The 121,832-nt window shown below is 43.5% G+C and overlaps 4 protein-coding genes across 11 annotated transcripts; 1 reads left to right on the top strand and 3 right to left on the bottom strand.

The window, feature by feature from the left end:
* Positions 1–731: 731 nt before the first annotated feature.
* Positions 732–3,516, bottom strand: LOC119148979 (killer cell lectin-like receptor subfamily G member 1). Its single transcript, XM_037389784.1, has 3 exons — positions 3,346–3,516; positions 2,781–2,881; positions 732–843 (listed from the first exon to the last, which is right to left on the bottom strand). Exons 1-3 carry the CDS (start codon positions 3,514–3,516, stop codon positions 732–734), a joined length of 384 nt encoding a protein of 127 aa, XP_037245681.1.
* A 22,877-nt stretch (positions 3,517–26,393) lies between these two features.
* STYK1 (serine/threonine/tyrosine kinase 1) lies at positions 26,394–47,740 on the bottom strand. Of its 8 annotated transcripts, none has more exons than XM_037389248.1 (13): positions 47,331–47,612; positions 46,076–46,154; positions 42,566–45,597; positions 41,502–42,036; positions 33,761–33,865; positions 32,709–32,852; positions 31,496–31,744; positions 30,992–31,173; positions 29,253–29,336; positions 28,803–29,011; positions 28,523–28,563; positions 27,497–27,593; positions 26,394–26,794 (listed from the first exon to the last, which is right to left on the bottom strand). In XM_037389248.1, the coding sequence occupies exons 5-13, from the start codon at positions 33,825–33,827 to the stop codon at positions 26,590–26,592; spliced, it is 1,278 nt and encodes a 425-aa protein (XP_037245145.1). In that variant the 5' UTR covers positions 33,828–33,865; positions 41,502–42,036; positions 42,566–45,597; positions 46,076–46,154; positions 47,331–47,612; the 3' UTR covers positions 26,394–26,589. The 8 variants fall into 8 exon arrangements, with proteins under 8 accessions (XP_037245145.1, XP_037245147.1, XP_037245144.1 ...); XM_037389250.1 differs by having other exon boundaries at positions 42,566–42,670; XM_037389247.1 differs by lacking the exon at positions 47,331–47,612 and adding an exon at positions 47,627–47,740 and having other exon boundaries at positions 42,566–46,154.
* A 1,190-nt stretch (positions 47,741–48,930) lies between these two features.
* SYCE3 (synaptonemal complex central element protein 3) lies at positions 48,931–50,475 on the top strand. The gene is made up of 2 exons (XM_037389993.1): positions 48,931–49,039; positions 50,145–50,475. Exons 1-2 carry the CDS (start codon positions 48,931–48,933, stop codon positions 50,312–50,314), a joined length of 279 nt encoding a protein of 92 aa, XP_037245890.1. The 3' UTR covers positions 50,315–50,475.
* Positions 50,476–57,041: 6,566 nt separating this feature from the next.
* YBX3 (Y-box binding protein 3) lies at positions 57,042–80,888 on the bottom strand. Its single transcript, XM_037389142.1, has 9 exons — positions 80,463–80,888; positions 76,654–76,717; positions 75,024–75,057; positions 70,047–70,136; positions 69,314–69,436; positions 63,368–63,462; positions 58,755–58,926; positions 57,998–58,098; positions 57,042–57,559 (listed from the first exon to the last, which is right to left on the bottom strand). Exons 1-8 carry the CDS (start codon positions 80,725–80,727, stop codon positions 58,033–58,035), a joined length of 909 nt encoding a protein of 302 aa, XP_037245039.1. The 5' UTR covers positions 80,728–80,888; the 3' UTR covers positions 57,042–57,559; positions 57,998–58,032.
* Positions 80,889–121,832: the final 40,944 nt, after the last annotated feature.

Here is a 121,832-nt window from a genome sequence, read left to right as displayed (position 1 = left end):
AATGATATTAGAGGGACACAGAAAAAGTCACTACAGAAGAAATTGTTAGAAGCAACCCATGTTTATTTTCATTGCAGCAGGGTAACAGGTTTACTCCTTCACAGCTAGTTACACAGCAGCGTAGCACTGGGAGCCATGCTCCGGTTTTCTCCAGGTACAAACATAAACCACGGAAGGATTTAGGTTAGAGGGGACTTCTGGATATCATCTGATCCAACCACTTGCAAAAGCAGGCCAACTTCAAACTTCAGGCTAGTTTTCAGCCTTGGTCTATGTCACCATTGTTCACAAGAGAGAGGAACTAACCCAGAGGTTGCATGAGTTCACGGTTTACAGTCTCAGCTCTCCCCAGGATTTCCAGTGCCAGGACAGCATTCCAGTGACAGTGCTTAAGTATCTCTGAAAATGACTGAGGGAGAATTAGAGAAATCTCTCCTTCCCCTTCTCTACCACTTTGAAGACCATCTGCCACCAGCCGATGGCTATGGGTGTGAACATCAGCAGCGTGATCCTGAATGCAGCCAGGAGGAGCACTCGGGCCTCCTGTTTGCCGCTGCCCGTGGCAGGGCTCTGGCTGCAGCTGCATTCTTTCCTTGCACGAGGGCAGGTGTCACAGCAGCAAGGAGCACACAGCCAGGCACTCTCAGAGAAGCTTCCCGAGTCACCTTCACGGGGAACAAGCCTTAGCACAGCTCTCCAAAGGGCACTCCCTAACACAAGGGCCGCAGGGGTCACTGAAGAGATTTCTCACAGATCCATGGGGCAGGGATTTCGCAGCTAGAAGCACGGATGACACCATACTCCAGAGTGGCACAGTTCTGCACAAAGCTGTTGAACAGGACCCTGTGGAAGACACAGGCGGAGCACACAAGCAGGGGGACGTTAGAGAGAGGTCTCCACTTTGGCAGGGGGAAAAATACCATAGATTTGGAGGTAGGAGACTCACTGCAGCTGGGCCTTATGTCAGGGAAGACCTGTCTCGGGACATGGGAAGTCTAGCAGTGGGGCTTGCTCTGCCCAGAGCTTATTGTGAGACTGTCAGTTAGTCTCATTCTGGGCTCTCCATTTCCCATCACTAAAGAGAGAAAAGCCCTGTCCTACGTGTTTTTTGCGATTCCACTTAAAGCATTTGGAGACCTTGGGACAGAAAGTAGCAAATACCCCAGTTTAAACCTGTTGTATGGGCATGTAAAAGGTAAAAGCTTCTGCTTCATTAAGGTTATCCAATCAAGGACCCTCTCAGTGCAAAAGGGGATAATAAGGAAGAAATGGCTAAACGGAAATCCACAGAGACACAAACCCAGTGCAAGTAAAATGACAGAGGCAACAGCAAAGACCAAAAGTCTTCAGCCACTAACTGATGCTCTGTCAAGGAAGCTCAGGCAGTGCTTTGGAGAGGGACACCCTGGGCTTTGTAACTGCTAAGGGGGCAACAAGAGGAACAGGGGGATTTGGGGTATTTGAAGTGGGCCTGTGGTACTGTGCAAAACCTGTTGAGGAAGATTTAGGGGAAGAGGAGTGAGAGAGAGGAGGGGATGGGTCATGCGTGAGCAGCTGCTGATGGTGTGTGAGCGTTGTCTGACCCAGCCCTGCCCTGATCACCGCAGCCCATCCTGGCTTCTCATTAAAGCCTCCCCGCATGCTCCCCCCGGCAATCTCACCCCCTGCCCCTGTGTGTCAGTGCTGTGAGGATGAGGTGCCAGCAGCCGGGGCACCCTGTGCGCAGGCACCGTGCCAGCTCTGGGGTCGGGGGGGTGCAGGACCCTGGGCGGTGGTGCCAGCCACTGGGGTGGGTGAGGGGCTCAGCCCGGTCCCTGGGTTGGGGTGGGTGTCTGTGTGTCCTGGGCGCAGCTGCTGGGGGGACCGGGCTGAGTGAGGGGCTCGGCGCCAGCAGCTGGAGCGGGGCCATGGGTCACAGCCCGTGTGCTGGGGGGAGAGGGCTTGTGTCCTCCCCCAGCCCGGGCTGCGCGGGCAATTCCCTAGCAAGCTCCAGGCTGCACTAGCCAGTGAGTAGGAGGCCCCGGGTCTGGGCAGGGGTATCAGGTGGGCAGAGTGTCCATGCTGGTACTTGTGGGGGTCCTGTAAGTGTGAGGTGCCTGTGAGATGAGTGAGTGAGTGTGCCCGCTTGCTAGCGAGCGCTGAGTGGGATGCAGTGGTGAGTAGGGGACCTGTGGGGTGGGTAAGAGGGGCTGGGATCTGGGCAGGGATGGTCGGATGGGGAGGTGCTCAGGGGATCCATAAATGTTTATGTGTGCTTGTGAACCTAGAGAGCCCTCTGTGTGTGCCTTCACTAGTGATCTTCAATCCTGAGCAGCCAGAGAGGAGGAAGGGGACTTGCCTGCCTACAGTTGTGCTTTATGTCAGCCCTGGCAGCATCACATGCAGGTGCTGCTGAAGGCAGGGCCTTGCCTGTGGCAGTCTGTGTCAGAGTCCTTCACGTGCATGTCTGTCTGTGTGTTTGAGTCTCTGGGATACATGCTCAGATTCACCTGGCTGAACCTGCAAATGAAAAGCAGCGGCTGTGTCCATCAGCCTGAGATAGACACTCCCAGGTCTCTGGGTGCACCCAGCTGGGGTCCAGCAGCCAGGCAGGAGGAACCCCTAACTTCTGGTGCTGCTAGAGCCTGCAGCCACTCTGAACATCCCTTACAAGCTGTGTTTATTGTTGGTTGACTTCCATTGATTACAGAGGGAACATTTTGTGGGAAAGGATTAAGGGTGTGGGAAGGACCTCAAGCCCTTTACTTTGTCTAAAAACACAGAGGAAACACCATACTCACTTTCTGTCAGTCAGTTTTGAGCCATCTTCCCAAATCCAGCCACCACCAGTGTTCTTCAAACCGATCCAGTAGGATTTACTGTAGATTATCTGGAAGAAGTCCTAAGAGGGACAGAGAGGCAGAGAGATCACTAGATTTGGAGAAACCCAGTCAGGTTCTGGGTTCTGAGGGGGAAATAAAGGGGCGTTGTATGAGAGAGGGAGTTCGCGGGCCATTTCTCAATGTTCTTTGAACACCCATGCCCATCCTTCCTACAGGGACATGCTTTGTAAGCCTCAGTGTTTCGGAGTGCCGGGCAGCTCCCCTGACCGGGGGGTCTGAGGGCTGAGCCCATGACAAACTCAGTGGAGGCTGGCAGAGAGACGCGAGTCCCTGGCGCAAAGAGGCCAAGCGAAAGCCCTGCCAGATGCAGGTGGATCCCAGTGCGCTGCAAATGCCCTTTACCCTCTCCCTTCCCCACGGAGGGGAAGAGCCGGGGCAGTACAGCGCCTTGCACCTCTCCCCCACAATCCTACCATCCAACATGGTAAAGGCCCTCTGCCCTTGCCACTGCAAAGGCACCCACCATTTCACTGGTACTGTTGATCACCAGGAGATGAGCTCCCTGTGCCTGGCAGGATTCCCGGCTGGAATGCCAGTCCTTCCTCTCCCTGGAGAAGAAGTAGCAGCATTCTCTGGAGGCCACCCACTGCTCAGGGCAGCGTGGACATGGACAGTCTGCAAAACAGTCATACATCTCTCTGCCCATTCATAGTCATAGCCTAGTTCATTACAAACGTGTTTCACAGATATACCCTCTCCAGAAGATGATTCTCCACAGTTACAGTAATGCCATCCCTGGAGCTCTGCTGAGACTGACAAAGACAATGTAATTACCTGCATCAGAGTCTGTGAAGGGCATCCATTTTCCAAATGGCAATAGGTGAGACTCTAGGGGTCTCTTGGGACCTTCCTTTTCCTTCCCAGTGTTTTTGGGGTTTTTTTTAGCTTTTCCCTCCCCTTTTTGTTCTGTTGTCTCTAGATAAACATCGTCTTTGGCCCATGTTTCCATCTGTCCGATGGGACAGGCAAAGCCCTGGCACCTGACGGGTTTGTGGCAGGTCACCCATGTCCATATAGCCTCCACCACTAGCGCTGGCTGCTGCTGGGGCTCATCCAGCAGCACATTTCTGCAGCACTGCTGCTTTGTTAGACACCATTTCCTACTCCTATACTTGCCTGAACTTCAGCTTCATAGCATTTCATGGCAAGCTGGTCAAAAGGCTTAAACTTCCTCGAAACAGGAATCATTTTGTAACAGCTGCTAGTCATGGAGGTCTTACAGCTTGAAGCACCTTCCTTTTCCTTCTAACAGGAGAGCGGCTGGTGGTACTCGCCCATGGACGGCCACTGAACACCCCAGGGTTCATTTTCTCTCTGTACAGCGCTGATCTCCAAACCCACAGACAAGAAATGGGCCTTCAGGTTATGTCCTTCATCCTAGAGCTGTAGTCATCAGGATGTAAATGGTCCTGAGTGGTTGAGCACAGTGTGCTTGCTATGCACTGCAGTCTACTCAGTCACCCCTTTCAAAGGCATCTTTGATGCTTTTTGCCCCTTACTCTCTTGTTCCTGCTGAGGGCAGGTCTAACTACACCAAGCTTAACATCTAAAAATTGCAGAAAAAAGAAGCAAGTCTTTTTTAAAAGGGAAAAAATACTTTTGTGCTCTTCTTGGACCCCTGAGCAGATTTCAAGAGTCCTTGTTCAAATCAAGTATTTTCAATGGAGGAGATTTATTTACCCTTGATAAGCCCCACTGCTGTTCCCAGCAATGCCAAGAAGAGGATCCCTAGAATCATTGCAATAATCCAGTGGGTAGCACATGAAACAGGGGAATCTAGCAAGAAAAAGAACATAAATGTGAGAAAGGTGAGGCTTTCTTAATGAGATCAGCTCTAAAAATACAATTTATATTGAACTGCTGTGACTGTTTACCTCAGTCTGCACTCACGGCAGAGTCCAATGCTGTAGACCAGATTCTTTTTGGTATTTCACACATGGATAATTTAATGTTTAATACCAGTTTACATGTATGATGATATGTGATGTCACATGAGATTCTGATTTAGCAGAATGATACAGCTATGTGTTGAAAGCACCACACAAGTGCAAATTACACTTAGCAGAATATAGCGATTTCAATACACAGCTGAATCACAATACAAATGTGATTGTCATGGCCAGGCTTTATGACATGCTCACCATTGCAATGCTGGGTGGCACCAGGAAGGTCTATGTGGGTTTAAGCAGCTCAAGTGTGTTGGTCTCCTCAAAGCTCTTTTTGTCAGTTGTTCAAGGGTTGTACTCTGTGTTAGGCTGTGCCATATACACACTCGCCCTGTGCCGGTCTGGCTAACTCAGGAAGACATTCACACTCTTTTGATTAACTCATGGACAAAAATTTACACAACCAGCTGATCCATTTAACTGATAAAGCCAGCTGATCCACCCAAGTGATAGAACTGCTGATCTCTGGTCCCCATACTGTTAAGTTTAACTTTCTTTCTGAAAGCCATGTTCAGTCACTGTGTACTGCATGAGTAGATTGCACTTGCCCATCTCCATTGAGCCTTCTTCCATTGTAGGGGCTTACTGATAAGTCACAATTTAGGATTACGTCTAATGAGAAGTCCAGACACAATGACTATTTTGATCCAGCATCAACAGAAATTATTACATCACATTATTTACTCTGTTGGAGCTGCAAGTCTCCAACTGTACCCTGCCTTGAACTGCCCATCCTGCCTAACCTCAACAGCAGGTTAGAAAAGAAAACTTTTTAGCATATAGATGCAAATCTCTACTTCAGACTTGAATCTGTTAGACTGTTTAAGTAATGCATACATCTTTCCCTTTATTAGCAGACTTTACCTTTGCTCTCAGTGTGCTCTTTTCTCTGTCTTCTCATCATCTTCTTCTTGGAAGAAGTGCAGTCTTTCACATTCAGATAGATACGCTCCTTTTTATTCCTGTCACATGCTTTTAAGTGTTGCTTATTTTTACTTCGGTTTACTTGGTGTTTAGAAGTCCAGTTAGCTACAACATCCAGATCTGGAACTGAATTTCCCTGAAGGTCAACAGAACTTCCCTCCCAGCTGTTTGGAATAATTTCTAATGACAGAGCATATTATTAGCAGAAGAGTAATACACAGAAAGAATGATGTCCTAAATCAGTTTTCTGGAATAACAAAACACTTAAGCAATGACAATAATTCATTAAGAGCTCTGCCTTTGTAATTAAAATGCTGCTATGATGGATGCTACGTAGGTCAATGTCAGACGGGGGATCTTGCTTTCACAGGGAATTTATCTAGCCTTCTCTACATTGACTAATATAAGTAAGCAACTTCGGCTTGACTGAGATGACAAAGGTGAGGAATTAAATTTCCTTATGTAGCAAATGGATAGACATGGGTAGTTCTAGTGGGACAATCTGCAGAACAGCTGGTGCAGTGCTGTGGTTTGGATTTGGTGTGAGAACAGTGTTGACAGGACACTGATGTTTTTAGTTGTTGCTGGGTGATGTTTATATTAAGTCAAGGACTTTTCAGTTCCTTGGGCCCTGCCAGCCAGAGGACTGGAGGGGTGTGGGGAATTGGGAGGGGACACAGCCAGGACAGGTGACCCGAACTAGCCAAAGGGGTATTCCATACACGTGGCATCATGCTGAGTATATAAACTGGGGGAAGAAGAAGGGAGGGAGGGGGGACATCTGCCATTATGGCATTTATCTTCCCGAGTAACCGTTACGCGTGACGGAGCCCGGCTTTCCTGGGGATGGCTGAACCTGCCTGCCCATGGGAATTGGTGAGTGAATTCCCTGCTTTGCTTTGCTTGCGTGCACGGCTTTTGCTTTACCTATTAAATCGCTGTCATCTCAACCCTCGAGTTTTTACATTCCTTTCCGATTCTCCCCGCCATCCCTCTGGGTGAGGGGGAGTGAGTGAGCGGCTGCGTGGTGCTTGGTGCCAGCAAAGGTTAAACCACAACAGCAACAGAGCACGTTGAACAAGTTGAATCTGTAGAATCCATTACTAAAATCATAGGCTTGTACTGCCAGTCCTTTTCCTACAAGAACAATTTCTCTGATCTGTCCAACAATATCAGTCTTTCCACCCAACTCTTTAGTCTGTGTAGAAAAAAGTTGCTCACACTTGCTTTTTGGACAGGTTGGGACTTGGCTTCAGGTGGAAACAGAAAAGGAATTCACAACTGACTCATTTTGTTGATTCTGAGAATTAATCAAAATCTGGAAACATAATTCTATGAACATTTGCATAATTATTTTTACTTTATTGGCTACCCAGAACATACATGTTTGATTTTGAAATACAAAAATATTTTGCATCTCTTTTCTTTGTTTCTTTTCCCTTCTTTTTCTTCTTACTCCTTTTATTTTTAAGGACATGGACAAGCACTGGTCGGGTATGTAAAGGTTGGGGGCAGGCTTGGCTGCAGTAACCATGAGATGCTGGAGTTCAGGATCCTGAAAAGAAGGGAAAAAACTTGAAAAGCAGAATCATGACCCTGGGCTTTGAAGAGAGCAGACTTTGGTCTGCTCAGCGATCTGCTTTCAGGAATCCCATGGAAGACAATCCTAGAGAGAAGAGAGGTTCAGGATCCTGGTTGGTTTTCAAGGATCAGCTGCTCTGAACTCAAGAATGGTCCATCCCAATGAGCAGGATACAAAGCAAAGGTGGTGGTGGGCCTGCATGGATGAGCAAGGAGCTCCTGATTAAACTCAGACATAAAAAGGAGGTGTACAAGAGGTTGAAGCAGGGTCAGGTGACCCAGAAGGAATCCCCTAACTTGCAGGGATGAGGAAAAGCTAAAGGACAGATGAAGCCCACCTGGATTTGAATCTGCTGGAGGATGTGAAGGGCAACAAGAAAGGTTTATATAGGTACATCAGTAAGACAAAAACTAGGGAAAATGTGGGCCTGCCTCTGAATATGCAGTGGAGCTGGTCACAATGACATAGAAAAGGATGATGTGCTCCATGACTTAGCACCTTCTTCATCTTAAGTCTTTACTGGTGTGACTTGCCTTCAGCAGTTTCAGGTCCATGAAAACTATGAGAAAGTCTAGTTCAAGGTAGACTTACTGTTGGTGGAGGAAGATCACACTAGGGAGCATTTAAACGAAATGTACATACACAAGTCCATGGGTTCACAGTAGGACACACGACAGGAGCTGTCTGATGTCATTGTGAGGCCAATTTCCATAAACCTGGAAAGGTAATGGTGATCAGGAGAGGTCTCTGAAGACTGGAAGACAGCAAATGTGACTCCTGTCTTCAGGAAGGAGGATCCAGAGAACCACAGGTGAGTCAGCTTGACATGAACCCCTGGGAAGCTGATGGAACAACTAATCCTAGAAACCATTTCTACAGACACCAAGGACAAGAAGGCAATCACCTTCTCGTCAGCATGGATTTACAAAGGGGGAAACATGCCTGACTGACCTGACAGCCTTCTACAATGAGGTGACTTGCTCATGTCCCCGAGTTCTTTATTCTGCTGCTGCAGCTGGCTACATATTCTAGGGTAGGATGTTCTTAATTTAAACCATAGATGTATCAAACAAATTTAAATACAGAATGCAGGATTAGATGCAATAAAAGCCTTCCTTTTTATAATTCAGTATAAGAAACTAAGCAATTAAACTTACTAAAACATAACTAATCAAACTAAATGCTGTCCTCCATCTTAGAGCTGGAGTATACCTGTGCAGAAAGTACACATTCAAAAAGAAGTAGCAATTCAACCTATATCTGGCTCTTCTTTCTTGTCACGAACAATAAACCACGGTAAACCCACACTTTGAAAAGATCACACCAGCTCACAGGAAATGCTTTTTCTGAAGACAGTATCTCCAACCAGACAGGAAGCATTGGCTTCATAAAAAGCTTTGGTGCCTGATATATTGCTCATAGGAAGGAATGATTTATAAGAAAGCCAATGAGGAAGCTCTACGTGCTCCTCTTCCACAATGCCAAATACTCGTCATAATGCCATCTTTCTGTGTCTCAGCAGATAGGTCTATTTTGCAACATGTCCATAGCTTAAGAACTCAAGCAAAATGCTTCCATTTCTGCTTTCTTTGTTTCTTTGGAGGGGGTGGGGCAATTTGCTGCTCTGGTTTTTGGTTATCTCAGAGTCAGGTCTTCTCACAAAAATACAGAAATACAATTATCAACAAACAAACTCATTTAAACAGAACAGCATATGTTGCTTTATACTGTACATCTCCACAATGTACGGTGCTGCTCGATCTCTTCACCTCATCTTGAAGATGGGTTGTGGTGAAGAGCTGGGAGCTGCAGCTCAGCTACACACATAAAAGATCACATACATGCAATTGATACAATAAAGAAAGGTACAGCTGATCATGACCTGACTTCAGGCACAAATATTTAATTGATTTCATTCTTATTACAATGATTCAGGTGAAAAGTAATGAAAGATTTCTCCAGCGGCAACAGCTCTGCTATAGCCTTTCCAGAACAAAATACTCTCTTCTTACCTACCCAAGCCCCATGCGTCTCCTCCATGTACTGAATTGTGAAGTACAAATCATGGGAAACTGATTAAACCACTACTGCTCACGCTGGCACTAAAACGTTTCTGTAAGGCTATGTGGAAGGTGAGAACATCCACTTTATTACAGTCATTTGATCAAGGACCCTTTAAATGCAGAAGAAGATAATAAGTCATAGAGACACAAACCTGGGGCATATAAAAATAACAGAGGCAACAGCAAAGACCAAAAGTCTTCAGACACTAATTGATGGGCCATCAAGAAACTCCAGGCAGAGCTTTGGAGAGGGACACCCTGGGCTTTGTAACTGCTGAGAAGGGGGCAACAAGAGGAACAGGGGGATTGGGATATCCCCAAAGCAAAACTTGTCGAGGAAAACTTGTCTACTCTATGATTTTAATGGTTTCTACCAGCCTGTGTAATGCGACAGGCAAGCTTCTGGTGCGTAGCTTTAAGACCCTTAAAAAGTGGTGCTGTGTTTGTCTTTTGTTTCTTTTGTGTTGGGATACATTCAAGAAGTAAACTACTCTGGTGGGCTGACCCTGGCCAAAAGCCAAAAACCCATCCAGTCACTCACTCACTGCCCTCTCCAACAGCACACAAAAAAAAAATAGACGTGAGGTGAGAGGACTTGTGGATTGAGGTAATGACAATTCAGTCAAGAAAGCAGAAGTTGCACACCCAAGCAAAGCAAAAAGTTTTTTCACTGCTTCCCACCAGCTAGCAGATGTGCAGCCAATACCAGGAAAGATGGGCTAAGCATGTATAATGGTTGCTTGGGAAGACAAATGCCATAGCCATGAAGGTCCCTCCTTCCTCTTCCTTGCCATGACCTGGGTGTTTCCTCTGTTGTTTCTTGCTCTTGTTATCCCCACCCTTTCTTGAACACATTTCCCGAGAGGTGCCACCAACCTGGCTGAGGGGCTCAGCTGTGTGCTGCGGTGGGTCCATTGCAGAGCTGGCCACCCCTGGTCTCTTCCCACAGAGACCACCCCTGCAGCCCCCCACTGCCTACATCTTACCACAGGCACCCAGCACAGTTACTTACTGTACTCATGCATCCAGGGGGAGCAGAGAAGGGGCAGGTGTTTAGGGAGCCAGAGCAGCAGCAGGCACCAGGCACCAGCTTCCATCACTGGGGCAGCTGGCACTGGGGTTGCACCACAGGCGCTGCCTGCCTTGCCCTGTGCACGCTCACATTGCAGCTTCCTAGCCTTAAGAGCTCGGTTTGGAAAGGTGGTGTTACTTCTTTCCTGTGTGCATTCTGCCAAAGGGTTGTGGGGGTTTTATTCTTCTGCTTTTTTTCCTGGTCCTGGTGCTATTTCACAGTGACTTCTACTTTCTAAGGCTCTTTTTTTACCTCCCATCTTTTTACCTTCCTTTACCTGCCAAAAGCTGCACTTTTGAAAGTGTGACACTTAAACTGATGTTCTTTCAACATGACTTTAAATAAGTTGCTGTATTTATGTGGTTCACTTCTATTAAAGACATACGACATTGGCTGGTTGGTTTCTTGTTGTGGTGCCCCCTCCCCATTCAGAACTGCAGCTGCATTACTTCCTGAGGCCGTGCACCCGTGTGCGAGTGTGTTGGGGCAAGACACAGAAGAAGACGTGGAGAAACAGCGAGAAATACCATTGTAAGGATTGTGATAAATAATAAATGAAAAATAAATTAAGACGCCTCTGTTGGGTAGTGAAGTTTTCATCTAAACTGCTATGGACAGAAATAGAGACTTTTGTGAATGTGAACTGCTGTGTTGGCTTTTTTCTGAAAATGTCGTACATGAAGAGGTAAGCAAGAAGAAATGAAAATATCACAATAGGCAACCAAAATGAGAGAAAATATCATTAAAATGTCCCATGCCCATGATCTGAGGTCTGGCAGCCAGGACCGGTCAGCTGCTGAGCCTCCGACCACGGGTTGTTCTTGGGCTTTGATGAAAGGTTCAGACATGTTGATGAATCTTGTTCCCATCATATTTGATTTGTTTAGATTTGCTAGCATAGAAGCAACAGGTAGTATTTATTAACACACAAATACCTCCTTGTGAGGCCCAAAGAATTTGGATAGCTAATTCTGAGAGCAAATCTCCATCTATAGATTCATTAATCTATGGCAGCATTTTTGGGTCATTCCAAGTGTAGCGGAAACATTGTCAATAGCTTGTTCAAGTTCAGCAACACCCAAGCGTGGAAATAGAGCATGTACAAATTCATGAAATGTAGTTGGTCGGGTTACTAAGGGCTTAGACACGCCATGCTTATTACATACAGGGTAACAGTTGCACTGAAAGTTAAAGGTTAAATTTTTAGATTGGACTACGAAAGGACCAAGATGTGCCTGCCTACTGTGGAGGTACCCTTTTGTAGGCATTAATGCTGCAAAGCCAGAACCATCCAGGTATTAAAACGGTGGGCCACCAACCCCGTCTAGAGTCATTGCGATGCTTGCAGAATGAACACCATGAGTTCGAAGGACAATTGAGTTTCATTAAGTGCATTTGACTTAATTGGATTGTCCAAAGGGATTGCAACCAGACACATTGTTTGTGCTGTATGCATAGCAACTATCATTAGTACTCAGACAACCATTCCTCTGCAGACCACATCATGTGGAATTAGGACTGGTGAAATTATAGTATCTTTGAGATTTTGTGTTATTAACATTCAGTGTAAGGTTCCCAAGTTCCAAACCATTAAAAACACCTTTCTTGGCAATTGCTGATTCATTATTACCGATCCATGAGGTTTCCAGATCAGAATCAATACAAGCTTGTGTTCTGTCGCATTTAAATTGAAAGCATCCTTGGATATGATTGTAATATAAAATGTAATTACAACTGCTCATCTTCCCCACCCAGACTGAATTTACACCCTGGGGCATTGTCATGTACCATGGGGCTGTATCATAACGACATGCCTTAAAAGGTTGTTGTCAATAATTTGGAGTATTGGGAAATAAATATGTCAAATTAGGTTGATACCAAGATGCTTATGTGACAGGTTCTGCTAACTACCACCATTTGCGTCCAGTGCTCAAGGCTGGTATAAACAACAGCAACAGTCTGATTCATTGCGCACTTGAGAGACTGTATTCATAAACTGAACAACACGATTGCTATCCCATTCCTGGGAAAAGGGAACAAACACTACTATAATCATGTATATTAAATAACAATTATAGGAAAGACAAAAAAATGAGGGAAGATTGCTCATGAAATGATTTCATTTCAGGTGAAATTGCCAGTCAGTAGGATGAGTAAGTTAGACCAAAATCCAAGGAATTAATCTGAGTTCCTGGTTGCTGATGTTGCAAGCAGGGCAACCTTAAAGAACAAAAAACAAGACACCTTCATTTATTTTGGGTATTAGGTAGTTTGGATATCCTGCACTCAGAAATGAGGTGCTTATTACTCTAGTGACTGAACATCTTCCACATAGTACTTTGAGGAGGTTTTTGTAATACGCAGGAAAACTTCCTTTTTGTGGAGATTCACCTGGACAATTTGTCCAATAGATTATAATAATTTATGCCTGAAGTTGAAGTTATCCACAGATGCATCACTTCTATAGCAAAAGTAAGATCTGTAATAGAAGGGACAGCAGCATGTAAGAGCTGCTTTTCATTCAATCCATTCAATATTTTTATTCAATGTATGATAATTTATCATCAAACGCCAGGTATCGTTAGGCTTACAGACAGGCCATGGAGGCAAGTTATATGGGGAATGAGTTTTCTGAAAAATACCCTGTCTTTCTAACTCCTGACTGAGAGCAGTTACGCCTTGTGAGGCTTCAGGGTGAATATGAAATTGTCATACACGGATTAAGTACTTTCAGGTAATTTAGGTGCAGCCTGTAACAGAAAAGTAGTAGACCCTCCAGCTGGTATCGCATCCTTAGAAATTACAGAAATCTGAGTTTGATTGTTTGGCATCCAATGCCTAAGGGAGTCTTAACAGTCTGAGATTTTAATAAATCCAAACCTAATATACTTAAGGGTCCTACCGCCACTAAAGGTCTCAGTGTTCTTCCATAGGGCAAAACCAACTTTATCTTGGCCTGTCTTTTTTTGGCAATCCCTGTTAAAGAAATTATTTCTTGAGTTTTCTGAATTAATCCAGGGGCATCCTCAGCTTTAATCATTGATATTGAGGCTCCCATACCCAAAGAGACAGAACATAAATCTATTGCTATTAATGGCATGCAAGGACTTTCACGAGCATTAATTAAAAAAAAAATCAGCCAATTGGGACAGATCTGCAGAACTCCCTGGGCTGTAAATTGGGGTTTTCTCTGTTTCTTTACCAATACTAGGATTGGGAAAGCCAGTGGAAGATTTTCTTATTCCTCCTCCCAGGAACATTCCTATCCAGTCCTCATTCAGTTTTTTGCCATACTCTTAGGACACCTGCCTTAGCTGTTCTTCATGAAAATTTGTGGTGGCCATCACAACCGAAGTGGGGGAGCACCTCTGCCTCTGGCAGGAGCCAGGAATTGTACCATGGAGGTTTTAATGACAGAGTACGAGGAGGCTCTCTTACCCATATGATGCTCAGGTAAGGACGTGGGTGTGGAAGGCCTGCTCTCAGAGTCGAGATCATGCTTTTCATTATCAGTTTTCAATACGTTGGTTCTTTCAGCAATCCCATTCCTTGAGACTGAGTGTGTATGCTCTTGCTCTGGCTGTTGTAAAGCCAGGGGTCTGAAATTAGTTTCTAATTGTCAGAGTAATTGGCTCTTATCACGACTATGAGATTCAAAGGCAGCTGCTCTAGCTCACTATAGAGTATTTTGAGCTTGCTGCCTCATGGCTTTAAATAAAGTGCCAGTGGCTGCTAATGCCTCTTAAGAAGCCCCATGAAGGACCCTTACCTGCCTTTGTTACATTTATGAGCCTCCTGGCACCTCTGAAATTTTGCTTACAGCATTTCCCAATTGAAACACTTTTTAGCTACTTAATTCTTCTCTCACATACATGTTTTCCATGCCTTATCTTCTTGTTATCTTCACTGTCTTCCTACCGCCTCTTCCTGTGGCCCTGAATTTTCCCAGGTTCAGAGCTGAGTTGGGACAATGGGATGGGGAGAGAGACCAATTTCCAGAGCTGTACTCGGGTAGCCTGGCTCCTATGCTAGGACATCCAACTAGGTTTTCATTACTGTTTCTGAAACATCAGTTTCGGATTAAAGACCTGAAGCCAGATGTGGGTGCCCTCACCCTAAAAAACATTATTAATATTTTTATAGAGATATAAATAAATAAGTGGAAAAAACCTGGTGAGTGTTTGGTTTGCATTTCCTTTCTTCCATGCAGTGTGGCTTCAGGCTTCAAAAAAACAACAGGGGCATTAAGCAAGTATCACGCAGGAGCATCCCTTGGCACTCAGCAACTTAAATAAACACTGACGTGTAATACAGTGAACAAACATTGTCCTGACCGTGATTGTTCTCAGAGTTATGATGCCCACTTTCTTCAAGCCTCAGCTTCTTGTGAGATACTGTTACCAATTCTAAATGTTGCAGAGAAGCTTCTGTACAGCTATACTCAAGGTTTTATCATCTGCGTATCGCATGTTGCAGAAATCTTCGTGATCTGCAAGTAATTTGCAGGAGTTTTCAAGGCTGCATGCACATGTGTAGGATGGAAAAATAGCTGGTAATAGTGAATTTTCAAAATGTGCTCACAACAGAGCTGCTAGTAGAAGCTGTGTAAGTATTGACCTTGATGGGAAGTCCTGCGTCTATCTCCCCATGATTTTCTGTTTCTCATTTTAAGTCTTTCCTTTCTCTCATTTTGGTTTTAGCAATGAACTGCAGTAACCACAGGCATCCTCTGCCTACTATTAACATAAGCATTTTTTGAGTACATACATCCACAGAAAGACACAAATATGAATATCATATATCCTTGCCTGGTGGCAAAATGTACCTTTGATAGCACGCCACAAAACTCCAAGTCTTAAGTGAAGCAAAGCAACCCTCTCACTATTTCATCCCTTACATTTTCCTAGACCTGTTCTCTGGAGAAGCAAAAAGATACAATTGGAGGTCAGAGATGGGCAGCTGGTGCTGCAAGAAGAGTACAGCCCTGGTAAGCATACCTGGGGGCACACACCACAATTACGCTGCAGGTAGGACATAATGGCAGGACTATCACCCACACGTCTTGCTGCTGTCAGGTACAAGACAAGCACCGAGCAATTCCACTTCAAGCAAAACCGAAACAATGGATGCCTCCTGGCCACAAACAGACCATCTGGAGTATCTCAGCATGTGCCAGCCTGAACAACAAGCCTGGACAGGAAGCAACCACCAGGCAGCAAAGCCCCCTTCTTTTCACAAATGATGCTTCACTTCAGGTACCAGCTTCTGCCAAACTGATGACAACCATGGTGGAAAAGACAAGTCTGGTACTAGTTACAGCATCCATAACCACAATCCAGACCTTCTTCCAGCGTCCGTGTCCTCCAGCAATCCTCCCTGGCACCACTCCCAGGCACAGAGCAGTGCAGGCAAGCGTTTTGGCCAGTGTGAGGTAACCTGGCAGCTTTACCTCTGGGGTGAAAAGCTGGCTCTGTCACAGGCAATAAGATAACCTACATTGGAATTACAGTGCGGTGCCTGGCAAAAAATAGCAGCTAGGAGATTATTTTTCTAACTAATTTCTTCTGACTCAATTCACAGACTTCCATAGAAGAGAGCTCTTTCAAACACTTTTGTCCTTATCTTTGCCATGTAAATCAGCTCACTGAGTAATCACATGGCTGTACTGTAGCCTCATAACTCTGGATGTGCCCTGAGTGAGAAGAAACATACAGCTCCTCTCACCGAAGAGGTAATTATCGTGTTTGCATTCAGCAGCTCCTGCAAAGAAAAAGGTGGTTTAATTAATATGAATCACACTAGCACCTCTTCCTACTCTGAATAGTCTTGGAGAATTTAGTCATATCATAGCAAATGTTGCCCTGAAGACAAAATATCCAAATGTGCTAGCACAAACAGGTGAGGCAGCCAGCTATTAACAACTGAGAAGCAAGAGAGAGCATTTTCCACATAACGCCCTGGTTTAAGATTAGCATGAAGAACAGTTCCAATGCAGGTACTGCTCTGTGATCTCAAACCAGGCAACTTGCTCAAAATCAGATGTTTGAACAAATTCATCAGTCTTAGTCTGGCTATCTTGATGTTACTCTACTATCCTGGTGGGCTCATCCAGATCCTGTTCCGACATACCCAGTTCTCCCTGGACACCGCAATGAAGGGCTCTAGATGTCATTGCAGGGTGGAGTGTATCTCACACAGCAAACAATCATTGTGTTATTAATGAAGCAATAGGGAAAGAACAAATCTGCCGTGGCTAGCGGGAATCAGGAAGAAAGGCGCAGCATGGGTGTCATGACAGGGCTTGGTCTTGTGCTTCCTGATAAGCAGATCCAGCCCCTTTGGAAGGTAGTGGATGGAGGCAAGGGTCATCCTATGGCAGCAAGAAGACACAGTAGCTTCTTCCTCTGCCATGAACAACTCCTTAGCTTCTTTAATCCTGCCTGGGCTCTTCTCTCGCTCTTTAATAGTTCTTTCACTCTAAAACCCTGGATGGTGACATCTCTACTTCTACCAAAAACTGCTGCAAGAAAAAAAACCTTCAAATTTAGAGTCTGGACAGAAATCATTCCTTGACTTATGTGCACTGTTTTAAACTCTAAAATAAACAGGATTATGAATATTTCGTAGTAAGTCTTGTTGGCAGTGTTGTAGCTCAAGCATAGCACTGTTAAACGCTGCTTCCTCACAGAACAGGTCTGCTCTAAGTTTCTCAAAGTCAGAAGTAGTTACTGTAAGTGAAGCAGTTTGTGCAGAAGGGAAGGAGAGGATAGAGTGAGTTGGTTTCATTGTAAGATATTTTTGTATTCATCAAGTTAATCCATATATGACAAAATGACAAGTTTCTTATTTACATTTTTTATTTTGGTTGTTTGTTTGGGTTTTTTTTAATTTACACTTTGAGATGGAAAGTCACACTCAAGGTTGAACAGAGATATTTGGAAAGGAGCAACTTCTGTGAATACAGTGTACCGGGTGATGAAGCAGGACATGCTTAGAGGCAGTCTCCAGGAAGCTGGCCAGCTGCTGGGAGCCCGGGAGACAAGAGGCTGTATATCTGTCCACCGGCTGGGGACTCCCCATGCATGCTTCCATGTGTGACAAAAGACCAGCTGTAAATACCATGACAGACGCATTTTCAATACACAGAAAGAAATCTGTAACACAGGACACCTCAAAAAAGCACCCAGCACTTCTACCTAAAATAGCTGCAAGGGAGAAGAGCTTTCAGCTTAAATAACACCCAGCCACTCACTCGCCAGTGAAGGCTCAGCCTCCCCACTCACACTTCAAGCTCACACAGTCTTAAAAGCTCAGCAACAAGTCCAAGATGAACTTTAAATCTGTGCCTCCAGCACGAACAGGAAAAAAAAAAGCTGTGCCGGATAAGAAACATTTATCGAACCTAAGAGTGAAGTAAGAAGCAAGATCCAGGAGCTGTGAAACTCTTGGGACAGCTGGAGTCCAGCAATTTTTGCTTCAGCTTTAAAGAAGTCTATATGTGATGCAGGTTCTATGGATACCTATCATCCTTACTAAGATCTGGAATTTCAAGACCCTTTTGCCTTATCTGATATGATATGGTATTTCACATGCCAGTTGCATCCATGTCAGGTTCACTCTAAACAAGCAGAAGAAAACACTGTGGCTGCACTTTCCACACCACATTTCTTCATCTGCTGCTTACTGACTGCTCACCTGCAGCTCAACCACATGGCAGGGCGCTTACAACTCACAAACCAACCACCAAACTCAATTTTAAAGCGGCTATAAAAGCAGCTACACAGCACAGCAAGATTTCAGTAACAATTTTCTGAACAAACTACTCATAACTGAGGTGTATCCTTTCACTTAGAGTAACAAAGGCTAGGTCGGATGCCATTCCAACATTGGATCATCAAGAATGGACAGTAATTTGCAATAGGGGATCACAGCAGATTATCAACATTTTCAACACAAGCAGCAAAGCTATGGTGGGTAAGACATGACAGGTATTCAGGAAGCATTCTCTAATGCCAGTGTACAACTTGGCCTGAAAAAATAAGTATTTGTTGTCAGTCCCAAATGAATTAATGTCACCTTGTCAGTGTTTTCCAAGCATTCTTTTTTTACCTGATATCTATCTATCCATCCTGAGTCAGACTCCAAACTCTGCTGCCATTACAGATCTGAAAAGTCACTCATGGCCACCCACATTTTTCACGTTGTATGCAGATCTTAAGGAAAAGACTGATCTCCTTCGCTGGTTTCACTTGGCTAAAGGCACCCACGCTGGCTGAAGTCAGCTCTTTCTCTACAGCCATTAGCTGTATCTAGCAGCTTTTATAACCTTTGAACAGAAAAGCTACTGCCACATAGAATGAGGCTTGCAAGCACACATTTGGACCCCGAGAGTATTTTAAAAATATTAGTTGAAACTATCCTACAAACCACTTAAAGATTTTCTGCACAACTCTGCCTTTATATGTTTAGTCTATTTTAAACAGCTCTCCAGGGGATAAGACCTTCAAGCCTTCTGCCTTCACTTCTTTTCTGGAAAAAAAAAAAAAAACCCACAACAAAATGTAATTATTTTAACATGCATAAGTCCAGTCATGGACTATACTAAGCATGTTTCCTGGTCATCTTTGGTTTCCTGGTATGTTTTGTACATGAGCCATATTCAAAAGTCCTTGGATCACCGACAAGCTATATGAAATCCACTTATTGTGCTGGGTATTGAATAACTCCATTAAACTCCACAGGATTGCTCATGCCATGCAAAATAAGAGTTACTGTATTTTTGTGTGTGATATTAAATGAAGAATTGAAGAATGGTTTTGATATAGTACTCAAGCCACTGTTGCTAAAAGTCAGTGATGGCAGCTCAGGCTGGTTTGCTACACACTCATACGAGATTCTTGGGAACAAGTTACGCAGGGGAGGACTGTAAGAAAGAGAGGAAGGTAAAATAAGATTCCAAAGGCAGAACTGGGCAGAGGTGGGCACAGGTGGCAATGATACACCAAACCCACAAAGGGAAATACAGCAGCCTGAACAGAAATGATTTCCATAGGCAGTGGAATCTGAGATAAAATTATTACAATTCAAAACAATTTATAATAAGAAAACCAAGACAGCATTTGTTAACATGTGGAAAAAAACTTACTGGGTAGCAAGAACTAAGCCACAAAAGACTCAAAGATTTCCATGAGCATCACCAAGCTAGCAATTTAAAGTTTTGTGTATGAATTATCAGTTTCACACACTGAGTAGAAATCTACAAATGGCCCAAAGGGTTGATTAGGAAAGTCTCCACCAAACCAGTAAGCATGTGGGATAACCCAGAAAACAGAACAGGAATATATCCGTTCTTACAGCAGTTCAAATGTGGCAGGCTTCATCTGAAAGCTCAAACTCTATTAGAAGACAGTACAGCTGCTACTGTTACCTGAAATGTAATAATCAACTACACATGGAGTTGTTTTAATTGTATTCAGATTCACAGTTGCATCTAAACAAAGCCAGGCGTACAGACAAGTCCTCCTCTTGCATCGCAGCATTAATTCTTACTTTTAAGGTAGACTACCAGATGTGGTAAGGCCAGCCAGTCCTGCCATACAACTGACAGCAGCGACTATATGGAAACAAGGGCAAACACTGCAGCCTGGGGGACAGGGCTGAGTTTTGTCACGTTGCTGCCTGTTTCTTATATAAGAAACCACGCTGGCATCCTGTATGAACCTGTGTGAAGTAAAGGCACCCACCACCCTGTTACAAGGATTTTTTTGACATCCATTTGGTCCGACAGCTGAGAAACTTGCCCCGCCTTAGCAAAAGCCACTGCTGCAGTGATGCATGACTGATCTTTGTTATTAGGATGCCGCCTCAGAACAGCCCTGACGGCAAGGGCTGCTCCAGCAAAGGCAAATAAAGAGCAAACAATGCGGGGTGACGGCAGCAGGGGAAAGTAAAACAGAACTAAAGTACCGGTCAGAAATTGGAAATAAGCTTGGGAGGTGAACGAGCTTGTAACTTCTGAGCTTCAGCTATAACATGCTTTGTGTGAAGCAATGCTGACATAGGAACAGAAGAGCAAAACCCCTAATGTAGAACACAAAGCTACAGAAGTATAATGCCTCTTGCAGAAGCGAATGACAATGGGGGCTGTTTAAAAAAAAGCACAAGAGGAAAACCCCAGGCCATCTCCTTTTGTCATAGGTAGAAAGACCTATTAGAGCCTTCTACAAATAAGCATTCTATAAATATGAGACTACAGTGAAAAAAATTAGCACTTTTAGGTGTCTTGGAGAGTTTGCAGGGGATACGTTTGTGAATTACTGCTGTTTCTTTGATGGTACCTGCTATAAATAAAAGCACAAGCTGTAGGCGGCAGCATAAACAAATGCACTCTCACATCCCCATCACCAAACCACAGCTCCCACCAAAAAGCAATTCTGTGACCACAGAAGAGCAAGTAGGAGCACTGCACTATCCCTTTCTGTGTTTACATGGGAATCCTTTGCAACATGCCCACTGTAGCAGGAAGAAGATTTAGGGAGGCCTAGAGAATTCAAAAAGACTCTTCAAGGGCTCATGGCTCCTCTGTAGTTTCAGGAAATTCCAAGCATGGTGAAGCCAAACCGCACCACCGATATTTAATATCTGTGCGCCCTGTCTGTTGTCACTTTTTGGACCATAACCTTTTTTTTCCTCTCTGCCTGCACTGGACAGAACTTCCTCATCTTCAGAAGAGCTGTTAGTGCTAATTCAGCCTCTCACTGAAAAGATGATCAAGTGGCTGAAGAAGACAGGTAGCTGATAAACCTTTATCTGTAATGAAAGATGTGCTACATTGACATTTGAGAAGGACAATGAAACAATCCACTGTTTTCCAGTCTCCAATCCTATAGAAGCAGATCCATTGTATGCTGGTCCCATGAAGACTCAGATGCATACAGTGTACATGCCGCGGTGCTAAACTGCTCCTTCCCTGTCCTGTCGAAAGCAAGGCTGGGCAAACTCACTCTCAAATGGGCAGTAGAGTGAGGTGAGACAGCCCTTGTTGACCCTAACACTCGCTACCTCTCAGCACACCTGATCTCCTCCGGTGCAAGGTCTCACCATCAGGGCTTCAAAAATGCAGGAGGCAGCAATGCAACAACTGTGCTGGTTCTCTGCATTTGTTCCAGGCGGAGGAATTCTTCTCTTGTGTTCTAAAAAAGCTTCCAGGCTTACACCCCAAGCCTAGGGCGTGACCACGCAGAAAGTAAAAAGGTTGTTTCAAAGAAACAGTAAACTCACACTCTTGGTGATTGCAAATTGTCCGACAGAAGTATCACAACGCGGAGAGGTGAAGCCCAGGTGCAAGTCCATTCTGCCAGTTCTGCAGGAGTTGGGGCTCTGCTTCACACCAAGTCAGCGGGGACTGACTGAACTATGTGGATGGCCCTGCCATCTTGCAGAAAAATTCAACATCATAATCAAAAGTCAACATTTTTCATGGGAACAAGATATTTCAATGAAACAAATAAAACCAAGTCGTTGAAAAATCCATGCTTGTCCACAAAGCCACTGTGAAAAATCTTCACCAAGCCCTCAGTGGATTCACTAATGAGGAATTCATGCGTGAGTCCACACTGATCCTAAAAATTTAGACCCATGCATGGAGACTGCCATGTGGAAAAGATTTCTATGCAGAACTACTTTAATTAGCATGAAGTGTAGTTAAACTAGGGTAACTCCACGTGTGTAATTCCTTTTATGCCACTATAAAAATTAATTTTATTTAGATTGTCACTTATTATTAATTTATATATAAACCTATATAAATTAATCCGGCAAAAAGGCAGTCAAACCAGAATAAAAATGCTTGCATCAAGAATCAAAACACTTTATTGAAAGGAAATTAAATTTAGACCTTATTATACAGTAGGATAATGTCTTTCTGTGGGCAAATTCATAAGCAGGGTCTTGGCACAGATTTGCTCCCAGGAGAAACTAAAGCAGATTTTTTGTTAGAGGCTGTGAGGTGCTCAGCATCCTGGATTCCCACAGATTCCCTTGATCAAAGCTTTGATAACAGAAACAAAATATGAGGATTCGTGTAAACCAGAACATTGCTTTCTGTGATGTAACAAGATAGGGAGCTTTGAGAACAGCGATGCATTTGTCACATTTATCTCTCCGTTTAACAGAGCTCCCTGTGAAGCACTGTGCATTATTCGTCAGGTCTGCAGCGGCACTATGGATGCTGTTCACAGCTCTGAGATTGTATGACATGTCTGAAACACACCCACCCTTTCACCAGCAAGACCTCTGAGAATATCCCATCCTTGGGCTTGAACCAAGCAAACAGTTTTTTTAAGGGATAGTTTATTCATCAAAAAAATAATGCCAGCTGACTGACTGTGAATTTGACCTAGATTTACCAGGTAGCTTTGAACCTGTTTTCAAGGGAGGGAGGGAGAAGAGGATGTTACTGTTTTAGCATTTTGGAAAGAAGGTGTTTCAATTCTTCAAGCCAGATTTACACCAACAGCGGTTATGAACATTAAGGTGGCGGTTAGCCAACACCGTAAGAAAAGTCAGAAAGCTAACTGAGCACTCTAACGGCATCTGCAACGCTGTTGTGCTCTATGAACTAACATTACTTTTATTTCTGCATGGAAACATAGTTTCTTACAAATCCTAAGTGATATAGGAAAAACAACCATTCAATTAATTGTATTTAAAAGAGGAAATTTCCTAATGTTTTCTTTGGAAGAAGACCAATAATTTTTGATAGAAACAGGATTCTAAGCTCCTTTTTACAGCAATGTATGTTTAATATCTACAGTGGCGGCTGAAGACGTCCTTCAGGGTAAATATCCCCCTTTAGAAGAGCCATCGTTCAGCTTATTTTCACAACACAGATTTTCAGCTTTGCATCCTAATGGCTAATGTACATAATTTTGGCCTTATCAGATGCTGCAGGTCTGCAGCATGCTCTGAAATTATCAGAAAGACTGAAACCTGGTGGACGTGACTGACGGCAATCAGGCTTTTGTGGGTGGCTAATGCCCTCCGACTTCAAACACATACAAGGGTCATGCCAATTGGAGGGATAACGGAGTGAACACTGAAACCACTCTTCACACAAAACAGTAAAACTATTCCTTTAATGTGCATTGATTCTTTTTTTTACAAGAACCTTTATAGCTTAAAGTGCCAAAAAAATCAGAGAAAAAAAAATACAAGGCACTGTCAACTTAGAAACCACAAACAGTAGAAGACAGATGAGAAAATCTGTTTCAGAGACTGATTCTGCTTCTTTTGAAATGATGGGAAAATGTTAATGACTTAAGTGCCTCTGAATTTTTACAAAGTTTGCATGTTCATTACAATCAATGACCAAATATTTTCAGATCAGCTTTTTGCAGCTTACATTATAAAATACAAGTGCTGAACAAGCAAAAAACCCACTTTTTTTTATTAAAGAGACATACTCCTCTTCCAGGCAGACACTGAAAACATACAGGTGCATTTCCACTGGGACTTAACCCCTCAGCTGTCCTAGGGCAAGTCTTAGCAGATGCACTACTAATTTTTCTGCACAGCCAGAGCCTGCTCATAACCTGAATAGTCAAATCACGTGCACTCACCTAAATCACCAAGTGCAACAACCCTAGTCACCGAAATCTGTAGTGGAAACAAGACTGGAACTCAAATGAACACGTATCCACTGATCCAGGCATGGCGTATGAATGGCTTACAAGAAAAGTACATACATTAACTTTCTCACATTATTATTTTAAGCTGAATCTTGAGTTCATATTGAGCAGCTCACTGGGCAAAAGTTCACCTCTTCCATATGATTACCAAAGTTATCTGTGTCGTTTATATGCAAGGCCTTGAAGTATCTCTGTTGTCATCACAGTATTCACAAAATGCCACATACTGGCACACTTGTCATCGGGTAACTCAGAAGTGCATGTCCAATACCCAGATCCTCGCTGTGGAAGTCATACAGCAAAGGTGTCACCACAGTGGCAGGCTATAGTATATTCTCGCCGTAATCACACAACAATGTCACTATGCAGGTTTATTTTCATCATATGTTGTTTTTACTGTAGATCAGCCTTTCTTATTTGGTGTACACTTAATATTTCCATACTGTTTTCACAGTAGCTGTTGTAACGATGGACAGATGTCCCCAAAAAAAACCAAAAATAATTAACTCAGCAATTAGCAACTCAAAAGAGAAGCACATGAACAAATGACCTGCTCTGCTCAAAGGAATGATTGGTTAAGGCCCATCCCTCAGAAATTCAGGTCTGTAAGAACTTTTTCCTAAGACAAGCATGGCATGGTATGACTTTTGTCTTGGAGTACTGACTTGATCCCATAGCTACTACAGGGAAGGAACACTCTACATGAAGATGTATTACATTAATGTAACAACTTCTGCATCCACAGATACGCACGGATCGTTTAGTTTTTCTTTTAAATACAGTACCCGTTCACCCGTGGGAAGTTGAGTATAAAGCACTGGAGAAATCCCAGGTATTTATTGAACACTTAAAAGACAAGAACACAACTGTCTTGAACAGGACCTTAGTGAACGGACAGAAAACTATCCATTTGTATTACCTACTCCGTACACTTTTTCCTATAGGGCTGTGCCCCACAGCATATTCCCAAGGTCATCTCCTCCTTTGAATACCCAACTGATACAATTTCTTGGAACAGAAAGGATGGGGAGAGACTTCCAGAAACCTCCTTGTGTTGGGCTGACCCTAGCAGGATGTCAGGTGCCCACCCAGTCACTCTATGACTCCTCCTCCCCAACTGGACAGGGGAGAGAAAATATGACAAAAGGCTCGTGGGGCGGGATAGGGAGAGGGGGAGCACTCAGCAATTACCGTCACAGCAAAACAGACTCAACTTGGGGAAAGTAACTGATCACCAACCAAAATCAGAGTGGGATAATGAGACATAAACACAAACCTTACACCACCTTCCCCCCACCGCTACCTTCTTTCCAGGCACAGCTTCACTCTCTACTTTCTCTACCTCCTCCACTCCAGCAGCACAGAGGGATGGGGAACGGGGGTTACAGTCAGTTCATCACATTAGTTCTGCTGCTCCTTCCTCCTCACACTCTTCCCCTGCTCCAGTGTGGCCTCCACAAACTTGTCCAAAGTGGCTTCTTCCCACAGGCTGCAGTTCTTCACAAACTGCTTTAGCATGGGTCCTTTCCACAGTGTGCAGTCCTTCAGCAGCAGACTGCTCCAGCACGAGTCCCCATGGGGTCACAAGTCCTGTCAGCAAACCTGCTCCAGCCTGGGCTTCTCTTTCTCCATGGGGCCACAGGTCCTGCCAGGAGCCCTCTTGGCCCAGGGCTTCCCACAGGGTCACAGCTTCCTTTGGCCATATCCACCTGCTCCATCATGAAGTCCCCCAGGGGCTGCAGGTGGATACCTGCTCCATCATTAACTTCCATGGGTTGCAGGGGCACAGCCTGCCTCACCGTGGGCTTCACCGTGGGCTTCACCATGGGCTGCTGTGGAATCACTGCTCCAGCACCTGCAGCACCTCCAACCCCTCCTTCTTCACTGACCTGGGTGTCTGCAGGGCTGTTTCTCTCACATACTCTCATGTCTCTCTTCTGGCTGCTGTTGTGCAGTATTTCTTACCATTTCTTAAATTTGTTACCACAGAGGTGCTACCACTGTTGCTGACGGGCTCAGCTTTGGCCAGTGGCAGGTCCATCTTGGAGCTGGCTGGCACTGGTTCTATTGGACATGAGGGAAGCTTTCCACATCTTCTCACAGAAGCCACCCCTGTAGCCCCCCAGCTACAAAAACTTTGCCACGCAAACCCAACACATTCCTTTAACTCAAGCTTCTCATGACATTTTCTACAGCTTCCTAAATCCACTTTGCTTCCAAATGACCACTGGCAGAATTACATCAACAGGTTGATTTAATAATAATAATGATGATAACAGTTTGTTGTTTCTGGCATGGAGGAGAGATCTGATATAACGTGTTTGAAAAACAAAGGGATCCCTCCCAACATATACACCTCATTCTGAACTTGCAAAGCATCTAGGAAGGGCAAACTTGGAGACTTCTCATTTACCAATATGTGAAAGGGTCCTTCAGAGTATAGTGTATTCCCTCACTAGACTGTACACATCAACACCAGCAACATCAGCATACAGTTCAGGCACCACTAGCTCAGGCACCTGCAGTACTGCACAGCCATTGCTGGTCTTTATAGCTGTTTGTAGGGACCAGATCAGGTCTGCTGGAGAAGGCCGTTTAGTTGCATTCCACCGCCAGCAGGACTTCATGATGTTGTACCTGTAAGATGGAGAAGTAGTAAAGCACTGAGAACGAGAAGCCCCAAACAAGCAAAGTTTTACTACAGTCAAGTCATCTCATATTTAAGACATCTAGAGACCTCCTCTTTTTCTGCTTCATATAAAGTTCTTTCAATGGCCCTTTGAAATTTGCAACCACATAATAATGTGTGGGGACAAAGGCATGCACTTGTTTGCCAGGATGTCAACTGTGAGCAAGTACGGGAAACGGGAAACAGATTATTTGGTATTCCCTTCTGAAACAGCATGTGGAAGAAGCCTCTGAATATTAAAAGAAATTACGTCTTCACAAAAGGGCATATAACGCCTTAGATCTTCCCCGTGAATGCTTTGTGTATTTCGGGGAGAATCCTGCAACTTAGAAGATAAAGGTTACTCCAGAATAGTCCTGCCTCTTGCAGGGAAGCAGCGGAGCAACAAAATGCAAGGGCAGAAAAGGAAACAGAGAAAAAGCTGTTTTCAAAAGCAGGAAAGAAAGGTTCTGGCAATCAAGGTTTCATGCAGCAGAATCCAGTGAGGAGATGCGGCAGATATGTGAGAACAAGTCTCCACAGCTAACAGGTTACTGTTTTGTATAATCTAGGCTTAAGAGACTTTCTGTAAGATCCAGTTTTCTATGTCCCACTTCCATTTGGCTCTGCAAGATCTCAAGTTCCAATTGTCCATAAAGCAAAAGTCTTACATGGCTTTCTGGCAGCTTGATGGCTGCCTCATAATGTTCTGCCTCTGCAGGTATGATAAAATGTCAGAAGGTGGCACTTCAGGATATGGTGGAGCACCTGGAAGGGCAAAAGGAGTAACAGTAGAAAAAATATAAGGTAATGGCTGCAGATAGCAGTTTCTGTGTAAGAATGTCTTCATTCCCTACCAAAATCCATTGTTTTCTGTCCTGGTTTCAGCTGGGATAGAGTTGTTTCTTCTTAGCAGCTGATGATGCATTGCTGTGTCTTGGATTCAGTGTGAGAACAACGTTGATAGCACACTGATGTTTTTAGTTGTTGCTAACTAATGTTTATAGTAAGTCTAGGACTTTTCAGTTTCTCAGGCCTTGACAGCGAGCAGGCTGGAGGGGCACGGGAAACTGTGAGGGGACACAGCCAGCACAGCTGACCTGAACTCACCAAAGGGGCATTCCATAGCACAGGATATCGTACTCAGTGCATAAACCACGGGGAGCTGGCCAGGGCCTGTCGATCACTTCTTGGGGGCTGGCTGGGCATCAGTCATCAGGTGGTAAGCAACTGCATTGTGCATCAATTGGTTTTTTTTCTCCCTTCCCTTTGGATTTTATTCCTCTTCCCTTCTCCCTCCTTTCCATTATAATTACTGTTGTTATTATTATTGTCATTGCTATTGTTATCATTATTATTGTTGTTTTGGGTATTTTTTCTCCTATCTTATTTCAATTATTAAATTGTTCTTATCTCAGCCCCCGAGTTTTCCATTCAATTCTCCTCCCCATCCCTCGGGGGAGGCAGGGAGTTACCAAGCAGCCACATGGTACTCAGTTTCTGGCTGGGGTTAAACCATGACTACTGCAATTCACACTGACAGAAAGTCTAAAAGGAATTGTCACAACTTTGCAAGTTAGGAAAGACAGGATGCTTATTTAAATGGCCCAATTTTACATTCTAAAATTTGAGATTTTAGGTCTTGTTAATTTGCTGCTTCCTCACATATTTTTTTTATTATATTTAAATCTTCTTACCTAACGTAATCATTTCATATAGTAGAATTCCAAAAGACCATCTGCAAGAAAAGAAAAAAAATCAATGTTGTTTCTATTCTAGCCATCTATCTATCTGAAATACATAGAAAAAACTAGGCATGACCTGCAGAAATGAGAAGTATGAGCTATAAAGTGGGGCATTCTGCTGAGACTAGATATGCCTTACTGTGAACTTCAGGACATGAAATGATACATAAAGGAGTGAAAGAGATAGGCCTGGAAGACAGATGGAACTTCTAGTCCAAAACTTAAATCATACATGTCTGCCTTGATACTGAAGGGTTTCTTCAGGAGCCGCTCTGGTGCCTGCCACTTGACTGGCACAATCTGTGTGACTGAGTTGGCACCATATGTTTGAGCTTCATAGGCTAGACCCAAACTACAGAGCTTAGCAGTGAAGTTGCGATGAAGGAGGACATTCCTGGCAGCAATGTCACCATGGAACAACTTCTTCTGTTCAAGGTAAGCCTGGAAAGTTGGAAAAGAAAGAGACCATGATCATTTTAAAAGGAATTTTAATTGATACAAATATTCAGTTAGTTTATGCCTCTCTTCCACACTGTGGAATACAGGTGTATGCTCACCAAAATAATGCAAACATATTTGGCTCAGTTTTAACAAAGCAAATCCTCAGCGCTTAGGCCACCAAGCAGACTTGTGTTGCAATCAAGCAAGAAGAAAAAAATGCAGCAAATGTGAGCAGATTTACCAGAGCTGCCGCAACCTGCTGTCCAACTTCGTACACTTGCCTCTCAGTAAGGTCACAGGGGATACCGTCCATTGTCACTACATCCTAGAGACAAAAGAGCAGATCTTGGTTGAAACAAATGCCATAGCTGTAAGGTACTGGGGAATGTTTTTTTTCTCATCTAATAAAATGAGTACTATCTAATCTCATGCTCCCCCAGCATAAGATTACAATTGGTCATAAAATGACTGAAATATAAGGGTACCCAGATGGGTGATGTTGACGGATGTATGGTGGGCCAGGTAAGACAAATACACTAGAGACAACTGGTGGGTAAATTGAAGGGTAGAGAAGAGATTAACAGGTTAGAAATGGGCAGAATGACAGCTCAGAATGACAATCCATACAGGTGAATGAAAGATACATTATAAATCAGAATGATGAGTAGAAAAGCACGTTCACAACATACAAATTGTTATCTGGTATGAGACTAACAGTTCATTTCTCTTACTTCCCTGCCTGTAACAGCAACTCTAGCTAGATGCCCAGATGACAGAAAGAGTAAGGTAAGCACAGAATGCTTTTCCTGTGTTGTTTTCCAGACCCCAATTATTTTCAATTTAAGGACTTCCTGAGATGGTTATGGTTTCCAAATGTTCAGTAACCTTTGAACGGTTATGTCCCATGAATGTATTCACTCTTGTTTTGTACTCACGTAAAGTTTCGGTACCTGAAGCAGTCAGTGGCAAGGAATTCCATTAGTCATCTCCCCACTTTATGAAGAACCACTTCCATTTGTTTGTTTTGAACACTACACTTACTAGAGCTCTTTTTGCTATCACCTCAACCTTCTGCTGGACAAGACAGCAAGCAATCTCTCTGTATTTAGTGTTCCAGGTGTAGGAGAATCATGGATTTATATAGTGACACGGCAGAGTTCTGTTTCTATGTCATTCTTACTAACGCCTAATATTTGAAGTTAACATTTTTCATCGGACTGTATATTTTCAGTCAGACCCATGACTCCTCATCAACAATGGCCAGATATGAGGCCATCATTACATATGTGAAGCTAACATAGCTTTTCTACATGTGTATCATTTCATTTTTAACTGTGCTGAATTTCATCTATTCTTTTTATTGGCCAGTCTCTCAATCTTAGAAGATCCTTCTGCAATTCCTCAGGGTCAGCCCTTGCCTTTACTGGCTGGAATCACTGGCAGCCATCATCACCACAGTCATCCCATTTTCTAGGTTATTTATACATGCAAAGAGCAGCACAAGGTCCTAGATGGGTGACCTCTCTCCAGTACAAGTATCAACCTTTCACTCTTACGCTCTGTTTCCTGTCTTTTAATCAATTAGTTATCATTCAATGACCTTCTCCCTGGTATTGTTACTGCTTTCCTTTCTTAAAAGCATCTGGAGTGAGACATTATTTTAAAAATTTTAGAAATTCAGATTAATTGTATCAACTGTCACTTTTATTCCAGCTACACCCTTCAAGAACTCCAGTTGTTTGCAAAGTAGTACTTAGCTTTACAAAAGTATGTCAGCTTCTCCAAATTGTATCATATCAATTGAGATATCCACTAATTCTATTCCAGTTTAAACATGCAGAACTTCTTTGGGGGATGGAAATAGATTAGAATGATAAACAGGGATGCATGGAGAGATGAAAAGAATAATCTATGACTTATGGATAGGTATGTACCTAAGGAATTTAAGAAGATATTTTATTATCACTTCTTTTGACTCACCTTCCGACATGTCCATAGAAATGTCAACAGGTCACCAAGAGACACATCCTCCATGATCATATAAAGTGGGAGCTGGTTGACACAGCATCCAATCAATTCAACGAGGTTCTCATGACGGCCAAGATTTTGATGGAATTTAATCCTTCCCAGGAAATCCTTTACTTTCTGGGGACTAGCCACCTCTGAAAGAACAAAAAAAAAACCAAAAAACCAAACAAACACAAAAACCTGCACTCCATCCACCCTGCCCCCTGAAAAAACCCTCAAAACAACAAAACACACACACAAAATGGATGCTGCAAAGAACAGGGTGAGCAGCTTAAAATCAACATGAACAATCTTCTTTAGTCCTACCAAGACACTCCCACCAAACACCACTCTGACTAGCTAATATAATACTGAACACAGCTTGTTCTTGTCCAGTAATGACTGCAAAGTTCTGCCCAGCATCATGTCTTTGATGCAGAGATCTGTACCGAAGTGGATCCTGACCATGGGCCTTACCTTCTAAGGCTTTCAAGACTACAGTCCTAGTCTTCCCAGGGCTCCCAGTTGCCAGTTGTGCTCTGTAGATACTCCCATAGCAGCCAGGCTTTATCAGCTGCAAGGTGCCTAGTAAGAGTTTCTCTCGTGGTATCTCCAGTTCTTTCAGAGTCAAGGATGCAGAATTTAGCAGGCCCTCCACAGATGTCTCAGTCAGCTGGATGTAATGGTTCTCTGTTGAGCTGGATTCCTCATGATTCTTGTCATTCACTGACATAAGCAAATACACATGATACGTAAAAACAGACAGATGAACTCTTGCAGTAGATGGCAATGCCCATCATCCTATCCTCTTTCATTTTTGTTCCATACTGGTTTGGAAATCAGAATAAAGTAAGGAACTGCTATTGTATCTTACTTAACCTGCTCCCTGAAGAGGAGAAGGAGCTTATCTCCCCCTCAATTGGATGAAAAGGCAGAATGAGTCTAGAGATCTCTACTGTATTAAACTATGTAAACTTTCTAGTTAAGACACATTTGTACTTGATTCCCATGTGCTGAAACAATGACCATTTTATTACCAGCTACTGGTTGTTATGAAAGCAACAGGGTGTTCCCACAAAGGCCTTATCTTTGTTCTCAATTATTTCCCTTAATATACGCTGAAGAGACCTTTTCCTCTGCAAAACTAAAATCAGCTCAGAACTGGATTTTCATTTCCACACAGCAACATGTATTTGCGGCACCAACAAACCTTTCCCTACCCCCTCACCAGTCCCTGCTCTATTTCCTGTTGTCTCCATAGGAAGTGGGAGACAGCAGCTTAAAATTAAATTTCTTAAAAGACAGTATAGAAAATGGATTAACAGGTGTGATCTACATCAAAACGACTGTCATTCATAATTACTCCGGTGAAACTCTCCTTACAGAAGCCTCTAAAAGGCTGTTACATAAACACACTCTGCAGCTCTCAAGCGACGTTACCACACTATGTTAAACAGCATATATGGTATGTTGCTTTAGGCTTTCTGAGATCCATCTATACTACAGTTTTCAGTACTACTACTGCAAGTGGTTCCCAGTTTTTCTAACATTGACCGGATTGCTGAATACCACTCTGGCTCTTCATAAATGCTACTGTCTAACAATAGCATTGCTCAAGCAACAGGGAAATGGGATTGTTCTGGCTACTGAAACTAACACTCTTTTCTCTGGTTGAAAAATATTTTTTTACCTTGGTGTCCAGACGATGATGATTGCTCCTGCTTTGCTCGCAAGCCTCGACAGTGGAGCCAAAGGATCACAGTTAGCACAATGACAAAAAAACCCACAAGGAGAACTGGAACAACAATCACTTCAGTCTGATATTCACGCAGAACTGTCAGCAGAAAAACAAAATATGAAACCAAGGAAGACACAGCACTGCCTCATGCACATTGTTTCTGTATAACAAAGTAGTAATAACCCATTTCAGTAACTTTCAACCCCAAGAACATGTGTATCTATCCTCCACTCCTTGGAATAGCAACTGAACACTGTCAGTGCTGCCACTCTATTTTTCAAAGGTGCTGAGTATCTAAACTACTTGAAATCACTGGGACTCTGAAACCTAAAGTCACTTATTCAGATGCCTTAACACAGACACTAGGAATTGTAGCCATGTGCAAGTACCATCCACCAGTGAAACAGAACTGGCCCTGGCAGAGGGACAGCAGGGAGCTGGGAAGGGCTGGATATTGCTATGCCATCACAAATACACATGCAATTACAGCTTCAGCTCCTTCTATTAAAATTACATGGAGCATTTTAAAGAGAACAGGGCGTGGTCACCTGGTTTGGAACTTGACCAGAAGACATTGCAATTAACAAGGATGTTGCAGGTAACTAACTCTCTTATGTCCCCAGATTTGGAAGTAGTGCTATGTTTGGGTAGGCCAAGACCACGTTTCAGTTCCCGAAGATAACAGAAAGTCATGAAATCAAAGTCTCACAAGACTGGTCCTTAGGGAAGCTGCAGGGAATCTTTAATGACTATATGATGTCTCATTCAAAGCAGAAATACTCTAAAATGACTAAAATTATGTGAGATGAATCCCACCACAAAGGCTGCATCCCCTTAAAAATTTCTCCCCCGGGACACAATGCAGGGAAAGCTCAGTCAAATCCTTCTGTGTGGGCTGGGATGCAGGTGGAGGAGGGGAAAGGGCTTGGCCCACTTTTTAGTAAAGCTGGACTTCCTGCTCAGCATGTGAAAGCTTATTACTTAAAGGAATCTGTGAATCTTACCACACAGCTTGTCATTGCTGTTGCATTCCAGTAGCATGCGTGTGAATCTTTTTACATCCCCTGCCATGTTCAATTACAAGCAAGTGGGTCTCCAACCTCTGTCTTCTGCACAGACACAAAGAATATTAATGGAATTTATTAGGAGAAAGGATGATTTATGGAACAACAAGTGAACTTTCTACCCCTTACGATCAGTGGCTGTGTGATGAAGCAGCACTGGGACTTTGATGTTTAGAGAATGATGGAGGACATCCACTATCAAATCCTATGAATGGTAGACTGCATGACCAGAGAGAATTTAAGATTAAGATTGTTCTGCAGTGCTTCACAAGCAAACAGGTACCCTTAGGCCTACAAGCTGGTATACGCACAAAAATTCATAGTCATGAACTTAATTGTATTTAAAGAATAGCCAATACTTCTCGCTAACACACTTAGATGCCAGAATGGCTCAGCTTTTTACCTTCTATAACATATGTCCATAAGAAATTAACAGATCAGCAGCACGCGTATAAAACTTGTCTGTCATTCTTGCCCACAGCCCCAGCCACAACTCATACTACTGCTTCACAAAGACAAGGAGAAATAAAGTCTTGTCATCAGGGCTCTCTGGTACCTTAACACTTACAGGTCTGTAACTAATCTGAAATACAATGTCTGGAATTCTTCTGCATTTGTAGTTGAAAACCCAGAGTCTGTGCAAGCATGTACCTTTCCAGCTGTAATTTCAGCTATCACTAATCCCTTGGCATGTGCAATCATACACCTACAAAACCTTCTGGTTGTGTAAGTGCATTTGTCATGTGTTCAACCCTGCTCAGACAGGGCTAGATTCACCAGTGTGTGCAGGACTGCAGATCAGCGGCAGGCCTCCCAAAACACATCCCTGATGTAGAATTCCAGCTGTTATACATTACAGGGGGAGAACACATCAGCATTTTAGAAAATGCCCCACTGCTACACTAAGTATACTATCCTTACTGAGGACTGAAGTTATAAAATAGGAATAGGCTCTGTGGTGCTGCATTGCTTTACACCAGCAGAGGACCAGGATTACTATTTCTAAATTACTAAAATCAATGTGGCGAATAGTGATGGCTGACAGAAAGGCAAGGCATGTACATTTAGCCACTGTTTCTTTTACACATTGCCAAAAATTTAAGACTCAACAGCTTCACAAACAGTGTTATCTAGAACATTTTATAGGCATTGGGACTCTTATCCTCTAAGTACTTACTTTATTTTCAGCTATGAATTTCAAGGCAATTAACCACAATGGCAAATGTTAATAATATGGCATTCTTACTGATATTAATATGGTTTTACAGAAGCTGGTGATGCATAAAACATTAAACAGAGTTTGTACTCATGCTTAAAATTAAGAGGTGAAATTATGCTTTACCAGTTGCACAACAGAGAAAGCAGAAAGAGGAAAATGGAATATATCTGCACTTTCAGGTATCACAAAAGGTCTGTTTCATTTTTTATTTCCTTTGATTCTTAATATGCTAGTAAATTCACCTGGTTTCAGGGTGTGGCTACAACATGAATCCAGTCAAAGGAACAATAACAGTAATAACACCAGGCTTTTCAGGTGCACTCTGAAAGCAAGCACACTAAGTCAACCCACCTTGGCTGTAACATACACGGACTTACACACAAATACACAGGTATCACCGTAAAAGGATCAGTCCTAACTTCTTTCATTCTCAGATACACACAGGTATGAAAGACACATACGAACAAACATGACAGAATCACAGGAAAACAGACTTTAGGATCATTAGCCAGCAATCACGTTGTATAATCCTAATTATAAACAGTCCAAGCTCCACCTTAATACTAGCTAATGGCTTTGCTTTGTACAGCTGCTCACTAGAAATACACACATACATTTAAACCATGTGCATGCACAGGCACATGTAAGCACATGCATACCAACTTGTACTTACACAGAAACATACTTTACTGTCACAAAGATCCATGGAAAAAGCTTTGACACAGCAACCGTGTCTACACTGGTCCCCCGTCCGTAAAAAAAGATTCCTACCTACTCCCTCACGCACCTCCCATCAGTGATGCTGGTGGGTGGCACCCATGTTTTCTAACCATACTCAGGGCAAAATTATGGGATCCAGAAAGAAAAACACTGGCAATCTCATTTGTTGCTGTTGTTTATGGAGTTGCACAGGTGCTACCACTGGAAAAGTTGGATCAGACAAGTCAATTTACACTCTGTGTTTATCCTCTTGCAAAACTTAGGAAGCAGGAAAAGAAGTTGCACTTAATAAGGTAATTCTGAAGTGCTACTTTCCAGGCCAGGACCAAATGACTTAGCTCGTTCTGGAGCTTACTTGTCTAACAGTAACATTGTTGCAGTTCCTACATTTCCATCCTCACAAGAAGAGTGGTAACTCAGAAATCCACAGATCTCATGTTATTACCTTTAATATATATTTTTGGCAGTGTAACAGTAGGGGAACATATGGAGGTTATGTAGAACTAACACCTTCAATGTACAGATGCATACTCACCACACAGCAGAAAGCATACTGGCAGTGCTCAGCCACTTGTTTTATTATATGAAGACAGTTTACCAGTACCAAGATAGGATAAGGGGAACAAAAATAACCTTAAGAGGTTCAAAACCTGTACCTCACCAGCATTCTGATTTTCCTTGTCTGTGTGTTTTGTTGTACCAAGACCAGATCATGAGCACAGAACATATCCTGTATTACTTCCATTTAGAATTTGCATTAGATAATTTGTGCAATCGCAAGTAAATGTTAGCTTAGTTATTCCACTGGTTTTTCATTACACTTTTACATACACTGAAGTCCACTCACTGAAATTAATTTCTCTTTATTGTTTACTTTCAAAAACATATTTGCTTCAACAGTCTGCTCTCCTTGCCTGTGCCTGTCTAATTATTCAGATTATTCTGATCTTTTCCTCATTCAGTTGAAACTCATTGTTTTCATTGTTTACACAAAACCTGGAACTTTCCTTTTTCTCTTAGACATGCATCTTTTTTTCATCTACTGTGCAGCACATCAATGTGACTTAACACCTTATTTAAGTAAACTACTTGGCAGTGCAATACAAAAATCAAAGACAACAGGTAATGACCACAGTACTAGGCCACTCTTCCTTCAGAATGCCAAGGCTGATATGTTCCTGCTCAGTTTCAGACTTCAAAGCCTTCATGAAAGACACCTTCCCTTTGATGACAGTGACCAGAAAGCAAATGAACTTTTCTAAAACAAAGCTTCTCAACACAATGGACTAAATGGGAGCAACAAGAGGCTGTAAAGGTCTTTGTAAATGAGTTTTCACTGAAAAGGTATTTGTTCCACTGATCAGAGCTCTGGAGGGAACAAGGTTTCCACTAGACAGAATTGGAGACATGGGAGGTTTTTCTGGGGCAGGGGGAAATGAATGTGAATCAACGCAGATACACTGGCCTAGAGGACAATGCTCAATGAATTATTACCAACAACGTTCAGATAGTACACAGTTCCAAGCAGTTTGCAACAATGACACAGTCAGGCCTTTCTTTGGCAAATACCTGAATCCAAAGCCCCACGTCCAAGCTAAATATACAACGAAGACCATGGTATCTGGAAATAGCAGAAGTGGCTGCTCTTACACAATGAGGTGCAAGGCAAAACCTTAGCAGAAGCTAACCTACACTCAACAGCATTTACAGCCTGCTACTAGCAGACTATTTGGTGAACTGTGCATGGCGCAGCAGTTTCACAGCCTGACGACAGTGCCAGGTTAATTAGCCCCATATCTGCCCTATGCTGATAACGCTTCTCTGTGCATGCTTGCCAACAGCACGAACACTGGGGGAGAAGGTGGTGTTTTGTTTTCAGCCATGTTTGTTTGCCAAGCTGTTCTGCTGCCCTGGCAATTTATACAAAGCACAGAGGGCAACACAGTGACAGGAATAAGCAGCTAAAATATGGCAGTTGTGGGGGCTGCTTAAACCAGTTCAGGATGCCTCAATGATGAATGTGAATATGGTTTTGCAAATGCAGCTGATTTGGCACCAATGCCAAAAAAGGGACTATCTGTTTTCTCTCTGCTCTCTTCCCAATCCTTGTTTTGCTCCCTGCTGTGCAGTTGATCACACAGTAAACTGATTCAAACCACTAACCTAGCAGGAAAAAATCACTGTTCTTTTCCTATAGTGATTTCCTGCCGTTTTAGTGAGTGGCATTAGTTCACCAAGCAATTCAACAAGTGCCAGCGCAGGCTCGAGGAAGTGCCAGGAGGACACATCCAGAACCAGGAACAGGGAAAACGGACTTCCTGCCACCCAGGGTGGTGAACAGCTAACTCGTCTAAACTGTATTGTGAAACCATTCCCTGTGTCAGCACAAATCCACAGGCACTACGTGACAGCATAAGCCCCACTATGATTTTTCCAGTTCCCTGTGATCCATTCCCACATGTAGACTGATCCCTTAGCACTAGCACAAGCATTCACATGGCAATGTGGTAAACTGGATTGGGAAAGTGAGCTGCCCTAAAATAACCAATCCTCTCCTGCTTTTTATGGACTTAAAACTTCTCATCAGGCTCAATTTATGCTATTTAAAGTGCCAGGACATAAAAGTCAGGAAGCCTGAGTGACAAACATTGTGGTGAAGAATGGAAAGAAAAAGAAATATAAAGTCTTACATGTCCATGCAATGAATATATGGGAACAGACAGCTTAAGAAAGAACTGCACACACAGAAACTGCCTGCTGCTTGCTCCTGCCATGTTCAGGAAAATAAGATGCTGTACATATTCACGGTAAATACACAGTTTTGCCAATGAATACGTTTGACTTGGGAACTAACATCAGTTCCCATCATCAGAGCAAATGAGTAAATCCTTGAGTACTGATTAGCTATTCTGTGTAAAGAAACAGCTTATTAAGTCCATTAAATATGATAAAAATAAAGGCTAAGATTCATCTGGATCTTCATTGGACCTTTTAAACTGTGCTGTAAGCTGATACGGAAATAATGTAGTTATTTCTCCAGATTTCCTGGCCTGCATTAACTGCACACAACTTTATTATAAAAATATTCCTACAGGTGTTTTTCATGCACTAATTATAAGGACCAACTGCATTATGACTACAGGCATGTAAAGAACAGCTTAGTAATTACTTCAGTCCAGCATACTGCCTGACTGATAAAAGACAAAATAAATCCTTTAACCATGATGCCTTCTATTTAACTTCTTACAGTGGCGGAACCATACTCTCCAGATTTTCCAGTCACTATTTCTGTACTGCTTTTATTATTCTCCTCCTCTTTTATATGACCTTTGAACATGGCCACCGTTCAAGGCTCAGGCAACCGTTATGCACAAGCGCACTGCCTTGGCTGTGCAGTTGAAAGGGAGGGGAGCTACCAAGGAATTGCAGGAACCATAATGGCAGTGAAATCACAACGTGTGGGCTCAGGATAGCCAAGCAGTTGTGGACATTGAATGTGAGAGAAGAGGGAGAAGAAAAGCATCATGGAAAAGCGAACAGTGAAACTGATTTCTTCCCCTGTAACGTCCACCATTTAGTAAATGCAGCATCCAAACCAAATAATAAACATCCCACAGGCTTCAAGCCTAACAACTTGGTGACGTAAGAACATACTTCTGCAAAAAAACTATGTATTTGTTAGACTACATATCCTGTCTCTTCTGCCTTCAGAAGACCTTAGTGACTATTTCCAATGGCCTGGCAGATCATCATATCTTTGCAAAGTTTCCCTGGCCCACTGAGTCATCTCATCCCTCACTACAAGGTGCCTGTGGGTTACCAAACAGCATCTCCAGCTGTGTAGAATGGGAAATTCTGACAGGTCAACCCAGGTTACAACATACCAAAGCCACCTCACTTCTGTCCTGAACAAGGATTACTGATAATACACTGTGGCTTGCTGTACTGGCTGTAATAATATCTCAGCTAGAAAGATTTGGTACTCTCAACTCGCTTTTGCAACAGCTGGTAGCTGCAACACCCTGCTAGAAAACGAAGTGTTTCAAAAAATCATGTACAGTGACCCAAGATTTTCTCTTGGTCCAAAATTAGAAGCAGTACCTGAACATCAAACCTAGGCTAGCTGCTACTGAAGCATATTAAAGGAGTGAAAGAAAATGGGGCTGACTGCTTCTGAAGAGCTAGCCCATAGAGAAAACAGCAAATAATAAGGAGCCGTGCTGCTATCCGAGCAGGTGAATTACTTCTGACAAACCTGGCTCCTTTTCAAGAGAGCAGAAAAACAGGCAGTCAGCAGATGCCAGTGCATTGAGAAATATGAATCAGGAGGACTCTGCACTGCTGTGCTTTTATGCTAACAATGTTTGTCCAAACTGGCACCATATCAGTGGAGATATGCAAGTTCTTATGGTGCTAAATTTTGCTTAAATTCAGATACTCTCACAAAAATTAATTTATTTGTGCAGCATGAGGAAGTCTGAGTACTGAAGTGTGAAATGGTACAGAAACTGAATTGTGATTAAGACAAAAGTATTTTTTTCTAATGCAGGCATGGTCTACTATAGTTTCTGAAAAAATAACATCTATCTTGATCACACTTGCCCTGAACTAAGGTCACATAAAGTAATCCCTCACAGGTAATCTGCCAAATAAAAGTTGAAATAATAAAAGGGAAAAAAAAAAAGGTGAGGAATACATTAACCTGAAGCCCTTTGTGAGCAGGCTGTTTGGAATATGAAAAATCTAGAGGCCAAACACAACAGCACATTCTTACCTATGACTTCTTTTTATGTAATCAAAATCACACAATACTTTTTAAAATGCCAGCCATTCCGCCTCTTTCTTAAGAGATTACTTCTGATTTTGGTGGTGACTGCTATCACTAAGCCTTTATCAAACCTAGCACAAACTCAATACAGATATTCTGAAAAGCTATGAAAAAACAAGCAGTGACAAGACATAAGAATGAAGGATTCTTTCAAAGCACCCTGTATACATGTAGCTCTTGTAAAAAACACTGTGTGATAAAAATACTGCATGATATCACATTGCTGCATTAATGGTTTAAGACACGGAACATGAATCTGCTTTAATAAATGCACAGCCACAAGGGAACTGAGCTGAAGCTATGTATGTAAGTTTAGCTTCACAATTTCCCAACTTTTCCATGGGGTTTTGGTGCATTTAATACAGATCTTGTTTATAATCTAATCAGTAGCTCATGCACACACACATACACACAGATAACATGCAAGCAGGTAAACACATAGAAAAATCTAGATATCTGCACCACTTTGGATTAGTTAGCTTCCTTACAATCAAGCAACAGGGGTGGAGGTCAAATGCTAATTAGTTCTGAATCCAGCCCTAGGCATGTATTACTTACCCAAACACCACACATATTTATACACACATGCATAGCACTGCCCTGCATTGTTTCAGTGAACTGAGACTAATTTTATACGAAACATTTCCTTTGTTATTTTCTTCCTGATTACAATGTGTCTATAAGTTATTTAAAGCAACCTGTGTGTACAGGAGTTTGGGTTTTTTCCTCAAACCCCAATGCCATTATAATCACAGAAATTTATAAGTAATTTCAATACAAGCAGTAAGTACATGCACATATGTATATACATAAATACACAGACATATAGACTTTACAGTATTTTTCTTTTTAAAAAAACAAATACTAATTAGCTAATCTTAGCTAATCTTCCAGCAGTGTTTTCACTCGCTTACCTGAATTACACCACTTCTCTTTGCCCTGCGGTAGTCTTTTCCTGAAGCTTGCCTGCTGCCAGTTCCCAGTCTGTCTGAGGCCACTCCTGGCAACGCTGATGGTTACACTGTGTGGTTGTAATTCTTATGACTAAGTTCCTCCTCACTGATTTTCCTACCCCAGACCTGCCCAGCTTCAATTCCTTACTCCACAGTGTCTTCTCACCTGTCTCCCCAGGGAGATCGCTTGAGTGTACGTCCAACAGAGAGCTGACAGGTAGGCACACACTTGTAAAACGGGTCTGCCTGGGTTCCGCGCAGCAGCTGCTCACCCGGTGGATGACAAAGACAGCAAGAGTCCTCGGGCAGGGACATGAAGTGTAATTTGAAAGGCAGGCAAACACAGATCAAGAGGGCTAGGGTAATGTAATAAACAGAAATCATATACTTCAGATTACAGGTTCATTTTTAGAAAAAATGGGTTCTTGGAACAGAAAAACTGTACAAAATCCCCATGACTCCAGACGCTGAAAAAGCTTTCTATCTGGAAGACAATCTGCAAATGAAGAGAGAAAAGATTAGTAATACCAAGACATGCGACTACAGACAGCAGCATTGCAGGCTTTTTTAACATTCTGGCTCACTCATTTGTATCTCTCCTGCTTGGGTTATCTGTGCCAGCACTTTCCAGCCCTGCCACCAGCTTTCCCCTGACCTTTCGCGCCACAAGTCCAGTCTGGAGCTCCCACACTGCGCTGGCAATGACCCTCACTTACAAAACCCCTTCAAAAATCCATCCTGAGCTTCCCAACCAGACCAGATAATATTCCTGAACTTGCCCTGTGACCTCTTCCTGCTTTGATGCCCTTGGGGTGACAGCTGTGCTCTGCTGGTGCCCTCAGTCCTCCATAGCTGTGTGGTGTAATCTTCACTGCACCTCAGCTCCTCAGCATTTTAGTTCTGGGGACCTTCTTCCCACCCAACCTGTTGGCCTGCCCCCCCCCGCAGTCACTGAAAAATCATGTGTTACAGAGTTTCACATTCCCGACTCCTGGTTATATGAGTCTGTACAAGATTATTCTTACCTACTTCATACAGGTGAGAGGCAGTTGCATTACAAGAGGAAACAACATGAGACCTATTGTTGAGAGACAAAGTTCGTTTCACAGTCGACACCACCACGCACGTGACTTTGGGAAGATGTAGAAGATGATATGATCTCTGCCAACCGTTTGAGCAAAACTCACCTACTCCTGGTTAACACCTCAGTGCTGCATATACTATGTTGTGGGAAAATTTTAAGTGCAGTAGAGGCAATAGTTTTAGATACTGAAACACAGTAGTTAATTTAGCCATAAGAGAGAATGCATATCTATATATTTGTACACTAGTACATCCAAAACTTCTCTCTGGGATTATTCTTTCAGCTGCCATTTACTGTCCGTGTGTGCAAAACAGTGAGAGACAGAAGTGGTTTTCCTCATTCCTTGATCTCCCTACAGAGACTAGCAGAAGTGGGCAAAATAGTATGAATGAAATAGCTCTGTGATGTGGACTTTCATCCCCTGAGACACCAGAAGAGACAACTTTTAGACTGAAAATTTTCTTGAGTTAGAAAGATCACAACAGCTGCAGGGTGTAGGCTCAGACTCTGGTTTCAGCTTTCCTCTTACTCTGGTACTAACTTGCATTGACCCTCAGCGGTATTTTCTCCATGAAGGAGCAGAGGCTCCGTCCTATACCCCACTCTCCATTAAAAAGTGGCTAAAATGTGAAGGATGGTTCCTCATTTAAACGGGTTTTTTACTGAAATGTGCTACTTTCCACAGGCACCACCCTCAAGAGCACCTGGGGAACCTATTCAGATTCCTGTTTAAAGATATGATAATTGGCAATATTCCTCCTTTTGCTCTTTCTTTCAAGTTTCTACAGCCCCAAACTGCAGAAGAAAGAGCAGGCACGGCAAAGGGTTAATATTCAAAGTATGCATATGCAAAAGCAGCAACTGCTGCAGCTTTTAGTTTCCCTAGTGAATGGCTCTGCTGTGCTCCCAGTCTGACTGGTTGGAGAAGATATTTTAATGGTTCAGAGTTCAGGCCTCAGACCATATAATCTTCCTCACTGACCCACATGCCCCTCCCTCTGTTTAAATTAAGGGACAGCAGTCATTTATTGTCATGTTTTGTCCTGTGAAAAACAATTTTTTCCTGCTGTGTTTTGTATTGTGTGCACATGCACAAAGAAAACACTGCCTGTTAACTGCCTCTGTCCTGTTTTTTCCTTAAACAAGTATTATTAGGCACACTGAAAGACATAGACTAGCAGCCTTATTAACAAAAACATCCTCTTTATCTCCAAGATAGCTACAGCACACCCAGGAATCATCCAAACCACACACAGTTGCTCAGTAGCCTCAGGAAGCATCTCTGGGACTAAGCTGCAATTCAACCACCAACCTTTCAGTCTTTGTCCTGTGTGCTAGGACTGTTAACAAGGGTGCAAATTTTGCAGTTCAGTTTCCAGAAGGTAAGCATACTCCGTCAGAGTAACTGCTGCTGGACCAGAAAAAGCAAGCTGAACCTGAAAGGATCCCCTTTTTAAATGTCACTGTGGTATTCACTTTGCCTGCAGTAATTTGGAGGCTGTAAGGTCTCCGACTTACTTTCACATCCTAATGTAAGATTTAAAACCGTGCCTTATAGCTGCAGACTGTGACTGATCTTTTGGTCAACCTAAGCTCACAGAGGCTGAAAGGCTCAGTACCGGTTCTTTAGTTTCTTCAAGCCACCTATTCATCACTGACTAGAGTAAGAATCAGAACAGATGATCTAGAAGTGAAAGAAAAATTCCCATCCTTATCCCAAGTCTGTTCTGCTTCATGAGCTTTGCTTCTCAAGATGGCAGTTCTTGTGACTTGAGAACAATTTATTTGCCTATTTAATACTTAGATTTTTCTTGAAAATGGTAGTTCTAATGTGATTTTCAGTTCTTCCCTGCAGTTTTTGTTATTTAAAATTTCCAAATTAACAAAGGCTAGGAGGGGGAGTATTATATAAAAAGAAATAAAGTAAAAAATCCCAACCAAACAAAAAAGCTTCTCCTTACAAAAATGAAATGAAATGAAGGATTATGCATCAACCTTCTTCAGTCAGTTAAAGGTCCAGAAATTTGCTAGCACTTCCTCTATGCAGGGTTAGGCACATCTAATGATAGGGTTTTTTCCCCACTTTCTTGCCACATTAGACCTTATCATTCCCAACTTATTTTCTTAAGTCTAAATCGAAATTTCATTTGCACGGTTTCATGCAATCACTGGTCTGCTCAGCACTCCTTTCTCAAACCAGATGCTCAGGAAAGATCCTGAAGGTTGGTTAGATGCTGTAGGCAGGCTACAGTACAGTTTCCCCCTTTGATTTCTTTGGGAGATTTTGCAGGCCCAGAAGCTGGGATTCATTCAGCACAGCTGAAAAACAAAGTGAAGGTCATAGTGCCCTAGGTTCTCTGTATAGTTAATACAAGGTCGTAAGAACTTCTGTAAAGCAATTTAAGTACTAAAATCCTCTCTCTCTACACTGATGTCATAGGTACAAAGGGTGACCTAGCTCCTGATTTACATGTCTTGCTCAAACATCAAAAGTTATATGCCATACATTTGGGCTAAATTCTGTTGTCTTCCTCTTCTTGAAAGAAATAACTTCCCTGATTAGAAGCAATCTGGGTTGCCAAAATCAGTACCCAGGTCTCTCCCAGAACTACAGGGCTGAGACGAACTCTTACACTGTAGATCAGGTGCAGCACGTATCACTTCAGTTCCACTCTGTCTAGCTCCTAAGTGCTTTTGTTCTGAGCAGCCAACATCCTGAGCACAATATGTATGCATATTTTTCCATTACATTTACCTTTTCTCTTTCCGTTAATATATAAATTTCCTGCTTAAATTCCTGCTCTTTGCCACCGCATTTTTACACTGTTACATTTTCCAGTGAAAACCCAACAGCTCGTCTTGACAAAACCTAGAAGCTGGTGAACAGACCTCTAGTGACTTAAACAGCCAGTCTCAGAATGGAATAAATTGCAGGGATTCACACACAGGAGCAGCAAAGGAGCCAGCTATCCCCTGGAAAAGATGCCCATAGAGAACTCAGAAGAACTAGAAAGTACGTATCATCAAGAGCTGTAACACTGTTAAATGAAAATGCATTTAAGAACTATTCCATTTAATAATATAATTTTTACACCTGTAATTCACCCTCTAACACATTGCTATGTCCTAATTATAGTAGAGATCACAAATAAACTAGGGCATGTTCAAACAGAAACAAAACATGCTCCTGTCTACCAGTCTCCCTGCCAAGGGATTATAGTACATTTATTACAATGCAGTAGCAAGGTGGCTACTAAGCTGTTGAAATCACTTGCATAAACACATTATATTTGCTGCCCAGGTTTTCACAGAGTAATGAAGCACTATTAAAAAGCAACAGCACTAGACCAAAAATCAGCCTTTTAACCACATGACATAACACACACACGACAGCAGGGAAGCAGCATATGAGAGACAGCTTAAAGGCAAAGAATTTAGGAGCTGGGATTACCTAAGAAATGACTGTGCCACCTCAAACCAAGGATCCATCAGCCTAGTACTATACCTCAGACAGCTGGCAGCGAGAGTGCCTAAGGAAATGGAAGACTGTTAACAACATAAAATGATACTTCCCTTAATACTTACCCCAGCCTCTAGCATCCTGTGGTTCAAGGATGTGTCACCAAATACAAACTTCACTTACATACACCTCAAAGGATGTTTGCTTGACTACTTTTGAACTGCTGCAAAACTTCAGCAGTGTAGTGCTCTGTGATAAATTCTGCAGCATTCATTTAACTTTGGTGAATAAAAACTTCACTATGTTTTGAAGATGGATTGCCATCTTTAAACCAGCTACTTATTTGGCAGTGAAATGAGGGGTGATAGCATGAGATGAGTAAGCTTCACACATGATGAGAATACGAATATACTTGATCATTTAAAAATAGGACTAAGTTTGTGTTTGTACAGATGTAAAAGGAGAACAAGAGACAACCCAAACTGTTTAAGGTTTGGCTATTGATCTGGAATGGGACTCAATTTAAGTCACAAGCAATTCAGAGAAGAAACACTTGACAAACTTTGAGTCTTGCTGCTCAGTCTTCAGCAAACTCTTTGCCTACTGCTGGGAACGCTTTCTCCCATTTTTTTTTTTTTTTTTTTTTTAAGGACAATCTTAGTATCACAGAACAGTTTGGGTTGGAAGGGACTTTCAAAGATGACCTAGTCCAACCCCCCCGGCCACGGGCAGGGACACCTTCCACTAGACCAGGTTGCTCAGAGCTCCATCCAACCTGGCCTTGAACACTTCCAGGGATGGGGCATCCACAGCTTCTCGGGGCAACCTGCTCCAGTGCCTCACCACCCTCATCATAATGTATTCCTTGTATCTAACCTACACCTAGTCTCTTCTAGTTTGAAACTGCTGCCCCATGCCCAGTCAGTACAGGCCCTGGCCTGAGGTCTCCCTCCATCCCACAGGCGGGGAGATGGACCCCCAGAGAACAGCAGCAGAAGTACCACCCAACTTTCAAACTTCGGGCTCAAGCCTGTAACTTTTGAGTTACTTTCAGGACAGTTCCAGAAATGACAGGCCAGCTGGTGTGACCAGTCCTGCCACAGCGTCAACTGCCAGCAGCTGGCCTGACTTGGGCGGCAGCGCAGGAGGGTGAGAGGAGGCCCCCAGCGGGCTACTGTAAGGGGGCTATGCAGCCCGGGGGGCCGCGGGGACAGCCTGCGGGGCCGTAAGCGGGGAAGGGGGTTACCTCCTGCTGTCCAGCCTCCGGGGAAGGGCAACTACGGCACCGCGGCAGGCAGGGGACAAGGCGCTGCCCAGCAGGCCCGGCCTACCCCAGAGGCCTCGGGGGGGGCTGGCCAGGCCGGCTGAGGGGCCTGCCGGGCCGCGGGCCGGGTCTGGCTGCGGGTGCGCCGGAAGGAGGCGGGTGGCGGGACACGGCGCCGTGCCACAGTCCGGGCCCAGAGCCGGGGCGCGCCTCCCTGCCGCGGCGCCGGGGGCGAACCCGTGCCTTTCCCCTTGTCCGTCGGCCGCCTAGCTGCTCACCCAAGTGCTTGTTTTCGTGAAACACAGAATTAATCGAGTCCGTGAGCTCGGGAGCCGAGCGGCCAGCAGAGGACGGAGAGGGCAGAACGGCGGGTTTTTTGGTGTCCCGTTCCCGCCCGCTCCTGTCTCCCCACGCGCTGGCGGCGCCCCTCGAGCGCGGGGCGGGGCGGAGCGCCGGCGGGAAAGGGGAGGGTGAGGCGCGGGAGGGGCCGCCTCACACCGGCCTCGGCGGCGGGGCGGGCGGAGGGTCCCCTCAGGGGGAGCGGGCTGCTCACAGGTGGGCGACGGCCGGCGGCCGGGGGCGCTCCTCAGTCCTGTGGTAGAACAAGGACTTTGGGCTTTTCAGGGTCTCTGGGGTAAAGGGTTTGCCGGGACACGGTTGAGAAACCTGTGTGGCGAGACCCATGAACACCCAGCGGCTTGATAAGGCTCGTCATCGCTTTAAAAACGCTGTAAAGCCGTTATAAACCGTTGCGTTCCTCCCACATCTATTGACAATAAAAACCGGAAAGCAGATACCCACCGAGTCTGAGAAATCATATCTAAAAAAGGCGACTGACAAAAGCTATGCCAGCGGTGTGATGGGTATAGTCACTCCAGGGAAGCTCTTCCATCTCCTTCATAGTTCCATCCCAACCCTCTGGTTTTCAGAAAAGGAAATAAAAGGCAAACCTGTGCATCGCATTTTCAGTTAATACCAAGGTGCTGAAACTTAGAATGGCCTAAGCTGGGCCTTCCCTATGTTTTTGCCCCGAGTATTTTTATTTCCTGAAATTTTACTCCCTACGACTTCGGCAGAGGTTAGTAAATCACAAGCGCTTGGCTGCTTATCTGGTGGCAGACCTCAGTGTATGTAGGCACCTGGCTGTAGCAGGCAACTGAGAAATGCTGGATACAAATGGTGATTTTACAACTAACTTTTAAAACCAGGAATTGCCTTACATCAGAGTGCTTGGGAAGACAACTGTAACAAGAGTAATAGATAAAATTTTCTAATGATGTTTGACACAGTGATCTTTGTTGTTTACCGTTACCAAAATCTTTATTTGGCACAAATGCAGCATATCTGAACTTAATTCTACTTGAATTCTAAATGAAGCTCAAAATGAATTGAAAATAGTATCCAGCATACAGGTGATGACCGGTAACTTCAAGGTCAGATTCTTAATGAATTCCCATGTAAATTGAATGTTTTTATACATTCTGTGGTTGTTTTTTTTAAATTTATTGCAATGTTACTTTCTCTCAACTGTGAAAATCAATTAACTTAAATATAAAGTATAAAATTCCCATTTTCCTTGTAGATGGCCGAATCAGAACCTCAGGAAGGAAACTATGAAAACCTGGTAAAGGCAGTGGAGGACCTGAAGAGGGACTTAGAAAAACTTATGGAGGAAATGGAAAAACTAACAGGTACAAGTCATTACTACAAAAGAATGATATGCATTTGTCTACTAGCCTGAAGATATTGAAGATTTATTATTTCTATTTATTGCTGTAAATTTCTGTGTGATAGAAATGTAAGTGGAAACAATCACCATCAACTAATGCCCTAACGTCCTTAATTGGGAGAAAGCATGCAAACAATCTAGAAGTTTTGGATGGCTCAGAGTTGAAAATTAATAGGTGATGGATGCTCAGTTCAGAGTGGTGGTTGAAAACTGAAATAATACTAAGGTATTTAATGTGTAATTATTGAAATATGGTATGTAAAATGAAACTTAATTCTGAAAAATGGTGGGATACATAGCACCTCTCAGGTCAGTGCATGACGTGTTTTAATTCCTCAGCTAGAATAAAGACTCCTGTGCAAATCTAATCTTAGTCCTGTATGTATGGAGAGGACTGTGTATTCCTCTCCATGTTCTGCAACAATTCTATCAGAAACTGTATGCAACTAACAAGAATAGATGGAAACTGTTAATTAAACTATTTGTAATTAAACACAATTTATGAGTGCCATTGAGAAAACTACAGTCAATTTATGGTAAAACAAAAGGGAAAGTATGAAATAAGTGCTAAAACTATTTGCTCTGCTTTATCAGATACTCATTATTTCAATACCAGTTTCATTATTTAGGTAGTTGTTAAAACCTTTCATCTCTATGCTGCAGCCTTTTTGGTCTTACTCTTCCTTACCCAACACAAGCCTTCTAACCGTAACTGATCTAGAGGGAGGATTCTTTGGTTCATTTATTTTAAGTCTGTTGAACCCTTCTTTTTAATTATATGTTTTGTTGTAATTTTTAGGTAAAGCGTCTATCTACCTTTTGTAATTTACATAATTGTACTTCCATTCTGAAGTATTTTGAGACATTATTATAAAGAAGTAATACTGAACAGTCTTTTATGCAATCTTCAGTATTACTGTGGGCAGTTTCCACTTCATTTTACAACAGGCCTTCTCTGACATAAGATCTGAACTGTAATAATTCAGGTCCTTTATTCATTTATTGAATCAGCTATTGCTTTTATTTAGCCAGATTTCCTGGCTTAGTACTGTCTGTCGGGTTTGTAGTGCAGGCAACCTGGATGGCATATGACATGGTAGTCATACGTACCAACCCAGATCTAGCCAACTCCACGAAGCGTTTGGAAGATGCCTTCCTGAGTTGCAAAGAAGAGATAGAGAAGAAATGGCAAGAGGTGCTAACAGAATCTAAAGGTGAAGAGCAAAAAGAGGAATAAATTTAATTCAGTCATGCTGGCAGAAGAACTACATCCCTTGGAAAATCACTCCAGTCTTTTTGTTTTCCAGCTGTGGAGGTTTCACAAACATTGTGGAAAATGGATTTGCTTTCATCTTGCTAAAACTACTTAAAACTATACATCTATGGAAGTAATTTAGTGAGATTACACATATATATATATGTATTGTTGAATAAAAGGTAAAAATGTCTATTTTTATTACACTTATCAGTAATCCTTGTAGCGTGTGTGCATACACAACCTGCATGCCTTTTTTCTTCCTGAAAGACCACACTCACTTTGTTTCCAATATACATAGAATTATTTTGACACCTGAACAAATTGGGGAAGAAGCAGAGGGGGTGCTTTGAACATCACAGTAGTATTGTACCAGCAAATGCCTTTCAAGGAAAACCAAAGAATTACTCTCCCCCAATGAAAAACAGGTGAAATTCTAGATTTGCAGATAGATTGAGTTAGTTTGATGTGGGATTGCCAACCAGGTGTTCAGTTACACAATTTTATTATTCAGATAGCTCAGCTGTAGTTGTTTCATTTTATTTCCTGGGATTTTTAACCATTTCTTTGGTCTTGTTTTCCCAGAAAGATTGTTCTTCTCAAACCCTTTGAAGGTAGCACATCTCATCTAAGAAAAAATTGTTTACCGTTACAGACTGCACTGTGTGTAGTGTAGTCTGTGGGACTGCTGCAGAAACCAAATTAACCGTGTTCTAAAACATGCTTTTATCCATATGGTCCTACTGTGCAATATTAAAAAAGGAAGAAAAGATTAAAAAATTAGTCTTTTGTAGTCAAGACTGTGGATTAAGAGCACCACCTTGTGGCTTGCAGTTAATGTATAAACAAGTATTTTATCTGAGATGGAAGTCAATGCAAGTTTTGAGAAGGAGCTTTCCTTTTATTAAAAATCAGTCTCTTTCAACTAGAAAGTAAGCACTATGTAGCAAGTGAGTGCATCTCCATCTTCTTTGAAGAGGTATTTAATGATTCAAATCACGTGTAAATAATCTGTCAAAAGTTTGCCAGCAGTAACCCAGATTGCTGGGTTAACATCTCTTAATCCTCCCCCACCAAAGATTTCTGTAATGAAAACCATCAGCAGCAGTTTAGCTTTATTTTCACTCTCACTGAACTCCACTTTTGTGATGTTAGGCCATACAGCAGTTACTCACAGGTGCTTCCCAGACTGGAGGCAGAGCATGCTTCTGCAAAACCGCTAGAGAAGCAAGAGAACTTGGCATCAGTGTACTGCCAACCTGTATGCCGAATAGAGCAGTAAGGAATTCTGTTTCCTTAGTTATTCATTCCTTAGCCTCTATTAAGTAACACTTAGTAAACGTGTCACAAGTGAGTTGAAATATTTTTTTTCTTGTTGTGCAGACACATGGACAGGTATGAAATCTGTATTCACCCCAGTTCATTTTACGTGGGTAGACAGGCTGAGTCTTCCTGCCACCGCTAGCTATCAGCTTTAATCAAGAAGTATGTGAAGCTTAGCAAAAAGGTTACAGACTTGACCCTTAAAAAATAATCAAGGATAGTAGACGTGCCAGTGTTTTAACACTGCAATGCGTTTACTGTCCTTTTCACAAAAAATTTACTCATTTTAGTTATGTACTTAACCTCTCAGCAAGGCAAGGGTTGGATGCTTAAGAGGAAGCTATCCCACAGCCATCAAACCTGAGCCATATGTTGTCTGGTCCAGATAGTCTGTAATGGTGTACCTCAAAGTACATTTCTCTTCTGAATGTAAAAAGCTATCTTGCCTGTAGAATGGAGGTGTGCAAAGTGTCCTGCAGCCCCTTTTTGTCTAGCAGCTCAGGTGCTACTGCATTCACCAGACCTAGCTGGATTCTCAGCACTGTTTAGTTTTCATTAACAGTTTCTTACCAAGAAACAGACAAGACTTAGCTAAAAGGCCAATATGCAGCCTCCCAGGAAATTTTGATGGTGGAAACTGTGCCCTCTCCCAGTGTAAAACAACTGAGAAGGGACAGTGGACATTTCACATGTCCACTTAGGATCTCAGTCCTTGTCAGAACATGCCTAGAGCTCCTTTTAGAAAATTTAATTTATTGCTAGTGCTTTCCAGTCCTTGATTATTATAGACCCATTCTCATTAGCTCAGAAAGGCTAAAGAAGAGAATCCATACTAGCTGTTTTACTTGTTGGCATAAATGGTTTCAGAATTTCGGTCCAGATCCTTGCAGCAATTTTTCCTGAAATGTGTATGGAGAAATTATCGAACCTCTAACAGCCCTAATTACACATACCATTATTACAATGATGTTCTTTTTGCTGGCATTCTTAGCAGAGAAGCAAAGACCTTATTGAGAACAAAGGGGGTGAACAACATTCCTTCTGAGTCAGTCATTTCCTCCAGGGCAAGGACTATACCACCTAGGCACTAACAGCATGAAAATGGCAGTGCCTTTTCTGTGTGCATTCCATTAATACCGATTTCTTTTTTTATAGCGCTGCCTCCTCCCTGCTTCTGCATTACTGTAAAATGCATTTACATTTTTCCAACAAAAAGCATGGTATTATATTTTCTTATTTTTCTGTTTCTGATAAGCTACTAGTTTTCTGTAGATGCTCTGGGTTTGGATCATCAGAATATGCACGTAGGCAGTAAGATTACAAAGTTTTGAGGTGATGTAATTTTACACATGGATTGAGGTCAGCTAGCAACTAGGAAATTCTCTTTGGCTCCTCAGAAAGTCAAACGGTGAAAAAAGGACACATGGCATCTTCCCATTTATAGAAAGCCAGACTGAATAAAGGCATGTGGAGATACTAGTTAGAGCAGGTTAGTTTAGTGACTGTTTAAGCTCTCACATCACATTTGGGATACCATCCCAAGGTTGTGAAATTACTGGGATTTTACTTGTAGTTTGTTATATATACACCACCACTGCATTACACAGAGCATTTTAAAGGAAGAGCAGCAAGATTTAGAGGCCATTGAAAACTTAACAGCACTGTCCAAGTCACGGACAAAAATGTGAGTATCGTGTAATCTAAGTGAAAATAATTGGCTGGACCAACACACTGAGCAGTAACTACAGAACACAGACCTGATAAGCTTTTGGAAACAAAACTTATTACAGGTACACTGTACAAAGCATATTTTGACTCTTACCACTGAACTGCTGTTAGCTAGTACGTTAAGTGTGGCTGCACCTCAAGGCAGTCTTAAAGTAGAGTTCCAGGCTGATACCAACCACTTAACTGAGCTAGGACTGCATGGATCTTCACACATTTAACCCACACTCCAAATTGAGAGCAGATCTCTTTCTGTACTACAGGCACAAACTTTATGGCCAGTCATCCTTAGGATTCCTGACTTAATTCTAAGGGCCTACATGGTCCTACAAAAGTCACATTTTAGAATTCAAAACTCCAGACTGATAGCCTAGCATTGAAGAATGCATTTTGACAATAGTCAGGAAACATGAAGCAGCTCTGAACTCAGTGACAACCTTCTATAGGTCTTTCCTATCGCATTTTAAAACCTCACTGTATTAGAAGTTAATTATTCATCTCATCAGCTGGTGGTATTAAGTCATCAGGATCAATTGTCTGCTCCATGCATCACCGTCTAGCTCTAAGACTCAAAAATCAAATCACAGCTGCATTGCTCCACTGTCAGCAGCACAAAATGAAGAGTTCAAGCTGCCACTCCAAAACTTTCATCTCCTTTACACTTGAGCAAGGATCCCACTGCCACTTGGCTTGTGCAGCTGCTGTCAACAACTTTGCTACCCAAATCACATCCAAGTTCATGCTAGTATTCTATGGGGGAAGCTTCAAGCATGTGCCCCTGGCATGAAGTAAGTATGCACACAGCTTGCCATAAGGGTTGTGAAATCAAGTTGGGGTGGTTTTTTGGGGTTTTGTTTTTTTTTGGTGTCATTTTTATGTAGCACAAACTTATTTCCAAGGTTTTTCCAACTGCAGCACAAAGTCTGTTCACTTCCAAGTTATTTGTTGCACCTGCATACAGTCCTCCCACAGAAGTGGATGGTAAGGGCTTGCACATAGATATGTTACTGCTCAGTGCAGAAGTTTACAGGACACTTCTCTGAATCAGTGAATATCTTGTCATTGCAAGACCATCGTGTTTAAATGAAAACAGTGCACAGACAGAGGCCTACAGAACTTTCTTCTTCCCTTTTTTGTCCTTCTCAAGCCACAGAGTATGTTTTTGTGGCTAAGCAGCAGTAGACAGCAGCCTTCCCAAGCAAACAGCCTGGTTACAGTCAAGGCAGGCAGAGTATTATGAAAACACTATAAAATGATTACACTATAAAAGTGTAATCCTCTCCAAGTGTAAGCCCTTATAAGTGCCCATGAAAGGGAAGAATGCTGGAATGAGAATGAACATAGCAGAAAAAACCCCAGTGGCTCCAAGTAGGTATAAAAGCATGTTAATTACTCTGCAAATTCAAAATCCTTGTAGCTGAAAGTCTTAAACAAAAGAACACAAACTAAGCACTCATCTGAAGTTCTACTTGAGGCAAGTAACCCATAGCCTTAGTTACAGGTACACAAGCACCACAGTTGCCAAGAGAACTGACCCTCAATCCTGAGCACCAGTTCTGTATTTCTTCAGCCAAAGTTCAGCCAACAAGAGAACAAGCAGCCTAGTAAGGGCACAATTTATGCCCAGCCTGCAGATTCTAAAAAGTACTTTCAGTAAGTGCTTTAGACTTGCTAGACTTGAGCCTGTATTTTCATAACCAGGAACTCCGGGATGAAGACTATTGTCAGTCACAAGCTTCTGCTTTATGCCAAGATTCCTTTTATCACAAAATTAGGACTTGAAGAAGAGAGAACGAGATACTAGGACACTACTTGCATCTCTCCTTCAATTAATCCTTTCATAAAATAAAAGATAGCTAGTTAGGTACCTGTGTTAAACTGATTCAATCTGACCTACCTTTTTGCAGAGATTAAGAAAATTCTATTTGACCTTATTTTTGGCCTTTAAAGTCTCACTTTAAAGAAAAGCACTTTTGAACAACTGAAGGCAGTTCAAGAAGTTTGTATGACAAATTCTGCAGTTATGTTTTACTATTTATGAATCTTACATCTGTTTATTATGATAAAACAGCTAACCTCTCCCCAATCTGCCTGAAATAAATTAGGTTCTGAACAACACACTGAAGCCTACAAACAATTATCCTGCTCAAGAATTTTTAAAAGGTGCATTGCTTACACTTCCCTCACCTTATTAGGTTTCATTTTGTGTCTCAACAGCCATATTCATCTTCCAAGGAAAGACATTAGAATACCACCATGTCCATCACAACACATGTCCCAGTCTACAGCTTACCAGGTTTGGTTCAGAAACTCAAGTCTCACAGCAATCCTTGATTCGATGTATGTTTTGGAACTGCTGTGTAAGTGATCCAGTGCTGCAATGGCAGGCTACACTACACGAGCTTGCAGTGAATGCAGCAAGTGTATGTACTCAAGGGAGTCAGAAGAATTCTCCTTCCTGAACCAAGCCTGTAGCTTTCACTTCACACCTCATTAGAGGTGCCCAATTCATTGCAAAAGCAAGCAGGAAATCCCCAGTGCAGTCAGATGTAACTCATGCATCACTAAACCTTGTGCCACCCCTCAAGGCAAAGGCAAATTCCTCACCTTCTCAGAAGTGGGAAGCCAAGTGCTTTGGAGCAGTTATCCACTGCACTCCCTCTAACTTCTCATTTCCCAAGAAGTAACATGAGAAACAGTTTCCAGAGAACCTCATACAATTTTTAATTATTATTAGTGTGCAGGAACAGGGAAACTAGAGGAGACACGGTCAGAAAATACCTGCCAAGAACTCTACTGTCATTCAGTCCTACATGTGTACAGTTACAGTATTGCTCCAGACCAAGGGATTTTACATGAATTGTTATTCATTAAAGGCTGGGTAAAGGTTGCATAGCTAAGAACAGAAAAAGGTGGTTTAAGTAAACAAATACTCAAAGGTTTGGATAACGGCAACTGCAAGGCAGGAACGTGAGAAATGTTGTGTCCTTCATTCTCTAGTCCAACAAGATAGCTGAAAAAATACACCCATATTAAACAGCTGGAAGTAGATGATAACACTTGCAAGACATCCAAGTTTTAGGGAGAAACATTAGAAAGACACACCCATTAGTAAGACAGCTAAGTACTTAGAGAAGATGGCCCAGGTGCAAAGATTTTACTGGTTTCAAATAGAGAAAAGTGGAGAGGCTGATAAAGCATACTGCCATTATTTTGCACAGAAGCTTGAATGAAGTGGCAGTTACTAAGGTCTTTCATCTTTTTCAGCAGGAGTCTCCAAGCTTGGATTCTGCTCTTTACAGAACACAAAAGCCTAGTGAAACAGACGAGGAAAGTAATATCCCAGTAACTCCTACCACAAGATGGTTACAGCCAAACCCAACCATTAATACCAGTTGCACCAGAAAAGCAGAGAGGACACTCACTGTAGGTTATAGCTCCATTATGCAATTTCTTTGCAGAAGTTGTTTTGGGTTGAAGTAGACCCACCTAACCTGGCTATTTCCTTGCACATTATCATCCAGCATAGTTTTTAGAAAAGATGCATCAGCAAATACTAAAGGGGCAGATCTCATTTTCACATATAAATGCTAAAGCAGCAAGGTTAAAATTATGAGTTACTTTTAAAAGTAAATATGAACAAACATACTAAGACAGAGGATTTTTTTGTATTTGAAATAACTTTTATTTGTGAGGAACGTCACCCATGCTGCAGTTTCAAATAGATCTTACCAAGGAAAGCGGAAGTTTCTCCTCCCCGTGTCCTGCAGTAAACAGGACTGGCACAGAAAAAAAAAAAATCACCACACCTGGGAGGTTTAGCACCAGCATCCAATAAAAAAAGCATCTGATTTCAATTTCAGTTCTTTGGTTGGTTTTTTTTTCCCTTTTCAGTTTACCAAAAGAAAAATCGAAAAATTCAATACTAGTGAAACAGTGACATTCTGGAAAAAAAAAACCCCACAGTTACTGTTGAAACTGGGGAGGCTGCTCTTTCTGAATCTCGCTCTCTTTTCTTCTCTTCATGCATCTATCTTGCAGGCGTTCCCTGGATCTCAGCTGCTGGTATTTTTTTGTTTTAAGTTCCGATGTTTCAGATCTTTGCTTTCATCATCACTGTTGACAATTTATTGCTTGTGTGTTTCTTTGGTGTTACTTTTGAGTTGTATTTTAGGACACCTGTTAAAGAGCCATATTTAAGAAAATGCAGTTTAAGTTTCATTTTGTTGTAAAGGTAGTATGTCAGGTGGAAAGGGAGTTTTATAATAGACAGGATAAATGTAACTGGCTTATATCCTGTCTGTAAGCTGAGAGTACACTATCTTCCTAAAGCAAAACATTACTAACTCATGAGCAGATGCTATTGCTACATAGACCAGATATTCTCCCTGAAAAATCAGAATTATAAAGCAAAAGTTTACTTTGCAACAAATACAGACACCAAGGCAGAGGACAGAAAGAAAAAGCAGCAGACTGTTCTTGGTTTGCCTATCTAGCACTCAGAAGTTATTGGAAGTATCTAGCCACACATAAGGGGATGTGGCCAGAGTCCAAGTCCTAGCAGTGTACACAGTGCTGCTTCAGTTGGAGAACAGCAACTAAATTTATATTCCTTACCTGAGGGATGATAAAGGTGCCTGGGGAGCCGGACATTACTCAGCACCACTCTGCTCGGTCACTGGAGCAGGATTTTCAGTAGGTGTTTCAGTCACCTTTGTCTGAGACAAAACAAACATTTGTTACAGGCAAAGGCTGACCTCCAGACCCTTCCTCTGTTCAGTGGTGGGGCCAGCATAACCCAGGCTTTAAAATAATCATGGAAAACAAATACTCAGAAAATATAAACTATAGGAAAAACCTTAAAGCCTAAGTATTACACAGCAGATTCTGTCAGTGGACCACATCAAGTAGATATATAGAACGAGAAAGTCTTTCCTCATTAAGGTAAAATCTGGGTTTGCAAACAGTTCCCTGAAATAGTCTGGTTCAAGCAGTTCAGGAAATTGATCTGGAGCTTTGAAATCTCTTACACTACATTCAGACTGAAGGTTTGAGGAAGCTGGAACACACAGCTGTTTCTCTCTGCTTCGAAAATATTTGTTGTAGTCTCACTGCAGTTACAAACTATCCAGAAGCCATCCCTATCCCACTGCTGGTTCCACTTAAGAGAAGCTGTTCCTTCTCAAAGAAGGCGACAAGGAACAGGCAATGAAACCAGCTACCTTTAACCAACAGCACTTTGGACTCTGGCCATCAGACTCCTCCAGCACACCAAAAATACACTTAAATCAACACTCCCACAGGACAGAAGGTCTTGGGCATTCACCCTATCCAAACCTTGGTCTCTGCCACATTTTGCCAGGAGCACGCTCACCTCTTTCCCATCCTGAGCTGGAGCATTGGGTGGACGAGGTCGACGCCGGTAGTTGTATGGGCGCCTATACCCACGGCGAAGCGGCTGCTGACTCATAGCATTGGCCTCATGATGGTTCTCTTTATTTTCAGTCTCTCCAGCCACTGGGGCAGGGCGTGGACGCGAGGGCCCTCTGAAGAGCGAGAAAAATAAAGATTAAACTACCATAATTTTAGCCCAGCAAAAGTCTCTCTAACCAAGCACCATCTTGAACAACTTTGAATGCTAGCAAACCACCCCTCTGGAGTTTGGCTGGCACATAGCTGGAAGGGAAAGAGAAGCAACCTGGATGTCTCTTCACTGCTGAAGCTACATCAGCATATTCTACTGTCTGTCACACAATAAAGGTGTAGTTAGCCCATCTGAATTGCTGGCTAGGAAAAGAAACAAGCCAGTAATGGCCACACAGGCTGATTCTGCCAAGTTAGCCTTGGCATAGCTATATGCCAGCCCAGTCCTATTCAAAGTTAATGATGCAATCCCTGGCAATCTCAGTCCACCTTGTAAGCCATTCTTGAATCTTCACTCTTTGCTTTATGTTGCCCCTCCTGACCATGTGAAAAAGCATAGCATGTATCTGTCAGGCAAGCTGGACCTCATTAACACTAAGCTATCAAGTCTATGTTCCTGAAGTATGCAAGAGCATTTCATCCCATTTCCAGTATAAACAAAGTGTGTTTATAAACTGTCAAAACACAGCTGAAAGCAATGACAAAGTAACTGCCTAGTATCCAGTTCCCATTAGCTGGCTTACCTGATCTACTGCTATCTAGTCCCAAAAGCTAATTTACTTTTTTCCAAAAGAATCCAACATAAAAGTGACTGGATTTAATGCATGTAAATGCAAGCAATTATCTACCTGTTAACTCAAACAGAAGCATTCTGCACTCATACAGGATATACCATACCTCTTACAGAAGAAAAAAAGTATCAGAAGTGCATAAATTCTCATTAGCCATAAGCAAGTTACCCAGCTTGTGATTCACCCACATGGCATGCAAAAGCTCAGATGCTTCGCTGTACTTGGTGTGGTGCTATTCCTGACTGCCTATGCTAATGATGACTTTCAAGAATAAAATTTATTCAGCTCGGATCCCTACAAGCAGCAGTACTACCCCTTTGCCCACAATCCAATATAGGAGAGACAACTTAAATATTCACAGATAGAAAAGCTCTGAGTAGAGGTAGAACCTCACAAGGTTCACATGCCCCCACTTCCTGAGCTTGTCAGGTCCCTCTGGATGGCATCCTGACCCTCAGGTGTGTCAGTTGCACCACTCGGCTTGCTGTCACCTGCAAACTCACTGAGGGTGCGACACTCAATCCCACTGCCTATGTCACTGATGAAATTAAATAGTACTGCTCCCAATACAGACCCCTGAGGGACATCAGGCACCACTGATCTCCATGTGGACATCAGGCCCTTGACCACTATCCCTTGGATGTGGCCATCCAGCCAATTCCTCATCCACCAAACAGTTCACCCACCAAATCCATCCCTCTCCAATTTAGAGAGAAGGATATTGTGAAGGACCATGTCACAATGTTTTACAAAGAACACCAGTGAAAGTAATCCAGTGTTTTATTTAACTTGTCACTCATCTTCCAAGATAAAACAATTCACAAGAAACCAAGAATCTGAGTGATCTTTTCTACTGAAAGGAATTTGGGGGCGGGGGGAAGGTAAGTGAAGCAACATCTCAGAAGGTATGATAGTCAGAGGCTAACTATTTCACACTGGTATTTTTAACCACACCAAATTCCTTGGCTATGGAATTGTTCCCTTAGTGCAGAGGCTGGGAAACAAAGAGAGCAACCCTACGCTGGCCAGTTTAAAGTATGACTAATACTGATGACTCAGCAACTTTCTCCACATATCCCACCAGGAAGCGTTAGTGTTCATCTGAACTCAAAGTGATCTTTACTAAGAATGTAAGCATGGTCTACTAGGTCTTCCAAGTGTTCATTTACCCCAGTTCTGTGAATCCCTAGGGGCAAAATAAGGATAAGGAAGCCTACTTTCCAGCCTCCCAGCTGCCAATTAATTGGTTTCCACACTGGGGATTTCCTGAGCCAGACAGAGTTTGCCTATTCAGGGATATCACAATGGTGTCCTCTTCCAGTTATTTGACTAGTCTCCAAGTTTTTAACATAACCAACACCCCATGGCAAAAAGCTCCAGAAATCTGCTGTATGCTTAACAACCCAAGTCAACAACCTGAGCATGAGCCAGCAGTGCACCACTGCAGCAAAGGCAAATGGATTCTGGGCTGCATCCACAGAGACATTAGTAGCAAAGAGAGATGTCAACATCCCACCTTACTCGGCACTTATCAGGCCACACCTGGCATACTCTGCCCAGTTCTGGCCCCACAATTCAAAAAGGAGGCAGACAGACTGGATACAGCCCAAAGGAGGGCCCAGATAATCAGAGGGCTGGAGGAACTGACCTATGAAGGAAGACTGAGGGAGTGAGGTCTTTTCTCCCTGGAGAAGAGAATGCTTAGAAGGGAACTCAGTATTCCAGTACTTGAAGGGCAGCTACAAAGAGGACAGACACTTCACAAGGCGCCACACTAAGAAAACAAGGGGCAACAAGTACAAGTTGCACCAGGACAGGTGTCATCTTTATACAATAAAGATTTACAGTGAGAAAAATCGTTTACTTGAACAACCCTCCCCAGGAATGTGGTAGAGTCCCCACCACTGAAGGCTTTCAAAATGTGATTGGACAGGGTGCTATAGTCTCATCTAGGCTCCCTTTCCCACAAAAGGTTCAGCCAGATTATTTTTTTTTTTTAAGGTCCCTTCCAGCCTCAGCTGTCCTGTGGTTTTATGAACCTCCCTTGGTTTTTCAGCATGTCTCCCATTTCCTTCATCTGAATGCTCCTCAAGGTCTTGTTAGGTTTTGGGGTTTTATCAGAGATATAGTGAAAAAAACCTAAAACTCTGCTGCAGACAGAAACTGCATAGATAACAGGAACATTAACACCCGGGAGCTTAGCACTTCAAGAAGGGACAGTTAGTACCGATGTAGATGAGCTCAACAAGAATGTAAATAAGGAGCCTTCTGACAAGGACATGCTAACTGCTAAAAGAAAAACTAGAGTAAAATAATTGTGGTAGTAATAGTTTAGTAATAATAAGAGATCAGCGACTTCCTACTCAAATGGCCCCCACCCCGAGGAAGGTGGATCCCCTGCCCGAGATCATGCTGATATAGATTAAAACCAGCCCAGTGGGCATGTATTAGCTTTACATGTTTAGAGTGGACAATAAGGAAGGACTAATCGTTAGCCAGCAGATGTTTTAAGATAACAGAAACTCAATAACAAAGACTGCTAATGTATGCAAAGATAAACAAGAACTTCAGGTAACTGCCCAAGAAGATGAAAAGTACATCTTGAAGAGGCACCAGAGGGGGGAGATTCTGAATGTTCAGAAACCTTATGTATATGCATGACTTTGTATAATAAATATCAGACTGCTAGTTGAAACTGCATGCAAATTAAGAGGAGTGATCTCCCTTGCACCTGGTGCTGCAATAAACATACCTGTTTTGTAACTTGAGGAGAGTTGTAGAGTTTGATTCTGCACGTCATCAGAAGAAATAACAAAACTAAGTCTCATCCATCCTTTCCATGCTACTCATTATTTGGAGGGCCTCTATATCAGTCTTCATTTGTCTCTTCTCCCAGCCTCAGACTCCTCAGCCACTTCTACACTTAACACATTCCCCCCTGGCCCTTCAATCATTTTGATAAGCTTTATCTTATTATTCCAGAAGCTCTCCTGTATCTATAGTACTCCTTTTCTCCAAAAGTCCTAGCAAGAGCCACTTTAATAATCCTATTTTGTTACCCTCTCCTTTAGGAGCCCTCAATGAACTTAAATTTTATCTCTTAACTGACAGCAATACCCTCCACTAGCACAGGATGCTACAAGGTAACTATAGTGCCATCATAGAGTTGAACAGCCTGTACGAGACAGGATACAACTTAAGCCTTCCCCGAACAGTAGGCTTTCCTCTGTACCTACAAGTAGCACCAGTGCATAAAACCAAGCCTGCATGACACTTAGGAGCGAGCTGGATGTGCACAAGCTACTAGTTCAGTGCTTAATTGGAAACTACTGTCTGCAGTTCACAAGAAAAGTTATAAAGCACACCCTTGCCCCAGCAGATGGTGGGCCTAGCTGTCCCAGATCAAGTGGGGTTTGGATTCACTACTTGTCTAGGAAAGCCTAAGAGTTCAGCTGAGAAGACATGGACCCTGCAACTTATTTCAGTACATTGCTCAACTGTGAGAGGTAAGAGAAGCCCAAGAATGATTTGCCTTTTCTAGACCTATTCCTGGCTCCGAGCAACATATAAGCACATTAAAAAATATATTTATGGTTGTTTCCTTACTCCTGTGGCTCACCTTTCTCCTAGTAATTAAAATGTTTCTCCCTGTCTCTACCACCTGAGTAGAATACACATTAGCACTAGGGAATACAGCTTCCTGCTCTTACTGAAGCCTGCATAGATCACAAAAGCATCCAAATGTAATGATGAACAAGGAAACAGTACAAACCTGCGATAGCGGGGACGATAGGTAGGGTTCCTATGGACTTGCTGATGAAGTTGTCCTCCTTCTGTGACCCCATCCTTCATCTCTCCCTCACCACCCTACAACCAAAAGAAAACAGAAGACAAAGATGAAGTGTTACCTTATTTCATGGGCAACATATTAAGCCCAGCGATCTGAACACAAGCTCAAGAACAGCGTATCAGTACAGAAACACCAGCATATCAAGTAAAAAGTAGCAGATACTCAAAAGGCTTTAATACAGACAAAAGTAAGAGTAGAGCAGAACAGAACAAGAGTCAATCACACTGTCCTTGCTCCTCATAGTAATAGATGAGGAGGCTACCTCACAATACTTCCTCCCTGTCTGCCAAGAACAGCAGAGAACCTCACAGTTCTGATGTGCATGGAAGTGCATTTCAAGTCATGACACTGCATTGTAAGGGGTAAATGTGTTATGGAGAGGCAGCTATCGATCAGGACACTTCTGAATTCACAAAGCTAACAGACATCATGCACAGACTTGCCAGAGACCACTTCTGGCTTCATTCTACACAAAGCCCCACCCCACAGAAAAAATAAATCAAGAAATTTAAAAGGTAGAAAACCTGTACTACATAGTGTCAAATACTCTTCTACACAATCATTTTCATTGCAGTGGTTATCGTTCCCCTTTACTTGTTAACTAATAAAGTTTATTTCAATTTGTTTCAGGTTTTTTTTCTCATCTAGTTTGTTTGGTTGTTTTTTTTTTAAATGCCAGCCATCAGTACTGTCCGTTTTATAAGTCATTAGATGATTTTCAGTTCTCATTGTACTATCCTCCTTTAAAAGGAGGAATTTAACAAGAACTCTGGAAACATAAGTGCATCTTTTGTATCTGATAGAGTAGGAAACAAGCTTTCTGACAGCCTTCAGTAGTCTACACTAGGTTTGACAGGTCTCTTTCCAATTCTGCACAGCTATTTTAACCACCACCATATTTTGCTTTATTTTATCTGAATCTCTCAGGTAATTGCATGGGCAGTGAACTTCTCTTTAGCTAAGATATTGTGATAATAAACATTTAGAAAGGCTGGAGTGCTGTCGGTTGTAACACCTTAGGGAGTTAAGTGAACCTCAGTGACTAACCTGGACAATCTTCTCCTCTCTCTACAGGAAAATACCCTCCAAATGCATTAATTTCAAGCACTCTGTAGCTTTCCAAGTTTCCAAAAAGCACAAAGACATGGCCTAAATGCAGCTGGAATATTTCACATGCTGTACCTAGAGCTAGCTATACCAGCTATTCTTAACAATATGACAGGGTCAGCTGCTGAGTAGAGATAAATCAGAATTCAATTTAAAAAACACAAATAACATTATCCATTATGGTCTCTCACGTATAAAACTGATCAGGATAACTAAATATCCACAGGAACTCCCAGTGACTAAGTAGATAGTAGTAACAGGTAGCATCTGATAGGAGTTGAGAAGTACTCGAGAGACTCAGAAACCAAATGGAAAACTATGCTTCTGAGTTTACAACAGTATTATACTACTTACATCTGCTTTCCAATACCAATCTGTCCTGTTTGTATCAGGATGTTTACAGTTTAATAGACCTGTGATGGGTAGTCAGAATTTTTTCCAACAGTAAAGTAAGAAATAGCACTGCCAGTATTGCGTGTGGCAAGTGATTCATGTCTTGAGGTTTGCCATTTGTGAAGCAATAATCTAATGCTCTCACTCTCTCCTCTCTCTTCCTGCTCTCACTCTCTTCCTCACGTGAGGACTGGCAAAGCACAGAAACGGGAGAACAGCAAGATGTGAAGGGAAGAGAGGATGCCAAACTAAAGCAATCCTGAACATGTTCCAGCATAATCATGACTTCTCCAGAATTTCTGAGCAAGCACACGTGAAATCAGCACTCAGTTCTAGTGCTACAATGCCAGAAGTACAGAACCATGAAGGCCTAGTAGGTCTTGTCAGAGGGGCAATGTTGCCAAGATCAACAAAGCCTCAACCAACCCAATTGTAGGGAGGGACACACAACAATATTTTTGATCAGCCAAAGCTCTCCTATAGCACTTGACAGTCAGGATCACATTCACAGCTCTTTAAAAAGCAGTACTGAATTTCTACATGTTTTTAATGGCACAGCCCAAGTCCACTCCTCCCTACAGAGGGCTGCATCAGAATCTCACATAAAAGACTCCATCTCCTGTAGTGATGGAAAGAATGACTAGACCTGATGAAGCATTACTCAAGAAAATTTCAACATTTTCCTATTCATCTTGAGCTGAATGTTATGTCAGTATTTTAAATGGGTTTGGCTTAATCAGTTTAAAACAGAATAGCAAAGCATCCGAATTGCTTAGCCCAGAAGTCCTGATAATTTCCTGCATCTTCTACAGTACCACAAAAACTCAATTAACACATTACATTATATCACTGTCAATTGATCTAGGTCTATTGGCTGGAAGTGAAGTACAATTCCAAAATAAAACAATTATGCTATTAGAAGTCACTCAAACAGATGCAATTTGACCAGAAAACAGTACCTAAGCTTTGAGGTCTTGTTTCACTACACTGACAGTAAGTACATTAGATTCATTTATTAGTCAAGCTTCATTTTTACTGTTAAAAGCATCACACTATGTCTAGCACATACATGATCCTGTTTCACGATCTCCTCCACAGGAACCTTCCAGCTCAATGTAATACCTTCTAACAAGAGATTAGGTTATCCTAAAGGACAAATGAATGAAGCTGGCCTGCTGCACTCTACATTTTCCTCTGAAGAACAAAATAGGCAAGTAGGCTGTGATTCTCTATGAAGATCTTGCACAGATTTCTCTAACCCTAAAAGTGTACAAAATATTACTGCCATCTCCCAAAGAAGAGTTTTGTAAGCATTAACAGTAACTGCAATGAGCTTTTTACCCATCTGCTTCTCCTAACTTCTTCCTTTGTTCTTACATTGCTTCAGATCAGTTTCTAGCTTTTGTGTAATACTATTCATTTTTTCAGGTCTCTTCTCTACAAGAAATAGCATCAGCCTATAAAACAGCTCTCAAACTCTTTTGCTTATTTTTTGACCCACTAGTATAGAGGCTTCCTCTATTAGAGACACACACAGAATCTACATGAGGCCATCATCAGTTCTCAAGGCTATTCCATGATTCACTGTACTAACATTCTGACTACAGCTCCATGCCATGACTGTGTTGGCAGTTTACTGAAGAGCACAGCCTCTTTTCTGTAGTGGATACAATTAAGAACTTTCTGATATGAACAAGTACTTCCACTTCCCACAGAACTTTCCATGCAATCCAGACACAGTTCCACTGGAGCTGATTAAATACCTCAGATTCCTCAAGGTTCTCTTCACTGCTGAGAAATTCACACAGTGTGACGTGTTCAAAAAACAGACTCAGTAACTTAAGACACAGTACAGGCACATTTGAGCTATCGTGGCAAACAAAGGATAGCACCTTTAGTTTGCTTTAAACCATGCCAGTGAGGGAGAAGAAATAGACTCTTGTTGCACTACAAAGCTGGAGTGGAGCTGCTAACTGACATCAGTTAGAAGTTCTTGAAACCTAGGAGGCCACCATGTCAAAAGTCACCTTAACAAGTAAGACTTCCCCTCTGCTCCATAAATACAGGATTGGCACGGACACCTTTCCTCTCTGCAGCCTAGCAGGTTTTTATGCATGGCAGGCCTGGGTACACCAAAACCTCTTCCTTCAGGTGTGCAGCAAGAGTCAACTGCAGCTGAGTAAATCTCCTTTCAGCAAAGACAGCCCAAGAGTGCCATACCTTCAGCAACTCACACCTGTCTCAGAAATAACCTGCACGGCTCTTAGCTGGAAACTTTTCTTCAAGTAGAGGCGCACAACCTTTAATGCACCCATTAATGGGACCATACAGAATAGTGTACAAATACTGCTATGGCTCACAAACACCGCTACCTTTCATCCCCCTTTCCACACATGGGAATGAAAGTGTTAAAGAAAAAAAGGTATCAGAAGCATCTTTCTAAATGCAGCAGACATGCAGTTTCAATGTGAAGAAACTGCTGAGAGTTAAAAATCTCCAACAGAATATACTGCTAGTTTCACTCTACTCTCAAACGATCTATGAAAGCAAGCACATGGGGGATGACAAGAATACCTGGACAAGTTTAAGTGGTTTCACCAACCTAGACTACGACAACTTCAAGGACAGTCCCTGCAAAGACTTCCTTAAAGCAGAGCTTTGACTTGTTCAGGCAACTAGCAAGTGGGTAAGAAGGCCCAGCAGAACTGACTGCACTTCAAACTGGCTCAGAACGCAAGAAGGGTCCACTGCAATATGCAGCAAGTTGAGCAGGCATAGCAGAACATCAGCTTTGGCTGCACAAGGAACTCCTGACTGAGCTCAAACATGGAAAGGAAATATCACTTTATCAGTTTTTTTTCCTCCCTCGCGTAGACCTTCAGGTCCCAGGATCCAAGCGTGTTAGTGTCACATGCAAGCCAGGTTTTTAGCTGCATCAGCTTGCATTAGACATCCAAGAGAACATGTCCCAGCATGACTACCCCAAGACTGAATGTTCCCTGTGCTCAAGCTGGGTCTCATTGCTCTTCAGGCAGAAAGAAATAGCTGCTTTCCATACTCAGCAGCACACAGCGCTGTCTAAGCTGTGATATGCCTGCTCATTTAAGATCTAAAGCAGTTCCAAGACAACACTGATAACCACCAACTAAAGCATTCACTCCCAATAAAAGGTTGAGATTTTAAGCTTGGCAAGGCAAAAGGAAACAGAATCAGCATCTACCTGGAATGTAGGTGGCTGGCAAGTGAACAGATAAGACCAGGAACATCAAAAAGCTGAACAAAACCAAGTATCCTAGTTCTTTGCCACTTAGCATGAAAGTTGAAGCTGCAAACTGTATTGCCACAAAAACAAAGACATACTCAGTAATAAGTAATCAGTTACCAGCACAAGCTTCCAGTCATTTCCAAGGGACTCAGAAAGAACACTTTTCATGTATTTAAGGCTCAGTGGTGTCCAGCAGGATTAAAGAAAAGACCTCATGATAGCTAGTATAAACAGCTAGGCTTTAAGGAAGGGTTTCACAACACTTGCTCTGTTTGCCCCTATGCTGTCAACTCTGTAGAAAAGAAGTTATGCTGCTTGGGCAGAGACTTCCACCAGGGCTCATACTGCATTATTCACATATTTCTGCAAGTGATGATCACAGACTCTTAAAGAAAAGCTAATCAAGCTTGGAGTATGTTCTAGTTTGTTGGATTGTTCCAGGCACCAGTTTAGCACAATGTGGACAGGAGTGGTAACTGCTAGAATTACAGCCATCTCTCTCATACTTTTCCCTCTGCAAAAACTTGCAGGGAAGTAGCTTAGGAAACCTTGCTGATATTCTGAACAGTGGTGTGTAGCTAGTTTAAAGAAAAAAAAAGCATTATCTTTACACTGAACTGCTGTAGGCAGAGGCCTATGAAGGTTTCAGCTATTTGGTCAAACTACTACCATGCCATGCAAAAGCAATGAACTTCTAACCAGATGCTGTTTTCCAAGTAACCCTTCCAAGTTCTGGTTTATTGCTTAGGGTCATATACATACTTCAGCTTGCTTCAGGTAAAGAGCATGGTAAACCACTCAGGTGTCTCGCTTCGTTGTGTTTACTCTTCACACAGATACCTTAACACCCAAAAAGATGCTTTTAACACATTATAGAAAGACATGCCAAGGATGGGCCTAAAGGGTACTCAATAATAGAAAATGTCAGTATCAACATCAGTGATGTGCTAGGGGAAACCAGAATATTATTGAACACTACTTACAACTTTTTAAGCTGTCAATGCTTAACTATATGCCAGTGCTGAACCAGTAGTCCCCTCTCATAAGGGGAATCAGAAGACTGCTGAGGTGGGACTACCACCACTTTAAGAAATAAAACTTACACTTCGAGGTGGTCCACGGCGTCGGCCAAAATAGCCACGTCGATAGCGGCGCCGGTCTGCAGCATAGCGGCTGCCTTCTACAGGGACTCCATCTGGACCAGTGACATTAGCTGCTTCTGCACCCTAAGAAAAGAAAAGAACCATCAGCTACAGGGAAAAGATAACACAGGAAAGAGGCTTTTCTGTATCAGTTCCACGCTACAGAGATTCCTTTCCCCCCCATGCAGTGCAAGAGCAGGTTTGTTATTCTCAACCCCATAACCAAAAATTACAATCATGAGTTAAGACCCAATTAGCTAGGCTAAGTTCAGAGGGAAAAAAAAAACCTAAACACACACACAACTCACAAAACCTCAAAAAATGTTTGAGAATGTAGAAGAGCAAAAAACTTGAAGGTTCTTACAGTCATTAAGCTACCAGACCCCAAGACAAATTCTTCAGGGCAATATATGCCTCTTAACGATTACTGGGCAGGCTACAAGCTTCAAATGCTTTATCAAGTAAGAATTACAGATTCTAGAAGCACTAGAACATAGTTAGTGTTTTGAAGTACTTTTTAATGAAGCCTTTTAAAAACAGATCTTCTACAGAAAACCTGTATGAATGCCACCCACCCTAGGGATTAATGTAACAGACAAAAATACCAGATACACAGCTAAGGTTCTGTGTTACATTTCACTACAATGTTGTTAACTCTGTTGGAGCACATCCCTAAGTATCCACAATCTCTCACCTTCTCTCCCTCGACCACATCAAATTCTACAGTCTCTCCATCACCAACACTGCGCAGGTATTTCCGTGGGTTATTTTTCTTTATCGCCGTCTTTAAAGAGAAAAAGAGATACAGAAAAATGTATTATTTTGTCTCTTAGTTATCTTACATTCCTAGCCCTGTAGAGGTAGTAAGGACAGTACTCTTCAGCTACAATCTCAACTCTACACACCAGAGCATTCACCCTGCACACTGGTATATCTTTCATTCCACAGACCCTTCAATACTCAGTCAAGGTTTACCCCTTTCTCAATATTTATGAGTTTAAGAATCAGCCATTGCCCCAGGATCCCCTCTGCCAATCCTACTAAATATCCAGATCATTACACGTTTCTGTATAAACAGAGTTCACACCAAGTATTTGATCTCCTGCAAGCTGTACCAAGGCAGCTCCAGCAGCAAGTGTGACTCATGTCTGCACAGTCATTGGACCTGTAGACCATCTACAGAGAACTTAAGACCAGGAGCATTTTCATAGAAAATAGCATTAAATATGAAGTAGCTATATATAGGTATAAAGTACCATTGCAACTCATAGCAACTAAAGACGACTTACTGCAACTGTGGTGTAACATAAATGACTATTTTACCTAAGCGCATACACAAACCCCCTCCCCAAATCAGGCCAAGTCCCTAACACACAAAGGAATAGTACCAGAACAGACAATCACAGTTTGTGGAAATCCCAAATTATAACAACATGGCTTTGAATCAAAACATCAGATGCACAGGAACACTCAAACCTCCTGGAGTGATTTTTAGCTTGTCAACTACAGAGGCCTTTCCCTCTGTAGAGTATTTCTAGGATTCCACCAAGGGCTGTTAGCAAGACAAGCCTACTATCTGTTCAATAGGTAAGAGTACACAAACTGGAAGAGGCTGGGGGAGAAAAAAAAAAACCACCACCAAAACGCACACATTGTACAAGCCACTCAAGTAGCAGACTTTTTACTGAAGTTCTTCTGGATTATTAAAGGCCAATTAACTTTGTTTCCCCAATACAGGCATCTTGTTAGTGTGAAGGAGGCAGGTGCAGATCCAGTAGATAGAAGCACACATGGAAATACAGGGCACAAGTCTGGCTTAAGAAATGGGAAAGGCAGAAACAGAAGAGACTGTTGTCATATCTGTCTGCAGTTCAAGAAAAACGGGCAGAATGACAATCAGTTGAATTGCTGCCTGTGCATGGCAACTAAATTCAGTCAACAAAAATATTTCCCACTGAAAGAAAAGTTCTAATCAGTTTAAAGTTGAGCTTGACCAGTTTAGGAAGAGTAGTCTCATTGTTGCTGAATACAGTCCCCTTTGTCTCAGGCAACAGGCCAGCATATCCTTTTAGCTGTACATCTAGCCACACCTTTCCCTGTACCCTGCAGTGTCCCTGAAAGGCTTAAGGAAGAATGCAAGAGTGTAGATATTATTGCTAGGAAAGCAAAGGCAACCCAAGAGGGGTTTGTTTTGTTGTTTTTGTGGTTGTGGAGGTTTTTTTTATACAGGAAGAAAACAAGCTGCTCAAGTGAATTCTTTTGGGAATTTAGCAAACAAAGACTCCCACCATCAGCTACGACAGTTTCATTTGTTTCTGCTGACCTATTAGTATAACTGCCCCATTTCCAAGATCAGCTGAAGTGCTAGTTTTTCCTTCATTGCTGTATATTCATACTAAAATAATAATCTTTGCTGCGGATCAGGGGTTTAATTCTTTCACCACCACTTGCATTGAGACAACTGACTCAAAATCAAGATTTTTCCTCTGCATATGACAGATGTCAAAGCTGTATTTCAAGCTCCTTCCCCTTCCTTTTAAGTGCAGGGTAAGAAAGGACTACCAGATTTCTTTTCGGGAGCAGGTTTACTTAAGATTAGTGAAGCTCCTCAAACATCCTCGAAGAAGGGTAATGGAAGATAAATTCAACAGGATTCCACATGCTCTTTTCCAGCTTTGTGAAAAGAAACATCAGAAGTTCAGATTTGCAATTGAATATGCTGCCAACAGGAGACAGAGGCTGCCACACAGTAGGCTGGGGTTTGTTTCATAAAGGCAACCAGTAATCATTTTTAAGTCCTAGAATTCAGAGCAGAAACTACATGGTTCTACTGCTTACTACTTCAGCTGCAGGTAAACGTTGCTGAAATAAGCCTCTAACAAGCCTAAACTACAAGACTGATGAAAAGACTTTTACTCTATATATCCAGAGGGGAGAGAGCTCTCTTCTCCCTGTTACTGTTCCCCAGTATCCTGCAGGCTCCAGCTTGATTCAAAAGAGATGTTTTGTGTTAACACAGACAGCACTCAACAATTAAGACAAAGCCCTTCCTTTCCCAAGGGGACACTAGTGAACAGACAGCTCTAAGTCTTCAGAGCTAGTTCAGTATTTTGTTTGGAAGAGTTCTTTCCATACCCTCATATCACCACACCATGTGCACATCCAGCATCATCGCAGCTATAGCCAAAAATCTGTTACACCAGTTATCAGTGCATGTACACCAGGCTGTGCACAACAAATGCAATCCAGCAAAGTAAAGAAAAAGACCTCTGCAGCAGAAGAGATTAACTCCTCCTCACGGGCTTGTTGATTCAAGCTATGCCTAATTAAATTGGACATCTCTGGCTACTGACACTTACAATGGTGTTAAATTGCAAGACCCTCCTCCCCCCTCCCCAGACACACTCCACGTGGTGGATCACATCGGTCCTTAATGCTCACACCACCTCTAACTGACACAGTGCCCTAGACAGCACCTTGCATGAACCAACTGGACAAGGATACAAGCAAGACAAAGCAGGTGAAGAACCGCCCTTCCCCAGAGCACTGCTTGGGTCCCCCGCAAGACAAAGGGTTAATTCAAAGCAAGCCATGCATGCCCTAAAGAGAGAAGCATTTTAATCTGTACTAGGTTTATAAATAGCATCCAATAGTCAGACACCCGAGCGTTAACCCCCATTCCAATCATGAGATCGGCTTGTTCCCTCCCCACTGCGGATGCGTGCGGGGGAGGCAGGGAGGAGGCTGTATCTATTCAACTAGGTCAGCCTTATTCTGAAGGGATTAGGCATGTAATCCAGCCCCTCCCGGGACAGGCGCGGGGAGGAGGGGCAGAACCGGCATGGAGAGGGAGCTCACAGCAGGATGTTTGCTTAAACCATGGATTTGCTTCCCTTGCTGGGCGGCCCCATCAGGAGCTCTGGCCAGAACGCCCCAGGCTCTGGTAGCGAGCACGTTCACGTACAGGAACGGCTCGAGATGGAAGAGCTGAGGAACACCCAACTGCGGCCAACCAAGGCCAGAGGCAGAAGCATCTCCTTTGCCATGCACAGCCCACCACGAGGGTTAATTTGTTGCAGGCTTGCACATGATGATGTTTCAGAAATACCACAAGCCAGTTTTCCTCGGTGCTTACTCTGAGAGGATTTCATTCACAGGAAATAGGAAATAAACTACACCCCGCCACCCCAGTTTACATTTGGGTGAATAACCTTCTCCACAGGTGAAGGAGACAAAACACCACAGCTAATACTAGCTTGCTGTTGGCCTTCACTCTTTGGGTCTCTGCAAGTGGCCTTCCCAAGCAGAATAACACTGATCCATGTTATATGTCATCAGCACAACAACCACTTTCCAGGATATCTTCTCACAGGATACTTCACTTGCCTTTCAGGTAGTTTTACAGTGCTGCCTATCCAGAACACTTTTCTGCTACTGTAACTCTTTCCACCTTCCTCTGGACACTCTCATCAGGCCACAGATGCAGCATCTGTATCAGCATGCACAGAGCACACAGTCATTAAGGAGAGTGACCATTACAACTCAGTACATGCATTAGAGCTCTTGCTCTGAAGTCCACCAACTGAACCAGGAATGTGTACTGCACACACTTCCAATGTCACCTTTGCTCATTACAAGCACTAGACTCATTCCTTCCCAGCTTCCTCCATTTTGGGATAACTGGTCTATATCCCTTGACCCAGAGAAACAATTATCACAGGCAATTTATTCATGAAGCCATAGGAACTAAACTACCTCTCAGCGTTGACTAGCATGTTTAACACAACTACATAGACTGGTCCTCTGTGATGAGCTCTTGAGCGTAAGTTTCGTGGTTACATTTGATAGAAATACTGCTACTTGTGCTGCAAAGTTCATGCTTTTAAGGATGGCATGGGCCTGCAGGCATTTCATATGGGACAAGCTCCAGGGGCAGTATTTCATTTTCTGGTAAAGTCTCAGATGATGCAAAACCAGATCTAAGCCAACTATTCAGTTTACATTAGCATAGAAACAGCATCCTCCGTCTCCCCCATTAGTTGCCTGCGATCTGAGAGTCACAGTATAAACTTAGAACAGCCTACTGACAGCTCAAGGGAAGTTAACCAATGACAAGCTGCTGAGCAACCTCTCTCTGCTTGGGCACACTTGGCACATAGCCTCCCTCCTCTTCTCCCTGACAGCAGCTGTCTCATGCAGCAACAGCTGATGGCAACCCAGGCTGGTCAAAAGCCAGCCCAGATCACTTTCCCTCCAATACCAGGGAGGGCAGACAGAACAGACCTGAAAACAAAGAGGGTAGGAAGAAACAGAACACACAAGGAGCATGAGGAAATGGGGTGGGGAAGGACAGACAACCAGTAGCAAAGCATTTACAGAAAAGAGTCATCTCCCCAGGTGAGGGAAAACCAAACAAAAAACACCCCAAAAACCCCCAAACAACCTTTAGTGTTTAAATCAGAGCAGATAAGAGAAAGCATGAAGGGTTATAATATCTATTCCCTCAGTTATAACTCCAGACAGAAGGAAAAAAATTCACACATGTCCATTCAAGGCATTTGCAGTAAATATTCTGGAACAGACACCCAAACTTATCCTGGCTTCGCCTTAGAACGTTACGTTAGAAGCCTACCACAGTGCACATCTTTAAGTACAATTACTGCTGTCTTACCTGATGAACAAACACATCTTCTTTGGTATCATTTCTGTGAAAAGAGAGTGAGAAGTCATAAGAGTATAGACTAAGAGACTTAAATAGAAGTCCCTGACTTCACAAGCGAAACCCTCCATCCCCCAGCCTTTAGTACATCTCCTGAATTCCATACATTCTGTTTAAATCTATGCTACCAAGACCCTGCTCTGAATTTCCAGGGTCATCTGCCTGACAGCAGAAAGGACTCCTCATCCTCCAGAAGGGTGAGGGGACTGGGGGAGGCTCTCCATAATCTCCTGGCAAGTGTCCAATATTTTGTTTTGACACAGGGCACAGTTAATGACTGGGTTGGTTGCCTTCCACTGTTCCATCCCCCAAAAAAAGCTCCCACAGGGGCTGCAACCTGAGCTGTTATCGCAGAGGTCAAGCAAGACTATCAACAGGACTTGCCACAGCTGTTAACAGAGCTCTCCTTTCAGCAAGGCTCAAAGCAGCCATGCACAAGAGGTGTTAGGAGAGTCCACTAGCAGGGGATCCAGACACGAACATGAGGTTGTCTGGATTAGGCCGGCCAGCCTAGACACTGCTGTATGTTCACTCAGTTCCTCCTCCGTGGAGGGAACAGGTGGGTCAAGGAGTTTGCAAAGATAATGCATAACCCAAAGCTTGTTGTGCTGGACCGAAGTAATAGTAAACTTTGGTTTAGGAAGAAAGTTAACAAGTTAATACAACATATCCAGCTGAAGGCTCTCACAGCAACTGCTACGGAAGCCTTTAAATTACAGTACTTACTAATTCAAGCTTTTCTAAGCTTACCTAACACTGGATAGTAGTCTCCAGAGACTATAACAGAACTGACTTCAGATCCATAAAACGGGGGCTCTTCTGCCCCTTTCTATGCTGTCCAACTTGCCCAAATCTACCTGCTGTGTAACAGTTCAAGGACTTGCAGAACAAAGTAACTTGCCAGGTGTTATCTTCTACAAGACAAGCATTCACCATGCAGGAGCTTTTGTTTTTCACAAAGCAAAAGGCTGGAGTATCTGTTAGGCCCTTAAACCTAAAAGCCAGTTTCCTCCAGCTTGGAAGAAGGGGTCTCGTACCTAAGGTTGGAGTGTGATCAATATCACTTACAGATATTTGTATTACTAATGCCATTCAGAGGTTTGCCCATGTTCAGAGAAAAAAAATAATATTTGAGAGAACTTCTATGAACCCAGGTCTAGAATATCTTCAGTTAGGTGGTATCAGAGCATGTCAAAGTATATGTAGAGTAGGTATTTTGCCCAATTAGTTAACACCAGAGTTTTAATCCAAGAGTATTTCCCCTCATACTCCAACCTTACTTGCACTTTTCAAAAAACAGGCAGGCAGTCATAGAAGAATATACAGTTCATTAAAGATGCAGACTGAGTAACCAAATAACAGACCAAATTTTTCCGTTTTCTCTCCATTCACACAACCTTCAATGGAGACAGAAGGAGGGGATGATACCAGAGTTTGTTGAATGCCTGGCAAAACGCGGCTACCAACTGCAGGAAGTTGTAGCCAGGTCCTTGGGTCTCCACTGCAATTACTAATGAATGGCATTACTATCTGTACCATGAGTCTTAGTACAGTACATTCAACTATCATAATTTAAACATACCTGTTGATAAAGCCATATCCATTTCTGACATTGAACCACTTGACTGTGCCAAGAACTTTGGTGGCTGAAACAAAAAGTTAGTGTTACTCTAAAACATAAGGAAGTACAAGAATATTACAAGAATACTTTCATACCTGCACATGAAGTCACAATCAGACCTATTCTGCTGCCTTAACACTTAAAGTGTACTTTCATCTCCCGCTACAGTTGCTTCCTGCTACTGCATTGGTATAAGAGTTTTAACATGCTGTTCTTCAGCCAAGAGTTCACACAACATCTAGAATGAAGTCCAGCTCTATTTTCAGAACTGGCCATCCATCCCTTCTTTATTTCTTGTCCCAGAAAAGGGCAGTGAAGCTGAAAATCGTACTGCCATTCATCAGTTCTCTTTAGCTTAGTAGCCAGACACGAAACATAGCCAAAGAAAGCTGTTTAAAAGTCCTCTTTCACACAGTTACCCTTTCTTTCTTCCTTGGAAACCAGAACTGGTCAAAGCAGCAGTTATCAAACACCATGCAACTTTCTCAAGTGGAGAGGCAGCACATCCATCTTTTGGACAAGGGCTTTCTTGCATTTTCAAGATCAATCTAATCCAATGAAACCTTGCAAGACAGTGGGTTTGGGTTTTTTGGGTTGTGGGTTTGTGGTTTTTTGGTTTTGGGTTTTTTTTTTTGTGTGTCCCCCTCTATCCCTACTTCTAGGTTCCAAGGCTTCTAGGATCAAGACAAGCTTCTGTCTCAACACCAAAACAGCATCTGACTTAGAAGCCATACTGCAGAGTCTTATAGGATCTGGTGAAACCTGTTCCTCCAACGTATAGGAACGTGTGGGAGGAACTCAACAGCAACGGAAGTAGTTCAACCTCTCCTTCCCTCTCAGCAACTGGGTGGAGACCACAAATTTGTACTTTTCAAACCTATAGGAAAGGGAGAATTTGGGGCTTTAGACTTCCATAGATGTTACTTATCACAATAACATGACCATAACTATCTAAGCAATCTACATAGTACTTATTTGAAAAGGGGCTAATCACCTACAGATGACTGCTTATTAAAAACCTCATGTTTGGGGGGTGGGAGGAACCCAAGAGGAACTAAAAGGAAAATAGTCCAGAGACAGTCTTCAAAAGTCCAAGCCACTCTGCTAGAGGCATAAAAATTTACAGCATGTCCTTTATCTGCTCTACACCTACATTCTCCCACTAGAAGACAATAGAGCTAGACAGACCTTTGGTCCCACGCAGTCTTGCCATTCTTATATATCCCCATGACAGAAGTAAAGAGCAGTCTCTTCCTCCTCCCCAAACACAAAGCTAAAAGAGGAACGTTTACTGATAGCAGTTCATTGTGTTACTGTTGCTGTTACTGAAATAACAGGCCATTTATCACTGCGCTTTTGGAAGTGGAGGTTTGTCTTTAATATACTTTTCTAGCAGAAAAAGTTAACATTTAGGAGCAGCAAAGCCATGTTAAAACTGAGGTAGTTACTAGAGAAAAGGGCTGCAACTAGTACAGCATCCATTCCCGAGATAAAACCCTCAAGTTTCACTGCCTAGCACTGATTCAGTAACAAGTCTTTAGCATCAACATTTATAGTTGTGCTTTTAGGTTTCATTTCAGGAGGACAGCACCAGGTATAGACACTTGTTGCTACCACAAAGGCACTGGCTACATACAAGACCTCACTGTGCTAAGACAAGTCAACAGGGGAAGAAACAGGGGGAAGCACAGAAACAGGTGCCAGTGGCACACACAGGTTTTAGCCTGCTTTAAGAAGGATGGCTAATTACCACTGATTCCCCCACAAAATAGCTATTGAGTCTGTTGGCCTATTTCAAATCGGATGTGAAAGAGGGCGAGAAGCCTAGGAAGCCTGACAAAAACACTCAAGCGAGTCAGAAAGCTGGTGGAAGGGAGAGGTAGTCAAAACTCACCCTACATGGCCAGCTGGCTACTACTAAGTGGATGCCCACACACGCAGCTTCAGAGCTAATCTGCTCCTTTCACACAAGTTGCTAGAGAAGAGAGATGAATCTCCAAGATATTCCTCAAGACACTATACTGGGGAAACAGTATTCCCTACTCACACTTGCCTTAGAGTCTCCTCTAAGCACTACTAGGGCGGGGAGGGGCACCTCAAACACAACAGCACAACACTGCACATCCACGTGGCCATGGTAGTACAGCCACTGTTAAGCCTGAGCTGTCGTAGAGATGAGATCAGGCAAGGAGGAGGACAAGCCCAGAGGACACTCTAACCAGTTTTACCGAGTCAGAGAAGGTAGCTGATGCGATGACGATGCCTGTCCTATCAGCAAGCAAAAACCCACATAATTTCCACAAGATGCTGCACTCTGATGCTATTAGAGGAAACAATCATCAGCCATTCCTACGTGACAAAATAGCCTTTGTATTAGTTTTGAGAAGGAAAGCCAAAGCTCCCTGTGACCAAGAGAGAAGATAAACCTGACTACCCTTTATCCCTGTTCCTAGAAGTCAGACATTTGGATGCCCTGGGCAAGCATCAGACCTTGCTTCTAATAGGATCTTTGTAAGAAGAGACTTAAGCGAACATAATTACAAGACCATTAACGAGGACATCTGAGGTAGACTTGAACATAAGCCCATTTTCAATCAGCATTACCAATGATCATTTTCTTTACAACTCCTGCTAAAAAGCTTGCCTAGCAAGAAGGCCAGTGTGCGAAACCAAATACCGTGGCAGTTTTATTTCTCCTGCTAAACCAGGAAAGGCACTTGTGCCTTCACTTCCCCCTGCCCCCCCCCCAAGCAATAGCAACAGGCAGGCAAGATAAAAACATTATCAAGAATGAAACATGCCACATTAAGGCAAGAAGCAGCAGCCAGACATACGAAAAGACATGGATGTGCCTTGATTGATTACTGATAAATCAAACAGAACAGGGGAAAGTCATCCAAACCGTACTTACCGCTTCAGTTTTGCCAGAACCCTTCCTACCTCTCTGCACCAGAGAAATCCTTCACCCAGCTTCTCCAAGTGCTGCACTAAGCCCTCAGTCTCTCCCTTCAGGAGAGGTGTCTTTCCTTAGGGAATTTCGGGACTCGACACTAGCAGTCAGCCTCCACTCTGCCTCTACTAACCTCTTAAAAGTTACGCAGTTACAAACGGCGCATCCCCGTTTGCACCGCGGCCCTGCCCTTTTCAACAGGTTGTTCCTGTTCGGTCACGATACAAACACACTCGCGACTCACCAGCCCCGAGCACAGGCGACGGCAAACCCAGCCTTTTTGCTCGCCTCTTTATCCATCAACTAAAAGCTAAAAAAAACACACCAAAAAAACAAACCCAAACCAAAACACCTCGACCATTAAACCTAGACGCGTTATTAAAGGGGCAATCTTGACAGACAGAAAAACGGCGCAAAGACCTTAGGATTAAAGGGGGCACATAGGGTTTAACCAGCACCCCCTTCCCAAGGGGAGCTGCTCCCACAGAGCACGGGACCGGCGGCAGGTGCCAGGAAGACCCTCAACATGGCTGCACTTCGCTCGCTATCACCGCCCGGCCCCGGAGAAGCGGCCGGGGCCGCCGACGGCGGCCCCGGCCGCTTCTCCGGAGCCGGGCGGTGCTGGGGCGGCCGCTGAACACAGGTGCTCCCGCCCAACCCCGAGCTGCCGTCCCGGACAGGCACCGCTCGGCGCCCCCCTATCGCGGCCACCTCACAGCCGCGGGGAAAGGGCGGGGAAGGGGGGGGGGGGGCGGTTCCCGCCACAACCCCCTCCCGCCGCAGGTGCCCCGGGAAGTTGGACGCGGGGCCCGGTGCTCACCCAGCACTTTCTTCTCTGTCTCGGTTGTGGTGGCGGCGGCGGCAGCAGCGCCCGGGGCCGCCTCACCAACAGCCGCGCCCGGCGCGGCGGCGCTGACGGCGCTCTTGGGCTTGGCGTCCGGGGCAGCGGCCGGCGGCGGCGGCGCAGGAGCTCCGGCCGGGGCAGCAGCAGCGGCGGTTGTTGTGGTGGTGGTGGTGGCGGCGGCGGCGGTGGTGGCCGCGGTGGGCGCCGGGCTGGCAGTGCTGGTCTCCGCCGCCTCGCTCATGGTGGCCGGCGGGTGGTGAGTAGGTGCGCGGGGCTCGGCGGCGGATGTCCCTCGGGCCCGCGCTGGGTCTTACTGCCCCCAAAATGGCCCCGCCGAAGTTTTAACACAGTCAGCGGGGGCCGGCGCCGGCACTCGCGCCGCCTCATTAGCATTTAAAGGGGCCGCGCCGGCGTTGAGCGGGCGGCGCGCAGCGGCCAGCGGCTCCCCCGGGGCGGCGCGCGTGGGGCAGGCGCGGCGCGCGGGCGGGTCGTGCGCGCGCCGCTCTGCGGATATTTACGCGGCCGCCTGCGTAACACAGGAGGGCGCGTGCCCGCGGGGGCGGCGTGGGGCTGAGCGCCGCGCGTGCGCGCACATCCCTGTCCGTGGGTGCGCGCAGCCGCACCCCACCCCCCCCCTCGCCACGCGGGGTGCGCGTGTAGGTGGCCGTACGCGCGCACTGACGCAGCGGCGCGTGGGAGCGCGGCGCCGCCCGGTGCTTCGCGCGCCCGCACCTGCGCGAGTGGCTGCGCGGGGGGGGCGGGGGGCGCGTGAGCCCCTGCGCTTTCAGGGAGACACGGGCGTGCTGGGGGGAGGGGGCGGTGCGCGCGCCGGCGGTGCCACTCCCGCGCCGTTCCTTGTCAGCTCTTCCACGCCGGGGCTTCCTCTCCCGCGGCGTCCCGCAGTTTGCACCGCTGGTGACACCTCGCGTCACCCCCGCGGTCCCGCTGCCGCCTCCTGTCCTTGCCCCGGCCGGGTCCCCGCTGCCGTGGCAGCCCGGCCGCCCGCCGCCCCGCTTCTCCCAGCCGCCTCGGCCTCGTGTCCCCCTGCCCGGCGAGAGCGACGCCTGAGGCGCGGCTTCACGCACCGGCCTTCGCTTTCTGCAAGTTCCGCCTGGCTCCTCTGCGAACCCGCGCACTCAAGGAGCGCGTCGTGCAGGGTGGTCGCCTTGCACCCCCTCCCGGTCTCCGCTTCTGGCCAATTCCTTCATGGTTCTCAGGACAGAAGTGAGGGTCGGTGGTGGGCACCCCTTGCTGAACGCCCCTGGGGCAGCACTGCCAGCAGCAGCCCCGAAGCAGCCCCGGCTGAAGCCTTCGCTGCGAGGCACGCCTCAGCGCGTGGGCTCAGCTGCAGGAGGCCTCCCGGACTGACACTCCCCAGGAACCTTGAACCTGGCTTTGACAGATGTCAGAGCCAAAAGAAAACCACGAACACGCTATGACGCGGACCCTCCCACAGCGGCAAACAGGCTGGGGCTTAGCTGCTCCGCAGGCTGGTAACGCGCTCGAGAGCTGTTTTGAAATTCAAAATGCTTTCGGAGCATTCGGAGGTATTTCCACCCACACGGGCATTGCTGCTCCCAATTCCATTACTTACACCATCTTCTAAATCCTGGGTGGAAATTGTTATTACAGTTCTCGTCACTGCATCCCACTGTACACATAAGAGAAAAAAATCTTTTTGGTCCCACAGTTTTTAATCCCCCGCTCTATGTTAATTCCGTTATTTTAAGATTACATCACTTTATGTTCTTTTACATTTTCACGGTACGTGAAAGTTTCTAAGAGGTTGCTCATTTGAATCAATTTTGAGAGGAAGGCTTATTACGCTAAGTCAAATGTGTTACCAAAATTCAGACACACGCATGCACTTGAGACATCAGATTTGTTTTCAATGAAGTTATTAATTTTTCTTCCTCAAGTTAATTCTAGAGTTTTATTGAAAAGCCCATTCAACAAAAATTTACAGTATACAGCTCTGGAAGCGTACTGTGCTTTGTTCCATTCCTTCGTAGAGAACTGGCAATGTTTCCCTCTATTTTTTCAATTATTTTAATAATAAGAAAACGCAAGAATCAGCGTAGTCTCATTTTTCCTTTTCTTGCTGACAATTGGTAATACATTTCCTCTGCTTCAGTATTCAATCTCTTTTCAAAAATTATGTTGTAAGACATTAATCCTCCAAGCTGGGTAATAAAAAATCGTAACTTCCAATTTCTGCATCTCCTACATTTTCTGAGTACTTCCTGTCAACTAGTTGTAAATAACTACTTTATAAAATTTAGAACAGTACAGAATCACAGATTCGTTGAGACTGGCAGGGACTGCACCCTCCCTTCGGGTATTTATACTCGTTTCTAAGATCCCCCTGAGCCTTTTCTTCTCAACAGTCCCAGCTCGCTCAGGCTTTCCTCCTAGGAGAGATGCTCCAGTCCCTTCATCATCTTCGTGACGGTTCGTTGCACCCTTTCCAGTGTGGCGGTGTCTCTCCTGTACTGGGGAGCCCAGCACTGGACACAGTACTCCAGGTATGGCCTCACCAGTGTGGAGGAGTTACCTACTGGTAACACTTCTCCTAATGCAGCCCAAGATACTGGTAGTCTTCTCTGCAGCAAGGGTACACTGTTAGCTCATCTTCAACTTGGTATCCACCAGGACCTTCAGATCATTTTCTGCAACGCTGCTTTCCAGATGCGTGGCCCGCAGCATGTACTGGTGTCTGTGGTTGTTCATCCCCAGGTGCAGGACTTCACCCTTCTAGCTGAATTTCATGAGGTTCCAGTCATCCCGTTTCCCCAGACCGTTGAGGTTCCTTCTGCATGGCACCACGACCCTGTGTCCTATTGGCCACTCTTCCCAGTTTTGTATCGTCAGCAAACTTACTGAGAGTATGCTCCGCCCCACCATCCAGATCATTAATGAACATGTTGTACAGTATTGGACCCAGTATTGACCTCTGAGGTCAACTGGCCTCCAACTAGACTTTGTGCAACTATCACCACCCTCTGGGTCCAGCCATTCAGCCTCACTGTCTGCTCACGCTTCAACAGCTGCTCTGTGAGGACCTTAAGGGAGAGTGTGTTGAGAGCCTTACTGAAGGCCAGGTAGGCAATATCCACTGTTAGGCCCTTGTCTACCGAGCCAGTCATTTCATCATAGAAGTTTATCAGGTTGGTCAAGTATGATTTCTCCTTGGTGAATCCATGCTGGCTACTCCCAGTCACCTTCTCGTCCTTCATGTGCCTTGAAACGGTTTCCAGAATTAGTTGTTCCATCACTTTCCCATGGATCAAGGTGAAGCTGACCAGCCTGTAGTTCCCTGGGTCCTCCTTCCTGCCCTTACTGAAGATAAGAGTGACACTTGCTTTCCTCCAGGTCCTCAGACACTTCTCCCAGTTGCCATGATGATGATCAATCAGGCAGTATTGACAGTTGTCGTGCAATGACATCTGCCAGCTCCCTCAGCACTTGTGGGTGCATCCCGTCAGGGCCCATGGACTTATGCATGTCCAGCTTGCTTAAACATTCCCTGACCTGATCCTCTTCCACCAAGGGTACATCTTCCTTGCTCCAGCCTTTCCCTCTGCCCTCTGGGACCTGGGATTCCTAAAGGCAGGTCTTGCCAGTAAAGACCAAAGCAAAGGCAGATTCAGTACCTCAGCTTTTCCCATGTTCCCTGTCACCAGCTCCCCAGTCTCATTCAGCTGTGGGGTTACATTTTCCATAATCTTCCTTTTGTCACCCATGCACTAGTAGAAGGCCTCCTTGTTGCCTTTGACATCCCTCCCAGGTTCAATTCCTTTTGGGCTTGTCTTTGTATTCCTTCCAAGTTACGCATCCTTGCTCCCACCCTCTGTATGCTTCTGTTTAAGTTTGGGTGGCCTTTCCCTTTTGAGGGCCAGGAGCCCCTAGTTCGTCCACACATTTTTGCCTGACTTTCTGCTCATCAGGATGGATAACTCTTGAGCTTGGAGGAGGTAACTGCTGAATATCAACCAGCTTTCATGGGCCCATCTTCCCTCCAGAGCCTTATCCCATGGGACTCCTCTGAGCAAATCTTTGAAGATGCTGAAGTCTTGTCGCTCTCCAGGGTCGTGAGCTTGTATTTTGCCCTGCTCCCTCCTCCCAGGATCTCTACCGTCTCATGGTCATTGCAGCAAAGGTTGCCTTCAACCTTCACATCCCCAGTGAGCCCCTCGTTGTCCATGAGTATGCAGTCCAGCAGAGCATCTGCCTCATTGGCTCCTCTGTCACTTGGGTCAGGACATTGTCATCGATGCTCTTCCAGGACTAAAGTCTTCCGTGAGGACAGGGCCTGAGAACATGGGGCTGTGCCTAGCTGTTTGTACAGGGCCTCATCTGCTTGTTCTTCCTGGTCAGGTAGCCGATAGCAGACACCCATTACTGTGTCACCCATACTGGCCTGCTCTTTAATCCTTGCGTTGCTCACATCTTTGTGTTGGCTCATCATCAATCCCCAAGCAGAGCTCCAGGCACTCCAGCTGCTTGCATAATGGCCAACTCCAGGTCTTCTTGGCCTGTCCTTCCTAAAGAGCCTGTATCCCTCCATTGCAACACTCCAGTCACTGGAGCCATCCCAACACACCTCTGTAATCCCCATGGGACTGTAGCCCTGCAGCTGCACACACCTCTCTAACTCGCCATGTTTGTTCCCCACGCTGCCTGCATTGGTGCACAGGCACTTCGGAGAGGTACTCCAGCATGCTCGTTTTCCCGCAAATGGTCTGGGGTTTTATTCCATAATGTTGCCCTGTCAGCGGTTCCTTGTTTGCATGTAAATTCTTGAGTTTGGCTTAAGCCTTGATTTGTTGATTTTGTCTTCCCTCCTCTTCACATCTCCCAGCCCCTTTGCTCGTCAGCCCTGTGCATCGCTCCCTCACAGGGCTGCTGGCGACTCTCCCTCCCCCATCATTCCATGTGTAAAGCCCTTTTCACCAGGTCAGCCATCCTGCTGGCAAGGATGCCTTTGTCCTGCTTAGTGAGGTGGATCCTATCTCTCCCAAGCAGACGTTGATCCCATATGGTGTCATAGAAACCAAACCCCTGTCGCTGACCCAGCTCCTCAACCAGTTGACACACAGTTGTCTCCTCTTCCTCCTCGCACCTTTTCCCCTCATCAGCAGGGTTGAAGAGAACACCACCTGGGCCCCCATGCCCTGACCATCGCCCCCAGAAGGAACACTGTTTGCAGAAGATGCATTTTCTTTGAAAGTGTCTAGAAATCTCTAGACATTTCTAAAAAATATTTTCATGGCTCTCTTTCCTAAATAATAGATCCGTAGCACATTGACAGCATCCTTCTGACATTGCTGGTGGTGGAAATACCAGTCTAACATACTGTTTAAGTTGCTCGTAACTTGGCCATACTGTATAGCTTGGACTGAAATTTGTACTTCTCGTCCAAAAAGTTCAGCAAAAGATACTCAGTCCTGACAATGAGATGAGGGACAATTTTTTCCTTATTTTAATTTGGTTTAGGACTTGGCTTTCTAAGTTGCAGTGACTCTGTGCTTTTGAATGGAAAGCGGACACTGAGCTGTGATAGAGATACATGTTTTACAGTTCCTGTTTGGGGGGAGAACAAAAAGCACCCCTCAAAACTACTAGCAATCAAATTTCACCAACTTCTGAAAAAACACCTTTAGCACAAGGTCAGTAGAGAAATTATCTGAAGGTGCCATCTGGAGGTGCGCCGAGCACGCTCCAGCTCTTGCCTGCTGCTTGAATCCCATGTCTGTTGCTCCCACGTGAGCACCATGGGACAGCTGGGGACAGCTGAGCAGGTCACCCTTGCAACTACAGTTCCTCTGGGGCACTGTGGCACCAGTCACTGGTGACCGGAGAGAGAAGACTATCCTGTTGGGTGCTCTTGCATGTCCCTTCTGCTGCCCAAGCTGTGAAAGGCAGGAAGCAGAGGGTGGCTGGGGGGCACGGCGTTTGCCAAATGCAAGACCAGGGACTGAAACGTCCAGGGTGAAGACACTTGTCGGAAGGGGATGAAATGCTATGGGCAGAAGAAGCCAAAGGAAAACTGGTTGAGAGAGAGAAGAAAGGCCTGGTGGGTGTTTCGTAGCCCCTCGATTTGTGCTCCATGTGCTTTGCCTGCCGCTGCTCCGGCTCACCGAGAGTTAGGTGTCTGAGCTGGAGCCCTGAGGAGCTAGACCTGCTTCTAGCTCAGCTTAGTCAGAGTGGCTGTGTGGGACAAAAGCTCTGTTCCCCAGACTGGGGTTTATTGCTGTTTTACTTTTGGAAGGGAACTGAAACCCATTCGACAAAAGACAGCAAAGCTGCGAAGTTAAGCAAGGAAAAGTTAAGAAAAACTCGGAATGAGGTTACTTATAAGCTTTAAGTTCAGCTCCTTCAAGTGTAGGGATAATTATATATTTCTCAAGTAGATGATCACATATTCCTCTTCCCACAGGATCCTGCCTTTTTTCAGCAAATGAGCTGTATTTCAGTAGTCCCTTTCATCCCCCTCAGTCGATTTGCAGCTCAAGCTATTATTTAATGCATATTGTATAACCCTCAGATAGATGCAGAACTATTCATTCCCTTCTTTCTTCAGGATCCTGTGGGGCTTTTACCGTGATGTACCCATGGGTCACAAGTATTAACATATTTTATCCAGCATCATGTGCAAACAGCTGGGATTTTCATCTCCATTCTGGGAGTGGGGAACGGAGGTAAAAAAGAGATTAATGCTCCTGTTTTCAAGCACCTACTGATTCTGGGTAGCTATGTTGAACGTACATGCATTTCTTTTCCATGGAACTTGCTGCCTTTAAGAGTCGGGTGGGACATGAGACACCTGCGTGAGGCGGGGACGTGTAGCGTGGGAGCACGGGAGCTATTTTATGGGGCTATTTTGTGTCCCTGGCTTCAGGGGAGGTTGCGGCTGCAGATCCCGAGTGAGAGGAGACATCTCGCTGCAGCGCTGGGTCGACAGCCTGGCCTCCTTGGAGGGGCTGGGCTTGAACCGCATCTTACCTCGCTGCTTCCCGCTGGTGAGCGTACGTTGTTGTTCGTCGTATCCAGTGAATTTTTCTTTCAGTGACTAATCCCTGCTCTGTGTGGGCAGCCCAGGCAGCCAGCTCCGCTTCCCAGTCCTGCAGGGCTGTCTTTTACAATCCTAGTTTCTGGAGTCCTGTGGTACCCTGAAAAATCTGTGCTTTCATTTCTTTGTGCAGAAACTCTTTGCTGGCTGCGTGAAAGATCTTGAAATGTAGCGTTTATGGCTTAAATACCACAAGACAGATCAGAAGAGCTAAAATTCATCGTTGTTGTAAAAATTTCATGATTTTAAACCAACCCCAGTGAATTGGAGTGCTGGGAATTGGCAAGGGTATGCCATAGGAGTTCTAGATGAGATAGGTAGTCTATTTGGTGATTTATGGATGTGAATAACATTTTCTACTTATAAATGAGCTCTTTAGGGGCCTCAGGCTCTATTGAGAAATCTGAGGGGTAAACAGGGTTTCTGAGGATTCTACACAGTGGATGATATGCAAGTGGCTGCATTCACCTGTCTGTAACAGGGTGTGCTGATCTAACAGGCTATTGCGAAGAGCAGGTTGCGCTATCAGGTTTTGTAATTAGAAAATGCCGTGTTCACCAAAGCGGAAGCATTTTGCAAATACAAATTAATTTCTGTAATTGTATTTCTTGGAAAAAATTGAGATAGCACCTTTCAGCAAAGTGGAAAGGTTCTGTTTCAATAATTGCAGAAACTAACATTTCAATATAGAATTTCCAAATAATTTCACATACTGAAATTTTGTAATACAAAAATGTTTAAATGTTTGTGGGGGTTTTTTTCACAGTAAACAGTATTTTTCTGGGGATGTATTTTATAAAATACATATAGAAATACTCCTTTTTCTTCCAGTTTTGGAAAGGAGAGACATTTAAAGCTGCAGAACTTCCTTTAAAATGGAAAACCCTGATCTACCCAGGTCTAGCTAGACAAGTAAAAGTTTTATTGGGCCTTAAGCCTGAATTTAAGCCATAAATTCTTCAAGTTATAAATGGTTAGTGTGCTTTTATACACATTCTGGTGTAATTGGGACCTTATCTTCACTGCAGCCTGTGCTTGTGTTGACATTGTCATAAAAATTATAGCACAGTGTTCTACCACAGGCAGGTCATTTATACTCTACACTTACCTTCCTTATTGAAAAATTAATGTCATAACATTTATTTAAATGCAAGTTTAAAAAATCAGAGAATCATAAACTAAAATATGTGGCACTTGATCTACCAAGTCAGTAGGAAAATGGGCTTGGAATTAAGCCCTAAGTGTATGGATGGATCTAAAATGTAGAGGATTGATTGATTGTAATTACATTTACCTTGCATTTTATATTGTCAACAGCTACTTCTCAAGTACTATCTTTAATATTGGTCTGAAGGCAATTTTACAAAATCCAGCAAGTTGTTTGGGGTTGGGCTTTGGTGGGGTTTTTTTGAGAGCTTTTATTAAGAAAAAACAACTTACACTTACTTTAATGGCAAGTATTGACAGTCTTGTAAATCCTTTAATCTAGAAGGAATCAAAACGGTTTATAGATTAAATGTCTGCAGAGTACACTGGTGAAATGCAAAATGCTGCTTGCTCCACCAACCAGTGTCCAGAATACATTAAATAATGACATAAGAGGCAAGTAAAAAATATCTTTCCCATTAAAGCTGTGGAAGGTGATCTTGGGAAATATAACAAAGATACTGTGGTAAAGAAATAACAAAGGCTCCAAAAGTCATTGCCCCTTGATCTTCATGTTGACCTGCAAGCACCTCCCAGCCTGCTCTGAGAATGGTGAAGCTGGACCTGGGGGGAAAAAGAATTCGTATGGGACAATGTTATGAATTGAGATCACATTCATTAATAATTTTAGGCAAAATAAAATTTAAAAAATACTTCAAAATATCCATTTGAATATGTTAAATAAGTACATTGGTAGTCTACGTACAGTACACCTGCTTCAGCGTGGCAAATAAAGAACAATCCATCCCAAAATAACCCACAGCTTGGCCCTAACCTGCAAAGTGTTGGATTGAATTCACTCTTAGGACTGCTGTGTTCTACCACACAGAGTATGTGGTTCAAACTTGGATAAGGTACCTAAGAGTTACTGTTTATAAGCAATTTTGGATCGTTCCAGATGGAAGGACTGGCAACAATTTCCACCAAGATCTGTGTGTTGTAGAATACAGAAAAACTTACGAGCAAAATAGTTTTGATTATTTGGCTATCTGTGAGATATGAAGAACCTGATTTCAGGCCAAAGTTGAAAGACATGAACTTCACAAAAAGCTGCCGCTGCTGAAGAATGAAAAGTTCTTTTCTAAGAAATGAAGGAGCTGACCAGCAGCCAGTGAAGGAAAAATTTCTCTTGATGGATCGACATCTAAAAAGTTTTGATCAGGTACCCGAGCGTGTCAAAAACTGGGTAGCTGACTAGGCTTAAATACTATGTACTACCATGCAAATATGACTTTTAATAAAGAAACTTGAGGAAGGAGTTCAGCATTTGCTTGCTAGAGCCATTCTCAGGCTCGCTGGGTGGCTGGGGAGCTGCTGCTGACTCTGCCCTGGTCAGTCCTGCCACGTTACCCTGCCGAAGTGGGGTCTGCCCTCTCCATTCCTGTTCTCTGGATGCTCCTTTGTATCATTGCTCCAGCCAAGGCTTCTGGCAGTGTCTTAGGGGTTAACGTGACACAAGACAAATGCACAATAGGCAGTGTTATTCTAAGGAGTATAAAGTATAGCTGGAAGGACCTTATCAAGATAAGGAATTAGCTCACTAGAGCACTGAATTGTGTAGTGACAGTCACACCGGCTTGCTTCCGGATCTTTGTTTATTTACCATTTTAAAAAGACTGGATGACAGCCAGCTGTTGGCTCTGCGAGAAGGCAAAGGAACAAGATGTCTACACTGGCAAAGGAACAAGACGTCTACATTTGCAAAGGACTTTGCAAGTTGTAATTTGTGTTATCGTGGCAAACAAGTATAGAACACAGTCCCTAAATTTCAACTCGTAAATCCATTCCTCAGCCGCATATACACACCGCAAACCACACATTCACAACTTCGTCTGCACATACAACACAGATACCACACACACAGAGAACTACACCCAGCACATCCTTCGTAGCCACAGATCAAACCCCAGGCAGAGGCTCAGCGTAAGCAGCTCAGCTCAGTACAGGCAGTAAGAAGGGTTGAGATAAAAAATAACGGAGAGGTGCAGAACATGCTGTGCTCCCTAGGGGACACGAGAACAATATTGTCGTGTCCTCCAGCATCTCCCCTGGAAATGGTCTCTCCCTTGCATTTCGTGGTTGTTTCTGAAGTCAAGAGCCTTTGTAATCTTTCCTAAAGTGGTAGTCTTTGTATAGCTATAGAAATTCATACAATGACAGTAAGGATGAGGGGGTTATGAGTGGAAAAGCGTGAAAGGAATGTAAACTAGCCTCTGACACAGAGTAACACACTCAGAGGAAGGTGTCTACCTGTCGCGACGGAGGGAAGACACAGTCACTCAATATGAGTGATCAGCAGACTTCCTTTATTGTCTCTTACAGTCACCTTTTATGCCTTCTTATAATTAGCTCATACATATTACAAAAGTTAAGCTCATTATTGGTTAGTTGCCTAAATACCAAGCCCGCCCCTAGTTTCTCTTCTGTAGTTTTCTGTTCCCACCTGCAACATTCTTTTCCCACCGAAATCTTCCTGTTACTGTGTAACAAGGACAGCCAAAGACAGTGTATTTTGCTTTACTTCAGATAAGCTGAGAGCGATGTGCATTTTTGTCCAGCCAGCTGGACTATGTCTATGTGACCCTTTTCAGCTAGCCAGTTATCCACATCTACCCAGGAGTATCCTGGCTTTGTAGAAAGTGCATTAAATGTAATGCTATACCAAGATGAATAATGCTGTGAGATCTGCCTGTGGCACTGGATTCTCCTTTTGCCTCTCGTGGCTAATGAAGACCATAGAGTTAATAAATTCCTTCTCTGCTCCTGAGTATGCCATCAGCTTTTTTTCTTTCTTGTCCTCAGGAAGTTTTGTGGAGGAAGCATGTGTCAAAGCAGACTTGGACACTGAGATTCGGTTCTTAAGTCTGGGGCCTGATCTTCTGAAACAAGCATTCTCCTTTTCCTCTGAGTCTGTTCCCAGTAATTATCATGCAGCATATGACGGCACATTCCTGCAGGGAAGGTGGTTGGGAGATACATTGAACATAGTCAGTTCAAGGTTTTATGGCATGTCATGAAAGAGTTTTTAAAAGTGGCAAGTGATGAAGTGAATTGTCTAAGCCAGTGCAAAACATTTATAATTAGGAAACAAAGCACTGGAATAAAGAAAAATTACCCTGGCCTGCAGGGTGTGTATCTGCAAGCAGGTGGCAACTCTGCCTGGCAGGAGACGTGCTGATAGCTAAGTTGTTCAAAACTTTGTTCATAAAAGCAAGTGTCAGGCTCCATGGGGGTGGCAAAAATCCCATTTAGTTTAAACCTAAGTTGCATTAAAGCAAACCAGAGCTCCAAAGAAGAGGTCTGCTCTGTCAAGTAAAAAGAGAAGTGTCTAAGGTGTGATCTAATACAGTGCCTTTTCACTAGGCATTTAGAGGACCCTGTGAAATGCACATGCTCCAGGAATGCCTCCTGTCTGTGTTGCAACATGAGCTAAATGTTGTTGGGCTCAAAACAGCTCCCAGCGGACTGACAGCCCAAGATAGCAAGGCTGGGGAGGTTATGTTGCACCAACATGGAAAAGGCTGGATTTGGAGCCTGCTCTCCTGTTCTGTTCTGACACCAGGACTGCTGGTGCATTCAGGTGGGCTTACCTAATGGTTGCATGTAAGACAGGAGAAGAAATACATCAAGGGCTAACCATGATAAAAATCCATCCAATCTTGCTTCCCTTCATAAACAGCAAAAATCAAAGCATCAGCCTTTTCTGAATGATTTCTGCCTGACTTAATGCCTATCTGATCATTTACATGACACTAATTAGAGAGTTAGAACATTACCTGCAGCTGGTTTCCTGAAACGATGAAACCTGAATGTTATTGCCTGACAGCACATATAAAGAGAGTCGCACTGCAGGATACTGTTGTCCAAGGAGACAGTTGCTTTCTTTCACCTGAAAGAGCTTCAAGGTCCTTGGAGCCCTTTTGCTAGTCCTGGCTGCAGGTTAGGCCACAAAACTAATGCTCCCAGATTGACTCTCAAGATGCATTTCAGCCCCTTTTGTAAAGCCCTGTTTTAAATTACACTTTGGGAAGGCTGTGGCATTCGTTCTTTTCCAAAAAAAAAAAAAAAATCATTGCTTCAAAATAAGAAATGCAAAACTCTTTTGTTTTCAAAATGCTGAAACAATGTTTGGCTTTTCTGGATCATCTTCTTTTTTTTAGCCATGACTTCGCCCCAGATAGGGCCTGAGCTTGCCATTGCACAAGCGCTGCATTTCTCAGTTAATCCATTCCAAAAAGCCCTCTCTCTGTGGGTCCCTTGTCAGTGCACTGCTGTTCCACACCGTATGAAGTGCTAGCTGTCTCATGAGGGACCCTGCTGACAGAAGCAACCCAGATCTCCTGCTTTAACCTCAGGTGGTTTGTGATTATACAATTTTGAGGGTGAATGCCTGGCATCCTCATGAACATACGGGACACTCCCCTTCACTCCAGACCACCACTGCAAGAAGATGTGAGGTGGTGATGGAATTTGCCTTCCTCAGAACACATGATGTATTCAGCGTTGTCTTAGGTAACGCAGAGCAAGCCAGTTCCTATTAAAGCAAGAAGTCCCATTCCCCTGCTATACACAGCTAGCCCGTTTCCTTACTTCTTCCCAGGAATTTCCAAGCTCACGCAGGAATCCTGCAAGGAGCATTGTCAGGTCATGCAGGAAAGGCTGCTACACTGCTGCACCTCCTCTTGCCAATTGAGCCAAAAAGCCTTTTTTCTATATATCGGTGCTGAAAAGCTAACAGGGAATCAAAGACATTTAAAACAGAAAGGAAGACAAACCTCCCAAGGCCAGCAGAAATAATGGTTTTATCAAAACTTTTAGCTCTTACGTAAGTAAGAGTAAAACCGAGAGATTTATTCCAGGCCCCACGATGAGTCCGTTCAGCCAGAGCCAGTAGATGGCAGTAAAAGATGGGGAATAAGGAAGATTAAACCTGCAGTTGGGAAACAGCAGGCGGGTTCCCATTTCAGTGCAGCGGGGGAGGAAGGCATGGTTTCTTGGAGAGTCATTTTTTTCTTACGCCTCCTGCCTTTCTCCTTAGGTCCTTTGGACACGCGAGAATTGCCAGTGTTACCTGTACATTAAATTTGTTTTCACGATTTAACCGCACAAATAAGATTCCCTCAAGAGTTGCAAGCCTGATTCATAGGTAGGATCACGCACAAGCTGCTGAAAGGCAGCTCCCCTTCACCCACCGCCCGGTAACTGGTGGGTATGATCCACCAACTGCACAACAGCTCATGGAGAAAGGGAAGAATACAGCCAGCTGACATGCAGATAGCCAGCTGAAGTAACCGAGAGCCCATTTGTCCACAGTAATGTCTGGTCAGCGTTTGGATTAGCAAATTGAATATGGCAAAGAAAAACCATCCCAGAACCTTGAGCGAGCGTAGCGGTCAAAGCCCAGACTGTGCACTTTAATACAAAGCAAAACCTTGTACAGCAGAATACCGTGTAGTCCTGCATTGTGTGAGCTGAATGAAATGCTCGGCATTGTGGTCTGCGTTAGTTGTGATTCCATCCTGCAACAACTGAGTGCTTCCCACCTGGGCTCTAAGGGACATGGCTCTCACCTGTCATGCTGAGAGGGATGAAACACGGCACGGGAGCGCAAGACTGCAGAGCCATCAGACCCTAGCTTTGCATGTATTGTCATCACATTATATCCGTAGGAAATGTATTAAGCTCCATCCCAAAACTAGTTTCTTCTCCTCCTCCTCCCCCCCAATAAATGCCCTCTGATTATCACCTGTAGTATCCCATAGGCTGCACTCTGTTCCAGCTGTGACATATACCATAATTCTATAAACTGCAATGAACATAAACAAATTGTTATTATATAACATATACAATACAGAATCAATATAATTAGTGCAATTAAAATACATTGAAAAGTCTAAATATAAATAATAAAATTTCCATTTCACATTGGAAGCAGGTTGACATTTTTCACAGAAAATGGCTTCTGCCAAGTGAAAAATTAATTCCAAGTTCCTAAAAATCTGGAACTTTTTCAGCAGGTAAAACTATTCAAAGAAAGTTTTTCAATGAAAATAGAAGCATTAATTCCACTGAAAAGTTTTCTCAGGGGAAAGCTGCTTAATCACAAGGTATATGTAACACCTAGAGGAAATAGCATCCTTAGCTGAGTCACCAGCAACCACAAAGACTCCTGGATTTTATATTCTGGGCCTGTCCCTGCTGAGAGTGAGAGATCCCTCATGTCACAGCCCTAGGAGGGTTTAAATTAAACCAACCTCACACACACTGTGTGAGGCTGAATTTAATTTAATGGCTTCTGCCTGATACCCCAGAGGGATATGTGTTCTCTGAAGACACTTCAACAAGACCCTTTGGTAAGTCCCAATTTGTTTCAATTTATCCTTGAAATGTGCCATTGTTCCTTTTCCTCTCCTTTTCACACCTGTCACCATTTTAGAATCACAGAAAAATTTACGTGGGAAGAAGGTCATCTAGTCCCGCTCCCTGCTTAGAGCAGGGATAACTTCAAAGTTTGATAAAGTTGCTCAGATTTTCTTGTAGAGCTGAAAAATCTAATAAAATCCTGTAACTAGGACAACCAAAAAGCTCGTTGAATGGCAAGGAAACTCTTTGTCATGGCGTATCTTTAAGCGAGGGCTGAAGGCGTTCGCTGACACACCATTGTTACACAGAGTTCTGCGGTCCCTGTTCCAGACTCTGTAAAGAATATACAGTATAAACTGCACAGGCGATATGTATCAAGCATGACTATCACTTTCCATCATGCTTATATAAAACATAAGTTGCAGCGTATAAAGCAGTAATGCACTGAGATACCCAGGCAGGTATCTAATGCCAGTAGTGACTTGTCTACTGTTTAATGCCACGACGGCTGTTACCAGGTTCTAGTTGCTGTCTGGTGGGGAGGTCGCTTTACCTTGCCAGGTGCTTTCTGAAGTTAACTTCGGGGATCAGCAGTCCTCTGGAGGAGTGTTAAAAGTGAATACCAGATTAAGGTGTGAATCATGGGAAACCTTTCTGGGGCTGGTCTACAAGGTTTGCATTTGAATTGGATCTGTCTGGGGATAACTTGACAGTGCTGGGACAAGGATTTTGATTGAATGGGAAATCCTAGCCTTAAGGTTCTGTGAGTGGCTGGACAGCTGCAGGGAACAGATGATGAAACCTTCTGGTTTCGATCTACAAAGCTGAGTAAACATACTTCTTCAATTTCTGTACATGCAGAGCCATTTAAGTCTTCTGAGCTCGGCAGGCAAAGCTGGTTTTGTGGTCCCGCAATAAGGTGCAAGAGCCAGACTGTTCCTGACTTGGGAAGTGGAATGGGGAGGGCAAGGAGCAGACCTGGAACGGAGAGAGTGGGGAAAGGAGCCCCGGCAGGGCTGTGCTTCCTCATCCTGCTGTTCCCTGAGAAGGATGGCATCTGCTCCCCGCTGACACGCTCCTGCGGGAAGCAGCTCCCAAGCCCTCCCTCAAGCACAACAGCAGCAAGCCTGGTCTTCCCATGCTGCAGCAGGGGTAAGGGCCTTGGCTATTGCTGCTCTGTGCACACAATAAATGTGTTGTTAGCATCATAGTAAATGCTTCTTTCCTTATTTTCACTTTAGTGCTTGTCTGCTGTAAGGGAAGATTTCGGAGCGACTGGTGAGCAGCAAGGCATTGCATACCTGTGGGTAGGGGAAATCTCTACACAGGGGTACAGAACCACCTCCTCAGCATCCAGCCTTCCCAGTACAGAAATCGTGGGTAGCAAGGGTGTTCCTCCAGTGAGCTCCAGCAGGCAGGGTGAGAGCTGGTGAATGTGGGGAGCCCTTGATGGTCAGCTTTAGCCAGATGCTCCCTGGCTGTCCTTCAGAGAGCACAAATCCCAGGGACCTCTGGGAAGGTTGCTGCTCCCCTGAGGGTGCAACTCTCCATATGAATTATTGTGTCATTGTATTTTCATCAAGATTTAGGCTTTCACTTAGAAAAAGTGTTATCTAAATATTCTCTTTGAAAAGAAGACACAAGGATCCCGTGAAGAACCATATTGTTGATCTCTGAAAAAGGCAGTGTGGATGGGTTCAATTGCTTGCACAAGGGCATGTACTTTTGTCTGGGATGACCTACTACTTCTGATACAACTCCAAGGGATTGGCAAACACTACACAGCATCTACAGAAGGTCTTCTTCTGTCTGAGGGGGCACCTGGAGGCTAGAAGGAAGACTTAGGCAATATAAGATGTTCACATTTAGGCATCCCACCATTAAACTCTCTGTGCTGAATGAATGGCTTTTCCATTCTGTCAGGAGTAAGCCTTCAAGAATCAGTTAGCTTATTTCAGAAATGAACAATCTGGCAGCAATTCAGTCCCCAGAAGGCTTTGTGCCACTCTGTTGCTGCTTCTAGCCTCTGTTGGCTTCAGCCCAGGCAGTACGTTGCAGCCAGCCACCTGACCATTGCACTGCCTCTCTGGCCACCACGGGGCAGTGAAGTTCTGATGGCCACCTGGAAGACTGAGAAGACTGAGAAGAGAGCTGGGCTGTGAGCCTGGGCTCCGTACTTGAGGTATCTACAGGAACCCCACTAGCTGCTCTGGGCCATCTGACCCTTTGCTGCAGCCATGACCCAGACCCTTGTACCCGAGCTGAAGCGGGTAAGCTCTCGGTGACCCAGGCAGGTAGGAGCTAGAGGGAAGATGAAATGGCTGGGAACAGGGGAGGGGATGGGGAGAGAAGGAACAGCAGAACTTTCCTCCATGTACCATGCAACGATCTGCTTAGTAACTACCACACCCTGCTGTGTCCTAGAGCTATTTTTATCTGATGACGCTTCTGTGCTGACTCATCCCAGTACTCAGCTTCTGACACATGCCTATGAACCACCAGGCAAAATACACACCCATACTCATGCTTTAACTCCAAACCCACTGATCTGCCTATAACACTTTAAAGCATGTAAGGAGCATAACAAGCTTTCTTTTTAACAAGACCCAATGACCTGCATATACCCCGTCATCACAGCACAGTGGCATTATCCGCCAGATCCTTCGATGATTACGACATGCCCAAATGTTCTTAAAATTACCGTCAGTGTGAATGATACTGTTATTATCTGGAAGAGGTGGACTTTTGTAGCACAACCAATATGTCCTTAAACCAGAGATCAGCAACAACAGATCATAGCAGTAAATTCCGATTTGGGTACTGAAGGTCTGCTCTGGCTGCACCTTAAATGTTAGGAACAGCATTTGGGCTGAGAAGAAATAGAAAATACATCACAGAGCCTGAAAGTGATTTGGCAAAATTATCTCACATTCAGTAAAATCATACTTGAACCGTCTTCCCTCTGCCAGCTGTCAGTGCCGAGCTGCTCCTCCTGGGCCTGATTCACTCACATTTAGGAAGGCCACCAGCAGTAGTGGGCTTCCTACCACAGTTCATACACTGTACATTGCCCAGCCTGATGTTCCCGAGTGTCAGAATTAATCAGAGTTGGTTCAATGGAATCATATTCTCTGAGATACAATTTTGCTTCTTAATTATATTTGGTTTCTTTGTATGACAGCATTCTTTCTATCACCAAAGAAACTGCTACAGAATTGCTTCTGCTGATAACCCTTTTGACTCTGATTTTTTTCTATCACTGTTAGCTGCTAATACCTATCACTGTTACATAGCTTGTTTTATGTGGTCACCAGAAATATTCTCTTCCTGCAACTACAGCCTCCAGATATAGACAAGAAAAAATCGACTAGTTTACTCCCTACTCATCTTCTGTGTGATAGACCATCTTCTTCAGTGAACACCCCAGCCAAGAGGGATCTTCTACACCCCCCACTTTCCATCTTTGCCTTTCACTATATCCCATTTCATACATTCTCTAGCACCTCCAATCTCTCTGTGCTGAGTCATACTTCTACTAACTTTCTGGTTTGGTGGCACTTACATGCTAGGATTTTGGATGACACAAGATGTTTTTTTCCTCTCAGGTAAAGGAAGAAACAAACAAAATCAGTTAGATCCTTCTGCAACAGGCAGGTGACAGTTACTAGTAAAATGAAGAAATTGGGAGTCTGGGATGCATTAAATGATGCACCCAGAAGAAAAGGAATGGCTTCTATCCCTTGTCATCCTGCCAGTCTACTTTCCTAGCTACCAAACCTTCCACATCCTAGATTAAACCCTCTCAACTGCTCACACCCTACAATCTAGTCCATCCAAACTCCTGGACTTGCATGAGTCCTGTGAGTCTCCAGAAAATTTTCTCTTACATATATACTTCAGCCTCTGTTCATAAATCTTTGCCTGGGAATACTTCAGAGACAATCCAACGAGATTAGTACTTGATTCCTGCAGAGCTTGAGAGCAACCTAATAAATTTAATTATGGTCTCAGTAAAACCCTACTCCCAGGTGTATAATCAGTTTTTCTCATGACTCATGTTTGTTGTGTTTAGAGATCAGGCTGACTACACCACTGTGACAGCTGAAGAATCAAGTGTAATTAGTAGGTCTTTTTCACTTCTATTTTTCCCCCTAATCTGTTATGGCTCAGCCTCTTTCTTTTCACTGACTCCCACTTCTTAGAACATGTGAAAAATGTAGAAACTACAGTCTGGATCGGTCAAACACACTGCTTACCATCCTTTCGACTTCACATGCTGCAGTCCTGACATATACAAGGGCCATTGGCTTAAGCAAGATCAGACCTACCTTTGTAAAATGGTGCTTCTCAGACAGAAGACTGCCAAATATCAATTCCACCTGGTAGTCCAAATCAGAGGCATGAATTGAAATGAGAAGTGTTGATCTTATGAGATGGTCACATTAGGAGTCACCTCCTTGGGAAAGATTCGCCATATCATTTTCAGTTTTAACATTTTTTCCCTGGAAATAAAGAGACTCGGTGGATGCAGCTGTACCTCTTATCACTGAGAAGCCATCTGGACATTTGACTGTTGAGGCCGGCTAGAAATAGTCTGCTTAAAATTCCAAATAACCAGAAGTGTGTTTTGCACCACATGCTTTCTTTCCTGAGATAGCGGCATCAATGAGCGGATGCAAAATCAACCAGCAAGCATCTGTTTCCCTTTGTTTACCCTTATTCTGAAAGTTCTGAAATGATCATCTTTTGGGAAGCAGAAACATGAATTACTGGTTTTAGACGACGTTAGTAGAGGGACTGGTCTGAAGAGTATGAAGAAATGGCACGAACAGTAGATGGACCTTTGAGACCTTGTGGGGGACTGGTGGCTGTGCCAGGGCAAGGCGTGCTAACTACTTATTGGAGTTACCCTGGTATGGGATGGTAAAAGACCTTGTTGCAGCTGGCTAGTTTTGAGAGTGCTGCGACAATCGGTGCCCCGTGTGAGGCTCAACCTCGGGACCTTCAGATGAGGAGACTGAGTGTAATGAGTGGTGACAGCAATAATGGCTGTGTCAGTGGACATTTGAAGTTTTGAACAGTGACAGCGGTGCCCAACATAGTGGAGACAGGCGGGGACAGCGTGCAATCCAGATCACATTGGGATAGGCGAGAAGAGCCTGGGGATCTGGATCAGACACCGGTAAAGGTGAGCCGTTGGGATCAAAGAGAAGGAAGCCTGACTGCCGTGGAGACCGAGGGTAACTGGCGATAGCGGCAGAGTACACGGCCTGAAGTGGCAGCAGGCCGCAGCAGCGGCGGGTCCAGAGCGGGTCTGGCCAGACAGCGGTGATGGCTATACCAGGGGAGGGTGCAGGAGCAGTGCGGTGCCGCGGGTGGCTCCCGTTGTTGCTGCTGCTGCTCGGCCTGGTGGTATTCTTGCCAGTGTTTATGTGCTCGCTGAAGGTGTCTCCAGTCGTCGAAGAAAGAGCAGCCACAAGGATGTTGAGAAGCTTGTTGGGACACAGAGTAATGTATTAGTGCTGTATTCTAGATCCACTGCTGTTAAAAGGTCGTTCAGGTTACTGTCCGCTGTGACCCAGGAGGTGAAAGGACGACATACTATAAGCTCATTAGAATTTCCCTCTGAAGAAAAAAAAATCCCAGATTTCAGGAAAGCAGATGAGAAGGTGATCAGCCCCCAGAAACTGAAAAGCCCAAGATAAAAGTGAGGAAAGGATATGTGTATGAGTTCAGGGACAAATTGTCTGGACTGTATGAAAAGTTTATTTGTAAAAAGGTTGTGAGGATTGTTAAATACCTAAGGTATGAAATGTTAAAAAGGGAAAGAAAAAAAGGGGGGAATTGTAGAGGGATGAAGCTGGGTTAATTAACATTGATAATATACAGCTGTGGGCTGGCTTCAGGGGCGGTGGGTTGGCTGGTGTGGATAATGTGCAGCTGTGGCTGGTTCTGTGAAGTGGTTAAATAGCTCTAAGGGGAGCAACTAATGAAGAGAGATCTGGAGAAGAGAGAGTGTCTTGGATGAGAGGAGACCAGGAGAAGGCAGCAGAGGTGAGAAGTAGAGGGATTGGTCTGAAGAGTACAAAGAAATGGTACAAACAGTAGATGGACCCTTGAGACCTTGTAGGGGGTGGTGGTGGACGTGCCAGGGCAAGGCGTGCTAACTACTTATTGAAGTTAACCTGGTATGTGATGGTGAAAGCCTTGTTGCAGCTGGCTAGTTTTGAGAGTGCTGCGACAGAGGTTCAGTCCAGGCCACCAGCATTTTGTAACGGTCTTCACCTTGTGATCATTTTAAAAACAGGTCTCCTGGCTGCAACAGCAAAGCCTGTGTTTTGCTCTTCTTTATGGCCCCACGGAGGACACCCACGTGGCCTTCCTCACAGGTCTCCCAAATGAATTCCTCCAGGTGACAAAACCACATGTAGCATCTGAAAGGCTTCCCACCCTGGGAATCTGTCCTCAACACTGGGGAGGTCCAACACCCAGCTTCCCATCCCTGGTTCTTCCACAGTGTCCTCCTCTTCCTTCCTCTCTTAAGTGTTCAACCATGTCCTGTGGAGATGACACAGAATGAGGAGACCACAAATGCTGTGTAAGTACTTGCTGTGCAGTGTGTGAAACCTTACTTCCAATGTATAGTTGTGTAGTCCAGATGGACTTATATGAGAATGATCTAGAGATCAGCTTGTCCTCTTGAGCTTTACGGAGGTCTAATAAGATGCTGATTTAAATAAAGCTGTAGATGGAAAAATCCACAAACTATTAAAAAGCTCTGATTTTTAATGAACACTTTCCAAACTGTACGTTTACATGATGTTGTGAATGAACTAGCACAATGCTGGCAACAAGATGCCCCAAATGATTACAGAAACATTTGCTACTCAGCCACTTCTCTCAGGGACTGAGGGGGATCTGACCTGTTTTTTCACTGCAGTTTTTTTGTTGTGGTGTTTTGGGGTTTTTTTACCAGCAAAGATACAGCATATAGTGGTTCTGTTCTGTAATTTAGACACCTATTTAATCAAAAGTAACTGCTTCACAGCCAAAGGAACACCAGACAGGAATTGAACACCACGAGCTGAAAACTTCCAAAATTTCTTTTTTAAAAAAAAATACTGCCCTGTAATAACAAGCCTTTAGTGGTCTTCCAGCTCAAATACATCCTTATTTACATTAACTATAATTCTCAGCTCACGTTAGCAATGAGGAAAAGGGTTTGTTACACCTAAACGCACTCTTTTTCAGGATCTGGTTGCAGACATCTAGCTAAATAAGAGACAAGGAAAACATCTACGGGCTGTCTCTGAAAAACGCCTTCACTTTGCACTGGCTGGTGCCTTCAGTTTCTCTGCAGCCACGGTAAGGAGCCCAAGTACAGAGAGATTTCAACCACTGGAGGGCAGCAGCAGCTGTACCGTAACACAGCAATAGCTATTTGGAAATTGGACGAAAAATCTTTAGAATTTGCTGTTTGCCCTCAAAACACTGGGAAATAGATTAGTACGGTCAATCAGTCAATGATTTTTTTAAAAAAGTATGTTTAAGTTTCTAATTTATTAACAAAAATAATTGTAACGGATTTCAAGTTAAGAGAAAGATCACCCTAGCAAGTAATTTCTGGCACCTGACAGAAAGTGGGATTTGCAATTACAATGATAAATGTCAGTAATGCCATCAGCCTTGGGAGAACAGACCCAAGGTCACATCGGTGAAAAAAACATACACATTCTGAGCAGCCTTTGACGTAGCTGCAGTAAAACGTTATTCTTCAAGTACTCCTGTGCCAGGTGGGTAACACTACCATGTCAGGTGTGGAACACAAAGCTGGGACTGATGTTTCAGACATCCTAATGGCTGCTTTTTGCAATGCATCATGGAAACTGCAAGATGGAAAGGACTTCACTAATTTTGAGAAATGCTTGGGACATGGTTCAAATAAACTACCACCACTGAAAAGCTGCTCTGGAATAATGACCATAAGCGTACTCAGTTTCAGCATCCCTACAAAATCCATTACATTGGTGTTAACTTTCAGGAGCAAGAGTACAGAGGTACAATGAAATTAATACAATCAACTAAAGTGATTAAATACTTCAAAAGCAGTATGGACACTGTTGAAAAGCAGGCAAGGCTTAAGGAAAGTAGTTCAAAAAGACTCTCTTCTAATTTTTTCCTTCCCAAGCTATTAAAGGCCAAGCACCCCAGTGAAGTGGAAATAAGCAAAAAGTAGTAATAATAATTACAGCAATAAGTAATCTTGCAAAAAGCTTAAAACCTGCCCAAGCAAAGTAAAAAAAAATATATATACTTTGGCAAGCAGGATACAAAAACACAGGTAAAATATGGAGACAGGAAAATTTGGAAAAACCTTCCCCATGGCATAGAAGTTACCTCATGATTTTTGTTCAAGCTTGAGTCAGGAATCCTACCTGAGGATCTGTATGGCCAATTGCTTATGCTTTTTTAAAGAAAACAGTCAAAAAAAGAAGTATGGCAAAAAAACAACCCAACCCAAAAAATCCAAAGAAACTCTTGGTCTGTATTGTTAAGGAGGTTCCTACATCAGAACTTTTCTTAACGAAGGATGCAACAAAAGCCCTATTAGCTGATCAGATTTTAATAATATGTAAGGTAAAGAGCAAACATGGCTTTTAACAAGGGCACTCATCACTCATCAATGTGCTGGAACTCTGTATATAGGCAAGGGTGATCTGATTTACACTTGGATTTTTTAAATGTTTACAAGGAAATCCATTGGAGTGTCCCAAAGAAAAGAAAAATGAAATTAGAAAAGGTAAATTTCTGTATTATTGTCTAGTTAAGAACAAGAAATGGAGAAATAAATAGTTCACTGTCACAAACAATGAAGGTGACTATGTCCTAAAAGGAACTTTATTGTAGCCTGTTGTATCTTAAGGACTCATGAATGATTTTGAAAAATGGGTACAGAGGAGGGTGTAAAATATACCAAAACTGAATTGCTTAGAACCATAATAAAAAAAGCAGACTATGAAGACTTAAGAAATACTAAGTCACTAGCCAATAAACCAGCATTCATTCATTCTTTATTGAAAACGCAGAGATGCACATTGGGAAAAACAACCATACACATACAGACTGATGAGCACAGTCTGAACTAGCAGTGGTCAGCTGGACACGCTTCTCTTGTAACAACAGTATAGGACCTTTCTGGTCAGCAATTCTAGCATATGTTAATTATTCAGTTGGCAGGGCCAAAATAAACAACAGCAGGAACTTTTTCAGTGTTGTTAAATTAAATTGTCAAACGTGGTTACAGGATGATGTACAACCACAAAACTTAAATTTACACAAGAGATTTAGATAAATTCCTGAAATTCCTTGCAGGATTAGTAGACACTAATCTTGACATGGAAAGTCACTAATTAATAGATTGCCGAGGTGGGAGGCAGGACCGGAGGCAGGACCAGAGGCAGTATCAGTGCATAATTGCCCCATCCTTATTTTCTTCCCTCCAGATCTGCCTTTGGCCACTAAATGAGAGCATTACCAACAGGGTGGGCAGATGATACATCTGCCCTTGTACACAGCCTCCTGTATAGCAAAAGTACATTACTGCTGATAGACATGGACCAGCTGAGTGACGATGCAGCCCTAAAGAAGTGTCATCACCAGCTCAGACCAGCGAAGAACCCCATGCAAGAGACTTTCTAATTAAAGCCTATCCAAATTGATGACTGAATTTGTGAAGTAGTTTGCCATTCATTTTACAGGGGACAGTGAGACTCAGAGCATGTGAAAGTCTGAGTTTTAGAAACGCTTACATTACAGATTCAGGGGGCATTTTTAGTGAGTTGCACATTTGAAAGCAAAGCAAACAGATCTGTCACAAAACCTGCAATAGCCTTTACTCACAGCCACCAGACCACCATGCAGTGTAGCAGCATCTTGGCATCTTAAAAGATTTTACTATCTCCTTCTGTACTCTGCCTGCCTACCCATTCCTCTTCTGTTGCCATTCCTGCTCTTACAGCTTGAAACACCTACTTTTGCAGCCTACAGCCCCAAAGGCTTTCTCTTGTGTGTAATCTCTTCTGGTCCTTTTTGCTATCTAGAACCACAGTTCTGTTCCTCCTCACATAGCTTTCATCCTGGAATAGCAGCTTGGAATTGGTAGCAAAGAAAAATAAGCCATACTAGAAAACCAAGTCAGATAGGGCACTGAGGAAGACAGGTCAGGCAATGCTCTTCAGGGGCCCAGCACATTTAATCTGTGCCCAGGGAGCTGAAGCAATCGCTGGTTTTGGTGGTATACAAGAAGCCACTTGTGCTGCATCAATCAAAGCTGTAGCTCTCTATGCCCATTCATCTCTGACTTGCAAAGCTGGCCAGAAAAAGAATGAGACAGACTGAAAAACTGAAGCGGTTTTCTGAAGGCTTTCCACAGAGCTTTCAAAAGTGATTTTTTATTTTGCTGCTTTACTTCAAATTTGGAGCTTTGTATGGTTCATTGTGTCACTCCAAGACTTAGCAGAAATATTTCCAGACCACAGCACACTGTTAGTACGCCTAGCAAGGATGTGAACAGAGCATCTTTTCCTCCTTGCAGGGAACCTGACCTCTAAAGTCCAGCCGATCAGCCAGGGTTCTCTACCTTTTGGTCCTCTCACCAAAAATAAAATCAAGGCACTACAACAGGGCAGGGCAAACGTTGATGCTGATTTATTGTAATCCAGATTCTAATAGCATCAAAACACAAAGAGGATTCAAAGCAAATTTTACAAAACAATTCCTATCCTACAAAACGGATTTAGTAACTTTAGCAATCAAATGTTCCTGTGATGGAGCTGAAATCACCAGCTGATGACCAGGTTTCTTCAGTTTGTGCATCTCTTCCTATACAGGAAGAGAAGAAAAGAGGTATCAAATCCTGAGGTGGCTCTCAACTGTCCCAGCATGACATAACACTAAGGAACTGATCCATCTGCTTGTGATCCCCTTTTCCTTACTATCTCACAACGGTTCTTTAAAAGATGTACAGGTAAAATGCAGTTATCTGAGTTTAGATGCCTACAAAAGGCATTCACTTACAAAGCTGATCTTTTTCTCCACCATTATCCTCACTGTAGATGGATGCCTCTGTAACAAGACATCAGAAGGGTCACACTGCTGAACGTTACCCCCTTACACACATGCAGTGAAGATAACAATACAGCCCCATGCCTTCATCTGCCAGGCAGGGCATAGTGATCCCAGAGGGGGGGTTGGTACAGATCAGGGTAGTCACAAGAAAACTCCAAAGGGGAAGCATAAAAATAGGATGCTCTGGAAGAGCCCAGGCTGCCTTTTCAACTAAAAGGGTTTATTACCTTAAAAAACAGCCATGCAACAAGCAATCCTAGATAATTTCAATCTACCCAAAGACACCTGATGCTTTTCTTTCCATCCAAACAAATCACCTTCAGAAGCAGACATAACCCTACTTTTAAAATGAAGATCTAGATCCAGAGCTCCAGATCTAGACATGTCTGATCAGATGTGGCAGACTCAGCCCAGTCACTAGTGAGCCAGGATGCAAATACAAACTAGAGGTAACAACTTCTGCCCTTCCTCATCCACGCACAAATTCATAAACTTCTAGTGGTAGGAGAAAGTTTGTTGTTTTGTTTTTTTTTAATTAGGCAACAGAGCATTGTCTCTATATCATGAAGATCTGGATCTCCAAACTGATAGAGACCATGAAGAACACAGATAACATCTGTTAAAAAAAAAAGAGCAGTACTTTCGCTTAGAGGACCAGAAAAGAAAATAAAATTAAAAAAAAAAAAAGGAACAGATAGGAATACTCACATGGCTCCCCAGTCACAGATCCTTCATTCAAACTGATGCTGTGCTCAACTGCTGGCATAAGGAAAAGATGTTAAAAAACAAAAGACAAGCAAAATCCAGAAACCAGTAAGGCCAGTTCTTTGCAACAGATCACTCTATTATAACAAATCCACTAGGCTTTCTGCTTCCAAACTGGGTATGAGGCACCCGAAAAAAGTGATCCAGAAGCCAGGCAGCATTAGTAACTGGCATAACTGCATGGACCACCTGGCACTGGCATGACGCTTCTCCAACTGCACTGTTGCAGAGAAGACAATGTAGCTATAATGTCCTATGACGGTAAAACCAGGAATGCTGGAATTGCTATGCATTGGTTGTATCCCTTGCAATGTACATTTCTTCTCTGGAGATAACCCATATCTTAGTTGTTCATGGTTTATGGATGGTTTCCCTTGTCCTGAATTTAGATCAGAATCCTAGCACAGCCAGGAGGCTTCCATATGTGATACTAAGACAGCTGCTTATTATTTATATTACCAGAATATCTGGGTACACTCATTATGAGCCATGGGACTACTTTATTAGGCATTATTGTTTCATACCACAGCAAAAATACCTATCCTTGCCCTGTTTTCCTCAGCCAAGAGTTACAGGCTTCCTGCATTTCTTTATCAAGTTATTCAGGCAAAACCTACTGCTTGATGCTCCCTCAGTGTGAAGACATCTCTGTGGATTTAAAAAAGCCCCTACAGTCAGCAGCCCTCTCTCCAGCATTTTCATGCTTATAGTTCTTTGTAATGTGCCTGAAATTATATTTTTTTTCACACTGTAATAAAGACAGAAACACTACTATTTATAAGCTAAATAAAACTGGAGTGGAAACTTCTTACATGTTCTCTTCTGCACATATTGCTCAGGGGAGATGATGCTGGGTTCACCTACAGAAACAGAAAAATCAGTACTCTGTGGAAATGTACATTTCACATCCTTTTCAGCAAAACTCTTTGTAAATTGCCACTGTGGAGCAGTGTAGGGTTGGCTGCACTAGGCAGAGGAAGCGGAAGTAGCAAGCTAGCTGAATTTCCTGCATCGCCTCCTAGCAATATCAGTAACTGGTTAGTTTTTCATGCAAAGCTGGCTGTTTATTGCGTACATAAAACGGACAGTGCTATTTTTGCCTTCTTGAAATAAGTACTCACAGATATTTTTTCCCTTTGCTTAGGTTTATATACATAACTTCTATCTGCTGCAGGCTTGAAGAGTTTACAACAACAATAAAAATTAGTAAAATAGTGGCAATACAACAGACAAAAATTAAAAACGCGCCAAATAAGAAGGATATTTGGATACTGTTACAGAGGGCTTTGGGGTTCTAACATTTATTTTATTTCCATACTTTATTTACAGATGCAGAAAGGAAATGGATAAACACTTAGCTATTTCTCCTACTTAACAGCGTGATGCAGCATACTAAAAATAACTACCTCCTCTCTGAGGCCTCCAAGAAATTTTCTGACTAAACTAGAACAGACATGAAATTTTTAATATTTTTAGGATGAGCAAAAAGTCCTTAAAGAATAAAAACCCCAGTCCTTCTGCCTCTTACTATAATTCACAAAGGAACAGGCTAAGAAACCAATATCCAGGCAGTGACCACAAAATTTTCCTTTTTCTCTCTACAGGCTATCACACACTGTCGGAATCCAAGGTGTGTGTAAGAGAGGGTAACTGTGAGGGTCTTGGCTGAAGGCATTTGCAGGCCAAAGGAGCTCCCTGGACATACCAGTCAAGTAGTCTTCCTCTGCGATAGAGTCATGTTCAACTATTTAAAAAAAAAAAAAAATAATATTGGCATGTTTTAAAAGGCAAAATTTTCTAAAGGCTTTAGAAGAAAACTCATCCCATGAGAAAAGCACCAAGGTTCTAGTTTCATTCTGTGGAAGAAGCACTCAAGCCAAATGCAGAAGAGAAAGAGGAAGGCAACAGGATCCCGGATCCACCCACCTCTTCTCCCCATCACCCCAACCCCTCTTGAAAGCCATACTACCAAGGAAAGAGTAATAAATATTTCACTTGCTACTGAGCAGACTGAAAACTAATATTGCTGGTGGGAGCTAAACCCCTCAGATTTCTCAGCATGTTTGGCCCTGTGTACAAGTGTTGCATGATGAGACAGGGAAGCTGTGCTCCAGCCAGTCTCCTCCAGGCACACATCCCACCAGCTTGCTTGCTTCCCACTGTGTGCAAAAGAAGCTGCGAGCACTCTGACTAACTGTGAATGTGTTGCATTTCTCCTGGGTTTGGGGATCCAGGACATAAAAGAAGTTTTGGGTTTGTGCTACTCAAGGACAAACGCATGAGCAAGGGCAGGAAAGCCATAGTAAAGGGCCATATGAGCAAGGTCTGTACAGACTGCATGAAAATGCAGATAAACATCACTTCTGCAAAGCAGAAGAGCAACCACTGGAGCATCAAGACCATGGAAAAGCTGAATTCAGAGCTATTTCTGTTGGCATGGCAATTTGCCAAGTTTAATAATACATCTGACCTGTTTCATGTGGAATATTGTGCCTTCTTGGAGTGCTTTTTTAATTAGATATTGAAAAGAAAGATAACCAATGGCAAAGGACAACGCAGTAAGGACACTGCAGGCACTGAGGGAGTTGTGAAGGGAGGACACAGCTGGCATGGCAGCAGGAGTGTAGGTCAAGACTGGAGGGATACTGGCAGTACTATTAAAGATTTAATAGGAATAAGGCCTTCAAAATTAAGCTCTGAAGAACATCAATCAGTGACTTGAGTTGAAGTTGTCTTTCCCATGGTTTTCTAGTATGAAAACGCAGCTTGGGGTCCCAAAGCAAAACCCACACAATTTTAATAGTTTGAGTCTTTGTCTGTGGCCGCTGCAACCTGCCATACAATGGGAGCTACAGCCTTTCATGCAGGAATCACAAAGATACACCTCACAGTAACAAGAGTTAGATGCTTCAAAAGTAGCAAGACTAACTTACCGTACTCACTTCTCCTGCCTCTGCTTCCACCAGTGGTCACTTCATCTGCAGCAATGAATATAAGAGAGTATATTTAGGCCAGTCATGCTCTACTAGATGCTCTCCAACACCTGCAAACCCTCAGGTACATGGGGCCAGCTGCTGTGTCTATGTACCAAAGGAACAAGAACATCTGGGCTACTGGGAAAATACGATATCTAAGACATGCTCCACTGCATCAGTATCAGTGGTATTGCAGTAGAGATGCCAGTTTGTGCAAGCTGTTACCTCTGCAATAAGCATTTGCTCCTTCTTGTTCTGTACCAGAAAATACTCAGCTTTCTGTTGTGATGACTGAATTATCTGAGACACTACACTGTGAGCCTAGGCCAGAGAACTGATCCAAATAAGGGGAAAATGCAAAAAGAAAAGCTGGAGTTGCAGCTAATGCTTGAATAATCAACCAAGAGCTTTAAAGAATCAGTCACAGACTGTGGTTAACAGGGTGTTCCGAAAACACAAGGAAACACAAGGGTCTTGTGCAGCACAGCAAAAACCAAAACATAACACGAAGAAAACATTTAAGCTGCAGGATATTCACTGAGCTTAGCTCCATTCCAGTGAAAGGTGAGTTCATCTAGACAAAAAAAAAGAACAACGTTGCAAATACATATGGCCAGGAATAACTGTCAGTTACTGCTATTCTTTTATGTAGGCTACCTTTTCCTATAAAATGTTTTAAACTATCTGTTAAGGAGGCATTTCAGTGTTAACATGCCATCTCAGATTAACCTGCAATCACACCAAAAGCCAGAATGGAACAACTACTGCAGGGTGGAACTGAAGTGTGTCAGCACAGCAATGCAAAGGATTTAAAAAAACCCTAAAACTGCCCTGGGACATACTGAAACATACAAATAAAGCTACGGGGGCTCCCCTGGGCTGAGCTAGCAGGGAGGCTTCAGGGCAGGAGTGCAAAGCCCTGGCAGAATGATGTGGAAACAAAATTAAAATAGAAACTATGTCTTAATTTAGGACCACTGGACTCAATGATGCATATATTCTTCACTCTTTAATACCACAGTTTAAAACTGAACTAACATGCTTCAAAGTAATTTTATTTTATTCCTTAGACCATTAGTAAAGAAAAAAAAAAATCAGGGTTTTTTTTTACTTCTAGCAATTATCAGGTAGAGGTAACAAATATCAAGGTTAAGAAGGGTTTTGAAGAAAAAAAGGATGACACTTAATTCACCTGCTGCCTTTCGAGCTGAGTCTTTGTTGTGAGAAGTGATTTTTAGGAAAGGTAATCAAAGCAGACAAATTAGTTTCTTTCTAGTCTTGTGCACTTGCCAGTGTTGGTTGAAGAGCAAAGTATGAAAGAAAGAGACCCAGACTTGACAAAAAGACTTCTCCCTATTGTTCTAAGGATTATTTTGAAATGCTTGCAAGTATTATTGTATATTTCCTTATACTTTATTTTGTCCTCACAATTTCTCTAATGTAGTCATTGACAACAAACATAATACATAACAGACACAGCTACAGGAAGGTCTTTTTCTTTTCCTGTGTAGATTTAGAGAACATCTTTATAAAAATTGCTCATTTCAAGAAAAATGAGCAATGTCCAGGTAGACAGCTGAACCATAACAAAGTCATCTCTAAAAGAACAGATTTCCTGACAGCATGAAATATGCAGAGTACAGGCAGCTTAAACCAAAGGAAAAAGTAATATCATTTCCTATAGCAAACCACCAGAGGGTAACAGCATATTTTCTTAGGAAAAAAGTAGAAGCAGCACTACCAGAAAAATGCATATTGCTATTAATGAATATGTTACTGGTTACGAATTTAACTACTGCATTTTTAGAGAAGAATTAGGACTGCTCAGATATGGACTTACTCCTTTTATTCTGTACTTGTTTCTTCTACAGAAGAGCTGAAGTGCAGGATAAACAAAACTAGCTTTCATTAAAACCACATGTTGGAAAACTGGAAGAAAAGTCTTTTATTCAAAAACTTATTTTTTTGATAGTGGAAATTTGTTATTCCTAAATACAAGATTTTTATGTCCTTTTTCCAAAGAGGGAAAGAACAAGATCCATCATTTCATAGCTGTGCTTTTCTTTTCCTTTAGTATCACTAACTGCAATATTTTGGAGGCATTAGCATGCTTCCATGGGATCCCATGTTTCTAGGAAAGTAAATAAGTAATTTAGGTGCAAACTCACCAAGTATCTTTGTTATTTCTTCTTCAGTAAAAGACTGGGTGAAACCTGGTGAGACAAATAAAAAGACTCAAAAACTGTTGGAAACATTTTAGAAAAAACAGTTACTAACTGATTTCATCTTAATTGCATCTGTCAGATCTTTCATAGTTATCATGTGTAGCAAATACTAAACAAAATTAAATTAACAAAGGGAATTTTTGCCTATGAACATATTCTTAAAGAGTTAAGTTTCTTGTGACAGCATTCCTCTGGGAAGTGGTGTGATTTACATTACCTGAGTCTCTTGATTTAGACTAAGCGACAGCATACATTGTATGAATCAATCCTGAAAAGACCACAGCAGGATCGAACCATATGTAATCAAACCTCTTACATATCCAGTTTCTGGAATATTGTATTGCTTCTCTTGGACATTTTAAAAGCCTTTTAACTACACTGGATACTAATCTGAGCTAATTTAAGACATAAAGTAAAACAAGACTCAACACGTCTAGTATGTTACTTTCACTATGTAAGAAGAAATCCAGAGAGCTGCCCACTACCCTCTTGAGATGCAGTTGAGACATGGAGCCAATTTCAATGTGAAATAAAAGCTAGTGAAGCCCAAGCAGGGTCTAGAAAGGAAAAGGCATCAAGAGACTCCTTGGGTAGATCTAGACATAAAGAACAAGGTTGCTGCAGAACCAAGATTTCTGTGCATCCGTGCCTGTCCTGCCCAGCTGGCTTCTGTCAGAAGTTATTCGCAAATGCTAACATAGTACTGGAAAAACATTAAGGCCAACATTTAAAAGAAAAATGGTTGTTGGCTTCAGGTACTCTGTTTGGGGCCACAATTAACATACAGACTCTAATGTACCTGGAATATTTCTCCATATATTAGAAAAGTAAAACTGTATTTCATTATGTATGATGATACAGTGTCGTGCTTTAACCCCAGCGGGGCAACAAGCACCACGCAGCCGCTCACTCACTCCCCCTCACCCAGAGGGATAGAGAGGAGAATCAGAAAGGAATGTAAAACTCCAGGGTTGAGATAAGAACAGTTTAACAGGTAAAGCAAAAGCCGTGCACGCAAGCAAAGCAAAGCAGGGAATTCATTCACCAATTCCCATGGGCAGGCAGGTTCAGCCATCCCCAGGAAAGCCGGGCTCCGTCACGTGTAACGGTTACTCGGGAAGACAAACACCATAATGCCAGATGTCCCCCCTCCCTTCCTTCTTCTTCCCCCAGTTTATATACTCAGCATGACATCATATGGTATGGAATACCTCTTTGGCTAGCTTGGGTCACCTGTCCTGGCTGTGTCCCCTCCCAATTTCCTGTGCCCCCATACCCTCTCGCTGGCAGGGCCCAAGGAACCGGTAAGTCCTTGATCCAGTATAAAGATCACCCAGCAACAACTAAAAACTAAAGACATCAGTGTCTTATCAACATTATTCTGACATCACAGCCAAAACACAGCGCTCTGCTAACTACTAAGAAGAAAATTAACTCTATCCCAGCTGAAACCAGGACATATAGCATTATTTTCATTTTCCTCAGCAACCCAGCTCCTTCTCCGCAGCCACAGTTTTATCTGCTGACTTCAGTAATTAATATTTGTCTCAACTTCTATTGCAGGGGTCCTCAAACCTTTTAAACCAGGGGCCAGCGCATGGATTAAGTGGCAGGAAGTAATCGGTGGCTGCTTGGTTCCCCCCCCCCCCAACCCCCGACGGGGGGGTTCTGTAAACACTGGGGGCCGGACTGAGGACCCTGGGGGGCCGTATCCAGCCCGCAGGCCGTAGTTTGAGGGCCCCTGTTCTATTGCCTTTACAGAGCAGACAGCCATTTATTAGAGCCCTGGTGCAGAATCAAGGAGAAGTGTTCCAGTGCTTGTTTTGTTACTGAACTCCTGTCTGATTTTTGGCAGGACATGAAGCCTTTGTGTGTGTCCGTATTGATGTGCAAAATGAGTGTTGATAAATACATTAAAAATTGTTAGCCAGTGATGGAAGGCATGCGAGTATCCTGGATTAAAAGTGAGGAGGGCTCAGAGACAGAGCTGCATCTTTTTTTTTTATTAGGTTGGGAAAGACCTTTAAGATTAGAGTCCAACTATTAACCTACCACCACCAAGTTCACCACTAAACCGTGTCCCTAAGCACAACTACACGTCTTTCAAATACCTCCAGGGATGGCGAGTCAACCACTTCTCTGGGCAGCCTGTTCCAATGCCTGACAGCCCTGACAGAATTTTTTCCTAATATCTAATCTAAACGTCCCCAGTGCATCTTGAGGCTGTCTCCTCCTGGCCTATCACTTGTTACTTGGGAGAAGAGACTGACATCTACTTCATTACAACCTCCTTTCAGGTAGTTGTAGAAGTGATAAAACCTCCCCTGAGCCTCCTTCTTTGCACACTGAACAACCCAGTTCCCTCACCTGCTCCTCACAAGTCTTGTCCTCTAGATGCTTCACCAGCTTCCTTGCCTTTCTTTGGACATGCTCCAGCAACTCAATGTCTTTCTTGTAGTGAGGGTCCCAAAACTGAACACAGTGTTCAAGGTGTGGCCTCACTAGTGCCAAATACAGGGGCAAGTACAGTTCCCTTGTCCTACTGGCCACATTGTTTCGGATACAAGCCAGGGTGCTTGGCCTTCCTGGTCACACTGCTGGCACACATTCAGCCACCTGCCAATGAACACTCCCAGGTCCTTTTCCCCCAGGCAGCTTTCCAGCCACCTTTCCCCAAGCCTGTAGTGTTGCATGGAGTTGTTGCAACTCAAGTGCAGGACCTGGCACTTCTCCCTGTTGAACCTCATACAATTGGCCTTGGCCCATCAATCCAGGCTGTCCAGATCCCTCTGAAGAGCCTTCCTACCCTGAAGCAGATAAACACTCCTGCCCAACCTGGTGTTGTCTATTTTCTTCTGTGAGAATCAGTTCTGAAGTTTCAGTCAACAATATCCATTCAAACACATTGAAATATATGCCCTAGGGGCTGACATATGCTGGAAAGCATTATAGTAATCAGTTTTCCCCATTTTTAGGGTTGATTTTCATAGCAGGAAGCTTGAGATGTGAGCCAGACTGCAATGCCATACATAAACTTATAAAACTCTGCATGGCTGAATAGGAGCTCCTGGTCTGGGTGTCCACTCATTTTGTAGTTTGTTATGTGGGGAAAAAAAACTCACCAGTAACTTCTGTGGTTGTGCCCTCCAGGTGAGAAGCTGTAATATCTGAGGAAAATAATTATGAGAAATAATTATCTCCTGTACACGCAGAGGACATGAAATACTTGCCTAAAGTTTTAGCATCCACAGCAAACAGCAGTCTCTGCTGTCTTGAAAGGCCTTCAACTGTGAGTCCCTAAGAGCTATTTTGATCTCTAGAAGTTGCAGGCACAAACAGTTATGAGACCAGCCGAATCATTGCTTCTCAACAGCATCTTGGGTCTCCACACAGCACCTGTGTTATCATGGAATGGTTTGGGCTGGAAGGGACCTTTAAAGGCCATCTAGCAGGGACATCTTGCACCAGATCAGGTAGCTCAGAGCACTGTCTAGCCTGACTTTACTCAGAGCTGTGTTCAGCACCTGGTACATGTGCTAAGAAAAGCTCCTGTGAAGATTTTGTCTTAGAAAGGAAAAAGGATTCAGCTATTGCAAGATTTATCTCAACTGAGGAGGAAATGACGCACAGCAGGCAACAACCTGCAAGCAAACCCGTGACGATGGGCATGCCAGGGAAGGGCCCCTAGAAAAAACACACACACACACACACCCCTCCAAATAAGTTGTCTGGGGAAAGCTGCTCTACCCAAACAAACCCCAGCTCGCAGGATGGGCTGTACGCCCTTGCTGGCACGCACACCAGCAGGGCCGCTGGGATCATGCCAGCCTGCGCCTGCCCAAACGGCAGGCTTGGTGCCCCGCTCAGGTGCGCTGTCCCCCTCAGGCGCGCAGTCCTCCTCAGGCGCGCTGTCCCGCCCGCAGGCACCCCGATAGCCTCAGGCGCGGTGTCCCCCGCAGGCGCACTGTCCCCCCTCAGGCGCGCTTCCCCCCCGCAGGCGCGCTGTCCCGCCTCAGGCGCAGCTGTCCTCCCTCAGGCGCGCTGTGCCCCCCTCAGGCGCCCCGCTCTCCTCAGGCGCCCTGTGCCCCCCTCAGGCGCCCCGCTCTCCTCAGGCGCGCTGTGCCCCCCTCAGGCGCGCTGTGTCCTCCTCAGGCGCGCTGTGCCCCCCTCAGGCGCGCTGTGCCCCCCTCAGGCGCGCTGCCCGAGGCCCCACAGAGCGGTCGTGCCACTCAACCCACCCCGCAGGGACGGTGCCGGGTTACCTGGTGCGGCGGTGGGGAAGGCCAGTAGCGGGGCCAGCCAGGCCAGGAGCAGCAGGGCTTCTCTCAGCATGGCTTCTCTCAGCATGGCTCGAGGCTCACCGGCTGCGAGAGACCACCGGCGGAGCACGGCCCCGCCGCTACTTGAGGAGCAGCCATGGGGGTGGGACGGGGAGGGGACAGGCTGGGCACACCGGGGCCGGCCGGGAACCTATTCCCGCATTTTACGGGCAGTGCAAATTCCCATTTAGCCGTTCGCTGGTCTGCAAAAACCTAGCCTGGGGCAGGGCGAGGGGCTTGGCCCTTCTGAAGCAGGGGGAGGGGACCACCCTGCGGGGGTGGCTTAGCTCAGCTCGATTCAGCAGCTCTCCCCGTGGCCATGGCCATGCCCTTGGTGCTTCCAGCTTCTGTGCCAGGCCCAGAGAAGGACCGGCATCCCTGAAAGCACAGATAGGGCTTTTTTTACATGCTGTAAGCTCATCTAACAGAATATAATATGCCGCCTGATAACCCCAGCTTGGGAGGACGTGTGACCTTTTCTGGATTGTTCTTTATTTTTAGTAATTCTTTTGCCATTATTACACTGGCCTGAAATAAACCTAGCTTATTTTCTAGAAGAAAAGGAAGTCGGCCTTCATTACACCACGATTCCAGACTTCCTCCTCATTGCTTTTAAAGAGTCTGTCTAGATCATCTAATTTGATCCTTCTGCCTTTACGTTTACAAGAAGGCCCATCAAATTCGAGGGAATTGCTCATAGATATTCTATGGCTGCCTTCCCAAACTGTGAGCACAGTAATCAGCTGTGGTGTGACTAGATCCTCTATTAGATATCTATGAATCCACACAGGTGAGCACCTTCAGAGAGCTACCTTCTAATTCTCCTGATCAAGAAGGAGTTGCCTCTCTACCTTGGGAAAAGCAACTGCTAGAAATCCAGTGACTTATCTTAATTAACAGCATAATATGCTTTTAAACATGGCAGACCTTGCCTGCATGAGACACTAAAGGTGATTAAAACGTCTTAATTAAAGGCTAGTTATTCTTTAGAAGACACCTTTTACTTGTCTAGACAGGGTGAGGTGATAGCTGTGTGATCATTAATACCAGACCTGGGCCCTGGAGGGTTAAGGAGCAGTACAGGGTTGTGCACAAGGTCATATTTCTGATGAATCAGTCTGGGACAGCATTTAAGCCAGTAAGTTTTTCCAGCTATGAAAGGTCAGATAATGACTGATCTGGCATCAAGTCTAGAGGTACAACATTGGGCCTTCAGTATTGTAAGAGGTTTCAAACAGCACAAAGATGTTTTCTTGTGACACTAGAAAACCTCAGGGCAGATTTACCATGATGCCAAAGCCTGGTCTCAGTTTCTTTGCTTACCAGAAAATGTCTCTTCTTCATGCTCTGTAACAGACTACAAGGCCTATTTGTTCAACTCTTAGGAAAAGAAAGAAACCCCCAAAAACCAGATGCTGGATTAGCCACACAGAAATTCTGAAGTGTTTTGATGGAAATCCAAAATAAGGATTCACTAGTAAGCAACGGTATCTGCAGAAGAACATGGTTTCAAAATGGAATTTGATAGACCCTACGCAAACTCCATTGTGGAATACCAAAGGGTGTTCCTGTATAAGCCTGTATAAGCACAGCCTGTATAAGAGGGGGTGGGGGCTTCAGCCCGTGTGTGCTTGCAGAGCATTAAAAGGTGAGCAATCTAGTGTTTCTAGATGAAACTTTGAGCTGACATGGTGTCCTTGACCTCAGCTTTTCTGTCATGCAACTGATGCAGTCCCAGACTCTATGAGTCATGTTCAGAAGCACATGTTCAGGAACCCCTCTGAGATTTCGTAATGAAGGGATTGCTTCATTGTTGCAGCTACATTGTTACATTTTAATAATAATTCTCTCTTTTTTTGTGTGTGTGTGATTTTTATGCCAGAAAGTGAAGGAGGTTTGGGCAAAAATGCTCTGGACAAGAGAAGGCTTCAACAGCTGTTTTAGTCTCTTCCCAACTTTGTGTTTATTACATCATCTAGCAGTAGAGTTTATTTTGGAGAATGACTAATAGCATGGACATTCTTAAAATACTGTAATTATTGTACATTATCTCTCAGTGGACCCATCCACTTTGTCTCAGATGGAAGAAGATTCCTACTCTTGATAGTCCTTCCACACTACAGAAAAGCTCCAGGCTTCTTGAGTTACTGCAGATTAAACTGCAAATAAAACATACGAGCTTCAGCTGCTTCCCCTGCAAAACCAAAGAACTGGGCTGAGTAATTGTTACTTGCATTGGTTTTCACCACTAACAGAAGTCCCACTGTCCAAATTTCTGCCCTCAGTGGAATGTTTCACCATCATCGGGATGCGACCACAAGGTTGACTGTCATTCTGTAAACCATCCTCTAGATTATGCACAAAAAATAGTAGCCTCCAGCTCACCCTATTGCAGCTTTGCAGAATCTGTAGGGTGAGCACAGATGAAAAGCTGTTGATGATTAATCACTCTAAAGTGTCATTCTGACACACAGAGGAAAGCTGAAAAATAGGTGTATTACTATATGCTCATTCTCCATGACCATTTTCACATGAGAAATGGCGAAGAAAATAATCACAGCTATGAGCAGACTCCACAGCGCTCTTTTGCTAATGCTTTATGTACCTCTGTTCATCAGGGGAAATATTTTTCATGTTGAGGCTTGAATTTTCCTTTCATATAAATGATTTTTTTGCAAAATGCCTGTCTACTACTGTGGTGTATTTGGGTAATACACTACAGAGGGAAGGAGGAAAGGTACAATGAGTGAAAAATGTTATTCTGCAGTGAAGTTTAAGTATATATTTTAGAGGTAACCTCGATAAATAGATTGGATGTATAACTGCAATACAAATAGTACTTGATGTTTAGGAGATAAATTATGCCACTGAATCAAGTTGCAGGATAGAGAGGCAAATGGCTGGTGCCAGCAGTGATCTGTGGCGTGACTCCTCGTGTCCCAAATTCCAGGGTGGACAGACAACAAATATCAGCTATGAAAAATAACAGTCCATGGGATGTAGTTCACTGTGTTGCCATACCATTGAGTAGTGGGATGAGGTCAGATGGGTCCACCTCCCATCCAGACTTGAGGTAAAGGGACCTAGATCTAAGCTGGTCTTCATTTTACCAAAGAAATCTCCACTCAGACAATTGAAAGAAAAAAGAAAGTAAAACCTCTAATCATTAACTTTTGTCTCATTTAATGTTGAATAACTGAGCTGCATACAGGGACAGTTCAGCTTGAATACATTAACCATCTAAAGCTCCTGTATTTAATATAAAGAACAATCATCAAGGGTTAAGACTGATTTTTTATTTTTTTTTTTTTGAGAAAAGTAGGATGCCAAGAAAATAATTCAGATATTGTTCTCTGATCTACTTTCATTATCTTCTTCAGAGATTCTGGATGTATTTGCAAAGAACAAAAGCAGAGGCTGAACTCAGTAACTACACAATTAAACATGTAATTATTTTAATAAGGTGTAACGCCAGTGTAAGGAGTTTTTCTAGGTTGTGCTGGTTAGAAATTTTCTAATTAAACAGTTTTCTGTATTTAAATATTGACTGATGAAAAAAACCCTCCCAATACTCATATCGAAGAATTACTGAGTCATAAAGAATGAAAATCATGCTGTCTTAACTTCAGTGGATTTCAAGTTTTCATTTCAAAATGTATTTTCTTATTACCAGAAAAAATGCAAAGCACTACGGAGCTTAAGCTGCTTGTGCACATTCAGGCAGAGCTCCCTTTAGTACACGAGAGGGCTGGACTCTCTTGAGTGGTTTTTATAGGGTCCCTTGTGGTCTTGCCTTTTATTTTCTCTACTGGAGTACTGAAAAAGTAGAGGAAAGTTAAAATAAAAGCACATCTTAATTTGTAGTGAAAGTAAATATTTTGAGGAACACTAAAGAATTTTTACCCCAAATGCTCTGTAACATAAAATTTAATCATTCAGTGCTTCATTCTCCCTGAAGCAAAACTAAGGACTGTAATAATGGAATTTCCCCCAAAGCACAATTTCTCTCCTGAATAGCTCTTATCTTACACTGTCATGAAATCTCTGGGGTAGGGTATGTACGGCTGAGGAGTGGCTGGCTATGGAAAGCACCCAGTCCTTCTCTAAGTTCCAAATATCCTAATGGGTCTACTGGGGAAAAAAAAAAAAAAAAAAGAAAAAAAAAGTTGAGCAGAGGATATTTTGGTCCTCCCTGTCTACCTTTTGGTAGATAACTAGAGAAAAGCTGTAAGAAAGGAATAGGAAGAAGCAGGTTTCACTTACTAGATGGTTGCCCATGTGGCTGCCAGCCTAGTTGACCATTTGTTTGTAAAACAGATTCCCTGCTTGCTTCTCCACTAAGGTCCCCATTTGGTTTTCCAGATTCTGAGACACCAGATTCCCCATGAGAAACAGAGAGGAATGTAAACATTCATGCATAAGTGCCTACAACATACAAAATGAGGTGATATTTATCCCCTATAACATTGTTCTCTTGGATGCCCCATTCAGCGCCTAATTCATTTGGGATTACAGAATGAAGTGTATCAAAATGGTATGGCATTATCGTTTACTTCATCATCCTGTAGCATATCCATGGAATCCAGGGGCATGTGTTGGTTTTCCTCACCTTTGTGTAAATTTACATTTGGAAGAATTGGAATTAAACCACTAGGAGACCTTTTCCCACCCCCCACCCTTGAGGAGTACAGTGACACACAGTAACAGTACATGCTTTATTTGCAAATAAGGATCATCTTGAATTTCCGTGTAGGACTAACTTACTAGAATTAGGAAAAAAGAAAAAAAGTAATCAGATGGACTGTTGAGGGACATATACACTTACAGAACCAGTCCCCAGCTCATCCTCTGTGAAAACAAAGGAAGCTTATCTGAATGGACCAGAACTGTAACACTGTGATGACAGAAGTCAGAAAATTTCCTTTGCATTCAGGGCCAGTCCAGACCTCAGAAGCCAGAGGTAGTTTTGTGTTCAGTACAGAGAGAGGGTGACTTAGGTTCACCAGAATCAGCAAGAAGAAATGCAGAGCAAGATGCATTTGAGACTTCTGCAATAATGTAATGCTACCAACTCATTCAGAAAGAAAACCTGTTTGATGAGTAAGGAATCTAGGGCCTTCTGATTCTTGTCCATCATTGAGCATCTGGTATCTCAACAGCCTGGTCATGCTAACAACAAATGACCATATTGTAGTCACTGAATTTGCTGCTCTGATCAGGAATGCAGACAAGACATTCTTGGCAGCTTTGAAGTAAAAAGGGTTCCAGGTGGAATCTCACCCCTGCAATATCAA

This window comes from Falco rusticolus, chromosome 5 (assembly GCF_015220075.1).
Source record: "Falco rusticolus isolate bFalRus1 chromosome 5, bFalRus1.pri, whole genome shotgun sequence".
NCBI classification, from domain to species: Eukaryota; Metazoa; Chordata; class Aves; order Falconiformes; family Falconidae; genus Falco; species Falco rusticolus.
The sequence above is the reverse complement of the archived record's forward strand: the minus strand, read 5'-3'. Positions and strand labels throughout refer to the sequence as shown.

Excerpts from the sequence above, each read along its gene's own strand:
- SYCE3 (XM_037389993.1), top strand. The coding sequence starts at position 48,931 with ATGGCCGAATCAGAACCTCAGGAAGGAAACTATGAAAACCTGGTAAAG. Across the intron at positions 49,040-50,144 it reads GGAAATGGAAAAACTAACAG|TGCAGGCAACCTGGATGGCA; the intron begins GTACAAGTCATT and ends TCGGGTTTGTAG.
- STYK1 (XM_037389247.1), bottom strand. The coding sequence starts at position 33,827 with ATGGCAGGGGATGTAAAAAGATTCACACGCATGCTACTGGAATGCAAC. Across the intron at positions 28,564-28,802 it reads TTCAGTATCAAGGCAGACAT|ATGGTCTTTTGGAATTCTAC; the intron begins GTATGATTTAAG and ends CTTTTCTTGCAG. Across the intron at positions 26,795-27,496 it reads TCAAGCTGCCAGAAAGCCAT|GTACAACATCATGAAGTCCT; the intron begins GTAAGACTTTTG and ends TCCATCTTACAG.
- YBX3 (XM_037389142.1), bottom strand. The coding sequence starts at position 80,727 with ATGAGCGAGGCGGCGGAGACCAGCACTGCCAGCCCGGCGCCCACCGCG. Across the intron at positions 70,137-75,023 it reads AAGATGTGTTTGTTCATCAG|ACGGCGATAAAGAAAAATAA; the intron begins GTAAGACAGCAG and ends TTCTCTTTAAAG. Across the intron at positions 58,927-63,367 it reads TATCGTCCCCGCTATCGCAG|AGGGCCCTCGCGTCCACGCC; the intron begins GTTTGTACTGTT and ends CTCGCTCTTCAG.
- LOC119148979 (XM_037389784.1), bottom strand. The coding sequence starts at position 3,516 with ATGTATGACTGTTTTGCAGACTGTCCATGTCCACGCTGCCCTGAGCAG. Across the intron at positions 2,882-3,345 it reads TCAACAGTACCAGTGAAATG|GACTTCTTCCAGATAATCTA; the intron begins GTGGGTGCCTTT and ends TGTCCCTCTTAG. Across the intron at positions 844-2,780 it reads TCAAAACTGACTGACAGAAA|GGTCCTGTTCAACAGCTTTG; the intron begins GTGAGTATGGTG and ends TGTCTTCCACAG.